We start from the raw sequence: 131,391 nt of genomic DNA on the forward strand, positions 1-131,391 counted from the left end.
CTCGAGAAGGGTGACTCCTTGTCCTGTTGGCTGGATATGTGTACTGTGTCCTGATAGGTGTGTGTATGTAGTTTTCATTGCCCTCCCTCCCAATGCAAGCTGGACCCAGAACAGAGAGCTGTGAGAGCAGGATTCTCTCATTCTCTAATCGCTTTTCTCTGCTGTTGCTGCTACTGTTCAGCTCATTTGGGTAAATACCAAGGAGCACAGTTGCTGGATCACTGGTAAAACTGTCTGCTTTTCTAAGAAACTGCCAAACTGGCTTCCAAAGTGGCTGTACCGTTTTGCTTTCCCACCAGCCATGACTTAGTTTCTAATCCTCACATCCTCGGGAGTAGTTGATGTTATCAGTGTTTTGGATTTTGACCATTCTAACAGGTGTGTAGTAGTATCTCACTGTTGTTTTAATTTGCAATTCCCTATGCAAATTATGATGCCGGAACATTTTTTCATATGCTTTTTTTTGTCATCTGTGAATCTTTCCTGGTGAGGTGTTTAGGCCTTTTGCCCGTTTTTAATTGAGTGGTTCATTTTCTTATTGTTGAGTTTGAAGAGTTCTTTGAATACTTTGTTAACACTCCTTTCTCACATGTGTCTTTTATTATGAATATTTTCTCCCACCTGTGGCTTGTCTTCTCACTCCTTCATACTGTCTTTCACAGAGCAGTTTCAAATTTAAATGAAGTCCAGCTTCCCAATGATTTCTTTCATGATCATGCCTTTGGTGTTAAATCTTAAGTCATGGTCATACCCATGGTCACCTAGATTTTCTTCTATGTTCTCTTCGGGGAATTTTGTGTTTTACATTTAGGTTTTGACCTATTTTGATTTAATTCTTGTGAAGTGTGTAAGGTCTGTGCATATATTCTTTTTTTTGCATGTGGGATGTCCAGTTCCAGCATGATTTGCTGAAAAGACCATCTTTGCTGCATTGTATTGTCCTTACTCCTTTTTCAAAGATCAAAAGATCAGTTGACTGTACTTATGTGGGCCTGTTTCAGGCTCTCGGTTCTGTTCCATTGATGTGTCTGCCTCCTTTCACCAATACCACCCTGTCTTAATTGCTGTACCTTTATAGTAAGTCTTGAAGTCAGATAGCATCGGTCCCTCAACCTTGTTCTTCAGTATTGTGTTGGCTATTCTGGGTCTTTTGCCTCTTCATATAAATTTTAGAATTCACTTGTCCGTATCCACAAACTAACTTGCTGTGATTTCGATTGGGATTGCTTTGAATCTATAAATCAACCTGAGATGAACAGACATATTGGCAGGATATAGTTTCACAAGTGCATTTATCTGGCTAGTTTATTCACAGAATGATAATGGAATTAAGGGATGCTCATAATCCCTGAACATTTTTATCTTATGTGGATAATCAAAATTTATTCAGGTGGATGGATGGACAGAATATTTATAGTCACTCTTCCAACCATTCAAATAAAATGATCTAAATGTAGGGTTGGTTTGTTTTCATTGTTTGAAGAAGTCCTGTTTCTCCATTCCTACTTTCAGGTTAAGGAAAAAGCATTGTTGGCTTATTACCATGTCATATAGTCCATTTTCCCTCCATATTCTTTTGGGCATTGTTGGAAACAAGGAGAGTAAAATACTGCCCTGGCCCTGGAAGGTCCACAGTCTGGGAAAGGAAATAATGGTGTAAATACCTGCACTAAAGTTCTCCTCTGTCCCCAGCCTCTCAACATAGGGCCAGCACCAGCTAGCACCCTCTCCACCCCAACTACAGACTGAATCTACTTGGTGCCCTAAAAAAAACAATAATACTGTTAAGAGTACTCAAAATAGTATCTCATACCACCAACCCATTTGTTTTGTTTTATTTGGAAATATAGCTTATCTAAAAATAATCATCCAGCTTGTGGTGATCACCCACCATTTCCCTCTAGACGGGTTGTAACCTCCCTTTCCTCATCCCTCCCCACTCTCCCCATATTGCCATGCCTTCCTGAGCACTTACCACTTGTATAGCTCACATGACTTTAGGCCTCCTTGTCATATATTTCCTTGTCTGTCTCAGAACTTCTTAAAAGAAGGGGTTATGATTCATATTTATTCCTAAATAGTAGTAGCCATGCCTGCCTCTGACCTCTTCCTGCCACCCAACCCCTAGCTGAAGAACTGGGACTTTTCTTGTCCTACTGTAGTGATACAGATGCTCTTCAAATGCTGAAGATCTTATACGAAATCTTATACGAAATAAATGGGAAATTTTGGGTTCAGATAAAAAGCAGGTTTCTATACAACTTTTCAGAGCCTTTCATATGCTTTTCCCAAATTTATTCAAAACAGGTTTTTTTTTTTTGAGAGGCAAGAAACATTTCTTTAGTCAATGAAACCTTTTCAGAAGTGCAGATCTAAACCACAGTAGGAAAATAACTTTTTAAGCTAATGAATTTCTCTTCACGTATTAATTATAGTTTTAAAAAAATATAGAGTAACATCAGCAAAATGGTGTAGATAGCTCTGTATACCCATTCATCCAGAGGAACATTTTAAGAAGTACCAGAAACTTTGGGAACCAGGTTTGTCAGAACTGGAAAGCAAGAGTTTACCTCAACCAGTGAACACTGTATTAAGAAAAAAGCAACTTAAAAACAGTATGAAAGCCTTGTGGCATTTTACTTGCCCTTGCCAAATCCCTCTCCCAGCTTGGCTTGGGAGAGTCTTGAAGATAGGAGCTCACTTTCTCACTATAGGACTCTGGTCCCTAGTTCCAGTGAATGAGAGTATATATACTTAAGTCACAAATTACCTGTTTGTCTGAAACCTGTGGGCCATCATGAAGGGCTAACACAAGGTGCTCATCTCTGGTTTGCCTATCTTGTAACTTACTCAGGGAGGAAAAGCAGCAAGCACTGCTTGAAAACATGTTAAACAATTTTTAAAAAGTGAAACCTTCACCTGGGGTAACATGTTACAGTTGAGACATAAAATAGCTTGCTTAAAACCTAGGAGGAAAAGCCAAGGAGAGCATTTCTTTGGGATATTAAGACATTCAAAAGCATGTAGAAAGCGACATGCATGTCCAGCGCAGGAAATATCAGAAAAGATCTGAGAAGACCCCAAACTTTCACCACTGGCTGATCTATAGGCTTGGTGCAAACAGGAACTGAAGGCTGAGACAGAACTGTCAATAATCTGGCTGTTAAGCATGTCCAAGCACAGGGCAAGTCCATAAAGACTGGGACAGGTGTCTTTGTCTTTTAAGGTCCTGGTGTTCAAAAAGATCTCTGTCAAAATACTGACTGACCATAGCAAAGCATTCAGTTAAGAAATACAAACCCTGGGGAAGGGGGAGACCGTGATTTCCGGAATTATTCTGGAATATTCAGATGTCCAGTTTTCAATAATAAAAATCACAAAGCATACAAAGAAAATGGAAAGTATGGCCCCTTCAAAAGAAAAAATTAATAGAAACCATCCTCAAGCCAGACATTGCACTTCCTAGACAAAAACTTTAAACCAACTGCCTTAAATACACTCCAAAGGGTTAAAAAAAAAAAAAAAGAAAGAAAAGAAACCAGTAAGACAATGAATTAAGACGTTATTTAAAAGGAAACTACATGAAATTCTGGACCTGAAGAGTACAAAAATTAAAGTGCAGAAATACATTAGAGGTGTTCAACAGCTGATTTGAGTAGGCAGAAGAAAGAACTGGAGAACCTGATGATAGAAGAGCTGAAATCCAGTTTGAGAAGGAAAAAGAAAAGTGAACAGCCTGAAGGACTTGTGAGACCCTCAAGCTCACCAACATATGCATTATGGGAGTTCTAAGAAAGAGACTAATGAACAGAAACAGTATTTAAAGAAATAATGGCTAAAAACATTTCATATCTGAAATATATGAATCTACACATCCAAGAAATCTCGACAAATTCCAAACAGAATTAAGGGATCCACACTAAGACACATAGTCAAGTTGTAGAACAGTAGAGACAATGAATAATGAAAGCAGAAGAGAATCAACTCTTCATGTACAAGGGGAGCCTCAGGGAGATTACCTAATTTTTCATCAGAAACCATGGAAGTCAGAGGCACTGAGATGACCTATTTAAGGTTCTGAAAGAAAAAAACTGTAAATGAATTCTATACCCAGCAAAATTATCCTTCCAGAATGAAGGATAAATTAAGGTATTCCCTAATAACAGGAGTCCTTCAGGCTGAAATGAAAAAAAAAAAGACAATAGACAATAACTTAAAGCCAAATGAATAAAAAACATCATAAAGACAACTTCATTGAAAAAATTTGTAATTTTTTTTATATGAGTTCAAGCCAAATACATACAAAATAATTATAAATCCATGTTAATGAGCATACAATGTATAGAGATGTAAGCTGTGACAATAACGATATAAAGAGGGGCAGAGATATATAAAAGGAGTTTTTGGATACTACTTAAATGTAATTGGTATTATTCAAATTAGATTGTTATAAGATGTAATCTCAAAAATAATTACGAAGAATATACCTAGTACAGAACACAGGAATAAAAATGGAACAGTACAAGATTTAGATAAGTACAAAAAAAAGGAATTGAACTACATATACAGAAAACAGCTAAACAGGTTAAGTCCTTTATGAGTAATTAAATATAAATGGGTGAAATTCTCCAACTAAAAGGGAGATTGGGAGAACAGGTAAAAAACATCTATATGCTAACTCATTTTAGATACAGATATAAAAGGTCGAAAGTAAAAAATGGAGAGGGTGCCAAGGAAGATGTTCAAGTAGGACACCTCTAAGCCCGCACTGTCCCACATTTACCATTATATTATCATTCACTTCCAAGTCAATAAACCAGAGTGTGATTTGAAGATTGGCAGAACAAACTCCACAAGTAAAGGTAGGAAAGAAGCCCCTCAGAAAGGTTAGGAAGAGCAGAAAATGGTGGTTGGGAGCTTCCCACAGCAGGGAGCAAGCTGTGGTTAACAGGAGAAAGTGCCAAGGAGCCCACACAGGGAAAATGAATCCCCATAATGTCTGGCCTTGAAAACCAGAGAGGCTGAGTTCTGTGAGTTGGTACTACCAGTGTGACTTAGGGCCGTGAACTTTAAAAAATTCAGCCAACTCAGCCCTGGGCAAGCTGGGAGAGTGAGTAACAGCCAGGGGTCCCAGTCCAGTGAAAGAGAATGGCCTGACAAGAAGCAATGTAGACGTGATAGCCTGCACAATGGGAGTGAAGTCTTTTATACTGATTTCAGAGTGTGTTCTATCAGACAAAACAAATGTCAACAAAGCCTGTAATAAGAGACTAAAGGACACTATATAATACTAAAGGGGACAATCCAACAAAAAGATGTAACAATTGTAAATATATATAGGCACCCAACATGGGAGCACCCAAATACATAAAACAGTTAATAACAAAGGACCTAATCAAGAGTAATACAATAATAGTATGGGACTTTAACACCCCACTTACATCAATGGATAGATCATCCAAACAAAATGGAAACTGGCTTTGAATGAAACACTGGACCAGATGGAACTAACACATATATTCTGGCCATTTCTACCCTAAAAAAAAGCAGAGTACACATTCTTTTCAAGTGTACACAGAATAGTCTCCAGAACAGATCACCTGTTAGGCCACAAAACAAGCCTCAACAAATTGAAAAAAGATCAAAGTCATACGATGCATCTTTTCTAACCACAATGATATGAAATTAGAAATCAACCCCCCCCCCAAAAAAAAAAATCTGGAAAGAGCACAAATACATGGAGTTTAACTAACATGCTACTAAACAATAATGGGTTAATCAAGAAATCAAAGAGATCATGGGGTGCCTGGGTGGCTCAGTGGGTTAAAGCCTCTGCCTTCGGCTCAGGTCATGATCCCGGGGTCCTGGGATCGAGCCCCACATCGGGCTCTCTGCTTAGCGGGGAGCCGGCTTCCTTTTCTCTCTCTCTGCCTGCTTCTCTGCCTACTTGTGATCTCCATCTGTCAAGTAAATAAATTAAAAAATCTTAAAAAAAAAAAAAAGAAATCAAAGAGATCAAAAACTACAGGGACACAAAAATGAAAACACAATGGTCCAAAACCTTTGGGATGCAGCAAAACTGATTTTAAGATGGAAGTTTATAGCAATATAGGCCTAATAAGAAGAACCAGAAAAAGCTCAAATAACCTAACCTTACACCCAAAGGACCTAGAAAAAGAGCAAACACCCAAAACCAGCAGAAAGAATAACAAACATTTGAGCAGAAATAAGTGATACAGAAACAAACAACAACAAAACAAACAAAAGGTCAATAAAACCAGAAGCTGGTTCTTTGAAAAGATCAACAAAATGACAAACCTCTAGCCAGACTCATTGAGAGAGAGAAAGAGAGGACTCAAATGAACAAAATCACCAATGAAAGAGGAGAAATAACCAACACTACAGAAATACAAACAGTTCTAAGAGAATATTATAAAAAACTATATGCCAACAAATCAGACAACCTTGAAGAAATGGACAAATTCCTACAAACCTGTAACTTCTCCACCTGAAACAGGAAGAAAGAAAATTTGAACAGACCTATTATCAGTAATGAAATTGAATCAGTAATCAAAAAACTCCACAAACAAAAGGCCAGGTAGGACTAGACAGCTTCACAGGTAAATTCTACCAAACATTTAAAGAAAAGTTAATACCTATTCTACTCAAACTATTCCAGAAAACAGAAGAAGGAACACTTTCAAATTCATTCAGAGGCAAGTATCACCCTGATATGAAAAACAGATAAAGACACCACAAAAAAAGGAGAACTACAGGCCAATATCCCTGATGAACATGGGATGCAAAAATTCTCAATATATGCAAAACAAACAAAAACAAATACATTAAAAAAAAATACACCACGATCAAGTGGGATTTATTCCCAGGATGCAAGAATAGTTCAATGTTTGCAAATCAATCGATGTGATACATTACATCATTAAGAAGATAAAAACCGGGGCGCCTGGGTGGCTTAGTGGGTTAAGCCTCTGCCTTCAGTGCAGGTCATGATCTCAGGGTCCTGGAATCGAGCCCCGCATCAGGATCTCTGCTTAGCAGGGATCCTGCTTCCCCCCTCTCTCTGCCTGCCTCTCTGCCTACTTGTGATCTCTCTGTCAAACAAATAAAATCTTAAAAAAAAAAAAGATAAAAACCATAATGATCATCTCAATAAATGCAGAAAAATGCATTTGTCAAAGTACAACATCCATTGATGACAAAAGCCTTCAACTAAAGTAGGTTTAGAACATACCTCAATGTAATAAAGTCTGCATATGAAAAATCCACATCAAACATCATACTCAGCAGGGAAAAACTGAGGGTTTTCACCCCAAGGTCCAGAACAAGTCAAAGATCTCTACTCTCACCACTTTTACTCAACATAGTGCTTGAAGTCCTAGCCACAGCAATTAGAGAACAAAAAGAAAAGGCATCAAAATTGGTAAGGAAGAAGTAAAACTTTCACTATTTGTAGATGACATATATCGAAAACCCTAAAAATTTCCACACACAGAAATAGAACTGATAATACAATCAACATACAGAGGGGTGCCTGGGTGGCTCAGTCATTAAGCATCTGCCTTTGGCTCAGGTCATGATCCCAGCATCCTGGGATCGAGCCCCGCATCGAGTTCCCTGCTCACCAGGAAACCTGCTTCTCCCTCTTCCACTTCCCCTGCTTGTGTTCCCTCTCTAGTTGCCTGTCAAATAAATATATAAAATCTTAAAAAAAAAAAAAAGAAATGTTGCATTTCTGTAACAATGAAGCTGAAAGAAATTAAGAAAACAAGCCCATTTACAGTTACACCAAAAATAGTAAGATACCTAGGAGTAAACCTAACCAAAGAGGTGAAATACCTGAACTCTGAAAACTATAAACCATTGATGAAAGAAACTAAATGACACAAAGAAATGGAAAGATATTCAATGCTCACAGATTGGAAGAACAAATATTGTTAAAATATCTATACTACCAGAAGCAACCTACAGCTTTAATGCAATCCCTATCAAAATACCAACAGCATTTTTCACAGACCTAGAACTAGGGAAAAAAATACTAAAATTATATGGAACAAAAGACCCCAAATAGCCAAAGCAGTTTTGAAAAAGAAAAGCAGAGCTGGAGGTATCACAATTCCGACTTCAAGTTATATATTACAAAGCTGCAGTAATCCAAACAGGATGGTACTGACATAAAAACACACACAGAGATCAATGGAACTGAACAGAAAACCCAGAAATAAACTCATAATTACATGGTCAATTAATCTTTAACAAAGCAGGAAAGAATATCAAATGGGAAAAAGTCTCTTCAACAAATGGTGTTGGGGAAACTGGATAGCTAAATGCAAAACAATGAAACCGGACCACTCTCTTTCATCATACACAAAAATAAACTCAAAATGGATTAAAGTAGTAACATGAAACCATAAAAATCCTAGAAGAGAGAACAGAGAGTAATATCTCTGACATTGGACATAGCAACATTTTTTTAGATAAATGTCCTAAGGCAAGGGAAATAAAAGTAAAAAAAAATAAACTATTGGAATTACGTAAAAATAAAAACCTCCTGTACATAAACAAAGTGTCTGCTTTATGAAGGAAACAACAAAAAAGGCAACCTACTGAATGGGAGAAGATATTTGCAAATAACAAATCAGATAAAAGTATCCAAAATACTTGAAGACCTTATACAACTCAACACCTACAAAACAAATAATCCAAATAAAAAATGGGAAGATGTGAACAGAAATTTCTCCACAGAAGATATCCAGATGATGGTTAACAGACACCTGAAAAGATGCTCAATATCACTCATCATCAGGGAAATGCAATCAAAACTACGAATTATCACTCACACCTGTCAGAATGTCTAAAATCAAAAACACAAAAAACAAGTGTTGGTGAGGATGTAGAGAAAAAGAAACCCTCGTGCACGGTTGGTGGGAACGCAAACTGGTGCATCTACTCCATAAAACAGTATGGAGGTTCCTCAGAAAGTTAAATAAAAATAGGACTACCACATGATCCAGTAATTGCACCACTGGGTATTTATCCAAAAAATACAAAAACACTAATTCAAAAAGATAACATGCCTCCATGATTATAGCAGCATTATTTATAATATCAAATAATGGAAGCAGCCCAAGTGGCATATCTTTATCCATTCATCTTATTGATGAACATGTACACACACACACAAAAAGGAATATTATTCAGCCATAAAAAGGAATAAAATCTTGCCATTTGCAATGATATGGACAGAGCCTAAAGGGTATAATGCTAAGCAAAATAAGTCAGTGAGAGGAAGACAAATACCATATGATTTCATTCACATGTGGAATTTATGAAACAAAAAAATGAAAGGAAAAAAAAGAGACAAGCCAAGAAATAGACTCTTAGCTATAGAGAACTGATGGTTACCAGGATGGGTAAAACAGGTGATGGAGACTAAGGAGTACACTTATGATGAGCACTGGGTGATGGATGGAATTGTTGGGTCACTATACTGTACACCTGAAATGAATACAACACTGTATATTAAATATAGTGGAATAAAAGCAAAAAACTCAGTGGTTAAAACAATACAAATGTTAAAAAAAAGGCAAAAAGATAAACCATATGAATAGTATTCAAATGTAATACACTATGGGGTGTCTATATTCTTATCAGACCGAAATAGATTTTAAGATGGGATGCCTGGCTGGCTCAGTTGGTAGAGCATGTGACTCTTGATCTTGGGGTTGTGAGAGCTCAACCCCCAAGCTGGGAATAGAGCTTACATTAAAAACAAAACAAAACAAAAAACAACAACAACAAAAAAACGATAAAAAAACCAACTGATTAAAAGGATGAAAAATGAGTAAGTACATAATATATGGTGTCATGAAAACCAGACAGCCATAGGCAAAAGAATCAAACTGGACCACTATCTTACACCATACCCAAAAATTAACTCAAAATGGATTAAAGATTTGAACATAAGACCAGAAGCCATAAAATGTTTAGAAGATGAACATAGGTCGTAAGCCACTTGGCGTAAGTCTTGGCGAGGATTTTTTTTTTTTTATCTGACACCAAAAGTAAAAGGAACAAATGGAAAAATAAATAAAACAAGTAATGAGGGACTTTAAAAAAAAAAACCTTGCTATTGATTTCACTCAGCACACTTAGTATCTGAGCTAGATTACTCCTCTTGCATCTTCCATACATAGCACACTTGTTAAGTGATCAAACTTAGTTTTTCCTATGGAGAGAGGAAGAAAAAAAAAAAAAGAATTTCTCAGCCTCAGGTCCTACAGAAAGAGAAAGAAATTGTAGTTTAATCAGACACTGAAAATCAAGATGGTAAGATGGGAAACTAAAAGTCTGGGAGGAAAAAAAAAACAAAAACCTGTGGGATTACAAAGTTAAGTGCAAAATGGAATCCAGAGTTAATCCTCCATGGCAACAACTTTCCTAATTATCTGAAAAAAGAAAGTGTGTCACAAAAATACAGGGAAAAGAGCAAGGGGAGAGTTGTGTGGATTTATTTGAATATATAAGCATAAGCAGGGAAGCAAAAAAAAAAATCACAAGACAAGGATACCTGCTTTGAAGTGCTTTTATTCCCACTGGGAATAAAATTTATCCCCTGGAAGTTCTAGCAAGAGCAAATAGGTAAGAAAAAGAAAGTTAAGGTACCCAGACTGAAAAGGAAGATGTGAAATTATTTTTGTTCATATGGTCTTACATGTAGAAAACTGTTATATTTACACTCTGTCAGAACTGATAAATTCAGCAAAGTTGCAGGATAAAAAATCATGCAAAAACTGGTAGAAAGAAAAACCAGTTGCATATCTATATACTATCAAGGAATGATCCAAAAACAATTCTATTAAAAATAGAATTGTTTTTGGATCATTCCTTAAACAGAATAAAATACATAGGAATAAATTTAACCAAGGAAGCATAAAATTTGTACACTGAAAACTAGAAAACAGTGCTGAAAGAAATTAAAGACACCACTAGATAATTGCTTAGGAATATGTAAATATATCAGATGACCACCTCGCACATCTTAAACTTACACAATATGACAATTATGTCTCATAAAGCTGGGAGGGAAAAGACGACACCAATAAATTGAAAGACATCTCATATTGATGACTAGAAGTCTTAACATTGTTAAGATAGTACTACTCAAACCAATATATGTAGTTTCAGTGTAATCTCTTTCAAAACTCAGATGGGTTTTAGTTTTTACAGATGGAAAGACCTAACTCAAGATTCATGTGGAATTTAAAGGAACCCTGATTTAAAAAAAAAAAAAAAATTAAAGAACAACAGAGTTAAGACTTGGGATTCTTTATTTTAATGCTTACTACAAAGCTACAAGAATAAAAACAGTGCACCACTGTCATAAGGATAGCTATATAGTCTAATAGAAAATATTGGAAGCTTAGAAGAACCCTCATATCTATGATCAACTGTTTTCTGAACGGGGTGTCAAGACCACTCAATGGGGAAAGAACAATCTCTTCAACAAATGGTGCTAGGAAATCGAAATATCCATATTCAAAATAGTGAACTTCAAACCTTACTTTACTCAAAATAGTTCAAACCTAAATTTAAGAGTTAAACTAGAAAATTCCTAGAAGAAAACATAAGAGCAAATCTTATGACTGAATTCAGCAATTTTTCCTAAATATAGCACCAAAAGCACAGCCAAAGGAGTAAAAAATAGGTAAGTCCTTCTGTTTGCATCAAAGGACACTAGCCAGAGAGTGAAAAGACAACCCACAGAATGGGAGAAAATATATGCAAATGGCATGTCTTAACTATTAATGGTTTAATATCTAAAACACATAAAGAACCCATAGCCACAAAAAGACAACCCAGTTAAAAAATGTGCAAAGACTTAAGTAGACATTTTTCCGAAGAAGATATTCAAGAAGCCAATATGCACACAAAAATATACTCAACATCATTAGGAAGAAGCAATCAAACAACGAGAGGACATTTTACACCTATGAATATGGCTACACTTTGAGAAAATGGAAAAGAGCATGTGTTGGTGATTTAAAAAACTGAACCAACATGGTGGGAATGTATAATGGTACTGCCACTGTGGAAAACACTATGGGGGCACCTCAATCAGGTGAATATATAATTACCACTGACTCAGATATCCACTCTCAGGTTATATTTTCCAAAGGATTGAGAACAGGGACTTAGATACTTGTACGTAAGTGTTCATAGCAGCATTATTCACAATAGTCAAAGGTGGAAACAACTCAAGTATCCATCATCAAGTGAACGGATTAACAAAATGCATTATGCAGTGGATGACTCAGCCATACCATAGTATGAAGTCTGGTAACATGTCACAATACGGATGCATCTTGATGCATTATGCTGAGTAAAATAAGTTACACACAAAAGCATAGATATTAAGATTCCATTTATAAGAAATATCTAAAATATACAAATTCATAGATAGAAATTGACTGGAGGCTACCAAGTGCTAGAGGTAAGGGAGAAGAGGGTTATTTCTTAAAGGGTACAGAGTTTCTGTTTGGGGTGATGAAATCTTTTGGAAAGAGATAATGTTGCTAATTACAGAGATCTGTGAATGCCACTCAATTATACAATTAAACATAAATCTATGTTGATTTTATTAAATTACTTTTTGTATATTTGAGATGATCACATGGATTTTTGCCTTCTTCTGCTAAATATGTTAGCTAATATCTAAATATTCTGATACTAAATGAGACTTTCATTTCTTAATCTTTTTGTAATGACACCCCATGTTTTATACATGCTAGATTTGAATTTACCAATAATTTACCTAGGATTTTTGCCAGTATGTTTATAAGTAATACTGGCCTGTAATTTCCTTTTCTTTTACTACTCTTGTCTCTTTTGGTATCAAGTGTACAAGCCTTATAAAATCCACTAAGTAGTCTTTGTTTTCTATCCTCTAGGCAATTTTGCATAAAATAAAGGTTGTTTTCTAAGCTTGTATAAACTCACCTTTAAATTGTGCCTGCTGCCTTTTGGGCACCTGGATATAATGCAAAAATTTTTAGTAATTCAGTTATTTTAATACTATTTATCCAGATTTTCAGAGTCAATTTTGGTAATTTTTCTAGAATACGGTCTATTTCATCTGTTTTAAATTAAAATATTGGGGCACCTGGTTGGCTCAGTGGGTTAAAGCCTCTGTCTTCGGCTCAGGTCATGATCCCAGGGTTCTGGGATAAAGCCCCACATCGGGCTCTCTGCTTAGCAGGAAGCCTGCTTCCTCCTCTCTCTCTCTCTCTCTGCCTGCCTCTCTGCCTACTTGTGATCTCTGTCTGTCAAATAAATAAATAAAATCTTTAAAAAAAATTAAAATACTAACAATAATTCACTTAAGATTTTTTAAATCTCTGCCATATTTGTACTTATATTTTCATTTTCACTCTCAATATGTTCACTTGTACTTTTTCTTCATCAGTCTTACCAGAAGTTTATTTTACTAATTTTTTTCAAATTCAGCTTCCATTTTGTTGCTCATTCTATTTCTTAACTTGTATTAGTACAAGCTGTATTAGTACGCTTGTATTAGTCTCTTTTGTGTACTGTCTTATTTTTCTAGTTTTTTGAGTTACATGTTTAACTTATTGTTCTTTTTGTTTTCCAGTAAGTGCTTTTAAAGCGACATATTTTCCTTCTGTGTAATTATTCCGCTGCATTCTACAAGCATCTTACTCTATGTACATACTAACAAGTTAGCTTGCCACATTTTCATGGATGCCAGTAAAGGATTTGAGACTATATATATATATATATATATATATATATGTTATATATATATATAACATATATATATATATATAAAATTTTGGGGGGGGCAGTGCAAGTCCCAATTCCCACAGTGGTGTCAAGAGGGCGATGATACCTCCATATACAGAGGTTTATTAGAGGAGAGGGATACTTAACTTAAGGAATCCAAATCTTTTATAATGGTTAGTTTTCTTCCAGAGGGACATAATATCTCTTATAAGGCTATTTACTATCAAAAAGCTTTGAGAAGATAGTCCAAAATAAAGGGTAGTCATTTCCTCACTCACAGTATATGCAGAAACATGAGAGAACCAGAAAAGTGTTGTCTTCTAACAATGTTGGGGGAAACTGACATCTGAACAATATTGAGTCTTCTAACCTAGAAGCATGGTATACTTTTCCTTCTATATAAGTCTCTAATTTTAGTCATGCTTATAGTCTTCAATGTAAAAGTCTTGCATATCTTTCATTATATTTCTTCTGAGGAATTTTACTTTTCTCTTGCTGCTACTACAAATGTCATTTAAAAATTTCATTTTAAACTTGTTTATTGTTAATATTTAGAAATACAACTGATTTTTATATAGTTATTATGACCTTACTAGTTTGTTATAGTTTATAATTTCTTTTAGATTTTTTGTGTACACAGTCATGCCATCTGTGAATAAAGACAATTTTACTTCTTACTTTCAAAATATTTTTCTTCCCTCATTAAACTGATTAGAATCTCTAGTATAATATTGTGTACATATAGTTAGAAAGAGAACATAACTGATCTATTCCTGCCCTTGGGGGAAAGTAGTCTTTAATAAGTGCCCTTTATCATATCTAGTTTACTGAGAATTTTTATCAAAAAAGGCTGAATTTTATCAAAAGCTTTTTTGGACCTACTGATAATACCTCAGCTAATGCATTGATTTGCAAACATTAAACTATTCTTGCACCCTTGGGATAAACCCACATGGTCATACTACCCTTTAAATATATCTATATGTAATACACACATAGATATTATTAACATATATATTAATAATTATATAATTAACACTATATAATAAAAATATTGTAATAACAGACCAAAAGAGCATTACATATTGATAAAGGGGTCAATCCAACAAAAGGATATACATTCATAAATATTTATGCACTCAACACAGGAGTACCTAAATATATAAAGCAAATATTAACAGATCTCAAGGAGAAATAGGCAGCAATACAATAGTAGAAGGGGATCTTAACACCCAACTTACACCAACAGATAGATTATCCAGACAAAAAACAATAAGGAACACATCAGTGTTCAACAACACATTACACCAGATGGACTTAACAGATATATACTAGAAACTTTCCACCCCAAATCAAAAGAATACACGTTCTTCTCAGTGCACATGGAACTTGTCCAGAATAGATCATATGTCAGGCCACAAGATAAGGCTTACTAAATTTCAGATGATTAAAATCATAAGCTTCTTTTCCAGTGATAATTATATGAAACTAGAAATCAACTGAAAGAAAAAAAAACTAGAAAATTCACAAATATGTGGAGATTAAACAACATGCTATGAACAGTGTGTCAAAGAAGAAATCAAAAGACAAATAAAAAAATACCCGAGACAAATGAAAACAGAGATAAAACACACCAGACTTATGGTACGTAGCAAAAGTAGTTCTAAGAGGGAGATCCATGGCAATAAATGCCTACATCAAGTAACAAGAACAATCTCAAAACAACCCAACATTATACCTTTATACCTTAAGAAATTAGAAAAAAAAGAATAAAGTCCAAAGTTAGTAGAAGGAAGGAAATAACAAAGATGAATAGAAAACAATGAAATAGAGACTAAAAAGACAATAGAATAAAGTCAACAAAACTAAGAGCTGGTTCTTTCAAAAGACAAAACTGATAAACCTTTTTTTTTTAATTTTTTTTAGAAACATATAATAAATTTTTATCCCCACGGGTATAGGTCTGTGAATAGCTAGGTAAACTGATAAACCTTTAACTAGACTCACCAAGCAGAAAGACTCAAATAAATTAAAGTCCAAAATAAAAAGAAAAAATACAACCTATACCACAGAAATACAAAGGATCATAAGAGACTACCATGAACAACTAACTATTCACCAACAAATTTTACAACCTAGAATGGATAAATACCGAGAAACAACTTTCCAAGACTGAAACATGGAGAACTAGAATCAGGAAATCTAAACAAATTGAATACTAGAGTAAGGACAATGAATTAGTAACCAAAAACCTCCCAACAACAAAAAATGTCCAGGGCCAGATGGCTTCCCTGGTGAATTCTACCAAATATTCAAAGAAGAATTAATAATCCTTTCCAAAGGTTTATCCTTTGGAAACTATCTTTTCCAAACTCTTCCCAAAAAAATAGAAGAGGAGGGAACACTTCCAAACTTACTTTACAAGGCCATCATTACACTGATATAAAAAACAGACAAGACACCACAAAAAATTACAGGCCAATATTCCTGATGAACACAGATGCAAAAATCCCAATAAAATATTAGCAAACTGGAGCACCTGGCTGGCTCTGCCTGCAGCTCAGGTCATGATCCCAGGGTCCTGGGATGGAGCCCAGATTCCATCGGGCTCCCTGCTCAGAGGGAAGACTGCTTTTCCCCACTCTCCCTCTTGCCACTACCCCTGCTTGTGCTTGCAACTTCTCTCTCAAATAAATAAAATCTTATAAAAAATATTAGCAAACCAAATTCAACAGTACAGTAAAAGGATCATACACCGTGACCAAATGGGATTTATCCTAAGGGAACAAGGGTGGTTCAACCTCTGCAAATCAACGTGATACACGTTAACAAAAGGAAGCTTAAAAATCAGATGATCAATAGATGCAGAAAAAGCACGTGATAGAATTCAACATGTTTATGATAAAAACTCTCAACCAAGTGTGTATAGGAAGGATGTACCTCAACACAATAAAAGCCATATATGACAAGCCAATAGCTAAAATAAAATTAGAAAACACTGAAAATATAAAGTATGAAACTGGAGTAGTCTGTACAGTTGACCCTTGTACAACACAGAGGTTCAGAGTGCTGACCTCCCAAGGAGTCAAAAATCTGCCTGTAACTTTTGACTCTCCAAAAACTTAACTTACTTTTGACTAGAAGTCTTATGATAATGTAAACACTCGATTAATACGTATTTGGCATGTTATATGTATTATACACTATATTCTTAGAATAAAGTCAGTCAGAGAATAGAAAATGTCAAGATCATCACTGAGAAAAATACACTTACAGTACTGTATGGTATTTATCAATACTGTGAACTTATGTCATCTGCTTACAAGATGGATCATCTGTCAGTACCTACATCAGTATTATTTTATATGCTACAAAACACTGTAGATCTTACATGTATTACTAAATTTAGATATAAAAAATGAAAAGATGCGAAAAAGAAATTCATATTTACAAGCAATTCATGCACTGATAATGAAGCAGCAATAGGACTCCGTAATGGAGCCTAGTACAATTGATACAAATGCTTCACAATACCCTAGCCTATGCACTAATGAATTACTGTAAGATTTTCATGACATACAGTAATATGTATCATATTCATAGTATGGGAATGTTACATAAAAACCTGTGATAATGGGCAGGCACACAATTTCTCAAATTACATACTATACGGTAATGTAAGTCTTTGAAAGCAGTTCTAGAACAGTAAAAAAAAACTAATATAGTAATTTTATATTAAATATTACTCACCTTATGCCTATGTAAGGATAGGCTGTCCACTTCCATGCAAGTCTTACATGTGATGTCCTACATAATGCATACTTGATGACAACTAAAGAATGCCTCATATCATTCTTGCCACACAGTTACTATATTCTCAAATACAGGCACACATACAACAACTAAGCTTATTAACTGTGTGGCATGATTACTTATGATTGACTAAGTGGATCCTCATTCTCATCTTCACATTGAGTCATCTAAAGAGTTGGGAAAGGAGTTGCTCTTGCTGTCTCAGGAGTGGCGGGGTGGAAGGGGAGGCAGAGGCAGGCAGGCACACTCAGAATAACTTTACGGGTATACATCATAATGTCTAACTTGTTATTTCACTTCTCTTAATGTTTCTATTTGGTAGCAATCCTTCCCCCATTTGCTCTAGTTCCAGTGCCTGTATCATCGAAGAGTCCAGATTATAAAATAAGTCAAAATTAGTCTTGAATAATCAGAACTCTTCTCCCAAATTGTCTAATGTCAGTTTGTTTCCGGGCATTGCTTCATTGCACCTTTTCCCTTAACGTTTGGCACTGTTAACTCCTATCAGGTCTTCAATCATTTCTCTGATACAGGGTCTATTAGCTCTTGAGTTTCTCCAACGTCTGTATCTTGACACCCTCCACCCCCTACCATGTTTGCCATATTCACAATCTATTTCCTTGATTGGCTATCATAAATCCCATTAAGTCATGTACATCTGAACAGTTTACTCCAGCAAGAATTCATTATTTCAGGCTTGATGGTTTTCACAGCTTTTTCGGTATCGAAAAATGATGTAATCCTTCGAGATTTCCATGGTGTTCAATCAGGGTACTCTCCCATAGCATTGACATTCCTTTCCATGCAGTGGAATGAGCCATAAATATCTCTACAGCTCACTGATCTAGAGGCTCAATTGATGTGTTTGGGGCCAAGTAGACACTTCAGTGCCTTCCGTGTTAAACTCAGAGTTCTGAGAAGCCTGGACGTGGCCCAGTATCGAAAGAACTTGAAAACACAGTCCCTTGAGGACAAGGTACTTCCTGACTTCAGGGGCAAAGCATGAATGTAATCAGCGCAGAAAAAGCGTTCTCATTTGTCCAGACCTTGTACAACCAAAAGACCCACAGTTGGTATTTATCTTTTCCCTTCAATGCCTGCATGTCAGGAGCTTTAAAGATAAGGGCAGTCCTGATCAGAAATCAAACCGCATTTGCACGTAACAGTAGAATTAGCCTATCTAACCCTTCCTGCCTTAAATCCTAGTATTTGCTTCTCTTCCTAATAAATGTGACTTTTCCCCCTAAATAATGCCATTGGTCTATACTAAAAACCTGCTCAGATATTCTTTTTCCACAATGATTTTAATGGCTCGTGGAATTCCTCTATGGCCTCTTGGTCAGTAGAAACTGCTTCTTTTGTGATCTTGACAATTTTAAAGCCAAACCTTTCTATCCAACCATCCTTTACAGGCACTAAAGTCTCCAGCTTTAAATCCTTTGCCTTCCTTTTGCTTTAAGCTGTTGCCAAATGAAATAAGTCTATGGGTATGCCTTTCTTATAGCAATCCTGCACCCACATAAATGCTTATTTTCAATACACTAAAAAGGTATTTCACAAAAAATGTTTTGCATCTGCTGGTGTAGCACAACCATGACTTCAGGAATTTCATTTTCTTTTCTTCTTTTAACAACAGTCCCTAAGCTTGATTCATTTATCTTGAAATGGTGGGCACCTGCAGCAGATCTCAATCTACAGTGCTATCAAGGAATTCAACAACTTCTTGTAATCATAACTGTGCTTCTTGGGAGCACCTCCAGCATCTTTAGTGGCACTTCGTATGGGTCCCCTGGTGTTCTGTTTATGATATTGCACTAAACACAAAAATAAGTGACAACTCCGAGAGCACTTCGTACAATATGCGATTTACTTAAGACATGAACTGCTCATGCAGAGATGACTAGTGTTACGTGATGTTTTGAGTTCACCTCAACAACAACAGGAGGTGGTTATGAAATTACTTAAGTAGCACAATATATACAATTAATTTCATGCAGTTATTTCACACTGCCTCTTTGTTTTCTTGACTGGGAATAGCAGCATGTACAGTCTGTGTTTATGTGCCTCAGTTTCATTAAATATTAACTTTTCATAATAGATTTGTGTATATCTTATGGTAATAAATGAAAAAATAGACTAGTACCTACTTACGTCTTATGCATTTGACATATCTCTAATTTTTTTTTTGGTATTTCTACTCTACAGGGTTTACCTGAGTTTTTAAAATCGTTGCAAATCTTCAAAAAAATTTTCCTATTGAATAAACCCATTTATAAATGGGTGTGTGCAGTGCAAAGGCTGTTGTTGTTCAAGGACCAACTGTATACATTTTTTTCAGAGTAGATGAAAACATTCCCCAACTTGTTTTAGCTTATTGTAACTTTGATATCGTAACCTGATATTGTAAGAACACTTCAAAATTTTAGACCAATACACTTCCATTAACAAAGATGCAAAAATCTCCAAAATATTCTGTATTACTTATGTGTAATTTAAACCTTCTTTTTCTAATACATGCATTGAAAACTATATATTCCTCTCTAATCCCTGTTGTGACTGAATCCTGTTTTTTCAATCCTATTTTTTGAAGTGTTATATTTTTATTACTCAGTTTCAAATATTCATCTTCCATCCTGATTTCCTCTTTGATCAATGGGTTACTTAGAAGTATGCTGCCCATTTTCTCAGCACTTGGGAATTTTGCAATTGTCTTTTTACTGATTTTTCGTTAAATCGCACTATCATCACATCAAGAACATACTCTATACAATTTCAGTCTATGTAATCCTTTGAAATGCATGCAGTGTCTGGTCTTCCTGGGTGAACCATCTACATGCCCTTGAAAGAAATGTGTTATTTACAGTGTTGGTTTTGGTGTTCTAATAAATGTTGATTTGGCTGATAGGTTCAATTGTTCTGTGCTTATACTGGTTTTAGAGTAACTACAGAAAGAGGCAGAATCACCAACTGTAATTGTGAATTTCTTTTCCCCTTTAATTCTGTCAAATTTTGCTTCATTTTGAAGCTCTGCTATTAGGTGTGTACCCAATAGGATTATTGGATCTTCCGACTGAGTTGACCGACCCTGTCATGCCTGCTAAAACTTTTTCTCTCAAGACAAATACCTTACGACTTCATGCATATGTGGAATCTTAAAAAAGGAAGAAGAAGAAAAAGAAGAAGAAGAAGAAGAACAACAACAACAACAACAAGAACAAGAAGAAACAAAAAGGAGAACCAGACCTATAAATATAGAGGATAACCTGATGATCATCAGAAGAGAGGGAGGTGGGGGATGGGCGAAATGGGTGAAGGGGAGGGGGAGATAGAGGCTTCCAAGTAGCAGGATGATTAAGTCACCAGGAATAAAAGGTACAACATAGGGAATGTAGTCAACGATCATGTAACAGCACTGTAAGGTGACAGATGTAGCTACACTTGCAGTGAGCATATATAATGTATAGAGTTGTTCAATCATGTTGTACACCTAAAACTGATGTAACAGCGTCAACTCTAAGCAAATAAAAAAATTTTCTAAAAAAAAAAAAAAAAAATTTTCCCCCTTAAAAACCAACCAACCAAAAAATACTTTCTGGTATTACGCTTTCTCTTAAAAACTTAAAATTGGTGGGGCACCTGGGTGGCTCAGTGGGTAAACCGCTGCCTTTGGCTCAGGTCATGATCTCAGGGTCCTGGGATCGAGTCCCACATCGGGCTCTTGGCTCAGCGGGGAGCATGCTTCCCTCTCCCTCTCTCTCTGCCTGCCTCTCTGCCTACTTGTGATCTCTGTCAAATAAATAAATAAAACCTTTAAAAACAAATCAAAAAACTTAAAATTGGTATCAATATAGCCATACTTACTTTCATATGAGTAGTGTTTACATGAACCTACAGTCAAACCGTACCTTTCATAAGCAGCATATAGTCGAGTCTTTTATTACAGTCAGACCATCTTTATCTTGCATTCAGAGTGTTCAGGAAAGTCCCATTTGTTCCTTCTTTCCTGCTTTTCTACTCAGTTTTTAAAAAACAAGGAGGTCATTTTCTCATTCAACTTCAAAGGCTTTCCCTATTTGGGAGTTGATTTTTATTTTGGTAAAATATACATAATAAAAAATTGAGCATTTTAACCACTTGTAAGGATACAGTTCAGTGGTAGTAAGTACATTTACAATGTTGTGCAACCATCACCACCACCCACCTCCAGACCTTCATCAACCCAGACAGATACACATACTCTGTACCCATCAAGTAGGAACTCCCATTACCCCTTCCTCCTAGCCTGGCAACACCAGTCTACTTTGTCTCTATGAAATTTGACTATTCTAGGAATATGATTATATTTCTCCTGTAGGTGGAATCATGTATTTGTCCTTTTGGGTCTGGCTTATTCATCCATTTTGTAGCATGTGCCAGAATTTCCTTCATTTTTAAGATCGAAAAATGCTCCATTGTATGTATAAGCCACATCTTGTTTATCCTTTCATCTGTGATGGACTCTTGGGTTGTTTGCACTTTCTGGCTCTTGTGAATAATGCTGCCATGAACTTGTGTGTACAGGTATCTGAATCCTTGCTTTCAATCCTTTGAGTGAACCTAGGAGTGGAATTGCTGGATCATAACTGTTTAACTTTTTAAGAAAAACTTGCCTTCTGAAAGTATTGTTTAATGCTATTACTGTTTAAATGTATCCAGGAGTTTGTAATTTCCCTTGTCCTCCATTTTTTTCTTGCCTGCTATGGGTTAATTTTCATTCCTAAGGATATCCTTTCAAGTTCCTTCAGTGAGGGACCGAAAATAAATTCTGGTTTTTGTCCGAAAGTTTCCATGAAGTACAGGGCAAGAATTTGGCTGGGTCTGTGTTGCTGTTTTGGGCTCTGGTCTTCAGCACAGAGAGAACAGCGTCTACTTTCTTCTGACCTCCACTGTTGCCGTGGAGAAGTCACCTGGTTAGTCACTTCTTTGAGGATCAGGTTTTCCCCACTCCGGCTGCTTTTAAGAACCTACTTAAAGTATTCTTTTAATTTGTTATTATATGTGTATTTTTAAAATTTACCTTGCTTCACACAGGTGGGCTTCTCCAATCTGATGACTTTGTGAGTACTGGGAAACTATCTCTCAAGACCATACCCCTCCCCCGCCCCGACCATCCTCTCAGCTTTCAGTCCCTGATCACCAGATCTGTTATTTTTTTGGTGTCCTGCTTATCAGTTAACATCTCTTTATAGAATTCTATTGTCCAATGCTGTATTCTGTATTTTTACCAATCTCCCAGTTCATAAAAGAACTTTTTTTGGTTGTTTAACTCAGTTGCTAAGTTTCTAACTTTAACCGTCATGTCTCATTTCTATAAATTCCATTCATCTTCTTCCCATATCTGGTCATTTCTGGAAATCACATTTTTCCATCATATTCCTATACCCTCGATTCTTTTAAGAAGAGCAAACATTTCAGAATATAAAATAACACTGGATCATTTCAGTCTGTAAACCTCTGCAGGTTTAATATGGCAATCTGAAGGCCCTTGCTGACTCGTGCAGGGTGGCTTTCAGTTTTCGTTATTTGTTGTTATAATGTATTTGATTGTGAATAACAGTCCTGGAACTGTCATTCCCTTGAGGCCTGGCTTGAAGCTGGTTTCCTTTACAAATGACCCACGTTTTCCTATTCCAGCTGAGGGAAACTTCTAAGTAGCGGTCCCAATTTGAGAGCCAAACCTGCAAAAGAACTTCTGATAAATTCCCAGGGAAGATATTTCCCACTGATATGGGCAGATACGTCTACCTATCTTTTCCAAGAAATTTATGTTTCTCAAAGTTCATCCATTACAGGTTTTAACTTGAAGAGGGGGCTGGCATTAGGCAGGGATCTTTGACCTCCTACTCTGAGCACATACGAAAAAAACCCACGCTCTAGGCCTTGTCTCTACTACTCGATTTCAATTTCAATCCTTTTCTTTAGTACAACTATAGCTGTCTAAGAATCAGGGAGATACAGAAAGGTGGCTTCTTGATGCATTTCTTCCATCAGAAAGGACTATTTTAGGTACTGCTGTTCTAAAACTTCTAACAGTCTCCTTTTCCTTTGTAAACTCTTACTTTAGGAAAGGCCAAAAGAAAGACAATGTAATTCGACTGCTTTGAAATACCTTTTTAGAACCATTTAACCAATCACTGTTATTTTGTTGTTAACTTCCACTCCAAATTTAGCTGACTGGTGATGTTTCTTTGCAGAAGGGTTTTGAAAAGGTTTCCACTTGGCTGGGAAGAAACTTATGTCCATGTTAGCATTATTATAATAATCCCAAATCACTATAGCATCTAATTTCTTTGCTTTTAAGATGTGCTCCTGAAGCAACCTCTTAGACTTGTAACATTTGAGAAAATTGTGTTAAACCTACAACCAGAGGATAACAATGCCAATAAGTAGAGTCAAAATATTATAGGAATACTTTAATGCAAAATGCTTAACACTTAAAATTAGCAAAGCTTCATTTAAATTAAAACTCCATTGAACTAAAGAAAGATGGTTAAACCCAAGAATCGTACAGTAGTTGATTTCTGCTATCTAATGCCAGTCCTAATGCAACACAGCAGGGACTGTGCCGTGAGCAGTCGCTTCCTCCGTTGCTCATCTGAGCCCTACAGGGTGAGGGAGAGGGTACTCAGACAGACACAGAACAAAATACAACCAAATAAACTGCGCAGTGATTCCTAATAGTAATAACCCCTTCTGACTAAGCTGTCCAGCCCAGCAGCTGGGGAGTAACTGCCGGTACTGCTCCCGAGCGGATACGAGGTTCTGTTTTTACAGCACGGTACAAGTTCTGCACTAGGTGGAAAGTCACAGTTTAAGGATGCATGTTCTGTAAATAGTTCCTACATATACACATTTAGTGTGTGTAAACACTAGAAATACACATTAGACAGGGTACCCTTACCAGGTGGGTACAGTTTAAAAAAGAAGATGAGGTAACATGAATCTCCAAGTCCACAGGGCTCGTGCCCGAAGAGTGTGAACAGCTGCCAGTAGCTCGCTTCCGCTGCACAGGGCTTACGGCGCCTCCGCGACCCCTAGGGTTTGCCAAAACCGGATTCGCTGGCTTTCAGCATAGCCACTGCATCTTTCACTGCGTGGTAGATCACATTCTTCACCTGTGAGAATGGCAGAAATTATGGTAGGTTATCCCTAAATCCACCATCTGTCACTAAGACTATACATTTCCCCTGCCAGTTTTACTACCACTCTCTCTCAAGTTCAAACGTGGTATTCAAAATGTCAGTACTCAAAAGGGACCTAGACTCCTTTAGGCCAGTATCTCATACACATTTTAAACTCATGCCTCCTCTTCCCCCTTCCATAGGTTTTGATGTCCCATGACCCTGAGCCTGGTGAGTACAGGGAGAGACAAGCCCCAAAGTACAATTTTTCAAAACTTGTATGTTCCCCTAGTTTTCCAAACATAAAACTACGTTACATCACTCACTGCTGAAATCATCTTTAAACCTACTCTCTGAGATCTTCTTTGGATCCCAGAGATTCTGTTCTGCTCTCCTCAAGGATGAGAACACCACCGCAATAAAAGTCTTTGTTCAAGACCAATGTCTGGCAGTTGAGCCAAGGTCAGAAGTCAAATATATATATTTTTTCTTTCTTTAAGATTTGAGAGACAGACAGAAAGAGCATGTGCACTCAAGCACAAGCGGGACAGAGGGAGAGGGAGAGAATCCCAAGCAGACTCTGCCTTCAGTGTAGAGCCCAGACATGGTCCTCAATCGCACGACCCTAAGATCACAACCCAAACTGAAACCGAGTCAGACACTTGACCGACTACACCAACCAGGTCCCTCAAAGATCCATTTGTTTTAATTACCCAAGTGTTTCTCTTGGGGCATAGTCACTTTTAGAGTTTAAACCAATCACAAACCAAGGTAAGACTTCCTCTATGTTCATTCCTCCTTGGCCTAAGTAGACAGTGAAACTACACATGAAGCCAATTCATCAACTCACTATACCCAGTGTGACACAGTCAAGTTCACGGACTCTCTTAGGTCAGTAATGGGCCATGAAGCAAGAGAGAGAGAATGCCAAGAATCAGTGATATTGTTACCTGTAATTTATCTTCATGATTGGTATGAGTCTGTGACAAATAACGGAATTCCTGAGTAAGCCAGAAACAGTGTTTAACATGCTCTGGAGAAACAAAGTCTTCAGCCACTTTAATACAGCTATATAAGTTATGAACCTGGAAAACACAAGTTCCATCAGTAACACACGTGCAAAAGATCTTACAGTGTGAAGAGAATAAAGTAGTGTTTCTTGCCTGATGCGGAGCTCCTGCTGGTATAAACACCACATCCCCAAGAAACTGTACAATAGCCCAGCCTTGAACTCCGTACTCCTGATGAAGACGCTTTCTTAGTGATCGGTCTAAATACCAGCTCTGATCATGAATGGGATCATGGTCTGCTGGGTTTTCTTGACCTTGCTCTTCTGATACCTAGAATACATTTGAAATATTATGAAACTGAGTAACACACAGAGGCACAATAAGGGCATTCCCCCGCTCCCCCACCCCCAGGCCCCCAAAGAGTGTGGGGAGACAACAGATGTCATCAGGCCCTTGACAGGTACCCCACTGGCAGAAAGAGACAAATAACACTCAAAGACATTAACTGAAAGAACCAGAAGATCGAAAGAAAATGTGGCTTTCCCTTCTGTCATTGCCAACACTCTCTGACCGGCAGTCTGCGTATTTTTCTAAATACTATGTTTGGACAATAGTTTGGTCTAGACTTTTGAACATAAGTAGGCTCGAGTTCCTTAGATATAGACTTCCTGTGTGGCAGCTATTAAAAATCTATATTCATTTCACAATCCGAGTCACTGAGCAGTCCTAAAGACAGCTACAGATTAAATATGTTTATTCTAGACACAGTATTTGGCAGCAGAGACCCACAGACTCAGGGAGATGCTATCAGAGGAACAATATGGTGACCAGCAGGTTTTGGAAGAGTCAAATTATCCTAAGTCAGAAACAGCTTAATTCAAACCAATGCTGGTTAAGGACCTACCTGATACCAGGCAACAGGGTAGGGTGTTCAGATCTGATCCTCATGAACAACTAAAGAGTATCAGCTACAGATACCCTGGCTGATAAAAACCGAATGCACCCATCTTTCCAGTTGCCTAGAATTTCCACACACAGGCCTTGCTGAACAAACTGACAACTACTGGAGACTTGGAATCTTCAAAGCCCCTGTATTCCTCTTTCCAATGGCCCTTTGCAAGCTAATGGCCATAAGTAATGCCTGAGGCTTTCCTGACCTACTACTAAATGAGGGTGGACAAAACCCACAGGGACCTAAGTAACTCACTCAGAACACAGGCATCAAGGGCCAAGGAATTACACATGAATTTCTGAGGTGCTCAGATTTGTAAAACAAATAGTTGCTAAACAACCGGAGGAACAAACCTGAAGGGAGAGCACAGAATCTCCAAATGCACTATAATGTAAAACACAGTCAAAGGGGCACATGGGCAGCTCAGTGGGTTAAAGCCTCTGCCTTCGGCTCAGGTCATGGTTCCAGGGTCCTGGGATCGAGCCCCACATCAGGCTCTCTGCTCAGTGGGGAGCCTGCTTTCCTTCCTCTCTCTCTGCCTGCCTGACTACTTGTGATCTCGGTCTGTCAAATTAATAAATAAAATCTTAAAAAAAAAAAACAAAAACAAACCACAGTCATAAGACAAGGCCTCCTCTTCTCAGAGGTGTGCGCTTGATCATTTAGAAATCTTTGTTCCTCAGCATCCAGCTTCAGCCTAGTCAATCTGACACGCAGAGATTAAACTTTTGAGGTTATGGTTATTGCCCGACAGCCAGTCAGTTCTCAACGTGGAGTAGTTTCTAAGAGTGCTATTCTCCATGCCTGTCTTCATAAGCCATAGGATAGAAAAGCATACCTTTTTAAGGAATTCTCGTATTTTCTCCGTGTCCTTTGCAGCATATATGTGCCAGAGGGCTCCTGGCTTCTCTTTTCCTTCAATAAATCGCTTTATTGTGAGTTCATCAGAATCTCCATCTTGGATGGTTTTAAGGACTTCTGGAGCAAGAAAAAAGCAAGTATCAGACCACAGTCTCCAAATCAGAGAGTAAGCCTCACTTCTATGCTTAGCACCCTACCTTCTTCTTGGTCACACTGTCCTTTGGGAATGCCCACATACACCATAACATTAGCTGCATCAGATACATCTAAGTGAAGATTTGTTGTTCCGTATTTCCTGTCTTCTGGAGTAATTAATCCTGTCAACAGAAAACACCTTAAATTTATGGAGATGATGAAGGCTGCCACTGTCTCTCCCACTTCCTGGGAGATATCTGGTCACAAAATTTAAAAGTTGCCTCTTATAAAAAATCATGTAAAAGAGAACAATATTTAAGTTATGTTACCCTTTCAATTTTGCAAGAAAATAATCTCATTAAACAGTTAATTATAAAAATAAAAAAACAAGTCCTAACACTAGGACTTGTTTCTGATGATAGGCAAAGTAGGCCCTTGATAGACTCTCCTGCGAAGAACAACTAAAAAGCCTGGGTGAAATCATTGAAAAAAAATTCTTTTAATGAAACAATGTGCCAGCATAAACCAAAAAACTAGAAAGCAGGACTCGGGAATGGTGAAGTGGCTCCTCAAGCTGAAATCTGCCAAAAAGGACATGTGCTCAACCAGTTCTCAAACTTTGGCTGTCACGGCTGTCACAGCCTAGAGTGCTCTGGGGCAAAACATAAGGCCCAGGGCCCACTCTAGATGAGGAGTCTAACAGAAAGCCCCCTCACATACGCATAAAGCTGGAACCTCAAATGGCTATATACTCAGAACAAGAGAGAACACTGCCCAATGCGTTCCCCTGGGTTCCCTCAACTGTCCAAAAAAAAAAAAAAAAAAAAAAAAACAACAGGCGGGGAGGAGGGTAGTGAGCCAACACACGAAGTCCTGGTTGGTGCTCGTAGTCTGAAACTTTCATCTCTTAGCCCAGGAAAAGACTTGCCTTGCTCAGTAGTCACCCTGAGGCTAACCAAGCGCTGTGGTCACCGTGTGGCCCACCCTGACATGTATGGGCAGCAGAGAGAAGTATGGCTCATAGGGGGCAAGCAGAGGCCATCTGCTAACCCACCAGCCCCTGAAACAGCTCTGTTTTATTTGGAGGAGGCCAAGGGACTTCCCTCCAGCCTGCCAGAGCCTTGCAGTTTGAGGATCAGCATGACACAGGAGAGGGCACCCTATAACTTCAACCTGGGGCGGCAGCCTTAGGAGCCCTGTAGTGATTTCCTTTCTTTCCATTTAGCCAAACTATCTGTCCTAGGAGAGGGCTGAGCATTAAGTATTTAGGCAAAATCAAAGGATATGCTTTAAAGGGGATTTATTCTAAAATGGTGAAGGAAAAATAGAATGGGAGGGAATGAGACAATCATGGCAAAAAAACTGATAGCTGCTATAACTGGAGGTAAGTATATGGGGAGTCACTGTATTAGACTCCAAGTTCTGAGTGCATTTAAGAAGGAAAAGCAATTAACGGGATAGAAGGAAAATGACTAAATGGACACTTATAAATGACAGCATGGATGATTACCCAAAAGTCTCATCCTATTTATATAAAGCTCAAACAGGTTAAAACCGAGAAGAATATTCTGCGAGAATACAAGCATACATGGCGGTGTTAGAAGCGCACAGGCATGCTGAGCACAAACTGTAGGATGCAGGTAACCCTGCGCCAGGAAGGGCGGGCACAAGATGGGAGGAAAGGGAGGAAGAGTGAACAGGTCTCAGAGCTCGGTCAGGCTGCCTGCTCCTTGGCCATAGCCAAAGGGAGGAAAAGCATTGTGCCAAACAAAGACGGAAGCAACACCTACCAGCTACCAGCCCGACACTCATCCACAGGCAGCTACGGGCGACTGCACGCTGCTAAAACAGTCTGTAAATGAAGAGTCTAAACTCCAACAGAACCGAGATTATAAAAACATAAAGGTCCCAGGGGAAGGATTCCTGAACGTAACACCGTGGACAGTCATGAAGACCACATGAGCTGATACAACGGGGGCTGCTGGGTGACAGCACTGGGGTTCGGGGCAGAGAGCAGCAAAACTGGCCTGGAAATCAGGAGACCCAACGTCCTAGTCCCAGACCTGCTACTGACTGACCCTCGTACGTCCTGAGCAGGTCACTGTCCCTGCCACTGTCCTGAAGTCCCCACCCCCATGGGTAACACTGGTGGTGGTACTGGGGATGGAGAGATGCTGACTCTCTCTCCAAAGAGCTTTCTCACCCTACTCTTCCTGAGGACTCTCAGCTCAATCATCCAACCTTTGAAAATGAACATATTTCATATTTTCAATCCCTACCTGCTGACTCTGGACAGGAACAAGAGTAACACTGCCATCTATCTGTTCTTGTCTATGCTGCTAAGCTGTTTAAACCAGGCCAACAATTTATTCTGGAAACGTCTCAGGTAACCACTTCTAGCCCATAAAGCTTTAAGAGGCATACAAAGCATGGATTATCATTATGCAACACTATACCATTTACTTTAGTAGAAAAATACTTTCATTCACATAAGTTCACGTAAATATCTGCTAGAAGCAGAGTACGTCCTGAGACCCCAACCAACTGGCTGCTCTGCAGGGCTTGAGAGAAGGAAACTCAGCCAGTGAACATGGTACAGGCCCACAGCGTACAAAGGGCTCTCCAAACTGAAACCTGACATGTAAAGGGAATACGCCAGGGGACTTCACCTGCTGTGTCCTCTCTCCCACTGACCATTTTCTCACCCTACCCTCGCAGAATGTTCTCAGACATCTAAGCTGTGGGAGCTCCCCAACATAAACTCCATTCTCAAAATGTTCCCTGATCCCACCCCAGGTGGATCCCTGGACTAACTCTACCATAACAGAAGAACTGTGGGGCTGAGATCCAAGGCCCTGCTCTTCTCGGCCCCCAATAGTCTCTGGAGAACATGGCAAAGATGCCAAAGGACTCTGTCCTTTTTTCAGGAGGGTTGTCAGCCTCAGGACTGAGAGACTGGACTTTAGAGTAATTATGGGAGGACAGAATAAAATTGAAGTAGTAATTTCTAGAAGGACTGGGAAAAATGGGGTCCAAATAGTATAAAAGACTAAAGCAAAGTCAATAAATGATCCAAACAACTGAAACTTCATTCAACAATCCATCAATAAACAATTCCTTCAAAACAGCCAACTATAGTCAAGATCTAAATAAATACCCAACAGAAAACTGGTCAAGGTCACAGCAATGATGAAAGACAACTCTGGTTACCGAGGAAATCAATCTCTATCCTGTGCAATCCCCCTTGCTGGATAGTTTAGGGAGTCATGCCTACACAATGAAAATCCAATTCAGAGGGTGCTTCTGATACTAACTTAAGTAACAAACTACTACCCTCAACATGGGGGTATTTAAGTGTGGTAGATGTTGAAACAGCTAGAATGCTAGCAGACTGACTTTAAAGTGAGTAACAAAGTTAGATCAATTTAATGATGTACCATACAACCACCAAAATTAAAAACTATTAAGCAACACAAAGATTTTACGATAGAAAGAGGTATAGAAAAGAGAAAAATAAAAAATCGCACACATCCCTACAACTGCAACTATGAAAGGAAATACACCTACATGTGGAAAAACAATGAAAGGAAATATGCAAAAATCAAGCCCACTGCTGTGTGAAGTGTTAGGACTATAGAGGTCTTCCATCTCCACCTCCCTCAAGAGCAATTTTCCAAACATTTCGACATGTTCTATTTCCGTTATAATTTTTTCAAGTTAGCCATTTCTTCCTTACCATAAGCATTATACATCTTGGGACCGAGATCTGGCCTCACAAAGTAGTTTGGCAGCCTGGAGGCCAAGTTTAGCTTGCCATCTCTCCTTGTGTACTCAGGCAGTGGAATATTGGCCATCAGATCATCAAACCTGGAACAAGAGAACCAAGCATTTGCAAAATAAGCTTGCCTTATCTATGGATAGGATTAGATAAGGATCTAATCCATCATGGAGTGATCTGTTTTGTTCCTTCTTACCAAAAGGAACAAATAAAAATATGTGTACTTGTAAAGATGGAGAAAGCTTTCCGAACAGTATTTAAGAGTAGAGTTACAGTAGTTATGAACAAAGATATCGTCTTTCTCTCACACATCACCCATCTTTATCAAAATGATCTGGAATATTTCAGACAAAAGATCTGAGCAGTAACTTCCTGATAAGAAGTGACCCTCAGGGATTTATTATTCATTAGTTCTAAGGATCCTTTCCAAGGTTCAAGCTCAAATCAGGAAAATGGATCTACCAATTCAGCTGTCTTGTTGTCTAATGCACTATCATTACACTGAACCCTGATAGGTCCAATCCCAATACTGCCTCCAAGTCAGAGGCCACACACCTCATTTGGCCTCTTCTCTGGCACAGCACTAAAATGGAAATGTGTGAAGCTTTCATTGGCCAAATCTCAAAGTCAGTAACTTCTTTATCTTATTTAAAACACAGATCTCCAAAGACTATAGTCTAGAAATAAAATATCAGCACCAGTAAAACTATTCCATATTTCCAACCCCCCCTCTCACACACTTTTTTTTTCTGAGAGAGAGAACACAAGAGGGGAGAGGGTCAGAGGGAGAAGCAGACTCCCCAGTGAACAGGGAGCCCAATGTGGGACTCTGGGATCATGACCCGAGCCGAAGGTAGTCACTTCACCAACTGAGCCACCCAGGTGCCTTCATCTTCCCCTTCTGAAAAACTCTTTTCTCACCACCTCAAGAAGAATTTATCCTATCAAGTCCAGGACAGAATCATCCCTCCCCCTGGCCAATAATCATACCTAGAAGGCATCATATCTCTAAAATCCTCTCCTGGTGGCCAGTCCTTAAGTTTCAACACCATTGGTTCTTTTTCATTTTTCAAGCGGTCTGAAAGGTAACCAGAATTACTGATTTGTTACTATTCATAACTCAGAAACAGACCAAAATAAATGGCAAATTAGCATTTTATGCTTAACAATGTGAATAAAATTCTTCTCTGCAAAATCTTCATAACCTGATACATTTAGTACACACTTTTTTCTTTAACAATTCCTCGCCTGCCAATTACCAACTATTACATTTCTACACTGCCCAGAAACCCATTCATACCTAGGAGGCAGCACGGAAATAGCAAAATAAAAATTACAATCTAATCTTTTCTAGATGTTTATTAAACTGCTGCTCCTCCTCCTTTGAGATTTCAGCCACCCCCTTCTGCCCATTACACATAGTTGGGTGTTATTTTATCCTGTTATTTTCCTAATATTTAGCATTCTGGATAAAGAGAGCAGCTCCCTAATAAACAGCAATGCACTTTAACAATAAGAGGTCACAAATGTTTAGGAGACAAGGTTTTCTAAGGCTACTATGAAATAAAAATGACTTGTCTTAACCATAAGTGACTCTTAATCTCACAAAACAAACTGAGGGTTGATGGGGGGAGGGGGCTTGGGGGGGGGGTTATGGACATTGGGGAGGGTATGTGCTATGGTGAGTGCTGTGAAATGTGTAAACCTGGCGATTCACAGACCTGTACACCTGGGGATAAAAATATATGTTTAAAAAAATAAAATTTATTAATTAAAAAAAAAAAATGACTTGTCTTGCTCAAAGAGACTGAAACTAGCTGGTGTTCTGTCCAGGGACAAGTAGGGCCAATAGCACCACACGGTTTAGTCAGAACTATTACCTGTGGCAAATAATGCCAAGGAACCAAGAACCAAGTTCTGATCGAAAAAGACGTTGATAATTACAATCAACAGCAATGACAACTACTATTCCATTTCTTGCTGTGCTCCAGTCTCTTCCAACTGTCTTAACCATTTAAATCTTACAACTAAACCCAATATCCCAATGAGATTAGGCATCATTTAATATTCCTATTTGGGGACGAGGAAACTGACAAGACACACCCAAGGTCATCCAGCTACTAAGTGGCAGAACTGGGAAGGAACCCAGGTTTGACTTCAGACCCCGTATTCTTGAGGACTAACATCTGTGTAATGTTTTGTAGTCAACCAAGTACTGTCACATAACCTAGTTTAAATAAATGCATACTCCAGGAAGAAACAGAAAAATACAGGGTAACAGTGTGTGTTCAGAATAGCAGCAGTACGTCACTGTGGGTGGGGTGCTGAGGATGTGCGCAACAAAATCTTCAGCATAGAATGGGCAAGCTATAGTTGACTTGGAGCTGTTTTCACCATCAGCCGGCATGAGGAAGTTTGAGTCCCAAGAAAATTAAGCTACCAAGCTCCTATACACAACAAGGATGTATCAAGAGACAGGATTTGAATTCAGGCCTCAGTGGAAAGCTTCAAAAGACCTATTGTCCAGACACAGCATTTAGGGGCTGCCTCAGCTGCACAGCACTATCACACCAGGTCAGGTCCTTTTACCAGGACACCAGTATCTACAGACTGAGGGAGATGGGGGAAAAGGCCCTGCCATGTCCCATTTCAGCCCAGTCTGAGAATGAAGGTCAATACTTGTTTCAGAACTCCCTGCAAGACTGGCTGAGGCTCTGCGGAGCCTACACTGCAGCTGACTCCTTTCCCTGCTCAGTCCTGCTTTCTCCTCCTTTGTTTCATAGATGCTGATCCCTAAGTAACCATCTTCTGCCTGGAACACCATTTCAGCAGCTACTTGTGGAAAACATCTTCACACCTTATATTAAAAAGTCAGCCGTAACTTTGTTATAAAGTTTATTGAAGGTATGAACTATAATCTGTAAATGTGGGTAAAAAGGAGTAAGGAAGCAGTAGATTAAAGGTGTAAGTGTGTCTAAAAAAATGAGAGTGATGAATGAGTGAACTTGAATAAGTGAGCATCTGAAGAATTAACTGGCCAAACCCTCCAGCAGGGATGGGGGCCTGGTGATGGTGATGTGAATCCTGGTAACAGTTTACTGATGGGCCAGTACACAGAAAGGGCCAAGTCTCAGGACCAGACACACAAGCCTTCTCACTGCCTCAACAGCCCCCAGCGGAGGCGCAGCAGGCAGTGACCAGGACACCTGCCCTGTTAAGTGAATTCATATTCCCTGGCTTCTTCAGGTCCACTTAACTTGTTAAACAGTAGTTAAAATCTTTAAAGCAAAAAAGGATGCAAGCAGGTGAAACACACATAAACCCACCAGCCTTGAGTCACAAGCTCTGGCTTTGTGCTCTGCTCCCCCAGGGCACAAGTGAAAGCACAGAACGCCTGTCACAGGACAGACATGGCGCCACCTTAGAACAGATGCCCGAAACCTCACCTAAGGAACCACAAAGTGAATGTTGCCTTGGTTCTAAAGCATAATAAACTTTAAAAAAAGGGGTGGGGGTGGAGAAGAGATAAGACACGAATTTTAAACTCCAACTCATGGAGTTGCCACTGGCACATGTTGTTGCCACTGAAGGGCTTCAGACTCCTGCTACTCCTGTGCCCTCCTTTCACATCCTAACTCCCTTCAAGGGTCTTTCATACATACTTGGAACATCTTCAAATCCATCCCAGAAGTCTCCTACTGTGGCTCCTGTGATGATTTCATTGGTCCTACAGTTAACCAGGTCGACTTCCTGATTCCCAAACTCTTTCCTGAAGGATTCAGGTTTCCAAAGCTCAGAGTTCAATTTATGATGCACTCCTGACACCATCACTGGCTAAAAGAAGAGAATGAAGACTTTAGTTTGAACTCCCCCAGCTCTGTCCCCAAACCAAAGGCAGCCCCTTTCCAAACCGCTGCTTGTTTGTTTCTTGGTGACTGGTTCTCAGTGGCAGATCCTGAGGTGACAGCGTAGTGCTCTGAGCTCCCACAGCACCGCTTATCTTCATATACTCCTTCCTCCTTGCTCTCAGACTACATTGGTAAGCTTCCAGAAGCAAGGAGCCCATCTTCTGACTCGGAGGCCATCACTCACAGAATACCAACACCAAGGCTCAGGACCAGGCAGGGAATGTAAAGGAGGGACAAAGGTGGTAGGACTGTCCTGTCCACAAGGGGTGCTGCCAACGGTCTCCAGCCTATTCCTGTCAGGCAGGAATGTGGACCTGCAGTTGCCAAGACAAGCCAAAAATCCCAATCTTTACATGAAATAGCCTAACTAAAATACGGAGAAGTTCAATTTTTTTTTAAAAACATTATGGAATCCAAACAAAACATGGCTGGTAGATTGTATTCAGCCTATTATCATCATCATGAGCAAATCTTATCTAGTATACAGGGCTGCAAAATTATGTAGGAACTTTTTTTTTGTTAAATACATATATTTCTCTACTTGGCAATTCCCCAAGTCCTGGCCTTGTCTAAGAATACAGTATTCCTTTAGTGAGGACTCCATTCGGCCCAGAAGAAAAGCCAAAGATCCAGAATACTAAGGCCAAAACAAGAAAGCAGAGAAGCAGGTCCACAAAGTCATGCATCTCCCAAACCATCAATCAAAAAACAATGAAGGCCCCTGGGAAACCACACACCACTCCAAAAGGGCACCACGTGGCTCTGGCCCACCGAAAATCACCTTCAGCATAAGGGTTTTAATTCAGGACAGCGGGACATGTGATTTTGACTGTATTCTGTCTAATCCCCCAAGCCCCATCAGCCTTACTCTTGCTCATTCCTCCCATTAAGGTTCATCACCCAAGAATCAGAAAGCCCAAAAAGCATACATCAAATATCCAAAGATGACTGGTTTAGGAATAATCAAAACCTCACTGGAAGAGAGCTCAGGAATGTCTGCAGTAAAAAAAAAATAGGACTCACAGTTACGGTGCCTTAACTACATTCACCTTAAGCAATAAAGTATAAAAAGAGCAGATAAAGTATATACCACTTACAACTGAAGGGTGGTGGGATGCAGGGACAGGATTGTCAGAAGCCTACTGAAAGAACAGAGGAAGGGGCTCTGAATTGAGTTGGGGGAAAAGAGGCCCCTCTTACCTGTCCTTGTTTCCAGCACTCCCTAAACACATTCCAGTTGCTCTTGTTGTTGGGATCTTGGAGGCATAGCAAGCGATTATCACACAGCCAATAGTGAGGAGTGTCAAAGCCCAGAATGCTGGGCTTAATAGTCAGTCCTTGAGGCCTCTTAGAAAAATCAGAAGATGTCTTATTTTGCACCAAAGAGGCAAAGATGTCATCAAGGATTTTTGGTGTATTTTTCAGTCCATTTTCTGTCTGAATTTAAGAAAGAACACAAGTCTTTAAATAGGTCATTCCCTTCCATCAAAAAATCCATTCCTACAATGCTAGCTTTAAGTATCAAATATCCAGAAGAGTCCAAATCAGGACCCTAAGACAAATAGGTAAGTTCCTCCCCCCCGCCACTTGACATTACAACTCACAGAAGTAGGTAAAGAAAAAGTTTAACAGGAAAAAAATGGCCCATCTCGGTACACTAACCCTGCAAAGCCCACCTGCCAACGAAAACTTCTGTACCCATGAAAGAAAGCCTAAGATTCCTATCTTCTTTCTATTGTCTGTTTCAATTTTTTTGGTCTCTTCCCATTCTGACTCTATTCATTTTTACAAGATAAAATATAAATAAAACAAATATATACCTTTCCTGCAGAAGAATTCAAGAGATTTCGGAGGAAACCAGAATTGTTGTTGCTTACAGGTGTTAAAATTGTGCTGTTAAAGGTGTGGAGGACTGTGCTGGATTTGCTCAAAGGAGGGAGAGGTGGAAGGCATTTGATTTCATTCTTCAGAATTGGCATCGTTGGTTGTTTTTCTAGAAACAAAACCAAAAACACCCAGCTGGAAAAGCATTTCAAAAGGCAAATCCCTTATTTGTCTTCTATTAACAGAATTACTTTGGGACTTGGATTTCGTTTACTTTAGAACAAAAAAACTTAAGAGGATAAATACCAATAAATCATTGAGACAAGGATTTCCAACTGGTATTAAAACAAAAAGTACACAACATTCAAGGTAAGATTATATTAATTGGGTTTTTTAAAATTTCTTCCCCCCAGTATAGCTGACAATATTCCTTTAGTTTCGGGTGTCCAACATCGTGATTCAATTTCTCTGTTATGCTGTGCTCACTGCAAGTATAGCTCCCATCTGTCAGCATACGACATGGTTAAAATACCATGGACTGTAATCCCTACTGTTGTGCCTTTTATTACCGTGTCACCTTCATTCCATAACTGGAAGTCTGTATCTCCCACCCCCTTCACCCATCCCTACCACCCCACCACCCCATATACCCCTTTGGTAATCATAGGTCTAACTCTACTTTTTGTTTATTCATTTGTTTTTTTAGATTCCACGCATGAGTGAAATCATGGTGCAAATGATGTTTCTTAAACTTCCATTTTTCTATCTGCTTGCTCCTGGTATACATAACATCATTTTTTTTTTTTTTAGATTTTTATTTATTTATTTATTTGACAGAGAGAGATCACAAGCAGGCAGAGAGAGAGGAGGAAGCAGGCTCCCTGCTGAGCAGAGAGCCCGATGAGGGGCTCGATCCCAGGACCCTGAGACCATGACCTGAGCCGAAGGCAGCAGCTTAACCCACTGAGCCACCCAGGCGCCCCCATAACATCATTTTTATAAATTAACATTGTAACTGGCAATCTTGATAGATATGTATTTATTAGATATAGATACTTTTATTTTTCACATGTATAATCAGATTGTCTAGAATATCAACAGCTTTATCATTTTTTTCCAATCCTAACATCTTTTCCTGTTTGTCTGCCTTATTGCAATAGCCAGGAATTTCAGTACAATGTTTAATAGTGATGGCAGATATCCTCTTATCCCTGAACAGAGGCACACTGTTTAAAAAACTATTCAAACAATTAAAAAAAAAATCAATCATTATGATGTCTGCTGTCAGTTTTATTGTAAAAACTCATTAATGATTAAAGATCTTCCCTTTTGTTCCAAATTTATTTTTTTTAAATCATGAATAGGTATTGAATTTTACTACTTTCTCTGTCTTGTCATGTGACTATTATATTTTCAATGTTAAATGACACCTGCATTTCCGAAGCCCTGGTTGGTCTTACTGTAGAATTCCTTTATTTAGAGTTCTGAAACTTTGTTTAGGATCTCTGCATAAAAGAAATTAACCTGCAATTTTTCTTTCTTATAACATAGCTAAAAAGCAGAATCACCTAAATTCTAATTTAACGATCTCATTCCAAAGCCTACATTCTTTACACTGTCATCAAGCATCCTAAGACCATAGGACAGAGGTGAAAAATAAAACTGAAGCCCTAACATTCTAATTAGACAAAACAGGAACAACAAACAGGATAAGGACAGAAAGGTCGAAATCATTTATTAAAACAAGTCTCAGCCCACTCCTTTCTTGCAAACACAATCTCAGCCTAGAGTTCAACTGTCAGCAGAAGTTCTACCTTTTGGGACTGCCCCCCCACCTTAATGTAGGCTCCATATTCAGCATGGAGTCCAACATGGGGCTTGAACTCACAACCCTGATATCAAGAACTGAGCTGAAGAAGAGTTGAACGCTTAACCCAGGTGAGTCACCCAGGTGCCCCTTGGGACTGCATTTTAAATATACTTGCATTTATGACAGGTCTCCCTGGTGAATACAGGAAACTACTCCTTTCCACTCCACACACTTCTAATCACACTGCTCTCACAGCAATTGAGGTTGCCAATCCCCTCAGAGAATGGACTGAAGTTCCCAGGAACCCAGAGGAAAGCAGGAAACCCTCACCCTTGTTTTCCTTGTTGACATTCCCGCTGGTCAGGTCTGCCAGCCAGTTTAAGGGAGAAGTGCTGGCAGGGCAAGCAGGTTTCATGCTGCTGGCTGGCTTGGATGTGGCTTCCCCAGCCACAGGCACTGGCTCCAACACCAAGGGATTCTGCTGGAACACGGCACCAAGAGTAGGTTTTTCTCCAGCAAAAGAAGTCTGTGTTGAGTTTAAAAAGAGAATTTTCCACAAGCTGAAACATTACATTTCCTCTTCCTTACCTTCTCCCCTAACAGCTCACCAGTGAGAGAGAAATATTCCACACAAAACCACCTAATAGCCCTGGACATCATCAAAACTGCAGGACTCTTAAAATAATAGAGCACAATTAGATCAAGTGGAAGAGATTTTAATTTTTTTTTTTTTTTAGCTTTTAAGTCTTACTAGTGAAAACAAAAGACATGTTAAGAATTTAAATATAGCCAAGATTTCCCTCCCTAACCCTAATCAACCATTTCCTGCTCATACATATCTCTTATCACTCCACCTACCATGTTGCTTTAAATAATGACCAGTTTGTGCTTAGCTCCCCTGTGAACTCACAGTAGCTGGAATAAGCACTCACAATATGGTTGCTGAATGAATGAATGAGTGAATGAATGAGTGAGTGAGGCAGAGCAGGAACGTTACAGCTCTGATTTCAGAAGAAAATGAGATGCAGAGGGAAAAAAATGGTCTTTTGTTTCAGCATAGCATAGCAGGCTTTAAAAATGAGATAAAAAGCTCTTAAAAGAACTCAAACATTTAAAAAAAAAAAATAGAGCACACCACTTATTTTTCTGTTACTTAGAAACTGCCCTGACTTAGCTGATGAATTTATACAAACAGAAGAAGAAAAACCAGTCAAATTCCTGCTATGGTCTCCGCCTTTTTCTTTTCTTCTTTTTTTTTTTTTTCCTTTCTTTACATGTGATGGATTTCTGTGATACTCAATGATCAGTATTGTTTATTATTCCTCTGTTGTTTATTTTTTTAAAAGTAGGCTCCATGCCTAGCACAGAGTCCGACGTGGGTCTGGAACTCACAACCCTGAGATCAAGAATTGGACGCTTAACCGATTAAGCCACTCAGGTGCCCCACTCCTCTGTTGTTGATGAGGAAGCAGAAGCATATTGAAATCAGCTCATATCATGCAACTAGAAAGTGGAAGAATAAGAATTCAAATTCAGTTCTGAATCTAAAGAGCACAGCTCTTCTACCTCTACTGCCTTTGACTCCAGAGCTTTATGAAAAATGTGGAATTCTGCTTATCAAGTACGATGTGAGTGAAGACACTGGGGAGAAGGGGAGGAACGGAGAGAGAATAGGGTAGATGTGATGGTTGCAGATGAAGGAGAAGCTACCAGGAAGAGGCATGTGAGCACCATAGGAATGCACAGTTTTTATGGTGAGTGATGGGTATTTAAAATTCATTCAGTATTATTTCCTTTAACTTTTCAAATATGTATTATATAGATGACATATACTTGGTAATTTTAAACGATTATCTTAACTCTGTAAAACGTGAGAAGTTTTTTACAAACCCACATAAAATTCAACAGCAACTTATTAATTAAGATAGAAGATATTTTTGCTTTTTCAAGGAATAAAAATTAAAACCTACTAAAAGAGGCTACAGAAATGAGGTCCACAGAAATGTGAAAAGTGAGAATGGGTCCATGATGTATCACATGAAATGCAGGAGCGGTTTCTTTCCACTGAACACTGTCCCCATGTTCCTTTCAAATATACTACAGAAATCCTTGGGTTATTTGGAAAGACAGATAACAATCTCAAGAACAGTGAATCTAGCAAAAACAATATACCTGTTTTATGTCTTCCTTGGAGGCTGGCTTTGAGAAGAGTTTGAACTGCCTGTTTGAACAGGGACAATTTGCTTTTATTCCCCATTTTGCTCTCACAGAATGAACAATATCTCCAACATCATAGAGGGCTAAAAAAAGAACAGAGACAAACATCTCAACAAGGGTATTAGGCACTTTCAACCTCAATATAACAAAGCAGAAACTGGTATTTCCAACAGATTTACTTTTTTTTTTTTTTTTTAAGCAACATGGTGCTTAGATTCTCTCTCCTTTTCATACTAAGTATGCCTTCCCCTGCAAATGAATCATTTTCCTTCCTTCTACAAAACTATTCACAAAACCTTAATTAAAAAGTTCTTAGGGCATGATTTAATACATCTTTGAACAATTTATGGCATATACTAAGGTAAGTTATCAAGTAATTATACTACATAAAGTAAAACCAAACCACCAGACCCTATGAGCTAACCAAAACAAGGGGGAAAGAACATCACTGCACCACACGAAATACCTTTCCCAGGGATGATTTGTGTAGGCATTAGGTTCTCTGGTTCATGTATCTGACTCTTCACACATCTCAGCCAAGAGAAAGTCTTGTAGGCAACACCTGCAGAAAATGATCCATAGTAACTGCTCCTCATGGACTCTGGCGAGCCTCAGAAATCCATCAACCACAAATCAGTAAAAGGCTTCATTTAAGAGTGTAAAGGGGAGCTTGGAGGAGAATCAAGTTATTTCTCACCTTGTTGGCAATTCTTCCTCTTCATCCGGTAGCAATCCACACATACTCCAAACCCACACCTAGGACATACCCAGTGCAGGTTGAAGATAGTGGTGTCACACACATCACACATTTCCCGAACACCTTTGACAGCTCGCTTCCAAGCAACCTGTCCTACAAAAATCAATAAATCACTCAGTCTTGGGGAGGAGACGATTTTTGAAATAAAACGTGAAAGGGGAGGGAAACTAAGGTCATTCCTCCCTCTCAGTAGAATTCCTATCAACTCTGTTCAGCTTTCAAAGACCATCTCAAATGGCCCCCCAACCTCTCCCCACTCAACCATGAAGCTCTCCTGGATTCCTTCAGCACTCTCATCAACCTGGATTTGTACTTTAGACTCAGGCTTCTTCACACTGTATACAGTCAGATGTACAGTCACACTGTATACAGTCAGTTCCTCTCCTTAGGAGAGGAAGCTCTGTACAAGCAGAATCCCTGCTTGAAGGGCTGTGCCTTGTCCCCACCAACTCTGCACAGTGCTGGTACATATGAAGTACTACAGAAGTAATCAATGAAAAAAGCAGCAGTGATTACAGAAGCTGCAGTTCAGACACAGGTATTACACAGCAGTGGTTCTTTCACCTTTTGGATCATGAGCCACTTTCAGAATCTGAAGACAGCATTGACCATGCTTCCTCCAAAGGAAAAAAAAAATGACTCAGATACACAAAGCCAACACAGATTGTCAGGTTATTCCCACAGGCCCTGAATCCACTCACACAGCCTATGAAAAATCCCAGGGGGTTAGGGAACCTGGAGGGAGCAGCACATTAACTTAATAATAGTACAAAGTTGGTTTCTTCATGGGCCAGAGCCAGAAACCTGACTTTTTTAGTGTCAGTAGTGATGCAGGCATCCAGGACTGACTCACACTAACCAAATAACCAACAGGTTGAAGCATAATCCAAGATTCTACAAAGTGGTATCTTCCGTGGCAGCGGCCAAGCCCTGAAAACTAGATGGGGGCACCTTCCAGGACTGGGTAGGACATCATACCCCTTTCCCCATATGGAGGAATGCCAAATCAGGTATCAGAAAGCTTCAGAGAGTATGTGCAAAGGGAGGACATTTTCCTGTGTCACAGAAAAGCCCAATGTTTGTTAATCAGAAAGCTCTTTTCTGTCTGTCTCTTGAACAAGACTGGATCAATACGGTTACATTCTTTTTTTTTAAGGAAAATATCTTTTTCCTAATCCAATCTGTGTTTCATTCACTCTTTCTTCCAGGAACTGACCAAAACACAAATGATCAACTTCAGTTTTTACCAAATTAATCCAACTGCTAAATGAACTTCTGCCATTCCATTATATCATAACAGCTCACCACAAAATACACAGAGCTTTAGGCATTTTACAAATGAGGTTTTATGAACTTTCCCTTAGTTACTTGGATTAGACTATTTTATTAGATATTCTTAGATCTCTTAGCCACCCATTTAACAATTATTTGTCATTGGAAAGGCAGGGTAAATATATAAAGGTTGACACCTGCTTCCTTATCTCAGGATCAGAGAGTAAGCCCTTTAGAACATCTTACAGTGCATTCATCAGTATCATTCACAGTGAGTTCCTCCTTCAACTGACCAGCTTGTCACAGCGGGAACCAGATAGGTGAGGAGGAAAGGTTAACCCTATTTAAATCTTTAAGAACAGAGTTTCTTAATTATCCTCTTAAAAGACAACTATCTGTACCTTTTTCTGTACATTATTCAGACAACTTCCCTTGAATAAAGGAAAAACATCAGTTGCTTACAACAAGCCCTGCTAATTCAGGAGTGAAGCTACTAATATATTCCAAGTGTTTCTACATTGCAGCTCACTTATATAATACCTACCTAAGTAACTTCTAAAATCAGTTACTTAAGAATTTCTCTTTAACCTCACTACTTTTACTTAAATGCATATAATTAGGAAACTCTTTATCTCTACTAAAAACAGAAACCAGTGTCACTCATCCTAAATAAAAGATTACAGAGAAAAAACTTCAGTAAGATCCTTGATTTGTCAGAGTCTCTTCTCCTCCAACAGAATGCAGTGATTCTATAGCTACTCTTTACTTTGGCCAAGTACTTTGGCTCATGACTTTGGCTGTCCCCTAGAGCTGATGATCCCCTTCTCCTTCTAGCTCTGAATTCCTGCTCTTCAGAATGCCTGTATTCCCATTCTGTAGACTTGGAAATTTAACAGTATCCATACCTATCTAGTAAATTATTTTTGTGAAGCTAGTTTCAATTAGTTTCTGGTACCTACAACCAAAATTCTCAAGATGGTATGTATGGATGCTTGTATTGAAACATATTTGGTTATGCAAAGTCTGAAAAGATACCTAGGAGAAATGAAAGGCTTCACTTTTAAGTTTCAACCATTCGGGAAAGATAAAATGTGGAAGGATGCCTGAGACTTTAAAAATAACTGCTTCTGGGTACTTCCGGCTAGATACCTTACTTTTACAGAGGCATAAAAAAGAAGCATGTTCTCCCAGACATACCTTGAGATGTCATAAGGGAGGTCTGGTTCTCATGTGTCACCCACACTGATCTCTGTGGTTTACTGGGCTGCCAGATCAGTGTGAGAGTGCTCTCAGAGAGGAGAAGACATTGACATTCACCCAGATGGAACCTCCACGTATCCTGTTAAAACCCTGACTCTAAAGGGAATCCTTTTCACCTGAGCTTGTTCTCATTCTTATGCCTGTGAACCAGCTCCCCAGATTCTGATTCAGAAGGTCTAGAGCCTGTGTGTTCTATTTTCTCTGAAATGCATTCCATTATGAACCTTTGTGTTAAAAATAACCCAACCTGGGGGTGCCTGGGTGGCTTAGTGGGTTAAAGCCTCTACCTTCAGCTCAGGTCATGATCTCAGGGTCCTGGGATCGGGCCCCGAGTTGGGCTCTCTGCTCAGTGGGGAGCCTGCTTCTCCCTCTCTCTCTGCCTGCCTCCCTGCCTACTTGTGATCTCTGTCAAATGAATAAATTAAAAAAAAAAACAAAAACCACCCAACGTAAGGCCTCTTCTCCTTTTGATGAGCCCACAATGAGAAAGGCTGTGCAAATTCTAACACTACCTCACCTTCACCTTTCTTAACAACAAAGGAGTTTCACTCCTGTAGTAATTACCCCAAAATAAACCCCAGAGACAGTGACTGATGAAACCAAAAGGCAGTTATAAAAGGGAAAATGCAACCTCATTATACCAAAATCATCCAAACTTCTGGATACAAAGGAAACCCATGCAGTTAGAACTTGGGTGTCATTTAGAGACAAAATCAAGTTGGACTCAAAAATCCTACCCCCTAAGAGATGCTCTTACTGTGTGGCTCAATAGTTGACATAGCTTCCTTTTCAGAAATCACCATTTGACAGAAGTGGTCTCCAATGTTGGCCAGGATATACTTTGCAGTGTCCAAATCAGTCCCCACAACGTTTTTGGTTAAAGGCAACCACAAGCCAATTGCTTCACTGTCATACTTGTTTGGTGTTAAAAAGCCTTCTACCCGTAACACACCATGTTTGTTGAACTGTAACCTAGAGGAAGTGGAGGGAAAAAAAAGTGTGTTACATACACACAAACTTGATTTACATCTTGTAGTTACTATTTAAATCAACAAGTTCCTTCCCAGTTTTCTATCATCTCCATGGCCAATCACTATCAATTGTTACTACTTGGCAATGTCAGTGCAAAGACTTAAAAAATCTAAAAATTTCCAAGTTTTTCCTCAGAGGACATGGGGAGGGAAGCAGGGGAGAGATGTTTTGCACTTCAACCAAGATCAAATCCTACTGCCTCCAGGTGCAGCTGTTAAACCTTCCAGACTTGTGATGTAATAGCAAGCACAATCACAAGTCACCACAGAAGAAAATGGAAAACATACAGAAGGTAACAGATAATCTGATCAGATTTTAATACAACCACTCCTTCAAGAGTAACACTCAGCAAAAGAAGGCTAACCCTAGACAGTCACTGAAGCCATGACCATGTAGATCCACAAAGAATTCAGCACCCATATGAATCCTAGCTGCAAATTATTATGTAAGCTTCTGGAATGAGAGGCCGTGTTAAGACAGACCTAAGTACCTCAAGTGGAGCAAAAAGGCAGAATACTTTCTCAAGATTCTCTTTCAACATCTCTGACACCTGTTTTTCCTAAGTATTGGTTTTGAATTTTTCCAAAATTCATTCATATTGACATGTCAATCTAGTTGGAGACACAGAAGTAGACATAAAATACACGGTGAAGCAGATAGGATATGACAGATCTCATAATGATCATTCAATCTTATAGGAGCCAGAGAATTACTGACTGTGAGTTTTGTGGGACTAATACTAAGACTTCATGGTAGTGATAATGATTAAGACTGGCCTTACTAGAAAAGGAAGACAAAGCTAAAAAAAGCAAGTCAAGGAAACTGTTATTTCATACAAAAGAAAGAAAAATGCAGGGATCTTGATTTCTCCATTGGTCACTGGCCAGCTACCAAGTCTTTCAGCCCGTAAGACGTACCTAAAGTTGTACTTTAGAAAAACCATTTGTCCAGAAGAGTGTAGAATGAACTGGAAGGACACTGGGAGTTACTTAACAGATGCAAATTAATTTCAATCAGTCCAAAGGAGAGATGCAAATTTTTAATTGACAGCCCAAATTAAGACAGTTTTAATACTAAAAGATGAATTTGAAAGCTATTTCAAAGGGGGAGATGGCAAATAGGATTTGGCAACTGGGCTTCAGCAGAAGACCCTAACCATTTTATTTTATCTGCAGGAGAATTTAATAAGAAACAAACTTGAGGAGGAAGCTAATGACAGCTGACATCTACTCTCTAAAAATCAGGGAGGAAAAAAAAGCTCTATTCTTTAAATTATGACATTCTTTTTACCAAAGTGGTGAATTCATTCTAGTTTCCACTAGACTGGCTTCTCCTATGCAACATTAAGCAAAGACAGTTTCCTCTTCAAAGAGGTCAAAAACGGGAAAACAGCTAAGTCATAAAATCAGTGATTTCTAGATGGATACAAAATAGGGATTAAAAAAAAAGTTCTAGTAATATCTGAAAGAAAAAACTAATTGTTTCCTCCTTAAAAGGCCTCTGCCACTTAAAACCAAAATCAAACACTCTCTCCCCTCCAGTCAGCTTATACCTTTCAGAGCAAGGAACCATAAGGAAACCAAACGTGTAATAGGAATAGACAGGTCGGTACAAAGCACAACATTCTGTGCTCTCTACAAAATATACGCCAGAGGGGCGCCTGGGTGGCTCAGTGGGTTGAGCCTCTGCCTTTGGCTCAGGTCATGATCTCAGGGCCCTAGGATCGAGCCCCACATTGGGCTCTCTGCTCAGCAGGGAGCCTGCTTCCCCCTCCCACCCCCCCGCCTGCCTTTCTGCCTCCTTGTGATCTCTGTCAAATAAATGAATAATAAAGTGTTTTAAAAATATATACATATGTACGTCAGAACCCACGGCATACGCATCTTAACACTTACCTGTGTAAAAAATTCTCCAGAGAGAAAGTAGAACTAACCTTCATTAGAACTTATTCTGGACCACATGTTATTCAAAATATGTTAATATAATGGTATGTTAACATGCTAGCTGTTATTACAGTTCTAAATACTAGACATTTCATGATGGTGCTTCTGCAATTTACTCAGGAACGAATGGGGCAAACTACCATCTAAAAACCTCTACAGTTCATTAAAATGAGCCTAAATCTGAAAGTTACCAGAACAGATATAATCAATGGCCTAAAATACCTGTGCATTCAATTCAGTTCTTCAGTACTCCTTAATCTTGATAAAACCAAAGGGTGGGGAGGTGAACAGAAGGAAATTCAAGTCAACATTTCTGTTTATGATTAGGACTACTCAAGTCTGAAAATATCTACACTTCTGAGAAAGTGAATCATACTTAAAGTTAACTATAATCCAGAACAACACTGATCATTTATCAAAAAATAGGTGACGACCAAAAAGAAAAAACAGCCTTTTTCTTCACTAATGACAGAAGAATTTAGGGAAACTTTGACTTAACAAAACATTAAAATGAAAGTTTTTGCCTATAAAATTAAGGAAGATTTTTTAAAAAAAGATATGCCTCTTCCTGCTGGCAAAGTACAGAGACAGGAATGTTTAAATGCTGCCAGAGGGCCTGGCCACAGGTGCAACCTTCCTGTAGGGCAATTTGGCAGAACATATGTATCAAAGCCTTAAAACACACATGGCTTCTGACCCAGTAATGCCACTTCCAGTAATCCTTCCAAAGTAAACAATGAGAGATGGGAACAAGGAGATGATTGTGAATTATATTTAGGGACAAAAACAACAAAATAATCTTAACCCCAATAAGAAAATTGGTTAAGTGAACTTGTTTCAAACACTGTTATGGGTTCCTACATAGTCATTCAAAGTTTTTGCAGAAAGAAGCTAACATGTCCAAGGGGTTCCTACTAAGTAATGAAGAAAGTTAAGATTCAACACAATATATACTATGTACCCAAGTAAGTATGCCTGAAAATAATTTTATGATCACAGAAACACTAAAACACACTGAAAAGTTAACAGTGTTTATTTGTAGTGAGTTTTAAAGAAATTTCAGCATTTTTCTGTTTGTTAGTTTCAGGAAAAAAATGTTGTGTATTTAGGCTTTTCTACTTTGAAAACAAATTGAAAGGGAGACTGAGAAGGAAATAACATGGGATAAGATCTAGATGCTCAAAGCCAGAGAGTAAACATGCAATCTTCACCCTCTGTAGTTCTAGATTTAACTGCTGATAGAAAAGGAAGGGAAAAAAATGCTATAGGACCCAGATTATCTGAGCTTTTCCCCAAATGCCTCACCTCCTGAAGTGAAAGAAGCGACAAAACACTGGTGAGTCTTTCTGCTGCTCCTTATCCTTGCGGAGGCTGTCCAAGCGACACTCTCGGCACTTGGGCAGCTGCGCGATGATGTTCACACAGGAGTCATCCTGTACAAAGGCCTCGCCACTCTGCTGTAGCTTCTTGAGTTTGGCAGGGTCTGTCAAAACCGACTTCCGGGAGGGGGCTAGAAAAACAGAAGATTAAAGAAATGAGACCTCAAATTCTTAAGCCACCCCAACATTTGACTGAATTCTTTTCCAAAGGCCAGCTTTCCCAAAGGGAGAACTTAAATAGTGATTCAACCGTAATTTCTAAAACTGGCTTAACATAAAACAACCATCAGAATAATTGAAAAGCTTACTCGCTTTATAAAATAATTCTCATCTGGTAAATCCATTTAGCAAGGCAATTTAAAACCCCAAATTCACCAACTAGTCTCATAATTCCAAGGCAGTGTACACTTCTATTCACAATCCTCGATCAGAAAAATATTTTAGGAAGACTCTTCCAAATCAGATATTTAGACTCACTGCAACATCAACAATGCACAGAGATAGGTTCACCTCAACAGACATCTGTGGGCAAGTCAATTCTGTCACTTTTCAAAGACTGTTTCAAAACATACAAAGTGTATTTTCTAGAGCATTGTGCAAAAGCTAACCATTCTAAACATAATAACACCAAACAGCTTTCCCACACAGGCCCCTGGGTCTATAAAATGAGAGCTATCTTCTAAATGCTTCCAAGAGGTGTCACTTGACCCTTAATATTTCTTCAATCTCCTTCACACGTATGTTCCATTCAGGATGAAGGGCAGTGACTAAAGACAGGATTATGATTTTAAGTAAAGGCATGTTTCAAGTTTTAACTTGTAATGGGTAGGAGAATTTGAAACATTAACAGTTTCTAAAGAAAAAGTGGAGAAAAAGTAGAGATTTAACAGGAAAGAGTGATCTTTGTGTTAGCTGCCACAACCCAAACAACACAGAAATGAATCTATTTATAAATCAAGAGCCTTGAGGAGTATTTCATATGAAACCAACAGAAAAGACCTTTTCTCCAAGGGAACAGGTATGTGGATTCTTTGGCAAACAAACAAAAAACAAAAACAAAACCCAAGAAACAAATTTTGGGGAACCAGCTGAGAGAGAACTGGGAGAGAGGTCAGTAGTTGTGGAGAAAGATCTCAAAGCAAAGAAGGCTTTAAATAAAATAAGTATCTTTAAGAATGACCTTAGCAGTATTCTAATCTTACCTCTTTTATTTTTTTAAAACATTTTATTTGTCAGAGAGAGAGCGCATGCGCACGCACAAGCAGGGGGAGCAGCAGGCAAAGGGAGAAACCGGCTCCCTGCTGAACAAGGAGCCCAGTGCAATGCGGGAATCAATCCCCAGACCCTGGGATCATGACCTGAGCCTAAAGCAGACACTTAACTGTTGACTGAGCCACCCAGGCATCCCATTTTACCTCTCTTTAAAGTAGAGCCCGAGCATACTGTAAAATGCTAAATGGATACTATCTTGCCATGACCCCTTAAGCATTCTTAGTCAGTTATAGTGAAAAAAAAAAAAAAAAAAGGTACAGCAAAAAAGAACAGAAACTAAAGAGACCAGCAGTTCAAGGATGGCATTTTAATCACTCAGATGCTGAAAAAACATCACCCTCTAGGCTGGACCAGGTTTCAAAGACCCATCGGCAAAGAGTCCAAAAGGTTACGGGTCTGCCCTCACTTACAAGAAGAAATTATCTTTAAGTAAGCAAGCTGTACTATGTAAATCTAGCTCTTCAGCGAGGACAGCAATAGTTAACCCAGTCAATGATTCTCACAAACTGTAAGCAGACCAAGGGAAAAAAGACATGTCAACTTCTGAGGAGTCACACATCTACCGAACAGAAGACAGCTGTTTTTCAACTCCGACTGCTTTTGTTTTCTAGCCCCAAACTGGAGAAGGACACAGGGGACAAAATAGCTTCCAATCAAGTCTTTCCAAACCCATAAACAGTACCAGTGGACACAGTGTAGAGATCCTGATCACACTCTCTCTTCAACCAGACATCCCAGTAGACAGCATGTACCAATACATTTAATTAGGTTTTTAATTTCTCTAAAAATAACTTCACCTGGTGTACAGTTGTACAACATATAAAGACAAAGCAAGACTCTGTAACTCATTTACGTACCTATAATGTACTTATCAATGTAGAATTTTTACTGTTTCTTTACATAATATTAATTTGCTTCAAAAACTATCTGAATGTAAGGCCCGATGACTCAAAAAGAGTAATAAAACAGAGCAGAAATATGCTTATGAATATTCACTTTCTTTGGAGAGTTATGTAATTCAAGAGGAAAAGTATAATCTTATGCAATTAATTTTATGCAAATTAACAGCCCTATCAACTCAAGCCCAAGAATGTAGAAGCTGGGCTAGAAGTATTACTAGGCCAAGACAGGTTTTCCTACTCCTCCAATTCTGCATCCAAAGCCCAAGAGTCAAATCTATCCATTTTCTCTAGCTTCAGAGGCCTGAAGTAAAAGTTAAATTGTGGATACATTTGTTTCCTACTTATCCAAGTGCACAGTGTTTTTCATTAGGTTTTCTAAAAGCTATCAAAATCCATGCTAATTTTCCCACACAGCTGACAATTATCAAAGGTATTTTTAAGTTGTAATAGCTCTGAACCTTTTGAAATACCAAAGCCATTTAGTTCTACTAATTCTAATAGGTGAACTTGTATTAACTACCATCAGTGGAATGCACCCTCAAACTTAACAGAAGTAGTACGAAATACAGTGTAGCATTTCCTCTGAAGAGTACAGGCATACCCTGGGGACACAGCAGATGCAGTTCTAGACCATCTCAATAAAGTGAGTACCACAGTAAAGCAAATCAAATGATTTTTTTGATTTCCCAGTGCATATGAAAGTCATATTTACACTGTACTGCAGTCTATTAAGTGTACAATAGCCTGGATCCATCCAAAAAACATTATCTATAGTAGCTAGAGTCTTACAAAACGTATTTCGTAAATAAGATTTGTAATACAAAATTATTCTTTGATCCATGGGCTGCAGAATGGCTGTGTCAGCCGGCATGGAAACACGAATCTTGTGTATCTCCATTAGAGCTCTTGGGTGAAGAGGGGCAGTGCCAGTGAGCAGTAGTATTTTGAAAGGTATTTTCTTTTTCTGAGCAGTAGGCCTCAACAGTGGGCTTAAAATATTCAGCAAACCATGTTGTAAACAAGCATGCTGTCATCCAGGCTTTGCTGTTCCACTTACGGAGCACAGGTAGAGTGGATCTGGCATGAGCTAAAGGCCGTAAGGTTTTCAGAACAGTAAATGAACACTGCTTCACCTTAAAGCCACCAGCCTGTTCTCAGAAGTTTGAAGCCAGATGTTGACTTCTCCTCCCTAGCTATGGAAGTCCTAGCTGGCATCTTCTTCCAATCTGTCGTGTAGTGTAGCCACCTTCGTGAATGACCTAAACTAGATCTTGGGCTGACTTGCTGCAGCTTCCCCATCAGCACTTGCTGCTTCACCTCGCACTTTTATGTTATGGAGGCGGCTTCTTTCCTTAAGTCTCGTGAACTGACCTCTGGTAACTTCAAACTTTTCTGCAGCTTCCTCAAACCTCTCAGCCTTCAGAGAACTGAAGAAAGTAACAGCCTTGCTCTGGACGAGGCTCTGGCTTAGGGAACGTTGGAGATGGTTTGCTCTTCCATCCAGACTGCTACAACTTCTCCATATCAACAGTAAGACTGTTCTACTTTCTTATCATTCGTGTGTTCACTGGACTAGTACCCTTAATTTCCTTCCAAAATTTTTATTTTGGATTCACAGCTTGGCCAACTGTCTGGCATGACAGGCCTAGCTTTACCCTGGCTTTTGACATGCCTTCCTAGCCTAATTATTGCTAGCTTTTGGTTTAAAGTGAGAGATGTGCAACTCTTCCTTTCACTTGAACCCTTAGAAGCCACTGCGGTGTTATTACTTGGCCTAATTTCAGTATTTTTGTGTCTCAGGGAATAGCCAGGCCAGAGGAGAGGGAGAGAGATGAGGAAATAGTTGGTTGGTGGAGCAGTCAAAACAAATGTACATTTATCAACTAAGTTGGTCATCCTATATGGGTGTAGTATGTGGTGCCCCAAAATAATTACAACAGTAACATAAAACATCACTGATCACAAATCACCACAATATATAATGATAATGAAAGGGTTTGAAATAGTACAAGAATTACCAAAATGTGACATAAGGATTACAAGTGAGCAAATATTGTGGGGAAAATGGTGTCGAGAGACTAGGTTAACACAGGGTTACCACAAACCTTCAATCTGTAACAAAACAAAACAAGGAAGCAGTACCTGCAAAGTCCAATAAAACAAACTACAAAACACAATAAAATGAAGTATGTTTGTACACAGTTCTTAAATTGTGAGTGCAGCAGGGCATCCTTTTAAGCGAAGAAACTCTGCCCAGTGTTTGCGTCTGTCCTTAAAATCTTTAACCAAAAGCCATTTTTCTAGAGATGGTGGTATAATTCTTAAAAAAAAAAAAAAAATGCAGATCTGAACTACTTGCATGAGCATTAAGTATCAATTATCTCTTCCATCTCTCTCTCTCGCTCTCTTTTCTTTTAAGAGGTAGGGAGAGAGTGGGAGTGGGGAAGGGCAGAGGGAGAGGGAGAATCCCAGGCAGGCTCCATGCCCAGTGCAGAGCCAAAATGTCGCTTGATCTCACAACCTTGAGATCACGACCTGAGCCAAAATCAAGAGTTGGATGCTTAACCGAATGAGCCACCCAGGTGCCCCTCTATCTCTTCTATCACACAAAAATTAGTGAGAAACTGAAGATAAAAATAATCATCAGATTACTTTAGATTTTGTTTCAAAATTATTTTTTTACAACCAGAAACTGGGAACCAACTCTTTACCACTCTAACAGGAACCAATTAAGTCATCTGATAAATGCATACATAATGGAATCCTTGCAGCCTTTAAAATGTTCATAGACACTTATACTAATTCACAAGGTAAAACTGTTGGCATTAAACCTACTTGTGTAATAGTCTGTCTGTACTTCTAATATACGTGGAACCAGGTACACCAAGATATTAACAGTAATCATTTCTGAGGAGATTTTGGGATGTTACTTTCTCCTTTGAATTGTATGAACTTTCTTTTCCTTTTTTTCCCTAAAGATTTATTTAGTTATGAGAGAGAGAGAGAGAGCATGTGCATGCATGCAAGTGTGCACAAGCCAGGGGAGGGGCAGGGAAGAGGAGAGGGAGAAAGAGAGAAAATCCTCAAGCAGTCTCCCCAGTGAGCAAGGAGCCCAAAATGGGACTCGATCCCAGGACCCCAAGATCATGACCTGTGCCGAAATCAAGAGCTGGCTGCTTAACCAACTGAGCCACGCACGTGCCCGTCTGAACTTTTTCTATAGTCATTTTCACATTATTTTCTCATAAGGTAAGAAAATATATTATATACCTACTACCATCTCTTACCTTCTACTAATAAAGACAAGTAGAAAACACTCACCATTCTGGATTTTATTGTTGCTTCTTGTACAACAGCTTTCATTATCTATTTTTACTGAGGATTCCTTCAAATTCTGTGACCGACATCCTAAAGCTGAAGGTTCTATCAACTTCTTTTCCACACAACTACTAGAGCTATTACTACTGACACCTGCTTTCTCTTCTGGCTTATCTGAAAGGCCATCAGATGTGGAAGGTGCATATCCTAGGTGCTTCTGCAGTTCAGGAGTACTAGCAATTTCCAGCTCTGCCATAGAAGGCTTTGTAGGTAAGCACTCCACAGGAAGGCCAGTCGATGACTGAGAAACAGATTCCAATTTGTTTTCCTTATCAGTGTTGGTCTTCAGCTGGGTACAGCTACCTTTTGGTTCACTAAGGGGTTTTAAGTCTTCTGTTCCAATCTGAGAGAACTTTGAAGACAGTAATCCTACTTTGCAGACCATGTCCGGTCTTGTTCTCAGTATTTCAGGCTTTGTATTGAGAGAGGAAGAAAGTTCTTCTGGTATAATCTGTTTATGACATCTGAAACAGAGAATATGAAAAACTAGCATCTAGGTCTCTTTTACCTCTCCTCTACCTTTCAAAAAAATTGTTTGGTACCCTAAAGCAACCAATACGAAAGAGAAAAAAAATGCTTATGTTATGAGAGAACATAGGATAGGTTTCTGTGAGCTGGAGTTAAAAATAATCAATGGCTCTGCAAAAACATCTTAGAACACTCAGGAAAATACAACCCTAAATCCTACGTGTATGTGCTCATAAACCCTTCACTACTTCAAGTTAGTTCTATATATCACAGCGTAACGAACCTGAGCTCAAACAAAACCAAACAAACGGAGCATCCCATGGAACAGAACCACCAGCAGCAGAAAACCCAGCCTACGAACAGTCCGTAACCAGCCCTGACACTGCGCAATTCCATTCTGGTTTGGTCAGTGATCAGGACTCAAAGCAACTGAAGAGCCAGTTGATTACTTGCTTGTTCACAGATGATCTGGTATTCCTCCTATCACCTACCCTAACAGAGGGTATCCTTGAAGAACCTTCGTTTCCCTGAAATTCATCCTCAAGTTGTTTCCCCAGCAAAACACAAAGTCCTTTTTCCCTAATAACTTTTTTTTCCATGCCTCTAACAAAGGATTTCATTCTTGAGAAGAGAAAACAATTTTTTTTAAATTTTTTTTTTTTATTTATTTGACAGATCACAAGTAGGCAGAGAGGCAGGCAGAGAGAGAGAGGAGGAGGAGGCAGGCTCCCTGCTGAGCAGAGAGCCCGATGTGGGACTCGATCCCAGGACCCTGGGATCATGACCTGAGCCGAAGGCAGAGGCTTCAACCACTGAGCCACCCAGGCGCCCGAGAAAACAATTTTTTTGAGCTCTATGCCCAACTGGGGCTTGAACTGAGATCAAGAGTCGCATGCCCCACCAACTGATCCAGTCTCGGTACCCCAAGAATTTCTTTAAGTACTCACTTTAGACTTGAGTATACAGCATTACTGTTCTTACTATTCCCTCTTTCTACTCTGAAGACTGCTCCTCCTTCCGTCTAACAGCTCTATGGCTACCTTCCAAGCTCACCCCCGATAGCCCACTTTCCTCCCAGTGAACCAATGTGCTCAGCCACTTGGCCCCCTCACTGCAGCGCTCTTCCAAATCCACTTTTCTTTTCAAGATTTTAGTTATTTATTTGAGAGAGAGAGGGAGAGGGGGCATGAGTGGGGGAAGGGCAGAGGGAGAAGCAGATTCCCCACTGAGCAGGGAGCCTGATGTGGGGCTCTATCCTGAGATTCTGGGATCATGACCTGAGCCCAAGGCAGATGCTTAACCGACTGAGCCACCCAGGTGCCCCAAACCCACCTTTCCATACCATTGTCTCTCTGACCTATATCTTAAGCTTTTTATCAACTACCTACACAGGCCATCACCTCTTCTAAGAGAGAGTATTGCCTTAAAACTCTTGTCTGTGTAATCTTGTAGCCACTTTAAATCTCTGGTTACACTTTACATTCCTCTCTCCTTTTCTTCACCTATAAAATTAGCAACCTATTCCTCCTATGGCTACTGCATCCTCATTTCCATGACTTATTTTCTCTGCAGCCACGTCTTTTCACCTGTGTTATTTGAGGTCTGAGCTAATAAGAACACTTACTATCACTATGTCTCCCTGTTCTCCACACTCCACTGACAGCAGTCTTCCACATACATGCAACCTGCTCCCTTTCCCTTAAAGCAGACGTTTATTCTCCAGCTGTCTACAGCATTCCAATGGACTCTTCTCACTTTATCAAATCAAGAAGCTGCTCTTTCCTCACAACTCCTTCATTTTTTAAAAACATCTTCCACACTGTTCTGTATGCCTATCACCCTTTTTACCTCTGAAGGCACGTGACCAATTCAAAAATTCTAATGAAAAACCTCCCTGGACAACCTGAGATGTGAAGGGCCAGTCATTCCACCAAGCGTAGTGCACTACCATCTCTCTCTGAAACACCAGCTCCAGGGCAGAGGTAAGCTCACACATAATGAACCACGGCTAAAATCATTTTTTCCTCTTATTACAATTGAGCACCTTTAACAAACAACTCTACTTACCCTTGAGGAATTTTTGCTCCAAGGTTAGGTGGCGAGTTGGCAGCCTGGGGAGTGCTCTGCTGCCTTGGGTCCTTACTGGGTGGAGTTGCTGCAGTGCAGCCGAGCAGTATCTCCTTAAAGACTGTTGGGGGAACGGACTGCACGGGACACATACTGGGAGAGGCCTAGAAGATACCAAAACCAACAGACAGTAAAAGGAAAATTCCTGGTTGGGGAATTATGAAGTCCTAGCAGGATTCAAATTTATTTGCTTGGTTTAGTATTAAATAAGCACAAATACCATTTCCAAATAAAACGAACAGGACAGCAGAACAAGTGATAAATCACAAAATTAAGGACTTCTATCCAAAGGCTGTTCAATAAATCACGCCAGCTTTTCACAAAACTTGAGTCTTCCTGCAAAAGATCACCAGCTGATCTTTTACACACCTCTGACTCATTATGTCAGGAAAATGCAGTCGTGTGGCAACTCTTTTAACAATGCAATGCAGAAAACGGAGTTTTAACTGACAGTCTTCAGATGGTAGCAGCTTCACACACATTCAATTCAGCATTACTTGTGTGCCTACCACGCACTTAACTGCACAGGCTGCCAGGAGACAAGACCATCTAGGACTCCGGCAGGCAGTGGTGCCTACTGGGTACCAAGAGAAGCCTTTACAATGCAATAAAGGTTGAGAACCAGGGTTCTTGCTCTTAAATGGCTCTTCAAGTCACAAAGGCCACTCCAAGCTGCAAAAAATACCAAGTCATGACAAGCCTATGGGACACCTTCTCTTTTCACGTAGTTGTATCCTCACAAAAATATAAAAAATGGACCCCACTTCTTCCCAATTTACACTTTCCCACCAGGGAAAAAGCAGGAAGAGATTAAACTCAACTCCACATGGGCAGCCTCAAGCTAAACCAGGAGAAATCATTCCCTCTCATCACCCACCTCTTTGTACGCACTTAAGTCCTGTGCCCTTCCCAGTTGCAACCCTTTCATTCCACAATGACCTTTACATTTACCTTAGTACCAAACTCAACCTGAAGAATCTTCAAAGTTTCTTCATCTTCTAAGAATTCGTTTCTAAAATTTGAGGTAGAACCTGACCTTAAAACTTGGTAAGTTTTTAAAACTTCACAATTCTGAGTATAGTTACATGTAGACACTCATGAATCTTTCTCGGACATTTAACTCTGGCAGCCTTGAAAAGAGGGCCTAATGTGTGTTAAATAGAAACATTTGAAAAATAAGAATTTCCTTAATCACTATCAAAGTTTTGGCATGCTTCAAACTATTTTAAAATACAAAACTATCAGTTCACGTATTATTTCAATCAACTCAATTATGGTTACATATTAACCTACTGTTCCCCCCAAAACATTTTTTTCAGGGGGAGACTTTGGCTATCCTAAGAATGTCCTTGGGACGGTCAACTTTAGGTTTCTGGCACTCAGTTTCTTAATCCTTAAACTGAGGAAATTAGAGAAGGTTAGTCCTAATCAAGTCCTTTTTTGACTCTGTTTTAGAATTCTGGTATCACCTATAAAACAATTACCCTCCCAAAGCTGAACTGCCAAATCATTTCAAAATGCTCACTCCAGGCTCACTTCCACCAAGCATCAGCCTTTGTATGCCCTTCCTTGTTCTGAATTATGTTTAGAATTGATGTAGTAACACATACCTTTTCTTAAATTACTTTCCTGAGAGTAATCTCCTTAAGAAATTTTGATTGCAAACCTACAGTAACATACTGAAGAAATTTAGATCGCACAAATTTTTACTCTGCATGACAGCCACTGTGCTGCTGTAGTCAAAAACCCCTTCTTCTCATTTCCTGTATCCAATGAACCAGTACGTTCTGTCTCTATTTCTAAAATATTCATGGAATCTAGCCAATTTCTTTCCACGCCACCACTACCACGTGTCTCCTAACTGGCCTGACTTCCATTTTTGCCTAAGTGTTCAGCCTCCTACTCAAATTTATTCTACCACAGAGCAATCTTTATAAAATTTAAATCAATCAGGACGCCCGATTAGCTCTGTTGGTTAAGTGTCTGCTTTCAGCTCAGATCATCATCAGGTCCTGGGATCAAATCTCACTCCGGGCTCCCTGCTCACCGGGGAGCCTGCTTCTCCCTCTCCCTGCTGCTCCCCCTGCTTATGCTCTGTCAAATAAATAAAATCTTTAAAACATATGTGGTGTGTATTGTGTACGTGTGTTTGTGTTCCCTGCACAAACACATATATAAATCAGATCAAAGCTCCACTGCCTACAAGAATTCTATGTGGTCTGGTCTCTGCCAACCCTCTCCATCCATCTCAGTCTACTTGTTCACAGTGCTTCAACTACAGTGGCTTCCTTTCTGGTCTTCAGATGGTCTAAACTCTTTCTTGCCTGTACATTTGTACTTGGTATTCCCTCTGTAGATAGTTTTCATGTGGCTCTTTCTATCCCTTCACTGTCAAATCTGCTCTATTGTGACCTCCTCAGAATCTGATTACGCTTTCCATACCAGTGCCCCACAGGACATCCCCTTCCTCTTAATCATGTTTCTGTGTTTATAACTGTCATCGCATAGTGATACTGTACTTATGCTTTATTTAAATTACTTTTTTATTGTCAGTTGCCTCACAATGAATCGCACACTCCTTTGGGCAGAACCTGCTTCTACATCCACTGTTAAACCTTGTAAAGCAAGCATACAGCAGATGCTCAAATAAGACTGGGGGAATACATGAATGAATGAGTGAATGAATGAATGAATGCTGTCAAGCACTTAGTTCTTTCAAAACAGCTATGTCAGTCCCGTAAGTCACCCTCAAGAGCCAGGCAGTAATGCTCACCAATAGGTCTAACATATATTTCATATTCAATAAATACTTACTGCAAAGGTGGATGGAAGAATAGAGGGAAGGAAGTAGGAATCTGCTGTTTTTACAATGGTGACTCACCATACCAAGGAAAAGATTTGGAGAGGAGTGGTAATACCAGCACAGTGGTTAAGAGCACTGGGCTCTGGTGGCAGACCTTGGTTGGAATCTGGTCTCTGACACTTCCTAGCACATTATTTAAGCTCCCTGAGTTCAGTTTCCTCAACTGTAAAATGAGAATAATGAAGCATACTTTATAGGGCTGCGCTTTACCACAGTGCCTGGCACATACATTAGCTGACTCAAAGCAGAAAAATACAAAAATTTTCTCAGTATAGTAACAAGGTGCTGCAAACAGCATAACTTAGGATGCTTTTCCTTTTAGAAACAAAACATCACTCTAGAAATTTCTAAGGGTTAGCTCAACAGGGACAGGGCTCCAATTCCAAAACCCATCTCCATGTGCACACCACTGCACTGGCCTCTGACTTGACAAGGGTCAAGGTTTCTTCTTACCTGAAGAGTTTTCCCTGAAGGTCTTCTATACCAGTCATGGCAATAGTTCCTCCCTGCCAGCAGACGGAGATAATATAATTGAGTGTATGATGGTATTCTAAGAAGGACACTGCTGGCTCACTCTACTCAGCAGACTCTCTCAATTAACCAAGCAATGTCCTAACTCTGAGAAATAGTCTGCTAGGCAGAGAAGACCTTCAAGGAACCAGACGTTACTGGCAAATAGGTTTATTCTATGCAAAAGTATTCACCAAGGCAATCAAGAGTCTTGTCTATCTAATTCCAAACACCTGTCTTCCAAATACCACCCTAAAAGTAGACTCCGTGCCAGTCCAACACATCTGGGATTGCAAAGAGTGAGATGTGTGCCAAGTATGTCACTGTACTCACCTTTCACTCCCATATTTAAATGACCTCTCTTTCCCCACCTCTTCCTTTACCAGTCTAGGTCCTTTGAATCTAGCCCCAGCCAGTGTTTCCAAAATTTGCCTGATAACAAGAAACACCCAGGATAAAAAAAAGGGGGGGGGGGGGATTTTTTCATATGGAAAAATACACACAACATACTAGAAAGGAAATCAAAGAGGCTATAAAACAGTTTGTTTTTTAAAGGCCTCCATGATTACACAGGAGAAAACAATTTTTAAAAAAGACAGGAGGAGGACAGGTATTCCAAAATGTGAATAGTGAGAGTTGAAAAGAGTAAGTGACATTTCTTTCCTGTTTTTCTGGATTAACTAAAAATTTTAAAGAGTAACTTTTTTTTTTTAATGTGAGAATCTTTATTTGACAAGTGCAATATAAAGGAGAATACCTTTACAGTAACAATAATAAAAACAATTTCTAAAAATGCCAAAACGTATCTCCAGCCAAATCTACCATCCCAATTTCCTTTAGAATGAGAATCTTAGTACAGAGTTTAAGAGCTCAAACAGGCATTTTTAAAACATCAAATTTAGTTTCTCATTTTGGGTGCAGAAATTAAGCTCAAACAGGTTATGGGAACTTATCTTCTAGCCAAAGTTTAGCTTTTTTCAAAATAGCATGTACTGTACTCAACAATCAGTTCAGCAGCACACAAAGCTACTGAGCTGGACAAAATGCTGACAGAGTTCAGAAAGACATGCTCCCTGCCCTTGAAGAGTAGGAGTCAGGCAGAGAGGATCACTTATGTATGTATATATTACTGCATTTTACACATGCCTCCTTGAAGGCTATACATTTACTTGCAATTCAATTATCTGTTCCATCATTGATAAACCTATCACTGTGAAGATCTGGCACCTCTTCCATTGGAGTTTCCCTGACCCCAGTCCAGCCTATACCCCAGGATGATTCTTCAAAGATCCATCAGGATGCCACTTCCTATTCTCTAGCCCCTTCCTAAACACAGCGTGTGGTTCTCCTTTTCATCTCACCAACTATTTACACTGATGCATTCTCCATGAGAGGCTACTGCTAACAATTTATCCAACGTCAAAACCTAACAAGTTATTACTGTACTCTGTTTCTCCCTCGGCTTCTGAAACTGTAGATTACTTGAAAATATCCTCTGTGAGCTTAACTCCAACAAAACAATCACTTGCTTGACCTCCTCACTTCACAGTCCCTATCACATTACTTCTCTCTTGTAAACTTTAAGATAAAAATGAAAGCTGTAATATTAATTTCCAATAATAATCTCTTCATTCTTTCCTGAACAACCTGAGGTGACACCTACACACTTGGAAGGAAGAGAGAGATATTAGGTACCTTGGTTTACAAAGTTGGTCAAGTGTCGAAGTTCCTGCTGCCTAGAGGCTTAAGACTCAGGAAAGCCAATCATCTTAGCTAGTCAGATTCTTATATATTTGTGTAGCACAGTGCTTACGTTGGTTCTAGTTGATATTGTAGTCCAGTCTATCCTGACCCAGAGCCCTAGGTGCCTTAACTCTGGCCCACTCCCTATTACTTCTCCCTGCCTTCCTCCCACAAACCCCGGAGTTCCCTCTCAGGTGCTGCTAACAATGTGAACACCAGCCTGGTCAATTTTAAAATTGTCAACTCCACATAACACAAGTGCATCTGGATACCTAAATTGTAAAAAGTTACTTATATTATAACAGGTTCTAAGGATTCAACTCACCTAAAAAAGAGAACAGCCCTGTTTCTTGATCTAAATCCTAACCAATTGAGAACAGAATTAAATCCAGTACTTGAACACACAGTGGCATTCATACCAACATATACTCTTCTGGGCAGAAATTAGTTAACAGCAAACCAACCACTTCCTTTAAGAAACTAATGTCTGTTTAACCAATCTTAACTATCAACCAAACCTATTATTGGGGGAAGGGGAGAGTCCCATTTCAATATGTACTCAATTTCTAAGGTTCTTTCCCTCCTCTCATGCCAGGCTTTCTTCCAGTTTGATATACACAACTCAGTTTACCCTCAAAAACATTCCTTATGGGTGAAACTGTCAAATCTATTGAAATTTTTCACCAAATATTTAAAAAAAAAATGTTTTACACACAAAAAAAGTTAACCAGAAACTTATATTATCTCCATCTGCTTGAGTGTAGAAATTATGGCCAAGATCTGGAACCAGCAAAGAAGAACAGACAACACAGCACAGAATAGCACAGAAGAGAGCTTTATAACCACTAACAAGCTGGCCACGCACGGTAAGAGTTAAGGAAACCTTTACATAAGTGACAAACTTAACTCAGGTTACCTCAGAGCAAGATTTTGCTTGTTTGGAAACTAGGCTTCCATTATTCTCAGAAGACTTGCGTTTTACAGCACCACATCTTGTAGAATTACCTAAAATATTTAAAAATAGGTAAGTTCACTTCCCTGTTTCTCTTAACATGGAAAGGAGGAAGGAAAAAGAAGAAAGGAAGGAGAACTAAGGGTTTAATCAAATAGTGTATCTTACCACATGTCACAAAGTTATCATGTACAACTTCAACATGAATCAGTGACGGATCGACAATTTTCAGTGCTGGAATCTTAAAAATAAATAAAACAAAGATACTAGAAAACTTAAAAATGCTCAGGCACATAAATTAGCTGTTAACAAGCAAAAGAAGCTTCTTACAAATAATTTCTTTTAAAAAAAATCATTCTTTTTTTCTACTCTAATATTTTAATATAAAGATAAGAAACTGTCTAGCTCCTATGAGATTATAATTCCTTTTTAGAATTATATTCCTCTGTCAAGTTATGTTACATGCAATTAGCATCATCTTTTACCTCCTCACAGTTGACTTGAAGAGTTTTTGATGCTGGGTTTCCATTTACAATGGTTGCAGAAAACCACTGAGTAGATGGGTCCAAGCTATAAATTTTAACTTCTGAACCAACTAAGTTTTTGTCACCTGAGGGGGGGGAAAAAAAATCCTTAGAGCAATTTGCATTATTTCCCAACATACCATCATCCAGAATAGTAACTTCTCAAGTCTTTAAAAAAGCAGTAGATAAAAATAAACATTAAAAGATACTACTATAAACCAAGAAGCAGCATTTCAGCAAAGCTAGTAGAAAATTTAAACTTTTTATTTTAAACTTTTAGGTAAATTGATAGGAAAATGGAAAAAACATAACAATATAAGTCAAGATTTATATAAGATCAAGTAGTACCAGACAACTCACTAAGCCCTAATTCACTGTCCTGTGCAGAGTTTTAGCAGATCCAAATTCAGGAACCCCAAAAGAACTGGCAAGTCTTACAAAATAATTACGACTATGAAATTGACCAGAAACTCAGTAACATATGGGAGGATCAGGATTACTACATTCATGTTTCACTGATTTTTTTTAACACTGAAATTTCAAACATACCAAATTCTTTGTCAAAATACAGCTGAGCTTTTTTAATATTTACCTTACTAGTTTTCACATAAGCCCTGAGCTTTCCAAAGGGAGCTTTAGAATATATAAAGTCCTTCAATCATCTACTTGCATGAGGAAACCAAAAGCAATCTCTAAAAAATTAGAAATCTCATTGAAAGAAAGAGTACTAAAACATACCTTCTTACAAGCTAATCATTGGTCAATTCATAAACTGTCACCAACAGATAAACTATATACCTTGTAAAAGATGGCTTTCATCCAAATGTTTCACAATCAAAGCTTGAAATTCTTTACTGACATTCTGATTATCCATAAGGGAAAGTCGAAGATTGTTTACATCCTGAAGAAAGGAAGAGCATTACATTTTAAGGTAACAAGTAATAAGAGCTGTTTAAATTCCAGTGGACATCTCAATCAACCTAATGTCAAAGTACTGTCATTAGCCATTTGATGGCACCAAACCACTCCAACTCCAATGAACTTAACAGGTCAAACAGTAGGAATACATTAGAAACCACAGGTACAAGGAGACTAAAGTGAAGTCACCCCAAGCTAACAGCATGACAAATACTACAAGTGGCTCAAAGCATAATTTTAAATAGGACACAACTTTGACTATGGGAAATATAAGGAAACAAATTGCTCAACCCATAGGAATTCCCAGGGGCAAAACACACAAACACAGAACCACATAGATATGTAACATCAATTCACTGAAACTGTTCTTAACAATCCACTTCAAACAGACTGATTTAGCCTAACTAGAATTCCAAATGCACTCTTGTTTATAAAAGGTTAAAGCGGGGGGTGGGGAAATGGGGGGGGTACAAAATCTGAAAGAACAGCCCAAGTTTTCATCAAGTCAGTTTTGAAACACCCAGTTCTTGGCAGCAGCTCCATTTCGGGCGCTGTTCCATAGTCTTTTGGCTTTGTGTGCGCGCTAAGTCACGATAAATGTATACAGAAACTGTCAATAAGAATAACCTGCCAAACACAAACTATGAAGCACAGAAGCCCTTCTAGTATCAGGCCTGCACGTTGACACTGAAATGGATGCATAGTGGCCAAAAATAGTTCATCCATTTCTCCCACTAGGAAGACTAATAGTTTTTCAGAGAGGCCATGCTGGAAAAATGCAGTTCTTAAGCCAAATTACATTAGACTTAACACAGGTCTTCAGAAGCGCTCAACATTAATTACCAGAATGGGCCGTTTGGGGGGGGGGTTTCCCCCTCATGCTGCAATTTCAAAAAATGTAAATGTGTGCTCCAATTCCTACTAAAAGATAAAGAGCACATTAATGGGAAGAGCCACAAATGGCTCTTAAGCAAGGCAGAATGATTTTACTCTGCCTAGAAGAGTTTAAATGACAGACAGTTGACCTGAGTATTTTGTCTTTCTTCTTACCCACAGATAAGTAAGTCGAATTCAATCCAAAAAACAGACCTTAAGCTTCAAATCCAACTTCTACATATGCCAAATGATTTTCAGGTTCTCTGTGCATTATTTAGGACAAGCATTCTATACTGCAGTAGTCACATCCCCCAACATAGTTTCCTACAGAAACCTACTATAATCATCCACATCTACAAGAGAATGCCCCAGAGCACTGAACTTTGACCACTATTATCAGTAAAAGTCAAGACCACACATCATAATCTCCCTCAATTAATATTAATAGTAGTATTCATACTGACAACCACAGTGCATCACCCTGAGAACAAATAAAAACCAACTGATCCAGCTTTTGCTTTTCCAATGTCAAGAAACAAGTTTCTACTTTGTTTCTACAAGTTCTACTTTGACTAAAAGGCTTGGACACACAAAAGATGTAAAGCAGAACTCTCCAGAAAACAATGCTGAGAAGAAAGAACTACTCTATCACTAAGTAAAGCAAGGTATCCAAAGCCCCTCCTGTATGTTCCTTGGTCTTTAAGAGCAGGTCATTCTTCCTTTTAAGGCAGGAAAACTATCAACACGCCTACATGACATGACAAAAGTAACTTGCATCTGAAATTAAGCACCAGCACCTTCCTTGTTCTATTTACTTAAACATTAAAGTAAGGTTCAGAATGTGGACTTTGTTTTCACTTATTTTCACAATAAGAAAACGAGACTTAAGAGGGAAAGCCGGTGCTTTGGGTTTTGAATACAGGCACTCAATGGCAATGACCACAGGCCCCATGGCTTGTTAAATATAGCATGACTTGTTAAAACTGCCTTTTAACAAGTAAGTGACTTTAATTTTTGTACAGTCCACAGAAACATGTCAGATCACCAAATGCAAGTGGGTAAAGAGGATTAAGTTTCAAAAATGACATCTAAAAGATGAATGTTATTATATGACCAACCTTATTCCCAAGGAGTAATCTAGAGATAATCTGTGTGTTCCTTCCTCATTCCCAACATTTTTGTAAAGAAAGTAATCACTTCTATAAGCAAGACTCAGGAGCCTAAATGTTACAAAGAAAAGGGTGGGAGTTTTCCAAACTAAGTGGAAAGAATACGTATGTGCTCTCAATTCTCATTATTCATGATAGTTACATTTCACTAAGTCACCACAAACACTGACTTAATGAACAGTGAACCACTGCTTCTAGTGGAAAGAGAGGATTAGGTTCCTTTGAGCCTCTTGGTTAATTTTCATCAACCAACCTATCTACAACCATGTTTTAAGTGTATGTCTGTGGAAAACACATTATTTAACATACACTGGTACATTATTAACCTGGAAATCACAGCCAACTGCTGTGATTAATAATGATTAATAATAACTCACAGCTGAATGAAATCTATTTAACATATGTATTTCCTAAGACACATCATGGCCTTCTTGCACTTAGGAACACTAGACAGCACTTCAGCACTACATTTGGTATAGTGAAACCACCAATTTAAAAAAAAAAAAAAAAAAGCACAAAAATTCAGCACTAAATAGACCTCAAAAAGCACATCTGTTTATAGTATGATATGGAAACAGAAGGCAGAATGAGTCACCTTATCTGACTTTAGTTGGGACACTTGTCAGGTAACTCAAATTTTTCACCACTCTGCCAATGTCTGTGAATGACCATGAAAAGTGCCCAAGTACTGATTTGGGGGTTATAAATATATTCTAGCAAGTAGGCAAAGCCTCATATAGAATACATAATCATGGCCATATATGGATATGAATATATGTACATGTATATATACAATGATAGTCAATCTTTTTAAAATTTTTTTCATATCATTTAGGTGTCTCCATACATAAACACAAACCATCAACTGTACTACCTCTGTCTTTCCAACCCCCAGTGGACAGCACCAACCCAATGGCTAACACTAAAGGATGATGTCTAACAACTAACTGTTGATGAGATGAGATGGGTCCTTTTCTCTGTCAGGTATCTATTAGAATTAAAGCAATCAATAGCAGTATTTTAGTTCTCATATTGAAAAATTTGTATTTCTATCCTTAAAGGTTAATATCATTTTTATCTTTTACCTGTATAGGCTTCAGAAGGTCTTTAGAAAGAAATACTCTTTGTTGATCTCCCAGAAAGCGAATAGAGGTTATGGATCCCAAACCAGCTTTGTCCAACAGAGACTTATACACCTAGAACAAAACAAAACATTCTGGCATCAAAACTGCCATTAGCGTAATTCTGAAAATGGGAACTAGCAGTTTTCCACACATGCAGAGAGACAAAACCATTAAGTTTTTTATTTACTGCTGGTATCTCAATAACAATGATTCATGCAACAACAAGATCGCACAGTTTTCATCCAGAATCAATCATTTAAACCAGATACACATTTGGGAGTCATTAACATACAGGTCTGGGTTCAGAGATAAAGGGCTTCTCTAAAATTTATGTGAAAAATTGTGTGTATACATTTTTCTGGGGAGATAGGGCCATGTTTTTAGCAATTTCTTAATAGCTAGGGGCGGTGGGGAGGATACAAAGAACAAAATACAACTTTAACCAAAACCCTATACCACTCAAAAACCTCCAGCAGCTCTTCTTACCCACAGGCAAAATCTTTACTTTGCTAGCACAGCATGCTAGGCCCTTCACAACCTGGTCAGCCTTTCAGCCACCTTCCCAGCTGTCTAAACCTGGCCCTTCTACAGTTAAAACTTGTGTCTCACAAAACCTGAATTGTTCTCTCCAGACACTGTGATCATTCTCATCATCTAACTACATCAGATTTACGATGTGGAAATGGCATAATCATGTACGGACTGCCAGCACCTTCAGAGCCAAAGAATACCATGAGTCAGAGAGAACCATAGAGATCATGAGGCTGAGACTTGGCAACCCCTGAGAGAGCCAGGCAACAGCCAGATTTTAAGGTATACTCTCCATATTTTAAAAGCAAACAACTAATTCAAATTTTCTTAAAACTCTATGAAGGTCAAGCCAAACATACATATATATGTATGCCTATATACATATGCCGATTTCTGACCTCTGACCTAGACAGTCCCCCACATTACCTCCATCCCTATTTTTCAAGTGAAGAAAATGAGGCAGGAGAAAGTCAGGGGCCCAGAGTAACAGGGTGCCTAGCAGGACTGACTCCTCTACCTTGTCACATGTCTGTACTATTATTCTCTAGAAGCCAAATATAGGCATTACATACACATCTTCCTTGCTTCACTCGTAATGCATTAAATACCGTTCTCATAGCCCCAAGAGGTACTCACTATTGCAGGCCACTGAACAACTCGTTCAGAAATTTCAGGAGACTTTCGTTCAGCCAAAACCAAGTTATGCTCTACTAAAAATGCTCTCCTTAGAAGGCTGTAGACTTCTATCCATCTTCTCTTCCTCCAAGATTCCCCATCAAACTCCACACACACCTAAACAGAAGTTTAAAAAAAAAAAAAGGCAGATTCAATTAACGAAAATAAACACTAAAAATGCCAAAGCTGAATTATGCCCTTATTTTCTACTTGAATCTTTATCTAAATGTGCTATCACTCTTTCCCACTCTTACTTCCCTTCACCGTCCACAATAAACCAACCAAACAGGTTAATCAAACAATCAAGCTTTGGCTCCCAAATAATTTTGGGAAGCAGTAGTCAAGGGTTTTGGAGGACAGTCTCTGCCCCAAAAGTAACTTCTAGATACCCCACACAGCAAAGAACCCCCAAGTAGAAGGTTTTTACATATGTCAGACATCAGAGCTTTGAGAATCAAAAGAAATTTGAAACCCTAAAAAAAATACTCATTGGGCGTCATTGTAATTCTAAAATGACACTGTGAGCTTAAGACGGACCCCCCCCCCCAATCAGCATAATCCACCACTTGTTCTGAATCCCTTTGGTATGCTCAGGATTTAGCTTCACAAGGCCTAGTAGTTAGCACTTCCTCAACATCTCTTTCAGTTGAATAAACTGGAGTTTGGAGTCAATGACTACTTTGCTAAATACAGAAAACAAACAGCTGATAAACTGACCCTAGAGTTAAACTACTTCAATTTTTTATGTAAAAATCACTATTTTTATTTGACTCAAAATCCCTTTTCTTACTAAAGAGGCCTCTCAAAGAATTAGTTAATGAACACATCAACCCTGTTCATAATTTCACAATCACATCTCCCTTTCCAACTTTTAACTTAAAAAAAGGTTTAACTTCCATTCATCTGTCAGAATTCAATTAAAAATATCCTTTCCTTTAAAAAAAAAAATAATCATCATCCTTTCCTCAAAGAAGCCTTCCCTTACCAAAGAGCAAACCCCCCTACCCCCCAAGAGAGTTCCCCTGGTTAACTGTACTCAAATCCCTATACTTTTCCTTCCTAGCACTTACCCACACTTTGACTTATTATTTATTTGTGGCTAACTGATTCACAGAAATTCTAATAGGTCAAAATCTAATCTGTTTTTACTTACCATTGTACTTCACTGATATCCAGTCCCTGTCAGTACTCAAAACACTTGTTGAATGAATAAATTACTCTCTGAACCCGCCTCTTACTTTCTATTACTCTCGACCATTCAGCAGGTTAGGACATTCCCAACTGGTATACCACTAGTCCCGATCCCAAACCTTTTCCAGTTTTATGGCTTTATGATATCAATCTTTAAAAATCAGTGAAAATTTAAAACCCATCCTACCCTTCTCCCCCAACAGTAAAATCTGTCCCTAATTTTCGGGCAACTTCCCCAGAGAAGTTGTGTTATCTTCTTGGAATGGCAGGCTTTTAATCTTGCAGTTATCCCAGAATCCATACAGATGGTGAGCACCTACTATGTGACAAGGCCCTGTTACACTCTCTTTGGTTCTATGCATTCCATCCATCACTATACCCAATCAAATAGTCCTTCACTGAATTGGCTGGAGCCTGCTCATCTTCTTGCCTCCCCAGCCACAGAATACAGGTCCTATGATAGCTCCCCTAAACTGGATAGTCCTGCCCCACATCACATCAACCTCAAACCCACACTAGATTTAGATGAGTTTTCCCATCCACGAGATGTAAGAGGAATGAGCATATACAAACTACAGCACCAGAGAAATCTGGATTTGAATCCCAGCTATGTTGTAGCTTTTTTAGAATGATTTTACCTGCATAAAACAATATACATAGCATTACAAAGAAAACCAATTAGTCTGCATGCCAGGTTAAGAACCCTTGCTTAAATCTAAGCAGCCTGAAACTGGTTTTGCTAGCTCCAAAATGAAAATATTAATACCTACCCCTCACTGAATTGTTTGGTAAAATTTTAAGACACGGTAAGTAAATTATCTGGCAAGGAGATTAGGTAGCTTTAAGACTTCCATGGTAATTCAAATCTTAATTTATCAGGGTATCAGTTCGGTTAGGAATGGGGGGAAAGAAGATCCTGAACATGACTGTCCATGAGCTACTCAGAAAGAAAGAAAGAATGAATGAATTAAGATCTTTAGGGACGCCTGGGTGGCTCAGTCAGTTAAGCCGCTGCCTTTGGCTCAGGTCATGATCCCAGGGTCCTGGGATGGAGTCCTTGCTCGGCAGGGAGCCTGCTTCTCTCTCCGCCTCTGCCTGCCACTGCCCACTTGGGTGTTCTCTCTCTCTCTCTCTCTGACAAATAAATAAACTCTTTAAAAAAAAAAAAAAAAGAAAGAAAGAAAGAATTAAGATCTTTAGCAGCTTTCCAAAACTTAAGCAACATCACAATTCTTATCATATCACTAATCTAGAAAGCTTATGATCAACCCAAAACCAAAATTTAGACAGGGTCCCTTCTTTATATCCCAATTCTTCAGTGATTCAAAAATTAAGTTTAACTCCTTAAAAAAACTTAGTTTATAACTTCAGAGTATTAGGTTGCATTGGTCAAATACTCACATTAACTTCACTTTGAAAAAAGGTGAACTTTAAAAAAATACATAATGAAACCAACAAATTGTAAGCCCTCCTCATACTTTCAAAAGTTTCCTATCATAACCACAAATGTCTCTCATTTGTGCCTTGAAACCCAAGGTGTACGTATAAGGGATCCCCCCCCAAGCCTCCTATGCAAAAATTTCTATAAGAAGACACACGAAGGACGTCTCGGTGGCTCAGTGGGTTAAGCATCTGACTCTTGCTTGCTTTTGACTCAGGTCACGATCTCTGGGTTGTGAGACAGAGCACCGCACTGGGCTCCTGCATTAGGCATGGAGTCTGCTTGTGATTCTCTCTCTTTCTCTCTGCCCCAAAAGGACACCAATAAAAATTCAAATGCGGAAGAACTAAAGCGACCTGACCAAGCTTCTGCAAGCTTATTGATGTAACTAGTTCTCATGTAAATTGTGTTATTCCTCTCATGGTCCTTTGGTACACAAAGCAGATGTTATTTATGCTGTCTCATTCCAAAGGCCAAAAAGAGGCCAATTAATTATGATTTGCTCCCTACAATTTCCAAACTTACTCTTCTTTTAATAGGATATTTTATAAATGTGTACCTTATTAGCCTATTAAATATCTGGACCAGATGAATATTCCAAATTATTTCAAGTTAATTTTTCCCCTACAGAAAATCTTTTTAATACATGAGTATATATCTAATGAAGCTAACCTCAAAACCTCCCACTCTTAATTACATTAATCTCACCTAAGTATGATTAAGAAAACCATCAGAAAAGCCAAGTAAGATATTTCCAAGTTTAAAAGTAGGCACTTACAGAATGGTATGGGTTTCAGTCAAGTTTTTAATTATATACCTATTTTATTCACAGCACTATAATGCAGAATTCCACTCATTCCACTCTACACAAATTAGGAAATTATTTCTTTATGCTTCTGTTTATGTATTCTTACACCTAAATAAAATACCTAAAATCCCACAGTCTCACATTCAATTATGGGGGTAAACGGATTTTATTACACAGGTAGGAATTTCTCATTTTACATGGTTTGACTAGCAGCAGAATTCCAATTGTATCTAAGGCTGAAAAGTCTAGGCATTGGTCAAGGCACCCAACTGCAAAGGGAATTTTAACAGCAAGAAATAGTACACAAGAGGTGGCAAGTACTACTTATCTGCTACTTAGGGATATCCCTAAGAACTAAGAAACAGCAGAAGATTCAAGTGTAAGTTACGTTCAAAGAAAGGAAACTGGAAAAGACCCAGATAAGTTGAGGAAGAAAGACATTCCCAACATGCACAATGAATGAAGCCACTTGTCTCACACTCAAATAGAAAGAGCAGGATAAAAAGACATTCTTATAACCATACTAATAAAGATTTGTTATTCTAGAGCAAGAGGATGCCACTGCTCTATTAGTAGATTATTTCTAAAACTGCTTTTCAATGTAGAGTAATTGTGATTTCTTCCATTTCTTCAAATATTTCAGCAAATACTACATGCCAAGTAGTGTTCTAAGTGCTAAAGATTTAAAGGCCCACAAAACACAGTGCTTTAATCTCACTCTACCTGAATATTAAAGCCCAGTGTTTAAGATCTAGAGATGAACTTAGGCAAGTTATTTAATTTCTTCAAGCCTCAATTTCTAACACTAAAAAATGTGGTTCACCATCTAGAATATTTGTGAGAATTAAATAAAATAACATATAATAAGCATTTAATCATTATTATGTCTTCACCCTGTCTTTTTGTAATCAACAACTAGACACATTATATCTGAGTGAGTGACTTTATTATAAAGTCTCTTTCCAGGTGAAACAAAGTTAACAAGCCTTGGCCTCATTAACATCATCCTCAACAAACAGCAAATCAGTCTAGACAAACTTGTACTTCTAATACCAAACCAGCTGCATACACCTGAATTTTATTCATTTATATTCGTCTTAGACCTCAGTCCCACTCCACCCCCCAAAACTTAATACATTAAGCCCGACTGTAAGCATGGTCTTCGTTACTTACTAGCTCCTGCCTGCATTTCCCCAAGCACAATTTGGTTCCAGTTTTTTGAAATTCTATGTTTTTGCTAATACAATATGCCCTTAAAATTTAAACCATCTGGTACTCAATGAAGGAACATAATGACAGGGCACCCGGGTGGCTCAGTCAGTTAAGTGCCTGCCTCCAGCTCAAGTCATGATCCAAGGGTCCTGGTATGGAGTCCCGCATTGGGCTCCCTGCCCTGCAGGGAGTCTGCTTCTCCCTCAACCCCTACTCCCACCCATTTTCTCAATCTCTCTCCTCTCTCAAATAAATTAAATCTTTAAAAAAAAAAAAAGGAAACAATGATAAGTCATGGTTAGATAAAAGAAATCAAGTAATTGGTACCTTACATGAAGACTGAATTACAAAGTCTGCAAGTAAGCCAAAAATAAAAAAATTGTTCTTCAAATGAAAATCCCTTGAGGTGTCAGGGTGGCTCAGTGGGTTAAGCCTCTGCCTTTGGCTCAGGTCATGATCCCAGGGTCCTGGGATCAAGCACTTCATCGGGCTCTCTGCTCGGCGGGGAGCCTGCTTCCCCCTCTCTCTGCTTGCCTCTCTGCCTACTTGTGATCTCTGTCAAATAAATAAATAAAATCGTAAAAAAAAAAGAAAAGAAAATCCCTGTTTATCTTCAGGTGAGGCACCTTAGTGCAAAGGAGAAGATACAGCCAAACCTGGATTCAAATCCTCCCTCCATCACTGAGTAGCTAATTACACAAATCTGGACAAGACTCCTTTCCCAAACCTATCTTCTCATTCTAAAAACAAGATACTACCACCACCTCAAAGACTGGGGGTGGCAAAAAAGTGGAGATTAAAAAGAATACCCGAAAAGGACCTCCTGGACTGCCTTCCTAATTCAACGGGTCTATAATTAGGTCCTGCTGGGGAAGAAAACACTTCTACTCTGTCATCATCTGCCAAAGAACTAAAGACTTAAATCTCGTTTCCATTCAAATCAGATAAAACCAAACACACGAGAAACTTTTACTTGGCAGGTAAAATAAACCACAACAACTACAACTGAAATCTGGTAGACAGAGCCCACTTTATGGAAAAAGATTATTAGCCTGAAACAAACAGGTTGGCCATCTTTTTACTACACCACTTTCCTCATATAACAGCAAAACCCGGTTTGCTGGGAGGAATGAAGAGGAGAAAAACCAAACTTCACAGTGTATGACAGGAGTCCTTTTGTGGCACAGGGAGCATAAAGGTAAAGACGGTGGGCTCAAGTATCAAAACTACTCGGTTAGAACATGGGCTATGCCAATTTCTAGGTATATGACTTTGGTAAAATACTTAATCTCCCCCAATCCTAATAGTTCTGTCTGTAAAATGCAGCAGTATTAGGACCTACTCCCAAAGAGATGCAGTAAGGACTGATAAGATCATGGCAATGAAGTATTCAGCAGGATGCCTGGCATGTGGCTAAGTGCTCAACAGTCACTCCTCCTTTTCAACTGAAGACAAGGCATACTGGAAGCTTTAAAAACATATGACCAGATATCCTTTTTCAACAACCCTTTGCAGACTAAACTGGTTTGGGCATATACTCTCACCTTAAAGTGTCTAAATGAACAGTGTATCAGAAATCAACGTGTATGCAACTGCCAATACTAAAATTTGTTCCCCAACTGGAACACCGTTTTCAAGAAAAAGCATTAACGATCCAGTGAAGATGACAAAACATATCCACTATCCAGGGTGGAAATCTCTTCTAACAAGCTTCCTTCAAGTTATTAGCACTTTGGAGTCTTTGTTAGGGACCTTTCTCCAGTTATTTTTTGCACAAAGGAGTCTCTGTTGGTAGAACAGCTCCTTTACTGGTTGTTCCCAAACAATCCTTTGCCACCAATACTTCTATTAGGAAGTACAATTAGAATTCATCTCTCTTTGAAAAGATCTAACTGAAAAAGGTTCTCATTGTCATTCTGATTAAAAATCACTGTCCACACTTGTTCCCGTTTCTCTCCCTCCGCCCCCCCCCCAGGTGGAATATTTCAAAGCCAGTCCTCTAACACACCATATAAGGGGTTGGCCCCACCCCTGCCCTCCATATATGGTCAAAGCCCACACCTACCTACAGGCTCATCACAGGCGACCAGGAACCCATTTCCACCCTGACCCACCATATACGGACAAGTACCCACCCTAATATGCCACACAGAACTAAGCTCCTCCCTCTTCACTCACTTCATTTCTATCAAGTCTGAAAGTTTAACAAGTTGGGTGAAGAAATTAAGAGGAGCAAACAAAAAAACCACCTGGAAGCGCTAGCCCTCAATTCTTAATGATTCCTAACATCACCTACTTGACCAATCTAATATTAACAATACTTCCCCTCTGCAGAAATAATCATACAGTCCTCGTAGGGCACAGTGCGGGCAGTAACGAAGCGTGTCTGAGCAACCCCAAGGCCGTCATTAAACACAGGCAACTGTAGGCCAAACACAAACACACCTCGGTTCTACACAACCGTTTCAAAGACTTCCAAGGTCTAGTTTCCCGCACCTTCAGATCAGATGCCAACTTTCTGGTCGCCCTTTTCAGAAGAGGGGAGGAGGCCCCCCCACTGACTTGTCTCGTTACCAAGGTAACTACAAAACGTCCGACAGCTGAAGCCCGGGAGCGGATTTTACCTTCAGATCCTTCTTGGTAACATCGGTGTGGGAGACGGCTCGAATGGTCCCCGAAAGCCAGGGCCACTCGGCGACGCGCTCCACGTCCCAGCTGTCGTGGCTGCCGTCGCTGCCGTCGGCTGCGGACAGACTGAGGAATCGCTTCCCCACCAATACTGGCCAACTTTCTCCGAGCGTGAGCACCATGGTTTCCACGCCTGCAGGAAGGGCTCCTCCCTGCAAAAATACAAATACAAAATGCAACGGGGGCTGTCGGTGGGAGGGGGTCGGGAAGAGAGGACGCGGGGGAAGCGGGGGCGGAGGGATGTGTCCCAACCCAGCTCGGAGCACCAGATCCCAGGCGGCCGCGACGGCGGCGGGTGCGAGGGAGGACCCAACACCCGTTCTCTGCACCGGCGCCCTCCCCCGCCCCCCGAATCCCTCCCCCACCGCAAACACGGGCCCAAGCGCCGCGTGACCCCCGTTCTCCCAAGTTTCGCTTTTTCAAAACCTTAAAACCTGAACGCAGAGGGAGTGAGGGGAGAATTATTCTACAGCTTAAGTGGATTTTAAAGTGCTCGCCCCCCACTCTGGGAAAGAAAAGGCCAGAAGCGAGGGCCCGTCCGGGGCGACCGCGTCCCCGCCCCGGGCGGCCCCGCGGGAGGGGCGAGTCCGCGGTTCCGCACTTGCCCCGCCGCCCCGCCCCGACACAGCGCTTTCCCGGCGGCCGACCCCCGGGCGTCCCTGGCCTCCGCCTGCGCCACGGTGCGGGGGCGACACGGCCGCGGGCTCGGCGCCTTCATCTTTCTTCCTCCTCTCCCCTCAGCCGAGGCCGCGGCGCTCTTACCCCGCCTCCTGCCTCCCTGAGTCACCGGCGGCTGCCGCCGTTTCCAGCCGCCCAGCTCTAGCTCTGACTTGGTTCAAGAGCTCTCACAAGACACGCACAGCCTCTCGGGTCCGCCCCCTCGGAGCCGCTTCCGCCCCTCATTGGCCTAGTCCAAGAAGTTGGGCGAGGCTCGTGGGTAAATAGCCTATCGCCATTGGCCGGCCTGGCGCAGGCGGGGCGAGAGAAAAAAACAATTCCTTGGCTGCCTCCTCCCTCTCCCCTCCCCCTTCCGACTCCCGGACGACCCCCATTAGGTTAAAGTACACAGAGCGTAAGCGAGAGATCCCTCCGCCACAGCCATTCTTTCCATTTGTTGCCTACGGTATGCAAAAAAGTCCCGCGAAATCGCTTATCAACTTTATCGCCCAGAAAAAAATTGCAGGGGTGCAAAGATAAGACTGAGTGACGAGCCCCAGGACTGTATATGCCTATTGGATTGCTCTTCAATTGCGTAGGCTGTCGACGGAAGATGGGCTTTCCACTTGGCGGAAGAATCTCACAGGAAAGGGGGGAGGGCGGCACAGAGTCAGCGGGGGAGGGAAGGGAAGGGAACGTGCGGTTTCAAGCGTACTCAGCTAGAGGGAGGAGCCACTGGGCTCTGGAGGCTCTTGCGCAGGCGCTTCGCAGAGCAGAGGCTGGAGTTTGGGCTGCTGGGCGAAATGGCCGCGGGAGGCGCAGGCGCACGTGGTGTTATTCGTGGAACCTCTAAAGTCCGCCATTTTGAAGGAAATATGAAGAAAGGCATGGAGTCATTGGGAAATGACGTTCTTTGAATCTAGAGCAAAAGAGGACGTTCAGTACAATGCAGAATGGGATATTTTTTTATGTAAAGGGAAGTTGAGAAGATGTTCTGAGTCTTCTATAGAAATTGAAAAACTAGATGAAGGCCATAATGATGCAAGAAATATGAAGAGGTGACTTTGAAGGACAAAGGAGATAAAAGATGATTGTGTCTTTTGGACCTGAAGTTTTTTCGTTGAATAAAGAAGAAATGGAATGAAGGAATTGAGGACCTCTTACTTAAAGGCTAGAGCTTGACATGGCATCACATTTACTCAAGATTAAATGAAAATTAAGTGAAGAATGCAAAGTCCCAATTTTACAAGTGTGAAAACTGAGAATCAAAAAAAATTCAGAAAGGGATTATAGATAACGGTGTTGAGTTTTAACATATATATTCTGAATGTGTGACACTAAGTAAAATTTAAAATCTAAATATAAACACTGAAAAATTAAATTGTATTTATAATTTGCATACCATTATAAAGGGGAGTGGGGAATGGAACAAAGAAAACCTATCCAGTCCAACAAAAGTCGGGAATGAAAACAAGAAAAGAAAAAGAAACTTGATGGAAGTATAATAAATAGAAAAAAATAAGACGAGAAAAATAAGTCCAAACATCAGTATTTACAATAAATATAAATGGGTTAATTTTACTCATAAATTAAGAAGACACACTTAATTTTTTAAAAATCCGGGTGTAACTTGACCAAAGGGAAACTCCAACAATGACACAGAAAGCTTGAAAATATTAAGTTAAAAGATTTACTAATTAAATGGTGATAGAAGGAAAGCAATAAAGCAATGTTAATATAATTGAAAAAAAAAGCATCAAAAGAGAAAAGGGACTTTATATTAATAAAGGATAAAGTCCACAAAGATAATATACACTCTTAAACTATTGTCACTCAGAGCATAGCTAAGACTAAATACTAGGATTATGGGAAATTTTTGACAATTTGTAATAGAAGCAGAAGATATAAATATATCTACCCCATAAGTAGGCATCTCCAATTTTAAAAATAAGTGGGGGTATGGAGGACTTTGATTACATAATTGTTAATTTGAAAAACAAGGGGATAAGTTCTACCAAGATTCAAAGAACATGTAATTCCTATGTTGTATTTGTGGTTCCAGAACATAGGAAAGATGAAAAAATATCTGAAGCACTTTTTATTCAAGATTTAATTTCTAGGGGCGCCTGGGTGGCTCAGTGGGTTAAAGCCTCTGCCTTTGGCTCAGGTCATGATCCCAGGGTCCTGGGATCCAGCCCCGCATCAGGCTCTCTGCTCAGCAGGGAGCCTGCTTCACTTCCTCTCTCTGCCTGCCTCTCTGCCTACTTGTGATCTCTGTCAAATAAATAAATAAAATCTTTAAAAAAAAAAGGTTTTATTTCTATATTTGACAGAGTGAGAGCACAAGCAGGGAAGCAGCAGGCAGAGCAGGAGGGAGAAGCAGGCTCCCCGCAGAGGAGGGCGCTCATTGCAGGGCCGGATCCCAAGACGTGGGATCATGACCTGTGCCAAAAGCAGACAATTAGCTGAGCCACCCAGGGCGCCCCTGAAGCATTTTTTAAAATTTGCAAAACCCTATTATCAAATCTGACTCAGAAGAATACAAAATAGGAAAAGTTTATGCCAATGAAGGTCATGAATGTAAATGGAAATTTATAAATAAAATATCAGCAAATTGGGGTGCTTGGGTGTCTCAGTCAGTTAAGCAGCTGCCTTCAGCTTGAGTCATGATCTCAGGGTTCTGGGATTGAACCCAGAGTTAGGACCCCCGCTCAGGGGGGAGTCTTCTCCCTCTCCTTCCACCTCTTCTCCAGTTTGTGTGTGCACTTGCTCTCTCAAATAAATAAAATCTTTTTTTAAGAGCACATCAAACTAAAATCAGTATTTTTAAAAAATAATCATGATGGTTATTTAGGATTATATGAATACACAAGGATATTTCAAGATTAGAAAATTACTGCAATTCACCAAAACAGGTTGAAAGAGAAAAATCATATGTTCATTTTAGTGGAGGCTAAAAAGACCATACATTCATATTGAACACTGAGCTGCCTAGAATGTTAGGAATGTTAAAAGACACACATATCTAATACTAATTATTTTTTTAAATAATGTTAAAGTTTCCAGAAACCTATGAATATAAGATATCTACCCTAGAAAAACATCCAGGTATGTGAACTAAGAGACGTCAATAAGTTTGTTCATTTCAACATTGTTTCCGGTTGTGAAAGTTCAAAATAATCTAAATGTACTTCATTTGGGAAATGAATAAGTAAAATGAATAAATGGAGTGTGACACATCTAATAGAAAGCTGTAGAGCATTTGAAAATAAGTGAAATATATTTCTATTTTTTTAATGAAATATATTTCGATGTACCAAGAAGGATAGATTAGCAAAACATTTTGTATGAAAAAGAAAGTTGCATTTGGTAATATTTGAAAATGTACACAAATAACACTATAGATGTTCTGTGAAACATACTTAAACTCATGATAATAGTTACTGGTATTGGTCAAAAGTGATTTAGCATTATTTGTAATTCTCTCGTTTTTATAAAGCAAATATATTCAAATGTTATTTCAAAAGTTAATTTTTTTTTAAGTTTTATTTATTTGTCTTAGAGAGAAAGCATGATCAGGAGGAGAGCAGAGGATGAGAGAGAATCCACGAGTAGACTACCCTGCAATTGTAGAGCCCAACATGGGGCTGGATCCCAGGACTCTGAGATCATGACCTAAGCCAAAACCAAGAGTTGTCCACCCAAATGACTGAGCCTGCCAGGTGTCCCTGAAACTTAATTTCTAAATCCTCTGAACAGTATCTACTACATTAACACCCAAGAACATCTGTGCCAAATTGTTAGGGCTAAGAGTCCAAGAGGTGGTGCAATAAAAGATCAAACAAAAATCAAAAGAATTCCTATTTCTTAAGCATCAATTAGAACATACAGTAGAAAAAAAAAAAGAAACCATCTATGACCCTGAAAACTGAAACTACCTAAGGGGGAAAAAAAAAAACATGAGATGAAATCAATAAAATGTATATGAAGAAAACTGTAAGACTTTCTTGAAAGGCATAAAAGAAAATTTGAAAAATTCTGTCTCCTTATATGACTTCATAAAAATATCATTTCTTCTTACAGCTAACTACAATATCAATAAATGAAAGATTCAAAACAGAAATATAAAATTGTTGAGAACACAGAAAGAGATCCATGTATATATAAAAATTATTTTATGATCAACAGATATTTCAAATGAGTGTAAATAAACTATTCAATATATGTTTCAGTGTCTATTGGTTATATGGATCAAAGAGCTAAATAAAAATAATTAAAATTTCTTTCCCTTTCCTTCCCCCTCCTCTTTCCCTCCCTTTTCCTGAACATTTCAGTCCTAAAGGCAGTAGGAATGCAGACCAAAGCACGTTTTCATAAGAACAGACTGCCTGGTATGGAATGATTAAACTAGAAAGATTAAGGAGTTGTAGCCTCACATGGGGAGGGAGAGCTCAAGTGAGGTGAGAAGGGTAGACCCACAGAAGATGACCAACAGGGGCACCTGGGAGGTTCAGTGGGTTAAAGCGTCTGCCTTCAGCTCAGGTCATGATCCCAGGGTCCTGGGATCAAGCCCTGCATCAGGCTCTCTGCTTGGCATGCCCGCCCCCCCACACACACACCATGCTCTCTTTCTGCCTGCCTCTCTGCCTACTTGTGATCTCTGTCAAATAAATAAATAAGGGGCGCCTGGGTGGCTCAGTGGGTTAATCCTCTGCCTTCGGCTCAGGTCATGATCCCAGGGTCCTGGGATTGAGCCCCGCATGGGGCTCTCTGCTCAGTGGGAAGCCTGCTTCCTCCTCTCTCTCTGCCTGCCTCCCTGCCTACTTGTGATCTCTCTGTCAAATAAATAAATAAAATCTTTAAAAAAAATAAAAAAATAATAAAATAAAATAAATAAATAAAATCTTTAAAAAAAAAAAAAAAGAAGATGACCAACAAAGAACATCTAGAGCCCAAATGAGGTGAGGAGGGCACCCATGAATGGGAGTCACCTAGTGTGGTATGTGAGAGTCTAACAAGGATGGAGAGACTCCTCACATTGTGGGAAAGCCTGGCACAGGGTATTAGAGCCTAAGGAAGGTGAGGAGAGCATTCATACAGGCACCTGCAAAGGACAATGAAAAGACCAAGAGATAGATTTAAGCAGGAGGAGAACTAGGGGAGCAGTGCATTCTGGAAAGGAGGCAGGAGAGAATTCCAAGTTGGAGAACTATTCAGAGAGATCAAAGGATGTGCTAAGTTCAAGGCAGATAAAGAACTGAGAAACAGGTTACTGACATTTCCAACAAATATATTTTAGCCTAGAGGTATTATTAGAAATCACTTCTACTGGTTAATAACCTCCAGCATATACATTCCAGCCAAAATCCTGTCACTAACCAGTTGAGTTGAATTTTACCCCAAAGGACATCAGAAGTTTCTAAAAGACTTTAAGAAAGTTAGCAACTAGTAATTTGGAATTTGTTAGGACCTTAATTCCTCAACTGCAAAACAATTAGAATACAATATTTTCTGTCTAAATCTCCTTTCTCAGTACACCTGGATGGTGCAGTCAGTCAAGCATTAGATTCTAGGAGCACCTGGGAGGCCAAGTCTGCTAAGCAACTGACTCTTGGTTTCAGCTCAGGTCATGAACTCAGGGTCATGAGATTCATGGAGCCTGCTTGGTATTCTCTGTACCTCTCCCTCTGAACCTTCCCCTGCTCATATGCTCTCTCTCTTTCTAAAATAAATAAATAAAGCTTGTTAAAAAATCAGACTCTCAATTTCAGCTCAGGTCATGATTTCAAGGTCATAAGATCAAGCCCTGCATCAGCTTTTCCTTGGGTATGGAGCCTATTAAGATCTCTCTCCCTCTCTCTGCCCCACCACCACACTGTTCATGGGTGTGCACACATTCTCTCTAAAAAAAATAAAAAATAATAAAAAGTCTTCTTTCCTTTCCTTAAATAGCACAAGAATGGTGTATTTGTGTGAAAATGTAAATATCTTATGCTATATGTTAGTGCAGTGCACCTGTGACAATAAAGCAAGCAGAGCATCAGTATTAAGTAAGCTCCTTGCTTCTTTTTTATAAGGACTTTTTCTATTCACTTACATTTAGAGAAATGCACAGGTCATAAGTGAACAGTTTCATTAGTTCTACCAAGACCAACATCCATATAACCCACACCCAAATAAAATTAGAACACAGCCATACCCGTTTGTTTATGTTTTATCTATGAACAATTTCATGCTACAATGGTAAAGTTGAATAGTTGCACTAGAGACCATATGATCCTCAAAGTCTAAAATATCTACTCTCAATCTCCTTACGAAAAGGTTTGCCAAACACTGATAAGAGCATTCCATCATGGCGCACCTGGGTGGCTCAGTAGATTAAAGCCTCTGCCTTCGGCTCAGGTTATGATCCCAGGGTCCTGGAATCAAGCCCCCACATCAGGCTCTCTGCTCGGCAGGGAGCCTGCGTCCCCTGCCCCCGCCTGCCTCTCAGCCTACTTGTGATCTCCATTCTGTCAAATAAATAAATAAAATCTCTTAAAAAAAAAAAAAAGAACATTCCATCATCCCTGAATATTCTAAGTGTTCTTCTCAAGTCAATACTCCTGCCCAAAGTAATCTTTGTTCCAACTTCTATCCCTATAAATTGGCTTTGCCTGTTCTTGAATTTTATTTAAATGACATAATACAGTATGTACTCTTGTGCCTAGTTTCCTTTATTCAGCATGTTTCTGAGATCCATCCACGTGATTACAACTATAAGATGTTGATTCCCTTTCATTGCTAGTTAGTATTCCATTGTCTGAATATGCCGTAGTTTCTATATCCATGGTCTGTTGATCAATACCCGAAGTTTTCAGTTCTTGCTTATTATGAGCAATATAATTATGAATATGTTTGACTTTAAGTCCACTAAGTTTTATTTTTGTCTGTTTTACCTGTTCTGCCTTTATATTTTCTAATATTTTAACTCTGCTATTCCACATTCCTTCCTTCAAAGCCAGCTTTCTATCTAATATAATTTACCTTCAGCCTAATGAAGTTTTAAAATAGATTAACAATTTTTTTAGTGATTTAGATAGCCCAAGGACCAAAGGAATAATGTAATAATGTTCACTGTGCAATTCTGCTCCCTATAATACTAAGCCAAGATTGATATATACTCCACTTAGTTTCATTACATGTTTCCATGTGTGTGATTTGATCAACAAGAAGAAAATATGTACACAATGTTAAACTGTTTTTCTATTTTGTTTTTAAAAGCAGCTCAATGATCCGTGGAGTATGTACACTATAGAGAACATAAGGGGGAAAATACAAAGTGGTACTTAACACTAATGTCAGGATTCATCTCATGGTTACAACTAATAATATTAATTTTTGCATTGTTCATTTTGCTTTAGAGCATATATCAAAGCCATCAATTTAACTAGAGGCATAGAAGCAATACAAACACAATTTTATGAGGAATACTTTTCATAAATAACAATGCATTCAAAAATATTGGAAACTGAGTAACAGTGCTGCTTTATTTTTTGACTTAATGGAATGAGAGAAGAACAACATTCAACCAGGAATGATTATACTGATAGTAAAGCTCTTAAATATGTCTTCCTTTCCCTTTGTGCTTACTACAAGCTAAGGAATGTTCTGTGAGGATTCATTATGAGAAAAATGCCAGTCACAGCTTTAAGACCTTACTTTGGAAGGAGCTAATAGAAAGCAAATTGGAAGGTGAGGCTTCATTTTTGTTTTAATAAGTGATCTTAATTTTTCTTCTTATAGAAAAAGTTTAGTTTAATATAAATATACCCAAACCATTAATTTATGCAGCATTCAGATAGAACCCAGCACTTCTTTTATACTAATGAACTTCTTTTAGATCTTGCAGTACAGATCCATAGATGTTATTTCAGCTTTTGTCTGTTTAAAAACTCTTAATTTCACCCTCATTTTTGAAGGATATTTTTGCTAGCTACAGAATTCAGGATTGACAGGATTTTTTTTTTCATTTAAAATTCATTTAAAGATGCCAATATATTATCTCTTGGTCTCTTTGAATTATTTAAGAGAAAGTCAAGACCAGGACTAAGGTAAGAGATGTGAGGCATTTGCTGAGGTACACGATGGGATAGGATCTATGAATGCTGTGCTGAGCTATTTTGGAACCTGAGGCAGAAGGAAAAATCGGTAATACCATCTCTGTCATTATTTAAAAATTTTAGATTTTGTTTATTATGGATTTTTTCACATAACTTTGAGTTTCATAAATACTGCACTAAAATGTTATTTATTAAAATTGCTGAGTTTTTTGGGCACCCCTTTTTTGTGCCAAGGGTAAGTTCTTCATTTGCCTCATTGGTCTCACCTTAGTCCTGAACCTCTGGTATGAGAATGTTTAACAGGACTTACATTCTGAGTGTCTGGAAGCTTTGTCTTCCTTTTCTTATCTCCCCACATGTGTCAGCAGATCCCAAATGACTGTATTTCAGGGGTCCTTTTGAAAGCTTTTCTAACTCCTCCAAGCAGCAGATACTGCCTGATAATCAGTGTAAGGCTGGGAATGCTTGTGAGGTTTCTTTAGGGGGGATCTCTCAGCTTATCTCTCCCCAGTGGGCAAATTCTGGACTCCATACTCAATGTAAGGCCCAGAGTGATTCTCCATTCTCTTACTTCACCTTCAGACATCAACATGCCTAACACATCTGGGCCTCAGAGAGTGTCTCTCTAGTAACCTGTCTTAACCTTTCTTCTGAGGAGTCAGCAAAAAGGTCTATGGAGAAGAGTTGGCAGTTTAGTTCAGACTCCCCTGTGTGTTCACATTCCAGGAATTCTAAACTGCCACTATCATTCTAGACCACATCCTGCCTTTAAAATTCATCTAAAATTCAGCTTTGTTCTTCTTGCCTACATCCACAGATGCTCCCTTCTGTTGTTTCTTCTATTCTACCATGAGTGAAATCAGCCATGGGTTCCTTTCTCCTAAGAAGGCTTGCTACTTCATAGATTTTCACATAGGAGTTTTCTTTGAGAGCTTCTAATGGACTTAACCATGATTCTGTGGATTATACAGCTCACTCTCATCATTACAGTGGGAAAAACATTCTCTTGAAGATTTCTACATCTAAATTAGAAAGCAAAAGGCAACTTTGTGTGCTTTTATTACTCTTTCAATAACAACTGGGCTGACTCTGATCCACTGTTTGAATCCTCTGGCCCTTGGATAACCATTATTTCTGATACACCTGCCTTTGACTTAGTCTTGACCCCAATCTTTATGCATTCACTGCATTTAAATTAAGCATGCCTACCTTCTCATTCAAAGATCCTGCCTGGGATTTTTCTATCCTTTCTTATTTTTCTTTGAATCTATACATACTAGTACTAATTACTAGCAGTTGCTTAATACATATTGATCTGACCCTTGACAATTTGAATCTATTGCTCCCAAATTCCTTGCTCATTCCTCTTCCATGTATATTCTGAACCAACATCCTTCTTTACACAGCTCTCTCCAGATTATCTGAATCCTTCCCTTTTTCTCTGTCATGCTCAGGATCCATTTACAGCTTAGTGGACATGACCAGGCATGGCTGAGAGGAACCAGAGATACCAGGCAGATCCATGTTGTCAGCAGATATGCTAGGCAGATTTCTTAGGTGAACACAGCATAACCACAGAAAAGTCTGCACACATACACACAAGAGGAAAAATCAGAGAGGCTTGGCATTCAAAGACAGGGCATAAAGACCTGGAAAGAAAAGAGGGAGAAGCCTGGACTATATGTCCAAATGAACTGTGTAGAATTCACCAGTGAAGTCAGCTAGTCTTTGGGTTTTCTTTGCTGGTTTTTGATTACTGATTCAATTGATCTCTTTACTTATTATAGGTCTGTTCAGGTTTTATATTTCTTCTTCAGTCAATTTTAGTGACTTGTATGTTTCCAGGAACTTGTCCATTTCATGTAGGTTATCTAATTTGTTGGTGTATGATTGTTCATAGTATTTTCTTATAATTCTTTCTATTTCTTTTTTCAAGATTTTATTTATTTATTTGATGGAGAAAGAGAGATCACAAGTAGGCAGAGAGGCAGGCAGAGGAGGCAGGATCCCTGCTGAGCAGAAAGCCTGATGTTGGGTGCCATCCCAGGACCCTGAGATCATGATCTGAGCTGAAGGCAGAGGCTTAACCCACTGAGCCACCCAGGCACCCCATATCTTCTTATTTCTCTAAGGTTGATACTAATATCTCCACTTTCACTTCTAATTTTATTAATTGTGTCTTTTCCCCCCATTGGTTAGTGTAGCTAAAGGTTTGTCAAATTTGTTGCTATTTTTCAAAGAACCAACTTTGGGGGTCATTAACTCTCCCTATTATTTTTCTAACATTTATTTAATGATCTCAAATTTTTATTATTTTCTTCCTTCTGCTAGTTTTGAATCTAGTTTGTACTCTTTTTCCTAATTTCTTAAGGTGTACAATTATTGAGATCTTTTAGTTCCCTCTGTGCAGTTTTTGCTGCATGTCATAAGTTTTGGTATGTTGTGTTTTTGTTTTCATTTGTCTCAAAATATTTCCTGATTTCCCTTGTGATTTCGTCTTTGACCCAGTGATTATTTAAGAGTATTACTAATTCATACTTCATGAATTTTCTTGTTTTTCTTTTGTTATTGATCTATAATTTTTTTCAGTTGTGGTCAAAGAACATGCTTTGTATGGTTTCAATGCTTTTAAATTTATTGAGACATTTTGTGACTGCTGCTGATCTGGGAAGTGGGGGATGGTAGGTAGGTAAGTAGAAGTGCCAAAGAATGCTATATTACAAAAATTTAGTGGCTTACTTCTGCATTTAGCATTCCTCTGTTTGTTATCTGGTTTTTAACATGTTCTAGAGTTCTGTAAAGTTCATTCACACAATTTTTACAAACATAATCATTGTTTTATTTTTTTTTAAGATTTTATTTATTTGACAGCGTGTTTGAGAGAGAGATCACAAGTAGGCAGAGAGGCAGACAGGGGTGGGGGGGGCGGGGGGAGGGAAGCAGGCTCCCTGCTGAGCAGAGAGCCCAATGCAGGGCCCAATCCCAGGACCCTGGGATCATGACCCGAGCTGAAGGCAGAGGCTTAACCCACTGAGCCACCCAGGCAGCCCCATAATCATTGTTTTAAAAGAAGAACAGAGTTTTAAACCTCCTGACTTTGCTATTGTCAGTCCTTTATGATATTTTGATTTTCATGCATCTTACTTTTACACGTCATAAGCCCCAAAATACATTTTTATTATTTTGTTTAAAGTCAATTATCTATTAAAGTAATTAACATAATAAGAACAATCCTTAATGTTACCCACATAGTTACCATTTCTGAGGCTTTTCATTCCTTTATGTCTATCCAGGTTTCCATTTGGGATATATCTTTTTTTTCCTGCCTGTAGAACTTCCTTTAACATTTCTTATAGTGTGGCTATGCTGGTGAGTTTAAGTAGTTTGATTATCATGTGCCTTGAGATAGTCTTCTTCATGTTCTTATGCTTGGAGTTGCTGAGCTTCTTGGAGCTGTAGATTTACAATTTTCAAATAATTTGAAAAACTAGTTATTACTTCAAATTCTTGTTTGTATGTTTGTTTGTTTTCCTCTCTATCTTCTTTCTCTTACTCCAATTGAACATATATTGGGTCACCTGAAGTTGTCCCACAGCTATCTGATGCTCTATTAAATAGTTTTTTCAGTATTTTTACTCTGTTTTATTTTAGGTCATTTTTATTGCTATGTCTTCCAGCTTACTAATTTTTCTTCTGAAGGGTCTAGTCTGCTGCTAATCTCTTCCATGGTGGTATTTTTTGTTTCAGACATTGGTTTTTATTATCTCTAGAAGTTTAATTTGGGTCTTTTGCATATTTTCCATGTCTCTCCCTCACATGTTTCTGCTTTCCTCTAGCTTCTCTATCGTATGGATATATTGGTAATAACTGTTTTAATGTCCTTGTCTACTGATTCTATCATTCATGATATTTATGGGTCTGTTTCAGTTGGTTGATTTTTCTTCTCATTGTAAATAATATGTCTGGTGGTTTTTGATGTTGTGAATTTTGCTTTGCTTGGTCCTAGATATTTTTTGTATTCCTAAAATAGTACTGAGCTTTGTTATAGTGTTTCATCACACTATTGAGGCAATTAGTTTAAGGCTTATATTTTTCTTCTGCGATCTTTACCTAACACCCCATGAATGGTTCTATATTCTACTCTACCCTGTACAATCATTGGCTATTCCTGGCTCTCTGGAAGCTCTGGTGACAGTGTTCCTTTCAGACAGTTATTTCCCTAGTTTGGGGTAGATTACTTACCCATATGCCCTGAGTATTTAGAGCATTTAGCTAACCACTTTGAAGTGAACCTTTTACAGTTATCTGGAACTTTTTCTTTGTGCAGGTCTTTCCCTTCTGGTAAGAAGCTCAATGAATTCTAGCTGCCTTGGCCTCCCCAATCTCCCAAGACTCTCTGTTCAGCTCAAGCAAACCCAGGGTTTTGCCTGGGTTCCCACTCCCTGAACTGTGGCCTAAAATCTCTCAAAAATGTAACCTTGGGCAATTTCAGGGCTCATCTCATTTGTTTCCCCTCTTTCAGGGGAATCCCCTCTTTCAGTAATCCCCTCAATTATGGGCTTGCACTACATAATGTTATGTTTGAAACCCATTATTCCATATATTTTGTCTGTTTCTTTTATTTGTTTCAGGCAGGGAATAAATCTGGTCCCTGATATTTTATTTTTTCAAAAGCAGAATTTCACCAAACATGTAATTCAGGTCAATGGAGAAAAAGATGAATTATTCAATAAATATTGTCAACACATCTTAATCAGGGTTCTAATTTGCAATCATAGAAACCAACTGAGACAGTTTTAACAAAAACGTCTTAAGCAATATTAAGTAGATTAAAATTTTTTCTATAAGGGTCGTTGAGTTGAGCATTGAGGTGAAGCATTTAAAAACTAAGTTAGCCTGTTCAGCTGCCCACAGAATGGTCACACCATTTCTAGTGCTGGTATCACACTTTACAACATAGATGTGCTGTTGCTGCTGCTGACTTCTTATCTTTCTGCTGTGCTTTATCACCCTCCTCAGGAACTACACTGGGTAGTAGTACTTGCTTCCCCGTGATGCTCTCTAAATCTCTAAATTTCCAAATCAAGACCTCACTTGTACATGCCTAGCTTATGAAGTCTAGGTCATGTATCTTTCTCTTACCCACAATAGAAGTTGGGGAATTGAATGTTGCCTCATACTTTGAGGAGGCAGGGCACATAAGAACATTCCCAAATATAGAAATGAGATTGAAATGACACTGGGTGGTCACAAATATGACAAATGATCCCACAGCAGAAACTGGATAGTTTTTACAAAAAGGTAAAGTTGAATCCCTACCTCATATTTTACACCAGAAGTTGAAAGATTTAAGCAGGAAAACATAAAACTGTTACAGTACTAAAAGAAAATGAAGGATTTAAAGTTTTAAAAGTAACTAATTTTTTTGCATCTCTATCTTTTAATCAAATAATTGAGCTTAAAGATTTTAAATAAACATTATATTAGACCAATGAAATGCTGATGACCTGTGAAATGAACATAAATCCAACTCAATGACTCTTTAGGAGTAAGCCGTATTAATAGCATCTGGGAGGTGTTCCAAAGACTCTACAAAGCTTCTCATCTGTTTGACAAAGTATCCACAAACAATTGACTGTGTTTCTGGGTCCTACCCCCTCAGGGCTCTATTTTTGTCATCATATACATTTCCCATGGAGCCTTTTCAGCCTCTAAGAGCTTGCTGGGGGGTGAAAGGATCTTTCTTGTGGTGTTACTAACTGCTGCTGAAAGTTCTTAATTACATTGGTCAAACAGCAGACACAGGGAGAGACACGGGTACGGGTATACGGTGAAAATAACAAGGGCTTTAACTCATGTGTGAACCCTGGGTCTTGCCCTGGCTCCAACATTTACTGGATGATTGAGCACATTATCTAATCTCTGCAAGTCTCCTTTCCTCACAGATAAGATTGCTGCAGTAATACCTACCACACACACTTATGTGTTGTGTATCTGTATAAAATAAATTAATTCATAACATATGTATTTATATATGTTATTTTCATTAGTTGATGAAAGTTAATTATTATCTATCATTTGTTATTATTCATTATTAGCAAAATTAACATTATAAATACATATTATTTTCACAAAATGAGATATGTTCAATTATATATATTTTAATGCATACGTATGCTCAACAGTATCTATAAAATTAATTTTAAAATAGCAAAGTATTATAACACTTTGGAAAATTACCATTCTGATAGGTCAAGGAAGATAGGGTTTGCACTGTGGAATAGGAAATATGATTACATAAGGCAGAGAGTCATACATTTTAAACTAACAAGGACTCAGAGTTGAATTGATGAGATCAAGAGGTTAAGAAAATTAAGTTAGTAAAAGGTTTTCATTCTCAGTGATTTTTAACAGTGATAGCCTTTCAGAACTCTATCTCATTTGCCTAAAGTGAGAGAGTCATTCCCCTCATTTCTTATCATAAAGTTCTGGAAAGTAAAACAGGTTTCATCCATTCCATATTTAGGGGAAACACAAGTTTTGTTCTTGCAGTTCCTGGTTCAACAAGAGCTATAGGAAAGTAATATCTAACCTTGGAACTTTGAGGAAATATTTATGAAAAAAACAAATTATTGAACATACTGCCCTAAATATCTTTCCTGTTTAAACATCTTCTTATTTCCCCCCAAAAGTCATATTTTGGCTTATTTGACTTAGCTGAACTTGACTGTTAGAACCAACAATAGGGTAAATTTGAAGACATAGTGGCCATGATGTGAGGCTCTAGAAAAGTGAAATCCTCTTATTGGTCCACTTATCTGCTATATGGCATTTTCAAAACCATCTTTTATACCATTACATACCATTTACATACCATTTAGAATGGCTAAAATCCAAAACACTGACAATACAGGAACTCTCATTCATTGCTGGCAGGAATGAAAAATGATATGGCCACTTTGGAAGACACTTTGGCAGTTTCTTAAAAAACTGAGCATACTGTTACCATGGGATGAGCAATTTGCTCCTTGGTATTTTCCAAAGGAGTTGAAAACTTATGTCCACATGAAAACCAAAACCTGCTCACAGATGTTTGTATCAGTTTTAATCATAACTGCCCAAACTTGAAAGTCACCAAGATGTCCTTCAGCAGAAAAATGGATAAATAAACTGTGGTATATCTAAACAATCAGCACTTCAAAAGGAATGAGCTATCCAACCATGAAAAGACATGGAAGATTCTTAAATGCATTTTACTAAGTAAAAGAAGCTAATCTGAAAAAGTTACATTCTGTATGATTCCATCTGTGTGGTGTTCTGGAAAAGGCAAAACTGTGGAGACAGTAAAAAGATCAGTGGTTGCTGGGAATGGGGGAGGGGAGGAAGAGGGATGAATGGGTAGAGCATATAGTATTTTTAAGGCAGTGAAAATACTCTGTATGATGCCATAATGATGGATGCATGACATTCTATAATGTCATATACATTGTACATAAAATGAACAACACCAAGATAATGCAAACTATGGGTGATTATGATGTGTCAGCGTAGGTTCCTCAGTTGTAACAAATGTACCATGGTTGTGGGGAATGTTAGTAAGGTGGAATAATACTCCTGTTCGCCTTTGAATCACTCCAGTGCCACATCTCTGACCGTCCCAGAGTAGCCCTTCATTCTCCTGCCCTCAGGGCTCAGAGATTAGGGTGGGTATGTGGGATGGAGGAATAGTCAACAGAGGGTGATGAATGCTAGGATGGCCAAGTACAGACTTCAGTCCAAGCCCCAGTTTTGTGGAAGAAGTGACACTACAATTGTTAGCCAGGCAAAGACGGGATGGAGAGACAATTTTATGCCAAGGGAAGAGCATGTACAAAGGCCCAGAGAAAGGAAGCTAAAGAGTTTTACTGGCCCAGGTAGAAAGGGGATTTGAGCCATGTCAAGGAGTTTGGACTTTATGCTGAGAGCAAACAGCATCCATTGAATGGTTTCCACAAACTTAAGCAGATTGTGAGTTATAAAATGGAAGAGATGAGAGCAGAAGCAAAGATAAGTCAGGAGACTGTTCCTTTAAATGAGAGAGGAGATGATGGTGGCTTGATCTAGGTTAGTGACAGAGGAGGTGGAGAGTAATGGAAGAGCTTGGAAAACAATAAGGAATAATCAGGAGGACTTGGTGATGCATAAAGAGGGGCTAAAAGTATAAGAGGAATCCAGGATGATTCCAGGTGTTCTGGCTTAAGCCTTGGGGTGAATGGTGACCTGATCCCATGAGATGGGAGACAGGTGAAAAAGCTGGTTTACTGTATATATGAGTTGATCTAAAGACACTTACAGCTTATTTTTTTATTTCTCAGCTACAGTGGAGTCGTTTAATGTTTAACAAAGGTTAGCTGAACCTCTACTATGTGCCAAGCCCTGTTCCGGGCACTAAGGTATGGTAATAAATAAGGCAGAAAAAAATTCTTGTTCCCCTGGTGCTTGCATGTCAGTGGGGAGATAGGGAAAAACAAATGTGTATATTATACAGAATATCAGAAGATGGTAAGTGCTATGAACGGGAAAGGGGAGCTAGATTGGGGTTCTAAGTGAGAAGGTGACATCTGGACAAAGACCTGAGGATGTGTGGGAACATGCATGTGAGTACCTGAGGAAAGAATGTTCCCAGGAGAGGGACCAGCAAGTGCCATGAGGCAGAGGTGTCCCTGGAATGTCCCATGGAGGCCAGGATTGCTGCAGCAGAGTGAGTAAAGAGGGCTAAGTCTAACAGGCAACAGAAGGCCAGTGTTGGTCCTCACGGGCACTGTAAGAATTTGGATTTTAGTCTGAGTGAAATGGGAAGGCACTGGAAGGTTTTCAGACTAAGAGAGAGATGACCTGACATATGTTTGGTCAGGATGCTCCTTGGGGCAAGAGCAGAAGTTTGGAGTCCAGTGAGGAGGCTACTGCTGTGGTCCAGGTGGGAGATGAAGGTAGAAGTGGAGGTGGTGGGAGGCAGTCAGATGATAGATGTATTTTGAAATCTTTGTGATGGATTGCATGTGAGGTGTGAGAGAAAGAAAAGAGTCACAGGCACAACCCACACTGACATACTGCCCCATCTTTACATAGTGGCCTTACTTGCAGATGCTCTTCATGAATGGCATTCCCTTGGTACCTGTGCTCACTTCTGTGGTTCACCACAAAGTCTATTTCCATGAGAATTTGAGCTTGATGGTGCCAATTATGGTATCTTTAACATCACCACAAAATAACTGACGCATGTTCTTTATCCTCTTAACATGACCCTCATGAAGCAGGTGCTTTTATTCTTAGATGTTACATAATATTTTGAAACATTTAACTCCTTTATTCTCCCTGAATTTTCCCCTTTTTCTTTCTTCTGTGGAAGTCCCAACCCCATACCATTAAACTGAGGAGTAATATAATATGTTGGCAAAAGTGAAGTGGATTGGTTTGAAGTAGAAGCTTTAAGAACTAGCCCATGGTTCTCCACATCTCCTTTCCCTCACCCAGAGTGACCTACAATATTCCATATAGAGGCTGCTCCACCAGCATGGGTCCTGAGGTGAAAAGAACATGGAATACAGCCTCATCCTCAAAAAACATATAGCATGAGGGAGAAATAACCTTTGAGTTATTTGAGTCCCATTGAGATTTGGGACTCATTTGTTACTACTGCAGAACCTAGCCTATCCTGACTGATTTAGTGATACATACTAACCACTCAGCAGAGTTGCTGAGATTCTGGGCCTCAAACCTGGGTAGTGTAGCTGCAGTTATTGCACCCATAGCAAAATATAACACTACTTCTTTAATAATAATAATTATTAGTATTATATCTTAAACTAGAACACATATTGTGACTAATTGTTGAAATCCTTAAGATGTAATGGATCCTGCAACACCAGCCCTCTTGGGTTTAAGTGTTATTCCTTCATAGAATCCATGCCTAAATCTGCAGCATACAATCTTTGGGTGGCTCATCTTTCGATCTTAGCACTCCAGTTTTACTTTCTCTTCTACTTAGCAGGGAAGCCACACTTGCTGCCCATCAACTTCTTCTAAAATAGAAGACTTTAAAATCATAGCAACACAACATGTGTGTCTCATGGCCAGGCTTTCCAAAGGATTACCTTCTCTTTATCACTTTGCTTCTGCAGCTGAGCAAAAAGAAGCCTGAAGAATAACACTGCCTTTTTATATAAACACAAAAGTTGCAACACACAGCAACTCAGACAAGCAACATACAAAACTTTTTTTTTTTTTAAACCTCATTTCTGTTTTAAGCCTCTACTTTCCAGAGTGCTATAAACTCTAGTGCAGGGTTGCATCTTTTTTTTTTTTTTTAATTTATTTGACAGATCACAAGTAGGCAGAGAGGCAGGCAGAGAGAGAGAGGAGGAGGAGGCAGGCTCCCCGCTGAGCAGAGAACCCGATGTGGGACTCGATCCCAGGACCCCGGGATCATGACCTGAGCCAAAGGCAGAGGCTTTAGCCACTGAGCCACCCAGGCACCTGCAGGGTTGCATCTTAAACAGTATATCCTGGATGTACTTCTAAGTTAGTAGATACAGAATTACAGAATGACCTTCTTAATTCCCATTGCTTCTCTGGCTGGACTTCTCCACTGACTTCCGTCTTAGTCTGAGTAAAAGCCAACTCTTACATCCCTTTGCCTGTACATCCCTTTGCACTGGCCTGTCATTCTGGTCTCTTCTCCTACCTCCTGGTACCATCCACACAGGCCTTCAGTCACTTCCTAGACTCATAGCCTGGCTCCCAAGTAGAATGGTGCCACCTGCAGTCGAATCTGGAACTCTGTTCTCCCTGATCTTCCCAAGACTGGCTTCTCCTACTCGAGTAGGTCTCAACTTAGCATTTATTTCCAGAAAGGGCCTTCCATGACTAGCCCTTCTCCACACTGCCTGCCCTCTCTCCTCCACCTCCGAGGAACACACTTACTTATGGAATTTATCATTACCTGAATTCACCATGTTGATTTATTTACTTATTTATTATCCATCCCCCCCCCCCACCACACACACACACCAGACAAGGAAGAAATGTATGTCTTGTTAACTACAGAAAATCTGGTGAAAACCCCATATGCTCAAGCATATGGAATATTATTAATATTCTAAAGAGTGTTGATACAGGGGCGCCTGGGTGGCTCAGTGGGTTAAGCCGCTGCCTTCGGCTCGGGTCATGATCTCAGGGTCCTGGGATCGAGCCTCGCGTCGGGCTCTCTGCTCAGCAGAGAGCCTGCTTCCCTTCCTCTCTCTTTGCCTGCCTCTCTGCCTACTTGTGATCTCTCTCTGTCAAATAAATAAATAAAATCTTTAAAAAAAAAAAAAGAGTGTTGATACATATTGTCAAAATGCTTTCCCAAAAAACTGGGCAAGTTATATTCTTCCCCTGCACCCTTGATAGTATTGGATAAGATTTACAAATTCTAATTTGCTATTGACCAAATATGAATCCTACTATTTAAAAAATCTACTTTTCTTTGATTACTAGTAAGGCTGAATATTTCTTACCCTTTTTCTAAAAATCATTTATTCATATCCTTTTTCCATTGGCCAGTTAGGGAGTTAGTGCTTGTCATACTAATTTACATGCCTTCTTTATAATGAAAGCTAGAATTTTAAAGATCAATGACCTTCTGGGAGCTTGAGTCTATTTTAAAACTTAGGCCCATGTTGGGGCGCCTGGGTGGCTCGGTTTGGTTAAGCCTCTGCCTCCGGCTCAGGTCATGATCTCAGGGTCCTGGGATCGAGCCTGCATCGGGCTTTCTGCTCAGCAGGGAAACTGCTTCCCCCTCTCTCTCTGCCTGCCTCTCTGCCTGCCTCTCTCTTGCCTCTCTGTGTGTCAAGTAAATAAATAAAATCTTTAAAAAAACAAAAGACAACATAGACTCATATTTAAAACATGGGCCTCCAGTGAGGAGGCCCAAGATGAAAACATGCATACAAAAACGGCTTGTTTTGTTTATTTGTTTGTTTTCATTCTGGGGGTGCATTCCTAGTTCATAAGCCATGTCAAGGGGATTATTACAGGGGTAAACAAAATACTTTTCACAATATGGTAAAATACCCTAATGAAAATAGAGATAGAAACCTACAGTGAACCTGGTAGATAAGCAGAAGTCTTAGAGCAGGCTTCAAAATAAGACTGAAGGTCTTCAGTCTTATTTTCAAAGGGAATTGCGAATCGAGGTCTCTATATGAAACCAGCATTAGATGAAGTTACAATTAATAATATTAAAGCTAATTTAAAAGGTAAGGTGGGGCATCTGGGTGGCTCAGTGGGTTAAAGCCTCTGCCTTCGGCTCAGGTCATGATCCCAGGGTCCTGGGATCGAGCCCCGTGTCGGGCTCTCTGCTCAGTGGGGAGCCTGCTTCCTCCTCTCTCTCTCTCTCTCTGCCTGCCTCTCCGCCTACTTGTGATCTCTCTCTCTGTCAAATAAATAAAATCTTTAAAAAAAAAAAAAAGGTAAGGTGGCTATTACTTCTATTTATTTTTTATTAATTCATTTAAATAATGCTTATTAACTCTGTACACTCAAGCCATTTTAATGAAAAGTTGACTTGGTAGGTATTTTGTATCTGCCCCTGCAGATTTGCCACTTCCTATTTTCATGCCCCAGGACGTTGACCCTCCTGTTGGAAAGGAGATTGGAGGATAGGAGGAGAGAGCAGTTGAAGTGTTTACTCCCCAGGCTCTTCTTTCCCTGCTGGACTCTGATTTAACTACATTCCTTTAGCGGAGGTCCTATCTCCTACTGGGTGGCCCTCTTCTACAACCACAGCTGCCCCTTCCAGGCCCCAGTAACGCATTCCTCCTCTTGCCCCTTGAGCGGAGGGGCATGATGGCTCTAGTTATTTCTAGCCTGAGAGTACTGTCCTTGTGGTCAAACTTAACCCTGTCCTCACCCTGTAAATATTTCCTTCATTACATGCTCCTCAGTGATCCCACTTGAACCTAGAACTTGCTGCCAGGATCTTGACTGATAGAGCATGTTCCTTATTAAAAAGAAGGAAGAAAAGAAGAAAGGAGGGAAGAGGTACAAATTTAATGGTCACCTGTTAGTTTACTACTACCAATTAGGAGAATCATAGAGTATACAAAGAGGAAATAATCTCTTAACAATTAGATTTACAAGCCTCAGTAATGACGAACCTAATGACATGTTTGCCTGTTTTCCTTGCACAGCTCTACTTCTATTGTGTCCCTGTACCTCTCTTTGTTATGTATGTTGGCAGAGACAGCTAGTTGTCTCTGCATATCCATTATCCTCTTTTAGTAATGGATCCCCAAGTTTTAGCTGGGCCCATAGCTGTCCAGCTCAAGGTTAAATTTCTGATCCTTCCCTGTAATTAGATGTGGCCATGTGACTAAGTGTTGGCTAGTCGGATGTAAACAGAAACAATAGGTATACCTCCAGGTCATGCCTTTAAAAGGAAGGCATGACTACCACTTCCTCCTCTCCCCTTCCTGCTGGATGGACTGTTATAGGGAGGCCAAACAATCCCTGTTTGTACAGATTCCTGAGACTCAGGACTTTTAGAGTTAAAACTGGGAAGATCTCAGGCAAATGGGGGCAAGTTGGCAACCCTACTTGTAGGTAATGGTAGAGACTGGAGTAGTCATTTTGGAAGCTGTTGAACCCCTGACCCTCTCATATCATTAAAAAATATACTCTTATTTTGTTCAGGCTATTGTTATTTCCATTTCTCTTACAGTGCCAAACCTATATCCCAATGAATTCATGTTTTTTTCCTTTTCTTTTTCCCCCCTTTCCTTTATTCTCCTCCTCTCCTCGTTTGTCCCTCTCTCCACTTCTGTCATCTTCTCCTTAAAAGCATGTGCTCCCCACTGGAATATGATAATGGTTTTTGTTAAATTTACTCAAGTTTTTATTTATGTTGTATTTTTATTTTTATTTGTTTATTTATTTTTGTCAGAGAGAGTGAGCACAGGGAGACAGAGTGGCAGACAGAGGCAGAGGGAGAAGCAGGCTCCCTGCTGAGCAAGGAGCCCAATGTGGGACTCAATCCCAGGACACTGGGATCATGACCTGAGCCGAAGGCAGAGGCTTTAACCCACTGAGCCACCTAGGCATCCCTGTATTTTTGTTTTTCTTATTTTTTTAAGATTTTATTTATTTATTTGACAGAGATCACAAGTAGTCAGAGAGGCAGGAAGAGAGAGAGAGAGTAGGAAGCAGGCTCTCTGCTAAGCAGAGAGCCCGATGCGGGGCTTGATCCCAGGACTCTGGGATCATGACCTGAGCCGAAGGCAGAGGCTTTAACACAGTGAGCCACCCAGGCACCCTATGTTGTATTTTTTAAAAGATGGCCCATTAAACACATAATTACCATATGACCCTGCAACCCCACTCTTGGGATTATACCCCAAATAATGAAAAGGGATGCTTGAACAAAAACTTCATAGATGAATGTTTATAGCAGCACTATTCACAATAGCAAAAGTTGGAAACAATCCAAATGTCCAACAACTGATGAATGGATAAACAAATGTGGTATGCCCATTTGATGGAATATTATTTGGCTACAAAAAATAATGAAGTACTGATACACACTACAATATGGATGGACTTTGAAAATACTGTACTAAGAAGCAAAAGACCACATATTGTATGTCTCCACTTACATGAAATACCTGAATATGACATTCTACATAGAAGTAGATGACTGGTTGCCAAAGGCTGGAGGAGAGGGAAATGAGGAGTGACTGTTTAATGGGTACAGGGTTTCTTTTGCAGTGATGAAAATGTTCTAAAACTACATAGTGGGGATGGTTGAACAACACTGTAAACATACTACTGCCATTGAATTGTACATTTTAAGACGGTTGAGATGGTGAACTTTATGTTAAGTGAATTTTACTACACACACATGAGTCTCTATAAGTGGAGCTGTGAAAGCTGAGGAAGCTGGTTGAGTTTCCTTCCTCCCTCCAATAGGTTCTTCTCACCATTTTACCTTTCTTACAAATTCATAGAGAACCAGGGCAGTAACATACCCAGAGCACGGTGTTCCCTTGACATTCACCATAAGCCACTGGACCCTACTCTCTTTTTTTGGGAGGGCTCTCTGTTTGCCCCTGGACTGGGTGTTGGGCACTGGGCCCTGTTTAAATATGTCAAAAGTCAGAGGAATATTCCCAACTGCAGAGGTCTAACATGGAAGAAGGTCCTCTGCAGTAGACATGAATAATCCACCCCTAATACAAGTTAGGGCTTAAAGAGTTAGGGCATTTTAGGATTGATACTAGATTAATCCTTATAGGGGATATGATAGAATAATGGTCTCCTAAAGACATCCATGTCTTAATCCCCAGAACTGTAAATATATATATATACATATATATGTATATATATATATACATACATATATATATGTATGTATATATATATACACACACACTTTTTTACATAGCAAAATGATTCTCTAGATACAATTAAGTTAAGGATCTTGAGATGGAGAGATTATCCTGGATTGTCCAGGTGGACCTGATGTGATCAAGAATCATTGGTGTGGGGATGGGGTGGGGTTGGTTTAGGAGGGTCAGAGAAGGAGATTGTGACTACAGAAGTGGGTGAGAGATGGGGGGGTGTGGGGGAGAGAGAGAGAGAGAGAGAGAGAGATCTTCTAGAGGCTGGAAAGCACAAGTAAACAGATTTCTCCACTACAGTCTGCAGAAAGAATTTAGCTCTGCCGATATCTTGATTTTAGGACTTCTGAGCTCCAGAAATGTAAGATAATAAATTTGTGTTATTTTGGGGTGCCTGGGTGGCTCAGTCATCCAAGCTTCCAACTCTTGGTTTCAGTTCAAGTCATGATCTCAGGGTTGTGAGATTGACACCCACATCCAGCTCTGAGTTTGCTTGGGATTTTCTCTCTCCCTCTGCCCCTACCCTCTCTCTCTTTCTCTCTGTCTCTCTCTCTCTCTCTCTCACTCACACACACACAAATGAAATAAAAACTTTTTTTAAATTTTGTGTTATTTTAAGCCAAAGAAAGGAAGGAAGGAAACAAGGAAGGAAGGAAGGAAGAAAAGGTCATGGTTGAAACTTTTCTCGTTCTCCTTCAAGAAATCTTAACATCTCTAAAAAAAATTTTTTTTTCCTGTATAGCTGTAAAGCAAATGTACATTTTTCCTCCTAGTGAGCTAATGATAAAGGCTGTCCTTTGTGGTTGCTTTTAACATAATTTGTAAGCTTTAGCTTGTGGAATCTTTCAAATAGCATTATAAGGTAGTTATATTATTCTTACTTTTCTTATAAGAAACCCAAGCTTGAGAAAGGTTAGGAAATTTACCTAAGAGCATGTAGCTAAGAAGAGTGAGTGAATCTGCATTTGAAGCTGGTGTATTCATTTACCACTGTCCTATACTGTCTGTGACCCTCAGTGTAAAAAGATAGCCCATTATTGACTGCTGCAGCTGTGATGGGCACATACAAGGGGGTGAAGGGGCCTCCTGGCAGCCCAGTTGGTTTGACATATTTAGTCATCAGCTGCTCATTACTCCAGTGAGCTGCTCCTGGAGCATCCTCTGGGGGGTCCCACCCCCTTTCGCTGCTCCCACACTGGACCCCCTTTTCACCCCCCTGTAGGGCTGCTTCAGACCGAAATTCCTGCTTAAACACTTACCCTTGACCATATGTGATGAGGATGTTTTTCCTTATTAAGGATTTAGTCTGAAATACTTTTACTTGTGTACTTTTGTATTGTCTCAGTATTTTTTAATCCAATTTATGTTGCTTTGAATTATTTTAGGTGGTATTAGTTTTTCACATTTAAGTCTTTATCAGTTTTCCAGTTTTATCTTTATGATCTTTTCATATTTCTTTGCTTTTAATCTTTTAAGACTTTTAAACATTATTTGTATGCATTTAAATGATATTTTATTTTTCTAACATTGTGTTTAATTTTTAATCTTTTTTCGCTTTTCTTTTCTCTTTCTTTTTTTTTTTGGAGTGGAGAAGGGTAAAGGGAGAGGGAAAGAGAGAATTTTTTTTTTTAAATTTTTATTTTTTAATTTCTTTTCAGTGTACCAGAATTCATTGTTTATGCACCACACCCAGTGCTCCATGCAAAACGTGCCCTCCATAATACCCACCACCAGACTCACCCAACTTCCCACCCTCCCGCCCCTTCAAAACCCTCAGATTGTTTTTTCAGAGTCCATAGTCTCTCATGGTTCATCTCCCCCTCTAAGTTCCCTCAACTCCCTTCTCCTCTCCATCACCCCATGTCCTCCGTGTTATTTCTTAGACTCCATAAATAAGTGAAACCGTATGATAATTGACTCTGTCTGCTTGACTTATTTCACTCAGCATAATCTCCTCCAGTCCTGTCCATGTTGATACAAAAGTTGGCTATTCATCCTTTCTGATGGAGGCATAATACTCCATAGTGTATATGGACCACATCTTCCTTATCCATATGTCCGTTGAAGGGCATCTTTGTTGGAAAGAGAGAATCTTAAGCAGGCTTGATATCCAGCACAGAGCCAGAGTCGGGGATCAATCTCACGACCTGAGATCCTGACCTGAGCCAAAATCAAGAGTTCATAGCTTAACCAATTGAGCCACCCAGATGCTCCCTCTTAATCTTCTTGTAACTGTTTTTCTCCCTTTAATCTTTTTCTTATTTTCTCTTTCTTTCTTTCTTTCTTTTTTGTTACCCTGCTATACTCTAGCAGTCACTATTTTATTCTCAATATTTTTGATCTTTTGGTTTTGCTTGTTTCAATTTTTAAGAAATTCTTTACATTTTAAATTTTTACATTTTAAAAATTCTAAATTTTAAATTCTTTAATTCAAATTTTTTTAAAAGATTTTTATTTATTTATCTGACAGAGAGAGATCACAAGTAGGCAGAGAGGCAGGCAGAGAGAGAGGAAGGGAAGCAGGCTCCCTGCTGAGCAGAGAGTCCGATGCGGGGCTTGATCCCAGGACCCTGGGACCATGACCTGAGCAGAAGGCAGAGGCTTAACCCACTGAGCCACCCAGGCGCCCCTACATTTAAATTTTTGACATTTTAAATTTTTAAGAAATTATTTACATTTTAAATTAATTCGTTTCCATATACCCGAGAATGGGCTAATATCCAACATACATGTTTAAAAAAAAAAGGTTGCATAACTCAACACTAAAAAACCAAAATCATTCCATTAAAAAATGGGCAGAATATCCGAATAGACATTTTTCCAAAGAAGACATGCCGATGGACAATAGACACATGAAAAGATGCTCAACATCATTCATCTTCAGGGAAATGCAAGTCAAGACCACAATGAAAGATCATCTCACACCTGTTAGAGAGGCTAGTATCAAAAAGATAAGAAATAACAAACATTGCAGAAGATATGGAGGAAAGAGTACCTTTGTGTACTGTTACTGGGGATCCAAATTGGTGCAGCCACTATGAAAACAGTATAGTTTCCTCAAAAAATTAAAAATAGAACTACCATACAGTCCAGTAATTCCACTTCTGGGTATTTATCCAAAGAACACAAAAACACTAACTTGAAAAGATACATGCAATCTATGTTTATTGAAGCATTATTTATAATAGGCAATATATAAAAGCAACCCAAGTGTTCGTCGATAGATAAATGGATAAAGAAGATGTGTGTGTATGTGCATGCGTGCTCTTGCAATGGAATATTACTCAGCCATAAAAAAGAATGAAGCCGGGGTGCCTGGGTGGCTCAGTGGGTTAAAGCCTCTGCCTTCTGCTCAGGTCATGGTCCCAGGGTCCTGGGATTGAGCCCCGCATCGGGTTCTCTGCTCAGTGGGGAGCCTGCTTCCCTTCCTCTCCCTCTGCCTGTCTCTCTGCCTACTTGTGGTCTCTGTCTGTCAAATAAATAAATAAAATCTTTAAAAAAAAGAAAAAAGAATGAAGCCTTGCCGTTTGTGACAACATGCATAGACCTAAAGGGTATTATGCTAAATGAAATATCAGACAAAGAAAGATACATACCAAATGATTTGACTTCTATGTAGAATCTAAAAAAACAAAACAAACAAAAAAATAGAAATAGAGGGCACCTGAGTGGCTCAGTAGGTTAAGCCTCTGCCTTCGGCTCAGGTCATGATCTCAGGGTTCTGGGATCGAGCCCCCTGTCAGGCTCTCACTCATCAGGGGGCCTGCTTCTCCCTCTCTTTCTGTCTGCCTCTCTGCCTATTTGTGATCCCTCTCTCTCTATCAAATAAATAAATAAAATCGTTTAAAAAATAGAAATAGATTCACAAAATACAGAGTATTGGTAGTTGCCAGAGGGGTTGAGGGTGAGAGAATGGGCAACATAGATGAAGGGGATTGAGAGGTACAAAATTCCAGTTACAAAATAAATAAGTCACAGGGATGAAAAATGCAACATGGGGAGTATAGTCACTAATATAATAACATGTGGTTACGGATGGTAACAACACTTATCATGGTGAGCACATAGATGACATAACATAACATAGATAAACGTGGAATCACTATTTTGTATACTTGAAACTAATGTAACATCGTAGGTCAGATATACTTCAATAAAAAATTAATTAATTAATTAGTTTCCTTATTTTTATTTATTTCATATGTCTACTCTTAAACTGTTAGTCTCTTTTGTTATCTGAACACATTATATTGGCTTGGGATTTATTTATTCATTCTTAAAAGTCATTTGGTACTTTGCTGTTGGAATTCATTTTCATATTTACATTATTTTAAATTCCTTAAAAATAATTTTATATTTAAGTCATGCCATTACTTGTAGGAATTATTAAGCTCTGGTTTTGTTGGGGTTGAATTTGTTTCATGCATTTGAACCATGATTCATTTCTTCCCCTTTTCGTTGATTCCTTTGTGTGCTTGAGAAGATAACTTCATCTTAATAGCTTTATCTATTTCTTCTTATTCTTTACTTTTTACTATTTGTTTTCATAATTATGAAGTCAGTGGGAAGTTTGATATGTCAGCAAAAACTCTTCACATAAACTAGGAAGACTTCTTTTCAGCTATAGTTACAGCTGTCCCTCTGGTTTCTCTAAATAGATTTCACATGCTCTTTGGCAGTGTTCTGAAGATTAAAAAAATAGCTGTATGAGAAACACATCACCCCTCTGAATGTCTTTCTGCCACAGACAGCTTGCTGTGCACCACTTGGGGCATGGGTTTAATGGACGTGGTCACTGAGTTTGGAGAGCAGTGCGTTGAGATGAAGCCATGGAGGCACAGAACCACACATGGAGGCTAGTGGAGGGAGTGTACCAGCAATTATTTTCTGCTGGTGTACACATCGTTGGCCCCTAAGATCCTGAAAAACACCTCTTCAGCAAGCCAGTAGTTGAGACATTCAGTCCACAAACATAGGTATCTGAGAAACCTAAGCCTGTTGACCTCCTTTACATCCTTACCTTGAACTCCATTTCTGGCCTTCCAGAAGAATCTAATGGGAGTCATGGCTGGTTTCCCCATCTGTAAAGTTGTGTCCAAGAGATGGGTGTGCAGGGTGTCTATCCAGTCACTGGTCATCTCAGCCAGGGCAGTGATATGCTCCTGCTCCATGTCGGCCAAAAAGATGAAGGTACCCATTCCTTCCAAACCTAAAGACTCACTTCTTCTTTGCCCCCAGATGTATGTGAGCTTTGCCCCCAACAAGCAATCTTCGACACCAGCTGCGTGTCACATAATTTAATTCAGTTCTGACACTATCTACCTGAAGAGTGTTGGGTCCCACCAGTGGAGGGCTCAGTCCCAGAAGACTGCCCGCACCCCACTTCAGATGTCAATCACAAGCCCAAGTTGTCACCTGTACTTCTCATCAATGGGCTATAAATAGGAGGTTCCCATGGCACCCTCCTTAGATTCGATTAATTTGTGAGAGCAGCTCACAGGACATGGGGAAAGGGTTTACTTACTGTTTACTAGCTTCTTTTAGAAGGATGTGATAAAGGATCCAGATGAACATCCAGATGGAAGAGATGCATAGGGCCAGGTACACTAAAAACTAGTTTGAATGAAGTTAAATAATAATCTGGACTTAATTAAAATTAAAAATGTTCTGTGAAAGACAATGCCAAGAGATGAGAAGATAGGGGCACCTGGGTGGCTCAGTTGGTTGGGAGTCCAACTCTTGGTTTTGGTTCAGGTTATGATCTCAAGTTCCTGGGAATAAACCTTGCATCAGGCTCTGTGCTGAGCATGGAGTCCACCTGGGATTCTCTCTCTCTTTCCCTCCCCTTTTCTTCCCCCTGCTCATGTGTTCTCAAATAAATGAATCTTTAAAAAAAAAAAAAAAAGAGTAATGAGAGGACAGCCACAGACTGAAGAAAATATTTGCAGAAGAACTGTCATATAAATGAGTATTATCCAAAATATACCAAGAACTCTTAAAATTCAACATTAAGAAAATGAACCTGATAAAAAATGGGCCAAAGACCAGAACAGAAAGAACATCAAAGAAATACAGATGAGAAGTAAGCATGTAAAAGGTTGTTCAACATCATGTCTTTAGAGATTTAAACATCATTAAAACAACAGTAAGATACCACTACACAACTATTAGAATGAACAAAATCCAAAGCAATGGCAATGCCAAATGCTAACGAGAATGTGGGGCAACAGGAACTCTCATTCGCTGCTGGTAGGAATGCAAAATGGTACTTTGGAAGACAGCTTGGTGGTTCCTTACAAAACTAAACATACTCTTACCATACAATCCAGCAATAGTACACCTACGTATTTACCCAAAGGAACTGAAAGCTTATGTTCACACAAAAACCAGCCCGTGGATGTGTTTAACAGCTTTATACACAATTGCCAAAACCTGGAAGCAACCAAGATGTTCTTCAGTGACGAATGGATAAATAAATTGTGGTTCATTCAGACAATGATGTATTATTAAGCACTAAAAATAGATGAGCTATCATAGCATGAAAAGACACAGAAGAATCTTAAATGCAGATTACTAAGTGAAGGAAGCCTATCCAAGAAGGCCTTATATTCTGTATGATTCCAGCTGTACGACATTCTGGAAAAACCCAACTATGGAGACAGTAAAAAGATCCGTGGTTACAGTGGGGGTGGGGAGCAGTGTGTTGTGATGAACAGGCAAAGCACAGAGCATTTTTAGGGCACTACAATGTGAGATGTCATTGTATAGTCGTCAGAACCCATAGAGCGGACAATGTCAAACATGAATCCAATGTAAGCCATGGACTTTGGGTGATAACGATGAGTCAGTGTTGGTTCTTTAATTGCAACACATGTTACACCTGGCGCACTATGTGGAGAGTAGGGGAGGCTGTGTTTGTGTGGAGGTGGGGAGGAGGACATTATCGGATCTCTCTCTCTCTCTCTCTCTCTCTTTCTCTTTATACATATACCTACATTAGCTTATACAAATGATAATCTACTTTTAATTAGTCTGAGGTAGGAAAGAGGAAGCTACCTAATCAAACAAATGTAATGGTGTGTGAGTCTTGGTCTGCTACATTTATTTTCTTTAAATCAACTTAGTTCTGACTCGAAGACCTTGGTCACTTGGTCTTTTCTATAAGATCCCCCGTGGGCACTGTCAAGCTGCCCTGCTGGGGTGTCACAGCACCCAGAATGTTGATAGAGCCCTGAGAGTCAGAGAAGGGTCTCTCCTCTCCAGTTCATCCCAGTTGCTACTATCCTCAGTGTTCAGGCCTACAGTGTCTCTCCACGTGTGGTACTTTTTGGTTTTGAGGTCACTTGAGGAACCCAAGGATCTTTTCTGTGGTGGGGAATGCCCTAGTGGTGTCTCCACCTCCCTCTCTACTGTGCTCAACCATCCTCCTGAGGCCTGCCTGAGGGTACCATCTCACAGAACCTGGAGCAGAGTGACAGTGACAATATGTCAAGGCTCCCAGGCTCCTCCTTCCCGTTCAGTTTGAGAGTGGGTGGGGAGGAGTCCCCTATCTGATTCTCAGAGGCCCTGCCTCTCATGCACACATATCATAACCCTTCCATGGTGACCCATGTTGTAGCAGCAACAGACCTCTCTCTTAAGACTGTCTCTGCCTCAAGAAAAGCTCAGTCAGACGGGACCCCTAAGGTTGGCCATCTGGGAAAATGAGGAAGGGACAAGATGGAAAGGGGTGTTGGGAAGGGGAAGAAAGAAACGATCACTTCCACTTTTCCAGTAGACGACAGGGCCAGAGGAGAGCCAGGCTGACTCTGCTGGTGCTGCGGGATTTCTCAGGTGCTCCTGCTTCTCCTCTCTAGATCTGAGCTGTGTCTGTTTTGACAGGGCCCCCACCTCACGGGGCAGCCTCCCAACAATGCACCTGTATCTGTGCCCCACAGGCCCTGGCTGGGGCCTCTGTTCTGCCTCCTTTGCTTTAAGGTATGTGACTGTTGCTCACCCCCGCTGCCTCCATGGCTGGACTGCATGCTCCTCAGGACCTCTCAGGGATCCAAGTTGCTGAGCACGGGAGCTGGCATAGAGAGATTGATGACAACACTGTCGCTTCCTGTGGGAAAGGCACTTGCCTCTTTTGACCCCGCACTGCCTCGAGGGCCAGGGGAGCAAACCCAATATGCCTCTTCTCAAATTGCCTCACCTTGCAGCTGCCCAGGAGGCCCCAGGCACAGAAGGCAGAGGCGGGTGTTTCCCCTGACACTCCTGCCCTGCCAGCCTCTCCCCTTTGGACCCGCCGCGTGAAATTCCCCACTCCCACCCCTCCCACCCACACCCATAGCAGCAGGAGCCAGGGACTACAGAGAAAGCGGCTCTAAAACGTCACCTCCCAGAGGCACTCCAGCAGGTAGCTTACCTGGGGTTGCCAGGGGAGTGTGGGCCCCCCAGAGCTCAGGGGGCACTGAAAACCCAGACCTCCTCTGCTCTTCTGCAGAATTCCTGAACCCAGTATTCCCAAAACCCTCCTGAGCATGTGGTCCCAGGCGTGCAGCCCAGGAGACACAGATGTGGAAAGTATGTGTTTTGCCGTCAAGGAGACTTGACTCAGATTTTGGGGCCCAGGCCTGATACGGAACAGTTACATACACATTAACTACATGGGTTCTTAATTCCTGGGCCAGTGAGACCAGGCTGAACTGCTCTTCCCGTCCCACCCACCATTATCTTTACATCCTCTACAGGATGCTCCAGGGTAGCTCTCCAGAGGTGACTTCCCAGATCCCCCATTCCTTGATCTCTTCAATCTTACACTTACCCCAGTGACAATACCTGTGTTTGAAATCAAAATGTGAAGGGTTACAAGGCCGTGTTTCTCATGCTTGCACCACAGCTCTGATTTCCCCAAACATGCCTGCCTATGATTTGCTAATTCTTCCTTATCATGCCTAACTTTTCTATCATAAACGGAACAACCCTACAGATAAATGGATACATACCCAGAAGTGCCCCACCTTCAACACAGATCTGCCGGTTAACTAAGGGGAGAGAGGAGAAAGTGGAGATGGTGCAGAGATGGCGTAGTTTTAGGAAAATACCAGAAATGGCGACAGACTTCCGTCGACAGTCCATGGTCCAGAATTAAGTCACAAGACTCCAACCCGAGGGGAAGGGGAGTAGCCTGGGAAATGTATTTTTTTTAAGATTTTATTTATTTATTTGACAGAGATCACAAGTAGGCAGAGAGGCAGGCAGAGAGAGAGGAGGAAGCAGGCTCCCTGCTGAGCAGAGAGCCCGATGTGGGGCTCGATCCCAAGACCCTGGGATCACGACCTGAGCTGAAAGCAGAGGCTTTAACCCACTGAGCCACCCAGGTGCCCCTGGAAGATGTATTTTAGTTGCAGACCCAGGAGCAGAGACAACCCGTGGGTGGTCTCATAGCCCGACCCCCCTCTTCCTCAGGAGAACGGCACTACAGTAGCTGTAGGTTAAAGTCTTCCTTTGTAATTCCTCACTCTCTGAACCCTGATGCCCTCCTTTGAAGGGTGGAAGAGATGATTTCAGCCTTGCCCATCCCACTAGGTATTTTCAGGGACGAGTCACCTCAGGATGTTGTTTATAAAAATTCTTGCTAAACTGAACACTAGAGGGCTAACCCAAGTTCACTGCTACTTCTGCAAAACATGTTGGGGAATCTGAGCATTCAAAGTTCTCAACTGCGTCAACCCAGATATCCCCATGGCAAGTCTCAGGATCCTACTCCTGTCCTTGCAGGTCCCTGACCGGGGGAAGCCACAAGGAAGGCCATGGAGGCGGAGAATACAGCATTCTCTGATGCTCCACCATTGTGATCTAGTCCGGAGCTGGAGTCTGGTCTTCTGCCCTGTGTGCCCTCTGGCTGCAGGTGATAAGAGGCTCCTTCAGTACTGTTGAAGAGGACCTCTGGCTTTCACATTTTGTTTTGAGTTGGTGAGTGAGCCCCTCCCCGCACACCCCCCCCCCCCGCCCCGTGCTGGTCATTTTCTCTCTTCAGTGACTTCAGAGCTCTCAGCAACAGTCATCCAATTCTGTAGTCCTTCCAGTCGCCATCTCCCTTCTGCTTCTCCAGTGCTGAGATTATTGTATCTTCCGGCGTGCCCCTTCTACTGGTGTTCCATCCCAGTTCACCACTGGTGAAAGTGTGAACTGCTGCACGGTTACAGTGGGCCAGGGGCTATCTGTATTCTGCCAACCACCAGTAACAGGGGCCTCACTGCCCGCTAGCCAACAAATGATCCACCTCTCAGGTTCCTTTTTAGAGTCGGCTTCCTAGGACCACTCCTCACACGGATTCTCCTAGAATAGATTCCCATTCTGAGATGGAGAACTGCACACTGTCTACCCACACAAAGGGTTTATTAGAAAGCATTTGTGGGAGGTGCATCTGAAAGGGAATGAGGAAGGTAGGACAGTGCAGACAGAAAAGTCAGCCCCCACTGTGGTTGCAGCTGATGCCTTGGCCCCTGCTGGGAGGGGCTCTGTCTGGACTTGCAGTGAACTTTTAGAATGATTCCAAATGGAAGCCAGGGAGGCTTTGGATCCCTGCATCAGTCAGTCTCTAGCTGTAGGCTTCTCCTGCCCAAGGGTCAATTCCCACACCAGGGTGATTCCCACTGACTAATGGTCAGCTACCAGTGTTCCCAGCAGCTGGGAGGTGGGTGCATCCCCTTGAGAGGGACTATGGGGGAGCACCACAGTATCCACTATAGCAAGGGTTTGGCTCTTGGCCAAGTCTTCATATGGCTACACCACTTTCTACAACATCCCCTTCTTATGACCAAGAGACCCAACAGGTTATCGTTTCTCTCTTTTCATTTAATTTCTGTACCTTTCTAGGGGATAGGGGCTTGGGAAAACGTAGCTGGTGGCTCCTCCAGGTCATTTCAAGCCATGAGAAATTAGGTGAGGCTTTCTCGGTACCTCTATATCCTTGGCATCCCTCTTCCCCATTTTTACTCTATGGCTCCCACTGCATGAGGGCATGAGAAATTCCTGTGAGGTACCAGAGTTCTGGAGGGCAGGGAGGAACAGAGATCTTTCGCTTTCAGCTCCCCACTGGACAGTGCTAGACTATTGGTTTCCACTCAGTTGGATCTAATGTGAGTGGGAAATGACACTCTGCCCTGGGACTCCCTCTAGCCTCTAGTTCTCCTGCTTCTCTACAGGTGTCTTCCATTCCACAGGCCAGAGGGAATCTCCGTCTCTCCTTGAGTGTGTATGGCGGTGGTGGGCAGGGACATACTGGTTACTAGCTTCAAACACTTCTCTCTGTGGCTTTCCCATTATTTCCTGAGTGATATCTGTCATTAAATTGCTGGTCTTGGGTGCCTGGGTGGCTCAGAGGGTTAAGCCTCTGCCTTCGGCTCAGGTCATGGTCTCAGGGTCCTGGGATCGAGGCCCACATAGGGCTCTCTGCTCAGCAGGGAGCCTGCTTCCCCCCTCTCTCTCTGCCTGCCTCTCTGCCTACTTGTGATCTCTCTCTGTGTGTCAAATAAATAAAATCTTTAAAAAAAAAATTGTTGGTCTTGCCTCAGACTCATGAGAAGAGGAAGGGGTTGGTCACACGAGATTTACTGAAAGTGTCCTACTAAAACGTGATTCCTTTTTATTACACAGGAAGCTATTCAAATGGATATTGATTAATACACTTTAATCATGGATATGAACATTAGATTTTACTGTTATGTAGCATGGATTTTTCTACCATAACTGAGTTCTGTTCAAACAAACAAACAGGATTATGGAATGTGGATCTGGAAAGTGAAAATCTAAGAAAAAGTCATCTCATCTTCTCCCATGATTGTTTCAAGAGGGAACATGGATAAAAATGAACTCGTAGGGGCGCCTGGGTGGCTCAGTGGGTTAAGCCGCTGCCTTCGGCTCAGGTCATGATCTCAGGGTCCTGGGATCGAGTCCCGCATCGGGCTCTCTGCCAGCGGGGAGCCTGCTTCCCTCCCTCTCTCTGCCTGCCTCTAGGTCTACTTGCGATCTCTCTCTGTCAAATAAATAAATAAAAATCTTTATAAAAAAAATGAACTCGTAAATATTCAGCAGCTCAAGAAGGGGGGTTGGAGGGAGGAGGGAGGGAGATGTTTACATGCCATAGACACACTGTGGAATCCCCTGTGGCCAGCTGTCTGGAGCCAAGTTTCCTAAGGTCATGTGATCACACGGCAGCATGTTTTCATTCTCTCTCCTCCTGCACAAAGAAAGGAAATATTCAAGAGATCGAGGAAGAGGAAATGAAAAAGGCAATAGTGGACCCCCAGCCCCATCTCCCCCGGAGCTGTAAATAGGCAGTTAAATGTGCTCCTGGAGAGAAATCAGATCTTTAAGTTAAGTTCCCAGAAGGAAGGGTGATGTCAAGCTTCCCTCCAGCTACTGAATGTGGGTGACATGCACATTCCTTAAAATGTATCATATGTTTTCTTTTAATTATAAACGTGACACATGCTCAGTCTAGGAATCATGGAAAACAGAGATAAATATGTGGAAGAAAAGAAAAATTAATCATTACCCAGAGATAAACACTTACCATTTTCTTCTCTTTCATTATAAACATATACACACTTTAACATAAGTGAGACTATCCTACAGATATGTTATTTTGGTCTTTTCCCCCTTTTTATATTCTATCATGAGCATTTTACAATTCCCATAACACTTGTTTTTTAAAATAGCATTTTTAATGACCACATAATATTCCATCTTGTAAACTCTCCGTAATCCATTTAACCATCCTCCTGTTGTCAGACTGTTAAGGACTTTCTTCCCTCTTGCTAACAGCACGGCAATCATCAGATGTTTGCACCCACTTATCACCGGTCTTTAGGAGTGGAAACCCTACCTTCAAGAGCATGAGTTCTAAACAGTTTTTATGCACACATGGGCAGGCGTCCATCAGACAAGTCTCTGCCAGCCCCCAAGCTCCAACTGTAGACAAGTTTAGGCTGTTTCCTACTGGTCGTGTGAGCCCTGCTCAAATCAAAGGATGCCGTTTTCCAGTGTCTCGAATATCCTACAATAGCTTTGGAGCGTGTTGGTTATCAGGTTGCTGCTTTTCAGCTCCAGAGTCATCCTTTTTGACTGCTCTGGGAAAACGGAGCTGGGACGTTGAAATATTTTTCCTTTCCCGCGAAAGCTTGATCAGCAGGGGGCTCTAGAGAGACTCTGCAAAAGGAAAGGGTTTTGCTTCTGGGTCCTGCGTTCTTGCTCAGTAGGTTCTTGCAGGAGGAAGGCTTCTCCAGCCCCAGGCTCCTGGTGCACCGTGAAGGTGCCACCACCACACTTCCGGGGAGACCTGGCCGTAAGCATCTTGCCCCAGCACCCTAGAGGGCCAATCCCAGCATCTCAGCAGCCCGGCCATCCCATGCCCCATGGCAGCCCCAGGGCTCACAATCTCTCTCTACAGCCACAATTCCTAGATTCTTTGGAGTTGCTCAGCTCCTTTCTAGCCAACCCCTTACTATTCCAATCCACTGTCGTAATTAATACTCCCTTGTATTAAACGTTCCCTGTTCAAGTCGTTGTGGGGTTTCACTTTTCTGAATGGACCCTGACTGATCCAGGGGCTAGATGGCCCTGATCTCTCTCACAACTAATGCAGCCTGATTCCTCAAGCCAGCTTGGATCCCAGCTCTGCCAGCCCCAAACTGCCTAGGTTGCAGTGTTACATAATTGAAACTCTGACTTAAATTCCCTTTCAAGCTTTAAGGTTCAAAGCCTTATTGACATTTAATTTAGGAGGCAAAGTATAGGACCATTGCATCTTCTTCTTTTCCGCTGGCTTCTATGCATCAGCCGTCTGTTTAGTCAATTCCTCCTCTACTCCTTCTCTCCTCTCTGTTGCTGTCTCCATTTCCCTCTCTCCCTTTCAGGTATCTGATCCAGGTAATTCTTTCTGCATAGTGCTCCTCTGCTCCAAACCAGTGGCATCTGGGTTAACAGTCCCCAGCCATGACCTTGGGTGGTCACTAACCTTGGAAACTAATGAACATCATTTATTTTCCCTTTCCTGTTATTATCCACAGTCGCCAGCAAATGAGGTTGCCCGACCTGTTGGGTAAACAAGAGACACCAAGGATATGGTGTCGAGTGCAAAACAAAACAAAACAAAACAAACCCTCAGTTTAAGGGTATTTGAAATACTATTGAGTAGTAATAAATTCCTCCTCCTCTGCGTGCTGGAAATCATGCACATCCTTCAGATCGAGATCACATGTCACTGTTTCAGTAACACTTTTTCTCAGCTTATCAGTAGGAATGAATCCCCTCTCTCCTCTGTGCCCTTATTATGTTTATCCCTTGGCTGTAGAGCAGATCACAGTTTGTCTGGGTTACAATCAAGTTTCCCATCAGACTGTGAATTTCTACTAAGAAGGTACCATGTCTTGTTCATTTTTGTTTTGACTCCCCAGTGCCTAATTAAGGAATGTTATATTGTGATAGTACCAGTAATAAAATTAATACTGTGTGACAAACATACAGAGGACAAAAACAACCAGAACACGATGAACTCAGACAAGTGTTTCTCAAACTTGAGCTTACATCAGAATGCAGAGTTGGGAGTAGGGAGGATGGAGGTATGGGGTGTTGGAAGAGGAGGGCTTTTTAAAATACAGATTCCTGGGCCCCATCCATAGAGTTTCTAATGCAGGAGATCCAGATGGGATCCCCAGATCTGCATTTTTAACAAGATCCCAGGTGATGCTACAGGTATAGGTCAGGGACCACGTTTTGAGAACCACTAAGCTAGCTCACCCTTATCTTTCCCAATATTCCCTCCAAATGTGCTTCTGTAATCCTCAGATAAACCCCAGGTGTGGGAAGATTCCCACAGGGCACTTTTCCCTAGGGAGGTACCTGTCGTAGTATCATGGATTCTGGACACAGAAATTTTAATTAGAGAAACTTCAGAATTTTCTCAATTCCAACTTTGTGTCCTAAGCAGGAATGCTTTTGATCATCAAGCAGTCCTCTACACTTGCAATTTTCTTCTCTGCATAGTCCATCGTCCTGTTCCCCTCGTTGACAACCTCTGAGTTGGACGTGAACAGCTTTCACCTCACCAGCGCAGGGCTGAAGGTGATGTCAGGGGACCAGTACCAGGGGATGACCCGTCGCCTGTGAAGCCGGCTCCTCCGAGACTCACTCTTGTTTTTAAATTCTCACCCACTTGTTCCTGATTCATGCTAGGCCCTCCCCACAGGGCCCAAGTATTCGGACAGTCCAGGTTTGAACTTGGGGTTAACTTGGGGACCTCACTTAATCGCCGTCCCTCGCGAAGAGCCGAACCCCGCTGAAGGCAGCGGGAGCTTCCAACCCTCCGGGCTTCCTCCCCACCCGCCGCCGTTGCTTTTCTCGGGCTCTCCCCGCCGGCTCCCCCAGGGGGCGCACCGGCCCCAGACCAGTCCCGGGGGAGTCCCGCCCCCGGGCTGCGCACCTCCAGCCTCCTGGCTGGAGTGTGCTAGCTGGGGGAAGAAATCCGGTCGCGCGTTGGGGCCCAGCGGGGGCCCTGTGCCCGCTGGGGGTCGGATTGCTGAGTCCGGCTCTGACGCCAGCGTGACCTCAGGCAAGTTACTCACCGACTGAAACCTCAGGAAACTACAGGATTAGTGTCACGATTTCACAAGAAGATGCATTTAAAGCACTTACCTCCAGCTTGGTACGTAACAGTGTGCTAAATGCTAGTTGCTGTTATTACGTTTGGATCCATTAGCTTCTATTTGAGTCGAGTATTTTCTCATCTGATGGAGGGCTGTTGCCAGCAAAGAGCCCGGGCGCAGGGTTCTGCAATTAGAGGGAAGGTGTGGGTACATGAGGAGGGGCTTAGCAGGGTGAGGCTGGCGGAAAAGCAACCGGAATTCAGAGAATACTTATATGCCGCTTTCTTTAAAGACACTGTCAATGTAATCCTCCGAGTAAAGCAAAAACAAACAAACAAACACACACACACACAAACACAAAACAAACAACAACAACAAAAGCAAAAAAAAAAAAAAAATAACCAAAACAAAGCAAGCAAACAAAACGAGAAAGCTATCCCTATTTTAGAGCTAGTGACTGGGGAGGAGGGAGGTTAAATAATCTGCCCACAGTTAGCACGCAGAGCTGGGGTTCGAACCCAGGAGTCGCAAAGCCGGGCTGATCTTCGTCCAGTGGAAGCCAGAGAAGGATGCTCTGGGTAAAGGGCACCTGGGGACCCGCAAAGGATACTCAGCAAAGGCGGTCTTTGAGGATGCTGTCCTCGCTGGGCTGCTTCACCAAGGTAGCGCCAAGGCAGCCTGTCCCACAAACAGCCCGGCAAGCCCCTGAATTTATATTTCAGCTCTCCTCATTACATATAGATATATGTCACTTGACTGGGCCAACTTTAACAGTCTGGTACCAGCCTGCCACGGTTGCCTCCCAGCTCTGCCGCTAACCAGCTCTGACCCCCTCCAGGCAAGTTACTTACTATTCTGGGCCTCAGTGTCCTTATCTGTAAGTGGGAGAATAACAAACTCACCTCCTAGGACTCTCAGGAGCTTAAGTGAGTTTTACTGTGAGGCCCTTAGCACAGTGTGCAGCATAGAGGAAGGGTGGGTCCAGGTTTATGGGAATGGATCTGACTGGTCAAAGATCAGTTTGGCTTGGCTTTGCTATGAGCCAGTCTGGGATCCTCAAGGAGTCACCTCCTATCTCTGAACAGCAGCTTCCTCCTCTGTAAGGTGGCGGCAAAATCCTTTCGCTAGTACTAGCTGTCAGTAGTGTTCTACCTCTTGACGTGTAGAACATTCACTGCTCCTGACTACCCTGGGAGATAATTGCTAATATTACCCTCATCTCACAGTGGGGGACACTGAGGCTTTGAAAGGTGGTGGCCTAACTTCACGGGGCTAGGAGGGCCAAAGCTAGGAATTAGAGTCCTCTTGTTCAGACATAATCCCGTAAGGAATTCTGTGGGTGAGTACAGTTCAGTTTGGCTCAGTTCAGTTTGGCTCAGAATAGGGGGAATAGGGAAGAGCCTAGAACATCCAACACTGGAGGGAACGCCACTCCCCCCAGCCAACTCTGTGGACCCCTTGGCTCAGAAGATCACAGATCATCTCCCTGGTACTTGCTATTTAATTTAGACCCACGTATCTGCTTTCCTCATCTCCCTGCTCAGTGTAGATCTCTGGCTCTGGAATAAAATATACCCACTCCAATATCTCTACTTTTCTGGAGATAGTCTTTCTGTCTGGAAGCCTCAAACTCTCTGCCCCACCCATGCGACTAATAATTAGATCGACTCATACTCATTGAGAGCTTACTCTCTGCTCGACACTTAAGGAAAAAACCCTTTGAAACAGTTCATTTGGGTTTCAGAGCAACCCTACGAGGTTAGGACTATTTTCTGTCTGTATTTTACAGACTTTTCTCCACTGCATGTTGCTTCTGCTAAGTCATGTCCTAAGCACATACCATCTTCAGCTCTGTTGCTTCTTCTTTCTTTTAATACGAACGTGTCTTCTCTGACCTTCTCTGTTACTTACTAGCCTTCTGAACTTGAACATGTTATTTATGTCAAAAAGCCTGAAGTGAGGCTAAACCAAGACTTGTAAAGTCTTAGTGCTGTGTCTGGCGTGCTATGTGCCTGATAAATGCTATACTTTTTATCATTACATTATTAATAAGAACTGGATCATAACCTCCAAATGCTTTTGCATCTTGTTCTCTCCCTGGCATCCAGCCTTGCCTATGGTTAGCAAAATTCTGCTCATTCGCTAACGTTACCTGCATACCGGGGCCATATTATCGTCTCCACTGTAGAGGGGGCAACTAGATATGCATTGTATCCTGTCCCTGAGCCCATGATTGGACTTTGCACAGAGTTATTTTCGGAGGGTTGCCCTGTGGCTAGCTGTCACAAACCCATGCCCTGTATGCTTTGCTCATATGACTGTAATTCCCACCCAGAGCCCTGCACATGGTGCAGGAAGAGCCCAGAACACAGAGAACATGGAGACGCCAAGGCAGCTGCTTGGGATTCTCAAGGCAGCCATTCATATTAGTTTCCTAGAGCTGTTATAACAAATTAGCACCAAATGGGTAGCTTAAAACAGTAAAAATTTATTTTCTCACAGTTCTGGAGACCAGAAGTCTAAAATCAAGGTGTTGGCTGGATTGGCTCCTTCTGGAGACTCTGAGGGAGAATCTGTCCTAGCTTCTGGTGGTGGTTAGCAGTCCTTGGTGTTCGTTGGTTTCTGGATGCCTCACTCCAATCCCTGTCTCCATCATCATGTGACCTTCTTCCTGTGTGTCTCTGTGTGTCCTCTCTCCTTGTAAGGACAGCAGTCCTTGGTCCTAAGTCCTAAGACTGGCCTAATATAATATGACCTCCTCTTAACTACTTATACCTGTAAAACTCTATTTCCAATGAAGGTCACACTCTGAGGTCTGGGTAGAAATAGATTCTGGGGGACATTGTTCATGCCATGACACTCCTTCATCTCCCCATCCCACCAGTGGGGATGCTACTGATGCTAGGAGGTGGTCCTTGTCCCTCACAGAGAGGAAAGAGATATATGGTTTGCAAAGCCGGGACTCTGCTTAGATTGAAAGAGCATAGATGCTCTTTTAATTGGGAAATCTTGCTAGGCTAGAATATCATGTTTGAATCGATGTAATTCTATCACTCATTGATTGATGGGAGAACAGTGTTAAGGATGAAATGGGAAAAAAAAACAGTATTGTGTGACAAATTTGCCCCTCACTTCAGATATTTCTGCACAAACCTCACAGGCTAACAGGAAGGCCTTTCAGTGATCTTTGAGAAAATGCCAGGTAGTGTTTAGGGATATTTGTAGAAGTTTGCCAAAGCCAGAGATAGAGGGAATTTGGATAAGATGTAAAGAGGGCTGTCTTGGACTGAAGATTTTCAAATACTGGGTGTTTGAGATGCTGCCTCAATATTTGAGGTTTATAACTAAGGCCTCTCTGCTTTCTGTAGTCTCTGAGACAACGCACTTTTTAAATATTCTGCCTAGGGCGCCTGGGTGGCTCAGTGGGTTAAGCCTCTGCCTTCAGCTCAGGTCATGATCTCAGGGTCCTGGGATCAAGCCCTGCATTGGGCTCTCTGCTCGGCAGGGAGCCTGCTTCCCCCTCTCTCTCTGCCTGTCTCTCTGCCTTGTTATCTCTGCCTGTCAAATAAATAATTTTTTTAAAAATCTTAAAAAAATAATTCTGCCCAATAGCCAAAGCAATAAATAAATAATATATATATCTCAGACTGCTGTCCCATTTTGGGGACGTGAAAAGAAAAGTTTCCCAGTCCTTAGCACATGGTCAGCCTTTCATTCAACAAATGGGCACTTACTACGTGCAGGTAGCAGGGAGCCAATGGGGCTGTTTGGAATACATATTGTCCCTACCCTGGGGAGCTCATCAATATCACAAAGAGGTAATCATCCATGGAAACTTCCATCCCAAGGAAACTTCTGGGAGTTCAGAGAGTGTGTGAGGGATAGGAGCACTGCTCCTATCTGAAGGTCAGGAGAAGCTTTCCTAAAGAGAGAAGATTCAGTACAGGAAGAAGAAACGACATGAATGGACATGGATGTGGACAGTCCCTCAGACTAACACAGCTCCCCACCAGCCAATTACTGGCAGGGGTGGGGCAGAGCTGACCCCAGGTTAACCGTGGCCAAGTTGCGGCAGAGGCAGTGGCTGAGCTTCCCCTCCTGGCCCCCACCCTACCCCTTTCAGTGGCAAGGAAACCAGCAACCAAGTTCTGGGGTTGGGGGGCCGAGACAGGTGCATGGCCCCCACTCTCACTCCAAATCTATCCAAAGAGTAGGGCCGGAAATCTGCATTCTGACCACCCCCACCAAGTGGTGGTGAAGCCTCACTAAGGCACGCAGCTCCGCTGCCCTAGCTCTGGTGGCAGTGGCAGGGAGAGCAGAATGGGGAGCTGTGGGAGATGAGAGGCTTGAGGGGCATCTGGACAGACAGATATGCCCAGACTGTGGCACAGTTAACTCTACTATGTTCCCGGATGAGGGTGGGGGAGGGTAGGGCTGGTGAGTTGTCTGTGGCATCTCTGAGTCACAAGCAAGCTTCACATCCACTCCCGGGAACAGTGCCCAGATGCACACATAAACCCGTGTTGACCCAAACTTTTGGGGGTCAACAAAGTGTCTGTGGGTCCCCGGTTAACACTCTCTGTTCCAGGCTGGCAACGTACTCTGGAAAAGAACAGCCATGTACCAGGACCACGTCCCTCCCACACTGCAGACTCCCTGCTCCCTGCTTCTAGAATTCAGGCTGGAAGCACTTAGGAGCAGCTTTGTGGGTTAATCAGAAGGCGTGCTGATCCCAACCTAACTGCGTACAGGCAGCCCAGTTTCCATGGGGAAATGCAAGCTTGCTTCTACAACAGACTCTAAAGATTTGATCTTGCAGCACAACAGAGTTCGTGATCTGGGGGTTGCTTTTCCTGGTGGTAATCCACTTTAATGAGCTCAACAGTAAGAACAGACAAAGTGGCCTTTTCGGGGCCTTTTCTTGTGGGCCTGGCTCTGAGTTTAAATGCTTCCCACCTCCACATCCAATTCTCCTGGAAGCCTTGCCCTCCTGTGCTGTGGCTAGCCTTCATTCATCACAGTAACTCGTCTCCGGGTGGATTCATTAGAGTTTATGGTAGTAATTCATCCAACTTCCACAGAACCTGCCTCTTCCTGGAGAGAGAAAGAAACGGTTTTAATTAATTCTGAGTTAAAATGACAAGAAAGAAAAAAAAAAATCTCTCCAGGCTACCAAGGAGAGAAAGCAAACTGAAAATGAAGCAAGCCGCAGAAGCCAGAATTTCAAGTTTTACACACTCAGCTGGCTCACCTGATTAATGTTGATCTTCTCCTTGAATTGACCATCTTAAACTGAATCCACTAAACTATGAAAACAAAAGATTATTTTGTTAAAACAATAGCACCTGATCATTGAACAAAAAAGAAAAGGAACATCCAGAATAAATGTGTGTGTTTATATTCATTTAAGCTACTGTTCATGATCTTTTCTGCCCCACTGTGGTGGGATAGAGGCTGATTACGGCAGAGAAGTATGAAATTTGGGGAGTGCCTCCGTTGTTTCAGCCTGATACTTGCTACCCAATTCATATTGTTATTTATTTAATTTTATTTTTACCTTGTAAACAGCCCTGGGGGAGATACTCATCTCGTGGGTAAGGAACTGAATTTTTCAAAAGCTAAAGTTTATGATGATGAGGATGAGGATGATTTTTATGGAGGCTCTTCTTTCCTGGATCGCCTAAATTGTACTAGCTCTTGAAGGTGGGGGATGAACCAGGTTTCTTCTGGTCTAGCAGTTTTCCACTTGTGTAATTCACATAGGTCTCACATTTGGAGTGAGAACTACTTGTTTTTCCGGACTTGTCAGCCAGGTCTTCTGGAACAATGTCATTGCAGGGAAGCATGAACTTCCTTCACACTGCTCAGTAGGACATTACCATGAAACGTAATCAGCTCTCTCCAGGCCCTCACCCAGAGGACCCTGGACCCTTGGGAAAGGAAGTGTGTGCAGTGAGCTCTGCTCAGCATTTGTCCAGCCCAGCTGTCTTAGTCCATTCAGGCTGCCATAACAAAATATAGACGGAATGGCTTAAAACACAAAACTTTATTTCTCACAGTTCTGGAGACTGGGAAGTCCAAGACCAAGAGGCCAGCAGATTCCATGTCTAGTGAGAGCCCACTTCCTGGTTTATAGTGGACTGTCTTTTTGCTGAGCCCTCAGGGTCAGAAGGGATGGCATATCTTTGGGGTCTCTTTTATAAGGACAACAATCCTATTCATGAGGGCTCCACTCTCTTGACCTAATCACGTCCCAAAGATCCCATGTCAAGTAGCATCATGTCGGGGATTAGGTTTCAACGTGAATTTGGGGGCAATACAAACATTCAGTCTCTGGCGCCAGCTTTGTGGAGTAATGAATGAATTCCTTAGATGGTCACCAGGGAGATGTAGATGCACTTAAAAGACATCAGAAAGCTAAAAAGTGGTTGGGTAGAAGGTGGACATGGGAAGAGAAGACCAGTCAGCTTCTTCTCTGGGTTCGATATGCGTACCTGGAGGAATAGAGGTTCTTTCTTCTGGGACTGCCAATCTGGGGAGATGTTAGATTGGGGCTGCTGGGGCCATCTGTCGTTGGCTGTTCTTGTGGCCACCACTTCCGTACAGACACAAATATCAGAGAGGCAAGAGACAGAGCTCAATGGGGATGATTTGAGTGGAGAAATCCCATTCTGGTAAAGTAGGCATAGTTTGGGAGTTTGTCTGTTTTTTTTCTTTCATTTGTTAATTCAGTCATAGAACAAATTTGTATGTAACAACTGCCGCATACTTACCATAGGTCCATGAACCAAGGAGCCAAAAACCATAGATGAATTAGCCAGACTCATGCTCTCTCAGATCTCCCCATGTACTAGGATTGAAAGATATGTAATCAAATATGACCCATCTCACCCCCACCTGTTAGGTGGGCGAGGTAGGGAGTAATTAGATGTACTATAGACAGGATCAAACAGGATGTATAAGAGGTCAGGGAGATGAAGAAAAGGTCTTCCTGATACTGAGCACAGCCAGGATAAGTACCAAGCAGAGGCTGCTATTCTGTGTGTCGTGGAGAGAAAGCCAGTTATAGGGAAAGCAGGAATACATTCTACTTACAGGTGGGCATGTGCTATAGATTTGAGCCCCACTCCTCCCTTCCCACTCACTCATTCCACAAATATTCACCGAGTACCTGCTCTGTGCTTGGCACAATGACCAGGGATGCAGCTAGGAACATAGTAGATTGAATTTTAAAAAGACAAAAATCTCTGCCCTCATGAGCTTGCATTTAGTGGGGGAGACAGACAGCAAATAAGGGAACAAGGTATAGTCTGTTTTCTTTATTGGTGGTAGTTTTATACAGATGCCCCACACACTGAGTTAGCAAATACTAAGAAACAACTTTTAGGAGAAATACAAGGTTAGGTTCTTGGGAGCCTGTCACAACACTCATCCACCAATCAATATATACCTTGTTTTATTATGTGTTTCTGTTGAAAGACACTCTATTGAATATATACTACTGATTCATTGACCTTGAACTCATAGCCAACAGCATTAGAGTTTATGCCCGATGAGGCTTATCCAACACACATATTTTCTCTGTAAGGCTCATTGCAGACTTTTGCACTTAGGAACACCCAGCAACACTTTAGCCATTTTAAAAATGGGGCCATTTTAAACAATGAGATCACCAACAAAAAGCACAGAAACTCAGTAAATAAAGCAACACTAAGTAGATCACAGAAAGGACACTTGTCTATAGAAGGAGAACAAAAACAGAAAGGCAAAGCGTTGCTTTGTTTGAACTCTGTTGGGAATGTTGTCTCTGGGCGACTCAGTTTTTCAGGACTCTGTGCATGTCCACGAATGACTTGTAACCCCCACATCAATGTTACGTGTGTTGATTTGGGCATTATAAATTTTTAGCAAATAGGTGAATTCACAAACATGGCATCTGCAAATAATGAGAATCAATAGTCTGCCGTGTGCCAAAAGGTGATAAGTTATGAAGGCAAAAAAAGTTCTCTTGAGGGGCTGTCTGTTAACTTGAGGGGCCTGGGCTGAGGGTGTGGGCATCAGGGTTCCCGTCCCAGAGAACTGGCATTACCCGCTTGTTATGGCTGTTGGTGAATATCCCTTAGCCTCCAGAGGTCCCTGATGGTCAGAGAGCCTGTGACGGGAATAGTTGGCCCTTTGCATGTCCACCTGTGATCCTGTTTATGTCCATCTGTGGTCCTGTTTTCCTTTCTACTCCCAGAATGAATAAACATCTCATGGGAATAATGGGATTATATTCAGGACTTTTCAGAACATCTCATTTGAGCCTCACAATGACTTCACAGGGAAGCAGGGCAAAGGCAATTTTCCTACTTTACAGGTGGGAAATACAAACCTGAAGCTCAGACAGCTCATGATTTGTTCCCGGGTCAACAGCTCACTTGTTGTGGAGGCAGAAATCTGAAAATTCTGATTCCTAGGGCAGTCCCTGTTGCTTCCTCCACATTGCTTCTGCAGCATATTACTTGCCATGCATGTGTTTGTAGCTGAGCTTGTGTCAGGGGAGTTCAGAGGCCTCAGAGGACCCAGGCACCATGAACCATTATCCTCAAAGAGCTTCCCTCCATGTCTGAGCTGAAGTTTTTGTTTCCAAGTAGCTCTTCTTTAAATGCAGGGCTCCTACCTTAGAGATCCCGAAGCTTGGGCTGCTGTAATAGAAGTACCATAACCTGAGTGCTAGAACAGCAAGAATTTATTTCTCACAGTTCTATTTCTCTCAGGTTGGGAAGTCCAAGATTGAGGTACCAGCCCATTTGGTTCCTGGTGAGGACTCTCTTCTTGGTTTGCACTGGCCACCTTCTCATTGTGTCCTCACAATGTGGAGAGAATGAGGGAGCAAACTCTGGTGTCTCTTCTTATTAATCCTATATGAAGACCCCAGCCTCATGACCTCGTGTAAATCTAATTATCTCCTAGAGACCCCCATCTCCAAATACCATCACAGTGAGGGTTAGGACCTCAACATGTTAATCTGGGGGTGAGGGGCACACAATTCAGCCCACAGCAACCTAATCTGTGAGACATTTGTACTTATTAACCCAATCCGAACTAGTTGATCAATTTAGTCAGATGTCACCATGGAGAGTAGAGCACAGGATCCTGGGAGAGTGGACACTGGACAGATTAGTTTTACCTTTTAATAGATAAGAGGAGACTAGGAGAAGCTAGGGCATTGTCAGGGAGGGGGCAATGGAATACATTATGGCAGGTGGAGAGTCCTGATATGGTAGTGATGATTATTTCTAGCGTCTTGCTTTGGGCTCTATGATACAATTGTACTTCTAGGCTCCTTTGTGGTAAGGTAGAGCGATAGGAGTGGGTCTGTTCATTGAGATATGAGCTCAGTGGTCATCAGTGTGAGACTCTTCAGAGTACTCCTTCCTGAGCAGCAGTCCAGTGTCAGCCTCAGTCCAGAGTGAAGAGACATAGAGCAGAGACCCCAGCCAACCAGTAGTTGTCCTATAGTGACAAGTGAGAAGTAAATTTGCATGAATAGCCATGGAGAATTTGGGGTTGTTTGTTGCTGTGGCAAAATCTAGCCCCTCTTGATTGCTACATCTGGATCCATAGAAGGGTAGGAGGCTGCCCTAGGAGTCCTCACAGGAGGAGATAATAGGGGTTGTGTCTTCATGCATTGTAGCTGAACGTCCCTGAAATCACACCATTCAGGCACACAACTCAGTCCTGCTGATTCAGTCTTCAGGGTGTAGGGCCCTTCTCAATGATGCTAGCAAATTCCTTAGGATCTGTTCTTCTTCTATGAAAATGGACTAAAATTCAAGGTTTCCATACAACACCTGCCATGTCCTTCACTTCCTGTTCCAAACGCCTGAGAGAGTATCACCATGGCCGCTGCCAATGGTGCCCCTGGAGACCATGAGCATCCTACCAGAAATGTTCCCTCCCTGGCTCCCTGCTCATTCGTCCACATGCCAGAGCAGATTTGGGTTCTGTCTGAAGAGGTCAAGGATGCCCTTTCCTCCCTCTCAACACCACACATCTTTACTTTGGTCCCAAAACAGCCCAGCTGTGTCTAGGGTCCCACATAGTCTTTCATTAAATCAGGGCCTTCCTTTTGTCCCACCTACACCTCAGATCCTGCAAGCAACACTTTCCCCCTCACAAAACTAAAACGACTCCACCCTCATCACCACAGCAAGAGACAATTTCTCATGGAGCGTATCTTCTATATTCATTCACAGTCAAATAACATTTAGCTACACACATGACTTGAAATAAAAGACCTACAGAGAGACGGAGAGAAGGTAGAAACTTCCCCTGGTAACAGGGTACAAGGGCACACAATATCACATTCCCAACCAGCAATCTCAAAAGCTTGGATCCATGTGACAGTGATGCCTGCATCTTCCCCAAGAACAATGTATGCACATTTGCTATACCTTTAGGAAATATAAAAGCCTGTCTTGGTGTTTTATCAAGTCAAAGAAACAATATGTCCCAAAGGCTCATGCATTCAGTACATATTACTAGAGTTCCAACCAAGTGTCAGTGCTTGGGATCCATCACAGAGAAAAACCAACCAGGAGCCTTGCCCTTGTGTGGTTTCTACTCTAGAATAGAGCTCTAGAGACAGAGAACTTCTTGCAAATATTAAATGGCAGTTCATTCTTCCATCCACATTTGTATTTCCCCTCCAGAATTCTGGAGATATTTCTTAGTGTAGAATTTTTTGAGATTCGTGTGTGTTGTTGCATGTATCAATAGTTCGTCCCACTGCATGGACCCACCACATTTTGTTTCTTCATTCACCTGTTGATGGCCATTGGGAATTGTTTACTTTTTATCTCTTACGAATTATGCTATTACAGACATTCATGTACATATCTTTTGTGATCTTATATTTTCATTTCACTTGGTAGTAGAGCTGTTGGGCCACACAGTAAGTATACATTTCTTTTTTTGTGAAGATGTGCATTTTTCATATTTAAGCACTTTGTGTGTATGTTTCATTTTATAAGAAACCGCCAACCTGTTTTCCAAAGTGGTTATATCATTCTATTCCCACCAACAATTTATGAGTTCCAGGTGTTACTCATGCTTGTCTGCCTTGGTATGGTCGGCCTTTTAAAATTTAGCTCTTCTCATGGGTGGGAATATCCCATTATGGTTTTAAATTGCCTTTCCCAGGCCCTGTTTTAAGTGCTTCGTTAACTTACATATCACAACAATCTTATGAAATATGTGCTATTATTATTCTCATCCCCATTTTACATGTGGGGAGACAGAGGCATAGAAAGGTACGATAGTTTGCCCAAGGTCATGACATTCCATCCAGGTACTCTGGCTCCAGGGGTCAGACTCTTAACCTCTCTGCTCCACTAACCTCCCCAAGAAGTTCTTGGTCTCCACCATGGGTGGTCCTTCATAAGGAGACCTGGAAACAGCAGCCAGTCACCTGAAGAAAAAAGATGTTATTTAAGATAAAGTTTACAGCCTAAAGATAGATGCCTGAAGAGCCACACAACAGAAGACTTCCCCTCCCAGTCCACATGTATGGGTTGGGCCAGGATAAGAGCCAAGACCCCGGAGTCTCAATCTCTTGCCTTTCCCTGCTGAGCCCTGCCAAAGGGCAACATGCCCGCTCTGCCTTCAACAGATAGTACAGTGCCACCACCCCGCTCTTCTACTGTTTGAATCCTGTTGGCACTTGGGGAAGGGGCCCTGTCTGACTCAGTAACAGTTACAGGCATCTGGGATATGACAGGGGAAAGACTATCCTGCTTTGAATCCTTTTTGGAAACAGGTGGGGTATAAATTATAAATGAACACATGTGCTAGTCTTATGCAGGACTAGCAGCCAAAGAAAACTTAAAACCTGGGGCACCTGGGTGGCACAGTCAGTTACACTTCTGCCTTTGGTTCAGGTCATGATCCTGGGATTATGAGATCCAGCCTTGTGTTGGGCAGATACCCTGCCCAGTAAGGGGTCAGCTTGTCCCTCTCCCTCTGCCCCTTCCCCCTGCCAGCTTGTGCTCTCTCTCTTCCAAATAAATAAATAAAATCCTTTTTGAAAAAAGAAAGAAAAGGAAATAGAAAATGCTGCAAGTTTCCAGTCTTTCCACCTCTGATTCTGTAACCCTCAAGGAATAGGACAGAGCAGTGGCTCCTGGACTTTTGAATTTCAAACACCAGTGAGGCTTAAAAAAAAAAAAACAAAAACCCTCCAAAAACCCAAACATAAGTTTGGTATCTTTTTACTTTGCCAAGAAAGACATTAATAAAGCAACGATCACTAATTGCTATCACCATTACGTCATAAAAGAAAAGACATTTTAATAACCCCAAAGTTAAAAAGGATCATCTCAGAAAAAGAGATGGCCCTTTAAATGGGATACATTAGCTTTATGAAAAATTCACAACACTCTCCTGATTTTTCTTAATGAAAACACTATCACTGCCAGGTGCTTGTTCTCAGGATCTGTTAGTGAAGTAGAAAGTCCATGGTCCGAAGAAATTAGGTTCAAATCCCAACCCTGTGACTCTACCTGGCATTCTGGATAGCAATCTATTGCTGTGTAAAAAAAACTATCCCAAAACTTAGTGGCAAAAGCAACCACCATTTTATTACACTTATATATTCTGTGAGTCAGGAATTTAAACAGGGCATAGGATGGCTTACTTCTGCTCCAATATATAGAGAAACTCAGCTGGGAAGACTCAAATGGCTGGAGTGATCTAATAACTAGGGGCTAGCATCATCTGGAGGCTTCTTTGCTCACATCTCTGGTGACCAGGGTGGGATGACTTGAAGGACTGACAACTGGAGTGCCTACATGTGGCCGCTTCGTGTGACGTGGGCTTCCTCACAGCATGGTGGCCTCAGGGTAGTCACACTTCTTTTATGACCCTGGGAGCTTGGTGCTCCAAGAATGAGTAGTAGGTAAGGCGGAAACTACGTGGACTTTTATGACCTGGCCTTGGAAGTCATATGATGTCATTTTCTCTGTAAAATAGTCGTCAAATTATTCACATCCTCACCCAGATCCAACAGAATGGGACACAGACCCCACTCATTGATGGTAGACATGCCAAAGAATTTGTAACCATTTTTTTGAAACTACCTCATGGAAGTTACTGCATTTAATTTTCACAGTAACACAAGGTATGTATCATTATCCTCATTTTATAGATGAAAAAAACGAGGATCATAAGGGCCAAGAAACTCACGCCAAATTAGTAAAATACTGAGGTAATACTTGACTCCCTGACCTTTCTTGTGCTCATGGCCTCTCACCTTGAACCTTTAGCCAATAGACCACACCCTCTCACCTAGCTGGTGAAGGAGCTGCAGGTGCCAACACCGCTTAAAGAAAGGTCAGGGACCCACCTTCCAACTTGGCTGATCTAGTCCCATAAATTGGCTTCCCAGGCTCCCAGCTCCGCCTCCCATTCTTGGGCTCCAGTGCTGCTCTTTGGGTCTGGTGTTGGGTTTTGCCTTTCTGAGTTTTAACTATCTGTTTGCCTTCAAGGACTTTGCCCTGACTTGTTCCTCTGCCTTCAGCAGGTTGGCACATGGGATTGACCTTCTTGGCTGGCACCTAGGTCTATGCTGAACTAGCTTGTGGCCAGGGGATTTGAATAATTTGAGACATTCAACAGCCATGACACAGGTATGTTCAAAGTTGGCAGTGACTGCTGGGTTGTTCTTTGCAGAAGTCCCTGAGGAGATGGGCTGGCCTGGGACCCAGGGCCTTATAGCCAGGGTAATACATTTATTTCTCAGGACCCTTACTAACAAGTGCCAGAAACCCACCCTATGCCCAAAGTGAGATGTGTGGTGAGGAAGCTTCCATAACATGCGAAAGGCAGAGATAAAGCTGGACTCTGAGCTCTAGAACCAAGTTTTAAATGATGCAGACATTTCTTCCTTACTCTTATTTCTGTGTGTCAGCTTAAATTCCTCCTAATTCTGATGTTCTTCTTCCATCCAAATAGAAAAATGAGGAGAGCAGCTTCTGATGCATCCTTCATCAGAGTGGAATAATCACATTTCCCTTATTCCAGCTTGAAAAATCTCAAGGAAGTGTTCTGATTGGCCTCTCTTGAGTCAGGTATCCACCTCTGGACCAATCAACTATAAACAGGAAGGAGATATCAATCACCCAGAGTTGACCTCTTGGACTCCACCCTCGCATATCTGAGTATTTTCCCATAATTCAGACATAAGTATTTTCCCATAAGTCAGACAGGCACCCTATATGCTGTGTACTTCAGTATGATATGACCAAAATCCATGGGTATACTTAGGCAGAGACTACTGACATTGATTTATAATATCAGACTGAGCACTGAAGAAATGTTGACCATTTCTCAATTCATACTAGAGTCATTTTGGTGTCCAGGGCTCCTGGGTATAACCTCAGAACACTGTAAATGGAATGTGAATGCAGTCAGTGACCCAGTGGTCTACAACTTACATTGACCTCTGTTCAGTAATTTCAGCAGGAATCCATTCATAGAATGGAGAAGAAGTCCCACAGTGTGTTTGGTGTGGTAGAGACAGCTCTGCCTCTTGACCGCTTTGAAATATTCCCACTTTCTAATCCACTAGGCACCGAACTCAAGATTAGTTCCAAAGTGCTGAGAGGAACTTGTTGCCCACATTTACAAGGTTGACCTGTAAGCAATTGTTTTGTTGTTGCAGCTGCTTCATTCTCTGAACTCAGTATCGAGGGTCCTATGGAAGACGGTGCTGAACTGCTGCTGTCTCCTGGGCTCAGGTGGGTCCAGAGTTGCCCTGTAAGAGCCTGGAGATAAAGGCTACTGTTGGTTCTGAGGGTATTGAAGGCACATTCAACACTGAGTTCTTTATATACTCAGTCAAGATACTGAGAAGATGAGATGTGGGTCAAGCAGACGAGGTGGATTTCAGGGATGTTTCAGCCAGGATTAAGTTTGTTCCACATTTCCTTTCCACACCACACCCCTGGGATTGTCCCTGTGGTCAGTGCCTTGATGTGGGTCTTTCTAGGTAAAGCCAAGAATGCAATGAGTAGCTGAGACCATTGTTGGAAACCACTGACCATCTCCTTTGGCACTCCTTTTTTATTATATCTTTCTTCCTTTCCTTTCCTTTTCCTCCCTTCCTTCCTCCCTCCCTTCCTTCTTTCCTCTTTCTTCCTTTCCTTCTTCCTTCCTTTTTCTTTCTTTCTTTCTCTCTCTCTTTCTTTCTTTCTTTTCTACCATTCTTGTTCTTATTCTTTTTTTTTTTTTTGTATGG

At 40.5% G+C, this 131,391-nt stretch overlaps 1 protein-coding gene and 1 long non-coding RNA gene across 5 annotated transcripts; both read right to left on the minus strand.

Annotated features, from left to right (window-relative positions):
• Window positions 1-2,391: 2,391 nt before the first annotated feature.
• Window positions 2,392-22,771, minus strand: LOC116881095. Its single transcript, XR_004385347.1, has 3 exons — window positions 22,266-22,771; window positions 8,748-8,755; window positions 2,392-2,403 (listed from the first exon to the last, which is right to left on the minus strand). It is a non-coding gene; the product is annotated as an uncharacterized LOC116881095 (long non-coding RNA).
• Window positions 22,772-24,667: 1,896 nt separating this feature from the next.
• Window positions 24,668-77,191, minus strand: KDM3A (lysine demethylase 3A). 4 transcript variants are annotated; one of them, XM_032880627.1, is made up of 26 exons: window positions 77,067-77,191; window positions 76,241-76,456; window positions 68,926-69,081; window positions 67,720-67,830; window positions 64,470-64,572; window positions 63,633-63,757; window positions 63,316-63,388; window positions 63,112-63,200; window positions 57,020-57,183; window positions 54,428-54,948; window positions 48,859-49,063; window positions 45,379-45,550; window positions 41,987-42,134; window positions 41,756-41,851; window positions 41,245-41,372; window positions 39,403-39,598; window positions 37,259-37,431; window positions 36,639-36,875; window positions 35,193-35,364; window positions 32,521-32,608; window positions 31,489-31,619; window positions 27,815-27,934; window positions 27,595-27,734; window positions 25,958-26,134; window positions 25,745-25,879; window positions 24,668-24,788 (listed from the first exon to the last, which is right to left on the minus strand). In XM_032880627.1, exons 2-26 carry the CDS (start codon window positions 76,424-76,426, stop codon window positions 24,708-24,710), a joined length of 3,927 nt encoding a protein of 1,308 aa, XP_032736518.1. In that variant the 5' UTR covers window positions 76,427-76,456; window positions 77,067-77,191; the 3' UTR covers window positions 24,668-24,707. The 4 variants fall into 4 exon arrangements, with proteins under 4 accessions (XP_032736518.1, XP_032736519.1, XP_032736517.1 ...); XM_032880628.1 differs by having other exon boundaries at window positions 39,403-39,550; window positions 41,987-42,139; window positions 45,336-45,550; XM_032880626.1 differs by having other exon boundaries at window positions 39,403-39,553; window positions 41,987-42,139; window positions 45,336-45,550.
• Window positions 77,192-131,391: the final 54,200 nt, after the last annotated feature.

Source organism: Lontra canadensis, unplaced genomic scaffold (genome assembly GCF_010015895.1).
Source record: "Lontra canadensis isolate GAN:19392208 unplaced genomic scaffold, GSC_riverotter_1.0 scaffold71, whole genome shotgun sequence".
In the NCBI taxonomy this organism is placed as follows: domain Eukaryota; kingdom Metazoa; phylum Chordata; class Mammalia; order Carnivora; family Mustelidae; genus Lontra; species Lontra canadensis.

What these genes read in the sequence shown, in the direction of transcription:
- KDM3A (XM_032880625.1), bottom strand. Translation starts at nt 76,426, where the DNA reads ATGGTGCTCACGCTCGGAGAAAGTTGGCCAGTATTGGTGGGGAAGCGA. An exon ending in CGCTTCTTTCACTTCAGGAG is followed by an intron (nt 45,551 to 48,858) that starts GTGAGGCATTTG and finishes CACTTCCTCTAG; the next exon opens with GTTACAGTTCAACAAACATG. An exon ending in TACGAGAATTCCTTAAAAAG is followed by an intron (nt 26,135 to 27,594) that starts GTATGCTTTTCT and finishes AATGTATTCTAG; the next exon opens with GTATCAGAAGAGCAAGGTCA.